Genomic DNA, 135,175 nt, shown 5'->3' on the forward strand with positions numbered 1-135,175 from the left:
GCTTGAGAAGGCAAAGGAGAGGAAGGTCCAACCGATTTACGTTTCTGCCAGGCTGCTGGTGACACTGGACATGGCACTCCTGCCAGCCTTGGCTAAACAGCCATTGCTGGGTGCCCGTTCTGCCTGGTTTGCAGCCCTACCCTAAAGCATTGGCAGTCAGAGCAGGAGGCTGAAGCTACCCTTGGATAAACATTAAATGCCACCTATTGATCCTGTCAGAGCCAGCAATGCTGAGCATTAATGCGCTCCAAAATGGTGAGGCTGCACCCCAGATTACTGTAAAGCACAGGACATTGCAGTTCTGCCACACAAACAAGGGTTGGACTGGAAAATGCTACCTCAACCCCAAGCTGGATGAATTATCCAAAATACCTTGATCCATCCTCTTCTCCTCCAGCCTGCCCCCAGTGACTTGCCAAAGCAAAGTAAACCATCACCTGGAATGTCAGGCTCTGCAAGTTCAAACAAGAACCAAGGCAAGGAATAGCCTCATTTACAGAATATCTACTGCAAATCAATAAAAGCATGGAAGAAAAAAAGCAGCTGTGATCAGCTGGGTGCTCAGGGACAGCGTGACTCGGCACTGGAGACCCCAGACACAGCCCTGTGCCCGTGACGGGAGATTCCTGCTGGAACGCTGCTCCGGGCCGGACTCTCCCACTTTACCCTGTACAGAGGACCAGGGAATGAAGATGTTGCAGATTGACACATCAAGACAGCAGGGCTGGCTAAATACAGAGGAGACATAATAGTAAAAATGCACTACAGAAAATAAAATATAAATGTTGGAGCAACCCTCCGGTCAGTGGGAGGGACAAGAAAGATGCTCTCAGGACTTCCAGTGCCTTTTCAGTTGAGCCCACAGCTGCACCAACCTGCGCCGAGCTGTGTCAGAGCCCACAAGCCTCGGAGAGCTGGGTAAGACATTCCCTGGAAAACAAATACAACCAGCTCCTGCAGGAAATCGTGCTCTGAGTCATGGGACATACCCTGCCCTGGCATGGCATTAGGGGACACTGCTCTGCCGGAAGCATCTTCTCCAGGACGAGGTGCATGACCTGCTCCCGAGGAGCCGCCGCTCCCCACCGCACCGTCACGGAGCTGCTGCCTCCTCACACCCGGGGACGGGACGATTTGAGCTCCTGCTCCGCCGTGCATGTGTGAGCTGCTGGGCAGCTTCTATCCCGGAGGGGCTGGGCAGAGGCAGAGCAGCTCCACATCACGCGATCCTCTACCCCTGGCAGTGGGCTGGCAGCAGCAGATCTCAGGGGTGGGCTGAAGGGGACGCGCTTTAGAGGACCCTGTCCCTTCCGCACTGGCAGCAACCAAGAAAGATGCTGCTGGGTTGGTTTTAACTTTCAGGTGGAAAGAGGTCCAGCATTGAGAACAGAAATGCATCACAGCTGATCTCCCCCTAAAAACGAGGGAGGGTGCAGAACAGCCCTGTCAGCTGGGGACACGTGTCACTCGGTGTCACAAGCTCACATTCTGCAATAGCCAATACCTGTCAGGCCTCCGCTTTTATAACGAGGGTCCTGAGCTGGACAGGCAGCCGGGGCCCCGTGTGGCACGTGGGGTCAGATTCCCCACACCCCTGCTAGGCTCCGACATCAGTGACGGAGGGGGACGAGCCACGGTGGAGGAAGGCACCGTGGGTTCATCATCCTCGGGCAGCTCACTGGGTGCTGCACCCAGAGCGAACTCGGTAACAAACGCACTCAGGCGGTGGCAGCCAAAGCTGAAAAGGATGTGACTCCTGCATGAGTGGCTTTGTTTTACTTCCTCTGACCTGACATTAGCTTTCTGTTCAGATTAAAGGCACACGAGTACTTTACTCCTCTTGGAGCTTTTCCAGGGACACCATCCGCGTTCAGCAGCTTTAGATTTAGTTGAAGTGTGATACCAGTCAGCCAGTGCTGACCAGTCTGGAACAATAGTGTTCAATCAGTTTTTAAGTTCTCTCTCTGGAGTTCAGAGGAACACAAATGTAACTGGAAATCAGGGGCAGAGCACAGCATGGAAGAACACTTAATCTCTTGAAATGCAAAACCTCCATTAAGGAAAAAGGATGCTAATTGAGTATAATTTTATAGCTTGAGCATATCAAAACTAAGCAATACTTAATGCTGCTGTTGCATTTCTCATTGAAGCATTAATGCCTGAAAGCACATTTGCTATATGGGCAGCTGCTATTACACATGGGAAAATAAGGCAGAGTGGAGATTTGCTTAGTGATGCCGAGCAGGATCTTGGCACAGGGAGAGCAGACTCTGGAGTCTGGAGTCCCAGTCCCCTCCAGTTCCTGCCTTCCCAGAGCTGGGATGAAACCCCAAACGCTCTCCATCATCAGACCAGGTACAGCCCGTGTGTGTCTTGTCAGCTGCATGAAAATGCTTGTGGGAAAAACCTGGAAGGAGGTACAAGACCTGGAGCTGGGAGCACTGAAGCCTCACGGGAGAGAGAAACTTAAGGTTTTATCAGGGGTAAGAAAAGCTGCCCCATGTTGTAACTTTGACAGTTCTCTGCTGATTTCAGTAATAAAACATTTCCTCCAGATAATCTTTTCATTTCCCATTGTAATTAAAATCTGACCAGCAAATCTCCTCCTCATTCCAGCACATGCAGATGATTTAAAACACTGTCTTTGCTAATTGTCGTGGGTTTTTTTAAAAGCATTTCAGGCATTTCTAATGAAATTCATGTCCTGAAAACCCTACACCTGCTCTGAAAGTAAATAAAACTTCGAACCAAAAACCAGTTGACCTAGTTTAGGTTTAAATCCAAGTTACCCTGGGAGCTGGCTCTGGAGGGCAATGCCTCTCAGACTCAGCCTCCCTTTGCAGCCCCACTATGGCACGTGCCCGGCGTTGGTCCGCGACTCGGCTGCCTTGGAGGTGGCTGGTCCTCCCTGGCACAGCAGCTCGGGACCTGCTACGTATGGGCTGCAACTGGCCAAATGCCAGAAGGCAGCTGATCCATGCACAGCCATTGTCCCAAATCCCAGTAAAGGTGAGACGAGCTCCCTTTGGGAGCGATGCACCAGCTACAGATTAAAGCTAGAGCAAAGGCTGTCAGCATTTACCCTTAAGTCAGACTTTTCCTTTTTTCCCCACCACTCCTTCCCACATCCAGCGGAGTTTCATGTGCCCAGACACACACAGGGCCCACACAGGACCCTGCCTGGAGCTGCCCCCCTCCCGCAGCACAGCCCACTCCGGGACAGGCAGCAAAGCTGGCAGGGTCCGCGGGCTGGGAAGCCTGGCTGCTTTCCACTGGGAGGTTTGATAAAGTTATCCTTGTCGGGGAACATCTTTATTTTTGTCACGTCCCCATTTTCTAAAGGAGAAAATATTCCATTAGGAAAGTATCCTGCTGCTGTCTGGAGAATTCTTGCAGGCTTTTCCAGCTACAGTGATGGAGCAGGGAGGGGGTCTCTGCGCTCCCGCTGCTGCCGGCCAGCGAGCCCCTCAGCACAGCAACTCTGCCTCCACCTCCAACCATCAACGGCAGAAAGTTTAAACCAATGGGGTATTTAGGACCCCTCTTTAAGCCATGTATCCTCCTTCACACAAGTGGTGACTGAAATGAAGGTCACACTATTTTCTGCTCCTAGTTGCCAGCTTTTTCCTCCCCCCACCTGCTGGAATTGTAACCAGGGACTCTCTGTGCACAGGTTTTGATCCTGTCAGGGTAAAACACAAGTGTTTTGCTCTGTCTTTGCTCCCCTCCCTGGGCAGCACGTGGGGCTGGCGCAGGTGAGCACGGCCCCGTGTCCCAGACCGCACTGCGGAGCTCGTGCTCGTCACGGACAAAGTCCAGCAGCACCCGACCCTTGTCCATGCACGGACGTGTGGAAGATGAGGCAACACATCTTTCCTCCTCAGCAGTGCTTCTGCCGAGACCCACCGAGATGGTGCTGTGCCACAGTTTGGGAAAAGTCACCAACAGGCAGAGGTCACCTTGGCATTTTGTCTCAGGTTCCCCTCCACAACTCTGCAAAACCCAGAGCACCAGAGCCACGGCCTGGGCTGGTGGGGAGGGATGTCCAGTGGCCATCGAAGCCAAGGTGCCGCTTGGCCTGGGCTGGCTTCCCAGCTACATCAGGATGGGCCCCTAGACTCACAGTTCTTGCACAAAAGCATTGGGTTAATTATGGCTGAATGCCTTCCTCCAAGGTAAATAATATCAAATGAAAAAAAAAAATTTGGATTCAGAATTTGGGTTCAGACAAGAGAACTTGGCCAGGCCTACAGCAGGTCGGCTGGAAGAGCACCTGGGTGCAAAACTGGGTGAAGCAGGACAATATTAGGTGCTAAGCACCAAAGTGCCTCTGACTGTTCCTCCGTGACCTCCTCCTCTCCAGGAGGCAGCTACCACTCCTCGAGACACCACAGCAGAGCTCAGCCACAGACTGGCCATCTCACCACAGCTAAGCCACGTGGCCATCCCGTGCTCCACGTTTTCCTGTCTCCGTACCCGTCGCAGCCCGTGGGAAGGCTCCTCTGCGCCTGCACCAAGCGGGCACACGGTGCTTCAGTACAGTGGAAGCTACTGTGGTAATGAAACCTAAGTTTTATAATTTTATTCATTTTTAATAGGGCAGGGTCTTAATATAGCTTGCTGGGCTTTGAGGTTTCCTTTTCTTTTTATATCCGTATTTTACTCAAGTGTTTTCGGGAGACAACGCCTACAGCACACTTGTGCCTGAGCAGACCAACTGTCCCAAAGATTTCTTGGACCTTCACAGGGGTATGCTCTGGCAGCAGGGCTTGGTCCTTACGCCACGGTTGTTTCCCTTCCAGCACCTCCCAGCCCCTGTCGTGGCAGCTCTCTCCCCGCTGAAGCCTCCAGCACGCACCCGCGGCATGCCCAGCGCCTGCCGGGCCCCTGCCTGCGACGGGCAGCTGCCCGTGGCCCTGCTGCCAGCACGGAGCTGTGCCCCGGCCAAGGGACGCAGCTGAAACCGGAGCCGAGCCACCGGCCAGCCCGGGAAACCGACCCCTCTCCAGCCCTTCTGCTGAGCTGGAAACGCTCCCTGCTCCTCTCCTCGAGCACGTCCACCCTCGGCAAGGGCAGAGCTCTCGCTCCTGGGGCTCCTGTGCCCAAGAGCATCGCCGAGGTTGTCCCTGGGCAAAACCAGCCACGCCAGCAGGCGAGTTACACCCTGGCTGCTGCGGGCAGAGCTGCCCCAGAGCAGCAGCGGCTGCGGCCATGGCCTCTCCCGCGCCCTCCAAAGCGATTTCCAAGCAGCTTTCCCCGAGCTGGTGGCTCGGGCACTGTGCACTGGGCACCGGCTGAGCTCGGCTTGTGCAAAGCTGGTGAGCGGAGCCAGGCTGCGGAGCATCATCTCTCTGAGCCCCTCTGAGCCGTCACACGTCTCGGCCTTCCCCTGGCCAGCAATATTTAAATTAAGCCTCAGGTGCTTACGCTGCTTTGGAAATTGAGGCAGAGCTCTTCTTCCAGATGACATTAAATTCATGCAGTTCTCCCAGATATAAAGCCTGGTTTAATCAAAGTTGCAATTAAACCTGACAACCTCCTTGTGCAGGCTCTCCTAAATAAGATTAGGAACAGCTAAAATTAGTCTAATTTAGTGTTAATAATTAATCCTTTTAGCCACTCTTAATCCAATTTAAATGTCCACACAAGGAGCTTGCACAGACTTTGTTCCTCAAATTTAAAATAAAATTGAACTAAATATTATTTAATTGAACCAACACAATCTGAGTGCTGCTATAAGAGGTGTTTGCCACAGATGATTATCAGCCGCTTGGTTAACCCTCAAAATTATCCTGGGCTCTGTGCTTTCCCTACTGCTCCAGCTCTTAGTACTTTGGGATTGCATGGACATCTCCATCTATATTCAACAAATAAGAAGTACCCTTCCTAGTCATCAGGTTGGAAAAGAGACTTTCAAATATAAGGTTCAGTACACAAAGAAAATCCTGCCTCAAAAAAAAAAAAAAGAAAAAAAGCACTTTTTAGGCAAAATGTCATGATTCCGACACTTCACACTGACCTTTGTTTCTGGGATTGCATACTGCCCAGACACACTGCTCTGGGGGGTTGTGCAGGGCCTGAGCAGCCCACACCGCTCATCGCACCCCAGGGCTGGAAGGAGAGAGCACATCTTACACCCCAAAGAGCTGCTAGCCTCGCCGCCAGCCAGCCCTGGTATGGTGACCTTGAACTTTCCCTGTCTAATTGCTGTCTCCTCCAGCTATCTTTCCTGCAATGGTCATTTTTCAAAGTGTTGCAGAAGAGAAAAACATAGCTTGAATGCAGGAATCAGCTGCAACCTTTGCTGCCAAGTTGGCAGAGAAGATAAGGACCTTTTATTTAAAGAAAAAAAAAAAACGACACTGAGGAGGGATAGACAAGTCTTTAGCAACTTTTACAGCCAGTCTTGCAATACAGTTTCCTAAGCACACCGAAAACTCACAAAAAAACCCCAAGTTTTCACAAGCAGTTTCCTCGGAGCCTCTGCTTGCTGTGATCGCCCAGGCGTGGGTGCTGCAGGGGGCAGGGGGGGCGGTGGCGGGGAAATCCTCCAGCCTCCCTCCGACGTGCGGGATGTGAGGAGCGAGGGGTGACTCACTGCTCCACACATGCCCACGGCAGAGCTCAGCAAGGAAGGGGAAAAAAAACCAAAACCAAAACTGACAAATTCAAGCACCACCAAATTCAAGTCCCTTTGCGAGGCGGTGGGTGGGTGCCCACGCTCCCTCAGGGCGTTAACGCCTGCAGCCCAGGGAGGGCAGGAGGAGAGGGGAGGGAGATAGCATGGTCCTCACCCGAAGGATTGCAATCCCAAATTTGGAACTGCAACCCCAACATAAGCCAGACTTCAGTCTGGTTTAATTATAGAATCAGAGAATGGTTTGGGTTAGAAGGGACCTTAACAATCATCTAGTCCAACCCTTATGAGTTAGGTCAGGGATGTCAGGGCAGAATTTGGGCAGTATCACCTCGTAGGGCTGTTTTACAGAAGGGAAGGTGTTTAAATCATCCAACAGAAGAAAAAAAGAGACATGGCTAACACCTCTTCTGCCCCTTTCCCACACTCAGAGACGAAACCGGGGCTCGGCCTCGGCCATGCCACGCACGCGGACATGCCAGCTGCGGCACCAGCAGGAAGGGGAAACACGGCACCAGTTATTCACGTCACAGAGAGGTTTCTCCCAGGCAGGCTGAAACAAAACCCAGCTCAGGGACCTCAAACTCCTGTTCCCTGTGCCACTGTCTCTCCTTTCCATGCACTGGGGGCAGGGAGAAAGAGAACCCCCCTTTTTCCCTCCCTGGCTTGAGGACAAGGAGCTCCCTTTGCCTCCAGCTTGCTTTGGGGCTTGCCTGCCCCCCACTTCGGGCTGTGCCTCGCTGGGTTTATGAACACCCCTGCGTGCCCCCCCAGGAGATGCAGCCTGGGGAGTCACCAGGCAGTGTCCTCCTTTACAGCGTCTTTCACAAAGGCTCCCTCTGGGCTTTTCCTCTTTCCACATACACCAACTGCTCCTTCAAAGCGCTGCTACCGCGTCAGCTCACACCACGTTGTAATTTCTATGTACTGCCCCGGCAGAGCAATTCCCATCAGCTCAGCCACGTTGGCCAGATGAGAAATCTGTCCAGGCACCATCATCTGCTCTGTGAAATCCCAAATTGTTGGGATTTACAACTTCTTATGGCTTTAATAACTTCTCTAAGGTCAGCAGCCGCAGAAAGGTCCTTCAGCCCGAGCAGGATCCGTGCATGGATGGAGGCACCGGTGGAAGCAGCTGATGTAACCTGCTGTATGTTATTGATGCAATGCTCGGCGGCAGCAAGCCAGGGAAGAAATGTGACAGTGCTGCCTTCTGTTTTTCCCCAAAAAGGAAATATGTGAATCACAACGAGCGACACTTACAACGGGGTATTACAGAGTTGCAGCATCAAGTGTAGGAAAAAGTGAAAAACAGGGTCTTAACAAGTTGCCTGTAACTTTCACTAATTTAGGCATTTCCAGTTATTCTCTTAATTCCAAGAAATCCAGGTGCTGTCACATGCTGCATCTAACTGCTTTCTAATGGTTCCCTTTGCCATGAGCCACCTATAGAAACCTTTAACAAGCATCTTCACACCTTGTCCTGGGTAACGCTGAGGCATTTTTTTACCCATTTCACTGCAAGAAAGGGCAGAGAGGCAAAAACATCTGTTCTGGTAATATATGTCTGTGTCCATAGGCTGTAATATTTTCCAAGCTATGGACACAGACCCTCTCCCTCGCCCCCAAGTACTAGCTCAGTAAAGCTCCTCCTAATATATTCAACATTTCTTACAGCAGCCACGGAGCAGCACTGCAAGTCGCACATAAGATCCCTGGCTCTGAAATCAGACTTCGGGGTAATTTTTTTTTTTTTTTTTTTTTTTTTTTGGAGGAGGGTGGGGGAGAACACTAAGAAGTTTTATTAAAAAAAAAAAAAAAAAGGGGGCTTTTTTTAGCCTGGCCGGATTAAGGGCAGGAGCTGCCAGGGCGGCGGGGGGTGGCCCGGGACACGCCGCCCGCCCCGGCCCCGCCCGCCCCGGCGGCGATATAAGGCGGCGGCGGGAGGCGGCGGGCAGCAGCTGCCAGCGGAGCCGAGCTGAGCTGAACCGAGCCCAGCTAAGCCCAGCCCAGCCCCGCCGAGCCCAGCCCGCAGCGCTCACCGCCCCTTTCCCTGCCCCGCTGCAGCCGCCACCGCCAGGTAAGGGGGTGCGATGGGGGGGGTGTCGGGGGGGGTGGGGTCCGGCTGGGTTCCCCCCAGCTCCGGCTGCGAAGGGTCTACTCTGCCGGGCAGCTCCCTCCTACAGCCGCCCGGACGGCGGGGCGAGGGGGTGGGTACACTCTCCCCAAGTGAGCCTCTAGCAAAAATCAAAAATCCCCCTTTAAAGCCGGGCCGGGGGGGCTGCGGAGAGCCTGGCCTGCCTGGAGGGCTCTGACCGCTACAGGGAAACGCAGCTGGATTTAACTCATGTCCCCCCTCTCTCTTCTCTTGTAGAACTGACATCTTCCGCATCTGCTGCAAAAAAATGGAAACCATGCATGAGCTGATCCCCTTCGCCAAAGAAATGCTCAGCCAGAAGCCCAACAGGAAGATGGTGAAGCTGTACGTGCTGGGCAGCGTGCTGGCCTTCCTCGGGGTGGTTATCGGCCTGGTGGAGACAGTGTGCAGCCCCTTCACCTCGGAAGGAAGGCTAGAGGAGGAGGAGGAGAAGACACCTGCCCCGAGGAGAGAGCAGATGCTTCCCCAGAAACAGGAGGATTTGATCTTGGAAAAGAGCAAGAAGCCGGGGGCGATGCCGAGGGCCCTGGTGACCCGGCAGCACGCGTCCTGAGAGCCCCGCAGCCGAGCGCGAGAGACTCTGCTGTCCTGTCCGAGCCGGTGGTGGTTCCAGCAAGAAGAGAGAAGGGGTGGCTGAAGGAGGAGACCGCAAGTGCAAGACTTGAAAGAAGCGAACGGTTTTATTTGCTGCTGTGCAGCAGTGGGGAAAAAATACCTTTTGTTGGTATAAAAACGTGCAAGATGCACAGCACGGTTTCTTATTTTTATTACAGATGCATTTTACAACATTTTGCAAAATCAATAAATATTTTATATGGTACCAATGCTCTCTAGCTGCATTTATTTTCAAAGCCTTCTCTTATTGATTTTGCAAAGAGGTTTCACTCATGCCTCTGGGAGTAGCTGGGGTATAACCAGGGAACAGCTGAGGGGGGCAGGTGCACCCTCCCAGTACAGCCCCCCCTCCCTGAGGCTGTGCTGGGAGCGAGGGGGTTGGAGTTTCCATACCTCTGGCAGCTGCTCCCTTCCAAAATGGGCCAACTGAGGTGGAGGGAGGAGGTGGCCTTTGTCTCACAAAGGTGACCAACACATGCCCTGAGTTGAGTTGTAATGGAGTTCTCTGGGTTTAGGGGCATGAATTCCTGTCTCTGCCACGGCCATACATGCCCAGAACTGTTAAATAAAAACCTGTCCAAGCCCCAGCAATCCTCTAACAGGCTACAGCTAAAAAACTTTTAAAAAATCTTCTGCCTTTCCTGGGCTCCTTCACAAACACACTTACAGACACCTAATTGGGCAGAATAATATTAGCTTCCAGTATTGTCGGGATGTCGCAGACAGAAAAACTGAAGCATGGAGAAACATTATGGCACAGTCAGCTTGGAGGGTGTGGAAACAGAGATCCAAGCTTCTGGGCATTGCCAGACTCATTAGAGGACTTTCACCTATTTAAAAATCTTTCCTGGGCTTAGTAAGAATCTGTTGCATTCAGGACTATGTCACAGTAGTCAAACAAACCCCCCAGACAGCTACAGCTGAAAGATCCCGACCACGCTACAGCAGGGAGAGATGTAGTCCCTGCCAGTGATGACAGAGGCAGAAAATCCCTCTTGATCTGCTCGATGGCCAAGACACAGCCAGGAGCAGGCTACACACCTCGCACAGACACCGGGAGGTGTACCTGCGATATGTCGCTTGACTAATGGTTGGACTAGGTGATTTTCAAGATCTTTTCCAACCTGGATGATTCTGTGATATGCCACTATCCAGCTAAAAGCAAAACGATACAAACAGGAGCAGATGATGGAAAGTGAAAAAGCACTGCCTGACAGCAGTGCCAAACGTATAGCTCCTCCCAGAGCTGCACATGTTAAGATCAGAATCTGAAAATACAGGAACACAGCTGACGTTCACCCTTACATTTTTGTAATACATAACCATGCAACATGTTTTGCTGACAATTATTTCTGACAAAAAAAACAGCAGCACATTGCGGAGGAGGAATCCTACTGAGTCTGCACAAAAACTCTGTTCAAGCTTTGAATCAAGTATAAAGTACCCTTGCCTCATGGGGAAAAGAGCAGAGTCCAATTAAATTAATAATAGCCTGTGAGAAATACTTCATTTAGTCCATAACCAAGCTTTCTGGTCTCTGGCAAGGTTGAACAATCTGACACTTCGTTGATACCAATGGAAATTCCATGGGCAAACATGAAAGGAGAATTCAGGCCTGAACAAAGTCATCAGCTGATGAGCATCCATCATCCCTCCCAGTTCCAGCTTTAAGCAGGTTACAGCTTGCAGCACAGCCTCAGGGATGGGGAAGGCTGACCTGGAATTCACCGCGGCACGCTTGGTGCACGGATAAACCAGGGACCTGAACGTCCGTGGCTTTATCAGGAGTGAAAATATGGCCAGGCCCGAGCTCTCGCACATTATCGCAATTCAGAAGCATCGCTGCTGCGGCAGGGCTAAACTGTTTATAAATGGATTAAACCGAGATGAAAATCACGTCTTTGTCCAAGGCAGCTGCAAACCCAGGTTGTCTTCACACCAGGTACGGGGCCTCCTCGCATCGTGCCAGCACCTTGCTGCCCACAGTCAACCAGTCACAGGGTTTATGAGCTTAAAGCAAAGAGGTTTGTGGAACAATCAAAATAGTTCCTCCTAAGACAGCTAACGGGATTAGACAGCTAAATCACGCGCTGCGCCGGTGGTTCTGGAGCCAACTCGGAAAAATCATGTCCTGCAGAAGACAATCTCCTGCCTCTTGACGCACTGCAAGCTCAGAGATCGTTACCTCCCACATATTGCCCCGCAAGGTCAGCCTGAGAGGTCAAGCCTACGCATTACCATTTCCACAGCGGATTGCACCGATATTGGACAGGACCAGCTCTCTGCAGAGCTAATTAGACACATATTAATGGCTGATTTTACCCCAATGACTATATAAAGTCTTACTTAAACCACTCAACGATAAATTCAGTGTGCATGGGGGTTTAGTAATCCATTTAACATCCCTTTAACAATGATGAATGACAGACTTGCCAGATGCAGTAGATTAAAAGGCTTCAGCAAACTTCCCTATCTTTAAACCACAGCAAGACTCTCCAAACCAGCCTGTTTCCCACCCCTATCTCCAGAGCCCTCTCACATCTGTATTTCGACACAACAAACTGCAGAAAGCCCTGGCCAGTACAACTGCCACAAACACAATCCCATGCAACCACCATCCACACACACTGGCAATGGAGCACAGCAGAGTCATTCTGAAAGCCTGTGTGTGAATTGTAACGAGAATTTTTAATTATAAGTACTGGGATATATCAGAGAGCAACCAGATGGAGTAAGATGTACAGTCAGTACTAGTTAGGACACCTCAGGCAAGCTTCAGTGTAGAAGCATATGGAGCACTTAAGACTGACTTAAACCAAAGTCCAGAGGGATAAGCTCTTGAGGAGGACCACACATTGCCCAAGGTGTGAGTTAGATTGCCGAGCGTCACATGAAGTTGATTTCTGCTACTGTCTTTTAAGACTTGTCAGAACTCAGCTTGCTTTAACCTGTAAATGGGACATTTTCCTGGTGCATTAAATCCTCAGGAAAACTGCAGCTGGCATGAAAACTGGTGAGTGTTTATCCCCATTCTGCAACACCTCTTCAAAGATCTTATTTCAGCTTGGAGTCATCCAGGCTTTCATCATGTGGAGTTGACGGCCACCTAAAACCCAGCAGCCCTCCCTCACAGGCCAATCTCTTCAAGGGCATGAGCCAAATATCTCGTCCTCACTCGATATTTGCAGTTTGGACTCTGGATGTTTCAAGAGCTGCCAGGCTAAAATTAGGGGCCCAGATAAGCCTATCAGCTTCTGCCATCCAACACCAAGGGCATCGGGAACATGGACAGTGGCCAAGACTTAAAGCAGCCACAGTACCAACAATCAAATATCAAAGGCAGCAATTCCCAATTTGGTCATGCAGGAAAAAAAATAAATTTTGTGCTTAGATATGCCTTAAACATCACAGTATTTTCTCTAAACCAGCAGCAAGTAGAAATATCATGTCAAATCAAACCCAGTCCTACGATCATCTTGAGTCTCCCTTGGGACCCGAGAGGGCATTTTTCAGGAGCGGTGCAGCCGTGACAGCAACGGCATTTGCAGGATGTTGGCACTGCCCGTGGGCTGTGTCCAGGAGCCACCACCCGAGGCAGGGAGCGGCCGTGCCAACACACACACACATCTGTCATGGCCCAGCAGCATCACGTTGACGCATACATCAGCCTAATGTGTGTATAACTGAGGGCAGCCCTTTATAATGGTGATATCCCATCTAAAGAAATTAATTAGATGTGTTGATGGTAAAGTATGCTGGGAGAGCTGGGTATGAGAAATAATGTTTCAATGTCTACTTGATAAAGGAAAACAAGAGGGGAGGAAAAAAAATATAATCCTCTGCATTTAACAAAGATTTAATAATGGGTTGAAAAAAAGCCAAATATCACTCAAAAGAGGAAAAAAAGAAGTGGCATCCCAGTTCCCACCAAGTGCTTTTGAGTCCCTGAGCTGCATGCACAAGCCTGCCCGAGCCCCAGCCCTGCCCTGGGACACGCTCCCTCCAGGCAGCACCCGGCTGGAGACCAGGCAGGGGCTCTGTACCAGCTCCCTTGTCTGCTGCCCTGCCAGTTTATTGTCAGAACAAGTTTCCTTCACATATTTGTTTCCTCCAAGGGAGCTCCAGGTAGCACTAAATGAAGAACCCCCCCCTGTGCGGAGCAGTTAGCACAACGCCGAGCATCACCCCTGGAAAAACACAGCTTCAAACAGATGAGCGATACCGAAGCGACCTGCGGCGGGGGGACACATCCAGGATAATTTGGGTGAAGCCATTTCAGCCACACTGGGCTGCTCCCCCTTGGCACGGCACCAGGCCCCCCCTCTGCCAAGGCGAGAAGGTTTGGCAGCAGCAGGGACAGGACCAGCTGCCATCAGAAAACACTTCTCCACAGTTGCCTCTTCCTGCCCTCCTCTCCCTTCCCTCACTCCCCGCCCCCAGGAAAAGGTTAAAAACAAGTTCTTAAGTTGCATACCGCAAAACAAACCCAGAAAAAGCTGCAAGTGGGAGTGAGGAGCAGCAGTGCCCTGGAAGGGTGACAGGCGGCCAAGAGCAAACCCACGGGCAGGAAAACGCAGCCAGATCTGGCAACTCCTGCTGCTGCCGCAGCCCCCAGCCCTCCTGGGGACCACGCCAGCACCCCCGGCCTTCATTTCCACACAGGACAGCCTGAATGGCACATCCACAAATTCTCTTTTATAAAAAGTTTAAGTTATGCTCAAAATATTCAGTATTTCAGTCCTTTATTATCAGCTACTTTGTTTCGCACAAAACCCCAAACCAAACCCTCCATTCTCGTTAACACATCGGCAACGCAAGCGCAGCGTTTGGCCCCCGTACCGCCCGCCCGCCTCCAGCCCGTCTCCCCGCACCGACGCGGAGCAAAGAGCACGATACCTTCCCGACACGCTTGCAGACGGCGCACAAAGGTTGACAGTTATTGCTTTATTGCAGTATCCTAACGCTAGCAATAAACAAGATCTGAAAAGAGCCTCTCTCCCTGCCAGCAACACAGACAACATCACAGCTGAAGGAAGGTTAATTAGTTCATTTTTTTTTCAAGCCAAGGAATGAAACAGCTGTCCCATGATCCTGACCTAAGTTCAAAGCAAAGGGAGGCAGGAAAAGGCAGAGTGTTACCTGACCAAGTGTGGGTGGAGTACTTCTTACTGGAGGGAAAGTTGAGACTGAAGTAGAAAGGCAAAAAAGAAAAAAATTATAAAGCAGAAGCAATGCTAGAGAGCTCCACTGCCCTACCAGCTGTGCCATTAAATTAAATCATCCTTATATTAAAGCTGCAATAGGGGGAAAAGAAAAATTAATCTTTAAATAGTTCTTTCTGGCTGGTCATGGTAGAGGGGTCCAAGTGGGACAACCACAGCATTGTGCCCACGTAAATCAGAGCATGGTGCAGCCCCTGCGCTGCGGAGGAGGCTCCTGTCCTGGCAAACACGGCTCTCCCTGCGGTGAAGGCAGAGGCTCCATCCAGCGAGGCAGGTCCAGGAGCGCAGGAAGGGCCCCCAGTGTGTCCCCAGCCCAGCAGCACAGCAGGTGCTGGTGCTCCACAATGAAGATCCCAGCGCCAGACCAAGGCTGGAACATAGTTTATACCTGTTGCGTAAGATCGATGGCATTGAATGTGCTGCTGCTGAGACTCAGGGAGCTAGCGGATGTTATGCATTTTTTCCTCAGAATATATTCACTTAAAAGTAAGAACAAAGCTCCTGCAAAACTCGAAGCAGGAACCACAGAAGCAAGGACACGTTTCTGTGCAGAAAACAAAATTCAGTATTTCATTCTCTGTGCCTGAATGGCCCCTCGGAGGGTTGCACCCCTGGCGATCGGTTCAGCTCAGCCCCCACTCCCTCATCTGCTCACAGGAGTCGGTAGGGATAAAAAAAATAAACCTTGCCTCAGCAAAGCATTTTTGGGGCTGGTACGTGCTGCCAGGCCCCTGCTGCCCAGCATCCCAGCGGCAGGCAGCTGCTTTGGGGTGGGAACGCCAGGGGAGCAAAGGACTTTATCTGCCACACGACCCCCCGCAGCAGCAGCAGCCCCCGGTGCCTGACCCGCTGCGAGCGACCGGACCCAGACTGCATCCCCGCGTGCACCCACGGACAGTGCCAGCAGGAATAAAAGGCAATGTTTGACCACCTGCACTAGGCTGCCTCTGATGTTCTCGAAGTGAAACTTGACGCTGCTCAGCAAAGACACACCTCTTCCAGGGTGTTGTGCAAAATTCTGCATTTTAACGTAGGACAGGAAATATGAAAAGAGCCGGGCAGAACCCAAACGGCACTGCTGGTTAGGCCGAGGCTTGCCAGCTCCAGCGGGGAGCAAATCAAAGGGTTTGCTTCACTTATCCATCCACCCGTGATTTTCCAGTGCTTTGGAAGCTGCAGTGCCTTCGGTAACAGGTTTTTAAGTGTTGGCATTGCTGCTTCCCTCTGGAGCAGCTCTGCAGAGGGTTTTTTTTCCCTCCCTTCTCTCTCATGCTTTATTTCCTGACTCCACAGTGGGATGGGTCGGTTGCAAAAGATTCTCATTCCCTTTTTGGGATTGGTTTTGGCCTTCTGGTTTTATTCTGCGAGGGAGAATTTCAAACCAGGTAAGTATTAAAAGTGAATTTGTCTTTAAGGAAGAATATTAAGTCACATTTGAGTGTTTTGCATAGAAACTGTACAGAGCTTGGACCAAACCATGTCCGAGGCTCTGTGTGGTGGCTGATACTGGAAAGTTGTTTTAACTTTGATTTGAAATCAAACTGAGCCAGTAATATGCAGAAATAATTCCTGAGGGAGCAGGTGAGGCAGGGGGTCTGAGACAGAGAGGGCTCCCTTTTCCAGCATGTAGCAGAATTTATAAGCATGGCTTTTAAATGTTCAATTTTAAGTTTTGAAGCATGCACATAGTGGATGATTTTTTATTACAAAATAGTTGGGGTGTTTGTAAATTGTGTCTGACTTGGGGAAAAAACCACCGACAGAGTCGAGCACTGTCCCCGGGTCACTGCATCCAGCGAGGAGCAGCAGCTGCTCCGCAGCACAGCTCTTCCCAGCAGATGGAAGAGACATCCTGGTGCCGGGTGCTTTGTGCTTCCAGGCTCACTTTGCTTCCAATTAACTACTTACTCTGAAGGGCATTAGGGGATTTTTTTAATTATTATTTTTTTAAATAGCGTTTGGATAAATTAAATCCCTGTGCCTCGGTCCCCAGAGATGCTGAAAGGGAAACGGGTGATTGTCACCGGAGCAAGCACTGGGATTGGCGAGCAGATGGCTTATCACCTGGCACGGATGGGGTCCCACATTTTGATCACAGCACGGACAGAGGCCAAGCTCCAGAAAGTAAATGGCAAGCTGAGCACTCACACATGCACGCTCACGGCGGTGCACAAACACACACATGAAGGCCAGTCTCACATCACAGGTACATGCACGGATATACCACAGGTAACTGCCAGGGCACAAACACCAGATAGGCAGTTCTGTCCACGGGTGCACATACTTGTGCTGTCTGGGGCTCCTGCGTGCACAGAAATCCCTCTCCTGCAGACACAGGCACTCCGCATCGCACATATTTGAACTCGCTTCGTTCTGCATACACATCCCCATACGCACAGGCTCCCTCAGCACACACACACCCTCATTCCACTCCAGTGATATACAAGCTCCTGCTCACTCTACACGCATGCAATTCCGGCACAGACTGCACCGAGAGAGCGCCAGACTGCCTTGGGCAACGCATTCACCAAAGGAATAATTTTTTATGTTCCCTTTGAAGCTTAAAAGGCTCCAAACATACTCCCGAAACTCCAAACCACTGTTTTAAGGCAGGGACACATCACAGGGAGCCCAGACACCCTCTTTTGCTACCACGCCAGGCTTCCCAGGGCAGGGAAAGGGGTTTCTGACACATCGTGTTGGTGTGGCAGGTGGTGGAGCGGTGCCTGGAGCTGGGGGCAGCCTCGGCGCGGTACGTCAGCGGCACCATGGAGGACATGGCCTTCGCCGAGCACGTGGTGAAGGAGGCAGAGGCCTCCCTGGGTACGTTTATAGCCTGTTCTCCGCAAATGGCGGTGGGACATCACATCTTGCTTTGGCTGTGCTGCTTTTTGCCACGTGCCCACTAAAAAAAGCTGGAGAGATGGAGACAGGGTGAGACAGGAGAGATTTTTCTCTAATTCTGCCCTTCGCAGTCCCGCTTGTCTGCCTGGCTTCATCACTCCAGCTCAAGCTGAACTACGCTCTCGATTTCAGCACTGTGCTTGCATGATATCCTGTTCAGTATCATAATCCTGGATTTCATCACCCCCAGCTACTGTGGTCTGAAACTGTCCATCAGGCCCACAGCAGCCTTGCTTTTGTGGCCATGGGTCATGGCTATGGAAATGCAATATTTCAGCTCATTGTGGAGTGCTCCCTCTCCCACCCCGGACCCACAGACAACTTAAGGGTGATCTCCCTTGTGTCATGGTATTTATGTTTTGAACCAGGGGAAAAAAAAAAAAAAAAAAAAAATCACAACAAAATTGTTACTGGCAGCCACCATTCTGACTATATCCCTACTCCAGAGATAACAGGCCACAGCTCTGACCCAAAAATTTTTTTTTTTAAATTATGTTTATTCTGCTCCCAGGATAGGCCGTTTTGCTGGTTGTAGCCCTCTCCCCCAAGCACTAATGCTTGCTCCTCTGCTTGCAGGGGGCCTAGACATGCTGATTCTTAATCACGTTGGCACATCGTACTTTGGTTATTTCGATGGGGACGTTGGGCACGTACGAAAGCTCCTGGAGATCAACTTCCTCAGCTACGTGGCAATGACCGTGTCTGCCCTGCCCATGCTGAAGGAGAGCGAGGGCAGCATCGTGGTGGTTTCATCCATGGCGGGTGAGTGGGGAGAGAGGTAGGTGACGTGGAATTCAGTCAAAAGACACCATGGGCTGACATTCAGAAGCAAGTAGGATGCAGAGACACCAGGCATCCTAAAGGATCCATAACTGCTTAACACACTCAAACTTCAAAACAACCCAAAATATATTTTCTTGATGGAATGTGTTCTCTGATGCAAGCCAATCGCCCCAGCTTGCTTTTTGACCAGCCTTGTAATTAAACCCCCCCACCCTGGTGTCAGGCTCATTAGAGCAGCAGAGCTCCTATACCCCCAGTTTTCTGAAGAGAAGTGGAAATGTGGTAACTTCTCACTGCATTGCTTTTCTGACTGTTCATCTTGGTTTGGTAGGTCAAGTTCCTGCTAATATTTGGAGAGTGAGTTATTGACTGACTCTATTCACAAAAACATAACTCTGTTCTAATGAATTTCTGTTAAGTCAGGAAACTAAATTACTAACAGATGTCTGCACTCCCAGCCAGTACGCTGGGTATTCTTCCGGTGATCCGCTTCGCTCAGTATCCAGAGACAGGGGTTTAAACTTGGCTCTATCTCTCCCCGCTGAGGGTTTCAGAGTTACTGCGGGTTGCTCACACCCCGAGCAGAGACATGAACCATGGCGTTGGCCTTAAGGCCTTAAAAGAGCTGGAAGCCGACAGGAATATTTGTAATGCTGCTGTTCGGGTGCCAGGATGACATTTCACTAACAGTAAACTCCCTTTGAGTAACATACTTTATCTGATGAAGGGAAAAACAGAGGTTTAAGCAGAGCAGCTTTCTGCGTTATAACGAAACTTCACTCTGTGTCCAGGTAAAGTTGGCTTTCCCTTCACGGTCCCCTACTCTGCAACTAAGTTTGCCTTGGACGGATTTTTCAGCTCCCTGAGGCAGGAATTCAGCATTCAGAGCGTCAATGTCTCCATCACACTCTGCATCCTCGGCTTCATCGATACTGGTAAGAGGAGTGCTGTTTGATCAGGGCGATCATGGGCCAAGCATCCATCCCCATCCCTGTGTCCTACCCTGCCCTTCACCTCCTTCTGCCACCGCCTCTCCCCCTTCACCTCTGCCACTCTTCCTCCAGCCCTGCCATAGCATGAGCACGTGCAACACACGCTTGTGTCTCTTGGGGATCCTACTAAAAAACAGTCTCAGAACTCCGTTCTTTCCCCATGCTACATAAAACCAGCTGCCACATACAGGCTGGGATGTGCTAATTGCCTGTCAGGCTGTGCCAGCCCCCCCCCCACCCCCATTAATCCCATCCACTGATGCCACAGCGATGCGTGGGGGGTGCAGGCACGTGGTGCAGGCAGCGGGGAGGAACTCGGGCTCTTGAATTTACCCCGTTCCGATGCGCGTCCCACTAGGTCCCATTTGAACAAACAGTTTGCAGGCCCCTCTCTCCCCCCCCACCCTGCCTCACATGAACCGAGATGGCCTTCCTCTGCCCCCCGCTTTGCTCCTCTGTTCCCCCCCGGTTTGACCCCCAGTTCACCCCCCAGTTTGACCCTCAGTTTGCTCCTCTGGCCTCCCCAGTTTGCTCCTCCAGCCTTCAGCCCCCCGTTTGTCCCTTCGTTCACCCCCAGCCCCCTGGTTTTCCCCCCTGCTTCATCCCCCAAGTTTGCTCCTCAGCCCCCTCGTTTGACACCCAGTTTGCCTCCCCAATTTACTCCTCTGCCCCCCAGTTTGACCCTCTGCTTGCTCCTCTGCCTCCTGGTTTGCTCCTCCACCCCACAGCCCCCCAGTTCGCCCCCCCCAGTTTGCTTCTTGACCCCCTGGTTTGACCCCCAGTTTGCTCCGCTGCCCCCAGTTCACACCTCCGCCCCTCAGCCCCCCCAGTTCACACCCCAGTTTGCTCCTCGGCCCCCTGACCCCCCCCAGTTCGCCCCCCGGCTCGCTCCTCGCCCCCCCCTCCCCGGTGTGTCCCCCGGTTCGCTCCCTGCCCCGCGGCCTGACGGCCCGTTCCGGCGCAGAGCGCGCGGTGCGCGCGGCGGGGGCGCTGCTGGCGGCGGTACCTGCGCCCCGCGCCGAGTGCGCGCTGGAGATCCTGAAGGGGGCGGCGCTGCGCCGGCGCGAGCTCTACTACCGGTACGGCTCCACGCGGCTGCCGCTGCTGCTGCGCGACTGGGCCGCGGAGCTGCTCGACTACCTGGTGCGGAGCCGCTACCGGCTGGACGGACCCGGGGGGGGGCCCTCGCCCCCCGCCGCGCCTTCGCTGAGCCGTAACTAACGGCGGGGGACGCGGCGGGAGGGCCCCGCGGTGCAGCACCCACCCGCGCCGGCGGGGCGGGCCCGGGACACCGCCCCCCCGCCCAGCTCTTCGGGGAGCTCACGGGTCCGGTCTGCCCCGGAGCACCTCGGCCCCTTCCCCCGGCTGGGGAGGAGGAGGAACAAACGAATTCCGAAATAAAAATTACTAACCGAAGAGCTTTGTGTGTTCCGTGGGGTGTTTGAGCCCCTTTCTGCACCACTAAACGCTGCTGTAAACGGGCCCAACCCCACCACCTGCACAGTTTGACACCTGGTTTGCCCCCCAGTTTGACCCTCTGCTTGCTCCTCTGCCCCCTGGTTTGCTCCTCCACCCCGCAGCCCCCCAGTTCGCCCCCCCACCTTGCAATAATCCATCTCATTTTAGGAATAACTCTCTTCCAGCCTATTAGTTCATTGGCCAGATTAAATGCAAGTTTTTACCCCAAGCAAAGCTTTCTCAACTTGGCAGACAGTTTCTGACACCGGCACTGTAACTGGGAAATGCCTCCGAGACACACGGAGCTGCCGCGTCACTGCCCTGAGCCGAGGGCTCGGGCCCAGGAGCTGAAGGCGAAACCCAAGCCCCAGCCTGCAGCGAGCTCTGCGCTGCTGCCCCGGCCCTGGCAGCCCGAGCTGATGCACTGACATGTGCCACGGTTCTGGCCACTCCAGCACTAACTGGTACCTGTCCCAAGACTAAGCAAGGCAAAACTTCCCTAAACCCATCCCACAGAAGCACTCCCCAGGATTGGTTTGCGCCTCACTTTCTAAAGGAAAGCGGGGACTGGCATTTCTGTTCTCCTTATCCTGAGGTCACTTACACAAACCAGTCCCCACAGAGGGGGTCTTGCCCTTTAAGCATTTCAGAAAATTATTTGCAAACCCTTTCACCATACGCCCAGGCAGGTGCTGAGCAGTGCTACAGACAATGCTTCTGAGAGCTGAAGATCTTTATTACTCATCCACTCGGCTTTTTTGCTGCCTTTTGCCATCAGTGGATTCCTCAAGACGAGCACATTTTTTCAGGTGTAAGAGCCACCCAATAAACCGTCAGTGTTACACCAATGGTGGTATCACATAGGGTAAGACAGAAGCACTGATAAGGGTCTAAAACCACAAGTTTCTCCGGCCCTGCTCTCTAGATGTTCCTGTGAGCCTGTACCACAGTGATACTGCTGACTGATAATCCTTGCAGCAGCCAGCGGGGAAGGGAAGCGTTTCCCCTGTTTTAGATGTGGAGTGGAGAGAGAGAAGGATGTCCATCCCATGGAGGTCTGCCCTGAGGGGACACAAGTGTCCCAGCACAAAGGCAGCCACCAAAACACACGCCCACTGCTCTACAGAGCTGTGCCTTCCCTTCACCACTCTCAAACACACCTGAAACTCCAGGCAGGACAAGGGTGCAAAGGGACAGCCTAAAGTCCAAAGCAACTCCCTCCTTTAGGTTAATGTTTGCTAAATCACAGGAAGTGCAAAGAAAAGGTCCAACAGATACCGGCAAACTTGTACAAGATAAGAACCAGTTCAAAACTGCTATCGCTCCCAGCCCCATTTGCAACCTGCTGACACATCCACCTCCCCGCGGTCAGCGCCGCGGAGTCTGCCTCACTCCTGCCTGCGCTTTTGCGGAGGGATGGGTCTGCTCCTGAAGATTTTCATCCCCTTGCTGGGACTGGCGCTGGCTCTTTATTTTTATTCAGCACCTGAGAATTTCAATGAAGGTAAGTCATAGGAAAAAAAATCACGCTTTAAAAGCACAATCAGCAAGGCTGCTGCCGGCAGCAGCGTGTGCCTGCGCAGAAGAGCGCAGGCCATTGGAAGGGTCAGAGCGCAGCGGGAAAAGTCAAAGGGCAGGAGGGCTGAGGGCTCGGAGGGGGTCACAGCCAGGCCCTGGCATGGGGCCTCAGAGCACCCTGTGCTGCACAGGAACGCTCACGGGATTACACTGGGCCTGCTGGGACACACAGTAAGCGTCTGATCTCAGTGAATTGTTTAGGAAACGTGCAGTTTTCCACTTTAAACATTTAATCCTTTTATTAGTCAACTCCTGCCACTTCCAAAAGCCGCTCCCAAGACCAGACCAGATGCAGAGCTTGAACCTTGCATGTGCTCCCCACTAAACTGGGATTAACGCCCAGACTCCAGTCGGGGTCTGTGCGAGCAGGGCAGCTCCCCATGCCCAGAGCCAAGGGGTGGCAGGGGCCGAGAGGAGCCGCAGTGCCCGCGTGTGGGGGCTCTGCCAGCTCTGAGCTCTGTGCCCTCCTCTCCAGAGATGCTCCGGGGTAAGCGGGTGATCGTGACGGGAGCCAGCAGCGGCATCGGAGAGCAGGTGGCATATCACCTGGCGCGCATGGAGGCCCACCTACTGCTCACGGCACGGACGGAGGCCAAGCTGCAGAAAGTAAATGGCAAGCAGAGCGTGTCGGGCTGGCAAAACACATTTGCAATCCAGAAGTCCACAGGCAGAGAGAATGCGGATATTCACCCCAGCACGGGCACACGGGGATGGCAGACACCCTACAGATGAACCCAGCATTTCCCCAGCATGAGCCTGGTCTAACACACACACACCCCGCAACAAATTGCATTTTCAATGCTGACAGCACAACGTTTCTTCCCCCGCAGTCTTCAGCTGTGAATTCTGATCTTCACCACCAAGGACAACACTAGCCTGCCCAAGTCCTGGTCTGATCAACCCTTGCCCTTTCTCAAAGTCTGAACTGGTTTTGCATCCTGTATACAACAATCAAAATTAAGCAATCATGTCCCTATTGATAAATACTAAATATTTGGCTCAGATGTGCCATTGTTTAACTCTGCAGCCAGAAACATTTCACTGAGCAAGGCTTCTCCTCCCATGAAGGGAGGAGGGTTTCCAGTGGGACAGGGAGATGCGCTGCCCACCCACCCCTAGACAGCACCAGCCTTTGTGGGACAGGGGCGCCTGTGGGAAGGGAGTCCCTGGACACTAACACTGTTCTCGCGGTTGCTGCAGGTTGTGGAGCGGTGCCTCGAGCTGGGTGCTGCCTCCGCCCGCTACGTGAGCGGCTCCATGGAGGACACCACATTCCCCGCAGTGGTGGTGAGGGAGGCTGAGAACACCTGGGGTAGGTGGTGGGGAGCTGCCCCTCCTCACTCCCCAACACACCCCACGCTACATTTCGGGGCCATCCCTGCCACCGAGAAGCTGCTTTGTTTTTTGATGCTGGGTGCTAATAGCGAACGTGCTCTGCTTGCAGGAGGCCTCGATATGCTCATCCTAAATCACATTGGTTACAGCTACTTCAACTACTTCAACGGGGATGTTGGGCAAGTACGAAAGCTCCTGGAGACCAACTTCCTCAGTTACGTGGCAATGACCGTATCTGCCCTGCCCATGCTGAAGGAGAGCGAGGGCAGCATCGTTGTCGTTTCATCCGTGGCGGGTGAGCACACAAGGGGCTGGGCTCTCCCTGCCCACATCCCTTCCTCTGCCTGCGAGGGATCCCTGCTGCGGCTCTTCTTCAAAACACAGCATAAGGACCATAAGGCAGAAAGCCACCCCACCGGGAGTTGGGATCAGCATATGTTTATATCCTCGATGCACAATTCAAGTCCTCTGGGGGATTTATATTGTGTGTCCCGTCCCACTAGTCACCTTCATGCACTGCAGTCGATGGTGCACCACTGCAGGTTATGTGCCTGGCCACATATTACATGTGCATTCGCTGTATATATGCGGGAATACAACAACAGTATCACCCACAACTGAAGGTACTTCATGCCATTGTATGCCATATGTTACATTTCAAACATTCCTGCATTCGTTTATTTCTCTTAAGCATTTGTGGCAGCTTATTCTGTCACCCTAAATCACAATATTGTAGCTACTTGAAGGGCAAGAGGAAGGAAGAGCCATGCAGCCTTGTGTCTGCCCAGTGTACAAACGCTGACGTTGTGTCTCTGCTTCAGGTAAAATTGGCTCCCCGTTTGCCGCTTCCTATTCTGCAACTAAGTTTGCCTTAGAGGGATTTTTCAGCTCCTTGCGACATGAATTCATCATAGACAAGGTCAACGTCTCCATCACACTCTGCATCCTGGGCTACATCAACACAGGTAAGCTCAGCATCGCTGGGGCCCCGTGTTCCCAGACAGAGCCGAGCCACCACCCTCCCTGTGGCCCTGGGGTGCTCAGCACGGCGCTTTGCCACTGCGCAACTGGGACCCCAACTCTTTCAAAAGCGTGGCCTGGGACCTCTGACTCTGCTGTCCTTGCAGTAAACCCAGGGGAGGTGGGGATTCCGTCCTATGGTCACTCAGGAGGTGGAAAGGAATGGGAAGGCTATCACTATAATTGTTATTCATTTGAACTATTCTAAGCCTTGTTAAGTAGGTCTGATCCCCAGAGCTTGTTGGTTTGTTAGAGGAAGCTGCAGACACCCCAACTGAGCCGGTGGTGCCTGTGGCAGCCCCTCCATCTGACACTGCTCCTCCCTCCCTCCCTGTCATCCCGTCTCCCCAGAAAACGCCGTGCAAGCGATCTCCCACGTCATCCGGAGCACACCAGCGCCCAAGGAGGAGTGCGCGCTGGAAATCATCAGGAGCGGGGCGCTGCGCCAGCGGGAGCTGCACTACCCAGCCGGGGCAGTGGGCAGCCTGCTCCTCCTCCGGAACATAGCCCCCGACTTACTCGACTCCTTCATCAGGAGCAACTATGAGGTGGAAAACATCAGAAGAACATAGCCCCTGGGGTGGCGAACGCTCCGGGACACCTTGGGCCAGGCACGAGGGATTTGGGTGTTAAATCCAGCTACTCGAGTGCCCTTTCCCATGGCACTGGGGCACTGGGGCAGCCCCTGGCAACCTGAGACAGGACACACCAGAAGCCTGTAACACGCAGCGTGAAATTGTCCTTTTCAGTAATGAACTCTTTGCAACTGGCTTTTTCCGACCAAGAGGCACTTCAGAGAGGCTCCTGGCAGCAGGATCTGCTGCCAGTGTCTTGCTCACCAGCAGGTTTTCCTGCTTGACCTCCAGAAACTGCTCCCCTACCAAAAGCCGCGAAGGCAGCGGTGCCGAGCGCTGCGGGAAGCGAGCTGAGCCTCGGCCCAGCACAAGGATTCGGGCCAAGCAGCACAAACCACCCAAAGGCACAAGAGGGTCTTTGAACCAGGAAATTTTTTGTCATGTATCCCTTCTAGGCTGATCTTTGTAAAAATAAACCCTACGTTACTTTCCAAGATCTCTGCTTTTCCTTGTGTTCCTTTCCCACGTGCATAGGCACAGAGCCCTTACCAGCGCCCAGCTGGTTAAACCGACCTCCCTGCGTGATTTGCATTAATGCAGCTTTCACTTCTCTAAAGACCTTAACGAGTTCCTGCCATTGCTGACCTCTCCTCAGCAGCCGATACACACTTTTTTTCCTTTCCAATCTGCAAGAAGCCTTAAAATAATAGCATTACTGTACTTCCCTAAGTCTGGATTTCTCTACCCCAAAGCAGCTCGGGAAGACTCAGTAACCAAGTGCCACAAGCAGCGCCTTGAACCAGTGCTCAACCTCCACGTGTTGGAGACCGATAAAGGGAGATGGCCCAAAAGATAACTGCTAGCTCTGCTTAGAGAAAAGCTGGAGACTTTGGGGTCCCAAGATAACCCAAATCCCCCCACGAGCTGGGGCCCTGCACCCCACAGCCAGGCTGCGAGACAGACAGGAACCGGGGCTCGGCTGCGCTGCAACGTTTCCTGTTTTAAAGAGCGAGAAAAAGAGTGAGAGCAACAAAATGAGGTGGTTGGCACGAAGATGGCAGTTGGAGCGTGTTCGTGCCTGATAACCCCTGGCTCACCCTGCTCCTCTGTGGCAGTTGAGGGGTAGGACGGGACCCCCCGGGCCAGGTAAGTGCCCGCAGCACCGGGGCCAGCGAGGGATGGAGGGGAGCAGAGGCTGCCGTGCTAGCAGCAGCACTGTGCACCTTTTTTCCTCTTTTTTCACCCCGCTTTCAGCCTACATGATTGACACTGGGAGGCTGTAACATGAGCCAACAAGAAGCACTTTCTGTTTGGGTGGTGGTGGTTTTTTTTTTGTTTCCCTTGAAGCAAGAAGCATAACAGCTTGGAAAGCAAAGATAAAGGACATGTTTGTTAATTACAGAGGATTATTTGGGGTAACAGAAGGAGGAAATAGAGTATTAGCTTGTCAAGAAGGTCTCAACAGTTTGCTCAGCTCAGGGTGAGTAATGGACTGTATTTTGCTAAGTTTTACCTTGCTTTAAAGTGCATTTTTGGTTAACTGAGGCTGTTACAAGAGCTGCTCTGGAGATGCACGGTGACAGGCTGGGCAGCCCAGAGGCAGCGCAGGTGGGAGAGGGGCTGAGCTATTCCTGATGAGAAGAGTTACATGAGTGGGGACCACGCAGGACATCTGAGGTCCAGATTGAATGTGCAATTGGGCCCTTTCTAAAATTAAGAAAAAGTAGTTGAAAAATGCTTTTATAGTGTCCTGAAGAGTTGGGAGCAGTTTGGCTGTAGGTACATGCTTTGTCCCAAGCTATGGAGATCATGCCCAGCTTCAAGGGAGCACATGGCAGGGTGTTGGCATATCCCCAACTCGCATTTCTCTGCATGAAGCTGTTGGCCAGACTTCGCTGGGTCAAGGAAAGCACGCGTGCACCAAGAGGCAAGGCCCTGCGTGAGCACAGGGGGGTTGTTATGGTACAGAGGCAAAAGCTGCATGGGAATAACCTGCTCAGCCTTTTAGACCCCCAGACTCCTCCAGCTGTAAGCGTATCATGATAAGAAACACGTCAACAGTGAAATACTGTTGGGATCCTTCAGTAAATTTAAGATAAAATTAGAAATGCTTCAGAAGCCATTCAGAGAATGTTCAAATAAAAATTAATAAAAGCACATAAGTGCCATACTTGGGGGGTCTCGAAGCCCACATCTCACATGGGTCAGCACTGGGAGCAGTGTCCTGGCTGTGGGTTTGCTGGCACCTTCCCTGCCCAGAGCAAGAGCTGACTGCCCCAAAAGTGCCACTCTCCCTCCAAAGGAAGCCCCTACAGTGAAAACACAGCACTAGTAATGAGCTTTGAGTACACCACAGCTAGTACAAAGACAGCAAAAAGAATTATGGAGCAGATTTTAATGCAGACTGAAAAGCACGGAAGTATTATAGATGTAAATGGGGTTTACTTGTTCCCATTTTTTATCCCATTAGATTCAACAACTTCCTAATTGCTTGGGACAGAATGAGACCAATGAAGTTTTGGTGGTTTGACACTGAAGAACATTTAACCTGAATTTTCAGAGACTAAAAGTCCTTCCCCCCACCCCCCACCCCCCTTCCTACATTAACATGATTTACTAAATATGAGAAAAGGCCCACACCAGACACAGCAGCCCCCCTGCTGAACCCCCAGGGCCGGGAACCCTCCGAGCAACATCCAGGAGATGTGCATGGGGAGGACAACAAACCTCTTCACTGCCAATGGGGCGAGGGGACAGGAGAAGGTGACACAGCTTTCGCTCGAGGGGAGGAAGGAAGAGGAGCAGTCATGGGTAGTTATTGCTCAGCTTTCTTCAAGTGATGCAGAGGCAAAGGCCCAAATACACTCGATACAAACAAAGTCCAGTATAAAACCAATGCACCGGTGGCTTGCAACTGTGCCGGAGTCAGCAGGAGGGAGGAGGTTTCATATCTGTGCCCTGTGTGCGGATGCAGACAGTGCAATAGTGCTGAAATGGAGGAGCTCCTCCTCTGGCCAAGCCACTGCCTTGTTTGGGCCACAAAGTCCCCAGAAATGGAGACAGAATTTGTACCTGAGGCAAAGTGATACCATTGAGAGCCCCCAGTTCTTGAGCACAGCTTAACAATTAATTATTCCCAAAGTGTAACCATCAGTTACTACACTTGTATTTGCAATGAAGGAACCAAGTCCCAGCTTGGCTAACACAGACCCAGGGCTGCAGCCAGCGAGGCTGCGGGAGAAGTGAAGCTGAACAAGTGAAGTGTTACACAGCACCCGAATCAAGAGCTGGGGAGGGAGGGAGCAACCAGGAAGTAAGAAAAAGCAGCACTCTGTAGCTGTGATCTTCAGAGAGTGGCTGCGCTCAGACCTGGAGGGACTTTGCCAGATACTCCACTGGGAAATAAAAAAAAAACCAACACAACCAAAAAAAAAAGAGCCCAACCCCTGGTTTCCACTGCTCCAGATCTCTCTGTGCACACAGAACAGGCAGCCACGACTAAGAAATAGAATGCCACTGCTTGAAGAGTAGGTCACACCACACCATCACTGTATTTGGACCTATCAAAAAAATGCAAAAGAAATGCACACTTTATAAGTTTACTGCAGAAATAGCAGCTACCACTCTTTGTTGCCATTGTTTTCTTTAGGTTGGCTAAAGAGCTGTAGCAGCATGCACAAAAGAATCAATTTGAGTAACAGAGGGATTTTATTTTATCAGGAAAGGAATTCTCCCAGAGGAAGCAGTGGAAGCATCATTACTTGGTAATGAGGCCAAGTTCATGAGTTTGCATTAATTGTTTGAAAGTCTGTTCCTGGCGTCCCCCAGGTCAGCACCCACCTGACAGAGGAGCACGAACAGCGCGGTGTGTTTTACACAGCCAACACACACGAGTTCATGGACAGATTTCTCCAGGAACTCCACTTGCATCCATTGTGTGAGGACTCCAGAATCAGCATCTGAAACCTCACATTCATTTAATCTCAGAAATAATGAGTTTTCACTCAAATCATGTCTATTCCCTCAGTTTCATCAGGACAGAGGACGCCAGAGCAGCCGGGGTGGTCGCAGCCAGGCAGAGCTGTGCCCAACATGATCAGCCAGCCCGAGAGGGCACGGCCGCGGCCCAGGCGCGCCAGTGAGAGCTACGATGAGAAGTGCGAGCGGCGGCATGAGACGCGGGAGAACCTGCGGCGGCGAAACAACGTGACGACCTGCCGCCACCTCGGGAAGGGAGCAGAGGAGCCGTCACAGAGTCCCCGTCAAAGGGAGTTCCTGAGAAGGAGAAACCTGGCAAGCAATGCTGGAAGGACAGCGCCAGGACAGGAGCCCAAAGCACGCATCCCCCCGGATCGCTCCTCATGGGTGTATCCGAGGCCGGCCGTCCTGCTCCAGGTAACGCCTGTCCCTAAAGTGCGGCTCAGTGCTCTGCCCGCTCCAGCTAGTGCCCACAGAAGCACCCACGGCCTGTCCACCCATCGCAACAACATCAGGATCCAAGCCAAAGTACAGCCAAAAAGTGGGAATGCACAGACAAAAACGTGCATTTCCTTACGAACTGCAGAGCTGGGCACGGGTAAACGCTGTCACCTCCCTCCCGGCATACTCCTCTGGATTTTCCAAACCCTGAACCGGACAGAGATTTTCTGCCATTCCTCCAAGTACAGCCCCCAACCCTAGCTGCCAGATTACAGTTTTGCACTTGCACAAGTTATTTTTAACCCTTGAAAACTGTGCTCTGAACAGCCGGCTTCCCTCCATCCCCTGCGCTGTTAGCAGGAAGGGTGTGGGAACTGGGAGGCTCCCTGGTACTCATCACCCACCCTGTGCTGCACAGCCAGCGGTAACCCAGGGGCTCGCTGCCTTGAATACCCTCTACGGAGAGATGTAATGCAAAACACCCCAACCCCAGAGCCAAACAGACTTCCTTCTAAACTTCCTTATAAACTAAATACCCCATGCAAAATTAACAATTCCCCTGGTACGTTGTGAGTTCATCTCAGGGGCTTCACAGACCCACGTGAGCGGAGGCAGCCGGACGCGAGAAGACTTCCACCGGCACGCCCTCAAGCTCCCTGTGCAGCACAAGAGCGTGCAGAGTGATTACCTGCTCCTGCTGCCATTTGTTCACCAGGTGTAATCGCCTGCTAGAGAACAGGAATCTAGAACAAGCATTTACATGCACAGGGCCCATGCAGTGCCTTCCCCTGTTTGCTTCTGCAGCAGTAACAAGGGGGGAAATGGGGTGAGCACTCCGCTCCCCCAGCTCCAGGGGGAAGCCGATGCAGAACAGGTACCTCTGCTCCAAAGCAGCCAAATGGCAGCAGAGACCTAGGCCAGGACCCAGCTCCCTGCCACCAGAAGTCCTCCATCTTTTCCAAAAAGATCTCAAGACACTTTGGGGGGGTTCCTTGTCCTGTTCTAGTGTGTGTGTGTGCCATGTTTCCCCTCACCCCTGCCCCCAGAAGCCAGGTTTTCTCCCACTTCCCCACAGAGCTCTGGAGCTGCTGCAGCCAAAGCAGCAGATCCTTGTGGATGTGCCATGGGCTCTTGGCATCTCCCTGATGCCCTTCACCCAGTCACCACAGGTACTATGCCTGACCCAGCCACAGCCCCTTCCCCTCCACTCCTCGCAGCCCATCTTGGCAAGATGCTGACTCAAGCTGCCCTCTCGTTCCAGCGCCCGTGGAGTTGCCCCACATTTTCCCCTGCACACTCCTGCCTCAGCATCCCCCTTGACATTTCGGCAGAAGCTGTCCCCAGCCAAGGCGCCTCAGTGAACACCCAAGGTAGGTGAGGGATGCTCGGGTTTCCCAGCACAACAGCAGCCGTGGCGTTTCCCTCCCACCTCTAAGCCTCCATCAAGTCGTCTGGGACACGAGCTGACAGCTCCCCTCTAACTCAAGCTTCCCCACCAGCAGTCCCACACCTGCGTGAAGTTTTACCATCCCAGGCTGAGTTTCCCCTGCAGACTGCAGGTGTTAAGGATATTTTCCCTGTGGAGGGATAAACCAGCCCAGTCCACAGCTTAACCACCAGATGCTCTGCCCTACAGCTTCCCTGCAAGTGCCCCAGATTATCCAGGGGTCTGGGGGTTAACTTCAGGCTGCAGGATTACTTAGCTTCAGCCTCTCTGCCCACCTGAGCAGGACTCTTCTTTGCCTCTTGTCCCTGCTGTGTCATGTCACTGGACACTGTTTGAACAACTGCTCTCTGCCCTAGAACGATGCCATCTCTGACACCCAAATAGAATTTCACAGCCCCTCGGATGGGGGGAATCATTCACATCCTTTCACTTTGCTTTCACAGGAACCCAGACCCTCACAAATCCAAGCGCAGGAGCGAAAGACTCAAGCCAGCAGACAGAGTAAGCAGGTCCTCCCCTCCCTCCCTGGGCTGTGAATTCTGATACCCGCCAGGCAGCAGCCTCCGATGCCCAAACATGTTTCACCTCAGCACAAGCTTCCGCTGTGCAAATACCCACAACTCTGCTTGGGCTGGGGGGAGCAGCCGGTGTCCAGAGCCACAGACAGCTGCAGACGCCCACATTGCACTCACCTCAGTAACACACTTTCTTTTTTATTTTAGTTGTGGAATAGCAGTTTTAAACAAGGTAAGCAAAATACAGATAATAACTAGCCTTGAACTCCTGCAAATGAAAACAGTTCCTAAAATTTCCGACCAGGACACTGACCAGTGCTAAATTTCTGTAATTTCAAAAATGATGACACTGCTGCTATAGAAGGGATATCTGTCCCATGGATGTCACCTGGTCTCATTCAGTAACTGCCCTGATTTGATACACTACATGGCAAAGATGCCATAACTCCAATGCTGCAGAAAATGTTTTCACTTCCCTGGGAAGAAGAAAAAAAAAAAAAAAAAAAAAAAATCAACCAAACCCCAGCAGACTCTCCTCCTCCACCCAGATATAGGCTGTTAACTTCAGTTTTATTTCAAAATATTTGGATTTTTGTAGCCAGTTCATAAAATGTTTATAAACTGAAACAATCCTATTTTTAAACATTTGCCCTTTCCCTTTCAGGAAATGGTGCAGCTGTCCAACTACCTGAAGGTAGGTACCAAATATTGTTAAGTGCCCACTGGGAAAGCAGGTCTTTGGCAAGTACAACAATACTTTCTAAATTATTACTATTATTATTATTAAATGAAGAGGTGTTACATGCCCAATTTTAATGTGGCCAAGAAAGCCTACGGATAAGCCACTGAACCCAAAGACCTGTCTGAATCCCCGAGTGGCTGAAGCCCTGAGCTGGAGGGGGGAGCCAGGCTGTCCCCACCAGTTCTGGAGGTCCCCGCTGACCAGCTCTCCCCTTCCCTGCAGGAGGCCCTGCACCGCGAGCTGCTGCTCAAGCAGAAGATGGTGATTTTGCAGGAGCTTTTCTCCACACTGCTGCAAGCGTCAGAAAAATCCTGGCAGGTACCAGAGAGCTGCAGGTGGCGATTCCTGGGGGGGGTGGGCAGGGGGAGGCTTTGCCTCAGCAGGACAGGGCTTGTGTGCAGAACAAAAGCACCCCTCGGGTCTCCCCTTCTTTCTCAGAGTTAGGCTCTGCTCTGCCTGGCTTCGGTGTGGTACAGGCGTGGAGACGTTATGGTTTAAGGTGCAGGGCTGTCTCCCAGCAGACAGGACATCGCATGGAACCATTCATCTGCAAGTTGCTGCTTGCCCTGCCTCCTTCCTCGCTGTCACTTGTCTTTTTAGGGAGTGTTGAACACAAACGCAGAAGTTCGGGGGTCACTTTGCTTGAAGTTTTTCCCTTTTGTGCCTCAAATATTGTTACAAAATGTACTTTGCTTCCAAATCAACAGGAAGTGTAAAACCCTTTTCTTCTGTAAGGTTTCAGGGTTTTTCTAAGCTTGCCTTTCCCCTTTTTCTTACATAAAAAGCAAACAGAAGTGTGTAAGTGGGGAAAAAAATTGGAATAAGCCTGAACAACCTTCTTCCACCAAGTTTTTTTCTTAGTCAAAACAAGTTTCAAATATTTTGAAGAAATTTTTCCTTTTTGGCCAAAATAAAAATTTTAGACGCACCAAACTGGTGCGCCCAAGTGCTGGCAAACACCACATTGGATAGGGGAAAAGACAGACTGTGTCTTAATCTGGGAACAGCTAAAAACCCCTGCCCAGCACATGCAGCCTTCCTGCCGAGCTCCCAGGCAGCCAGTCTGCTCCGTGCTCAGACCCATGGGGACACCCTCCTCACACACCACTGCCCCCCTTCCTTTCAGGGACGTATCCTGGGCCCCAGACACAGAGCAGGGGACCCAGTACCACAATGCTTAGCTGAGGGGCTCTGCTGAATCGTGGCCCTGCATCAAAATATTTCCCCACAGCTCAAACAAAATCCTCTGGGCAGCACTTGAACCAGGGTCCATGCTTTTTGCTATCAAAAGATAAAATAAGGTGATGCATTTTATGCAACATGTTTTATATAGGATTATTAAATTGAATACTAATTTACAGTTTATTGTGCCATTAAAAAAGTGGTTTGAAAGTTCTGTTGGGACAGAAAAGCAAGTGATTGGGTGAGTTGGTATAAAAAACCAAACTTGTGTTAGATGTTCTGCGGTTAGAAACTTCCGCCTTCGCTTGCTTCTTCAAATAATATGAGCAGGAAAAAACACCCTGGCACACTCTGCAGGAAGTAGCCACGAAACCTCAGATTAGAAACAGGTGGGTGCACTTTGCTTCTTGCTCTCTCTGCTACAGAAGAAAGACTTTGCTGCTGCTTCTTGCATTGAGCCTTTCATCAGACTAAAAATTAATTTGCCACTGGCACTGGAGCCAATGGGGCAAACGAGGCAGATGCTGCCTGCACAGAGGGACCCGTGCAGAGGGAGACAGGCTGGGGGCAAGGGGCTTCTCCGGGATGTATGGACAGGTCCTACACCTTAATGCTGTGCTGTGGAAACTGATGGTTGTTTGCCCATTTCCAGGCCCAGGTGAGATGCCAAATGCTTGTTGCAGCAGCTTTTTAATCCTTTCTAATAATTCAGGTTTCAAAGAAATGCTATTGCATACAAGGAACAATATGGCAGTAACTCTTGGAACGGCCACAGAGTCATTTTTGAGGTGCCGTGCGTGGGAGCTTCTGGCTTGATGGAGCAAGTGAATCTCTGCAGGAGGATGGGGGTGTCACTAAACTAAAGGGATAAAGCATTTGGTTCCTTCCCCCTCCCACGATTTTACTTCCAGATTAGAGAGACCTTCCTACCATAGGTCTATACCTTAAATCCCCCATCTGTTGTAAGACTTGCTTAGTCAATTCAAAAATGCTGCCAGATGAAGGAAGCTAAATAAGTTTGTTATGATTATTAAGAGTAATTATTTTAAAGCTGTTCTCTTAAAAAAAATTGCTACTTTAATATATTTTCTTCCCTTCCTGACCTCTGAAGTTGAGCCTGACTTTTGGAAGTACCTTGCAGCTCTGCAGAGTTTAAGCTTTGTCACTTCTAGTGCATTACTACTATTATATGGACTTATTTTTCTAGTGCAAGCATTGTTGGGCAAACTGGAGGTATTCCAGAAACAGCATTTATTATTGCTTTAAAGCAGCTATTTAAAATGACTAAGGGGAGTATCAGAGAATTCACCGATCACAAGACAACCAAAACCAGTTTAAAATACCTATATGGTGCTTAGATGACAGCAGTAAAGAAATGCAGAAGGGTTTGCAAGGCTTTGAAGCTGCCCATTCTGGTAAGCTCAGACTCTCTGAAGAAGGGGGCTACAGAGGATTGAAATCAGGTATTTGCAAGAACAGGCATGTTTTGAACATGTTGGCCCTAATCCTTTCCTCCACCCAGTTCTCAGCAGGTGCCTTCGGGCTCTCCAAGGCACAGTGCAAGGATCCCCAGGGGCTGCTCAAACCCTGTCGTTGGGGTCACTGCACAAGAGGAAAAACCACTATCAGATGATGGTGGCTATCAGGATTTTTGCTGTTTTGTTTAGTTGCGGGTGAGGTTTCCGTTTGTTTGTTTTAAGGCAGCCCCTTTCACGTAGATAATCTTCAACACAAGGGCTTGACCAAGATTTGCTCACCTAATGTTTCTGGTCAGAAGCAGAATTTCTTATGCCCTCCCACGTATGTGCACACATTCACCCCTCACTGCTATGCTGTTCTGGTAACAGCCCTAACAGACAGCTTATTCCATTTAGGGAAATCCTTATACTTTATGTTCTTCTGCCAATTTATAAGCTGCGTCTCCACGAAAGGAGTTTGCCAGCACATTTCTGCTCTGAAGCGTAGGAAGGACCCCGTGCTCCGTTGCCTTGTACTTTGCACATTTACATCTGTGCACAACAGCACAACAACAACTACCACCACCCTCCAACATGAACCTTTGCAGAGAGCAGAATAAACCACAGAGGAAAACCAGGCATAATACTTCATATATAAGAATGCTTTTCAGAATTCCACCTACTCTAAGATAGACCCTTTAGTTCTTCGTACCAACAATTGAACTGGAAAGATTTAGTCTTTGGGACAGTAAACTTACTTCTGTGCAAATTTAAACAGTGCTAAAGACACCAGAGAATCTGGTTTTGCTTGGGTCTAACAGCTATTGCTGTAACATCAAGGAGTTGCTTTTCAGAGGCTTGACTTCAAACAGCAGCAAGCAGAGAGGATACCAGCATTCTCAGTATCGGTGGTGGAAGAACAGCCTACGTGAACTCTTTGCTAGAAATTTTATCTGAATTTGCATGCAGTCTGGTTTCACAAAACCTAAGAAGCCTGACTAACACTGAGAGGAGATTATAATAAGGAAAATGAATCATCACTGTTGCCCTCTATCCCCCTGCACAACTGCTAGATGTTGCAACGCAGCCCCAACCTATTTCCTAAGGGAACCAGCAAGACAAGACCTTAGCACCAGCCAGAGCTGGAGGCAAGGAGTGCTGCAGGGAGGAACATCAGCCAGGCTTCTGCCAGACCCATCCAGGCTAACCTGAAATCCTCTCGCTCTTAACTTCTCATCTTGCTGCAAGTACCTGCACTCAGTAACCAGCACAACTGCCTTGGGACAGTTTTTCAATGCACAGAAGTTTTCCTTCCCCCATATCCCATTTATTCTGAGATAGTGAAGGCTTACTTGAACTCTAAGCATTGAAAAGGCTTTGACCAAGTTTAGCCACAATATTATAAACAAAGAAAAGAGAGAAAGTGAATCAAAACAGAAGATAACAAAACATTGGAGGCATACTGTATAGTTCATGATTCCACACATCAGTTCAATTGTTTTTCCCCCCAGGGTCAGCTGAACGAAGACAAACTGAAGTGTAAACTAAGGGCGCTTGAAAACCAGCTGCAGGCCTGCACCCAGGTAATGTCTGATTCACTGAGAAACAAACATGGGTGAAAAAAGGCATGAAAACAAAATACTGAACCATGTAATTGGGCTGGGTCTCAGCTTCTAGAGCAATCTGATTAGATATGGATCTGAAAATGATTTTTCCTCTTTGCTGAAGCAATGTTTCACAGCAAATTACCAGTAGCATTTACAGACTCTGGATTTGCTAATATTCCAGTTTAGCAAGATTAGGAACATGCCAGGTAAGACCCTTCAAGCACTTTAATTCTTCCTTTAAAGAGTTACTCAAAGGAGTGTGTGAAGAAGATCCTAATAGAAATGGAGGACCAGAAGCAGACCTACGAGCAGAAGGCAAAAGAGGCTCTTCAGAAGATGCTGGAGGACAAACTCCAAACAGAGCAGCAGCTGCAAAACTCTCAGGTAAGCAACATGTTTTACACCTGGCTTTGCTTTAATCCAGTCCTACTATGACAAAGAGCCTCCACATTTCAGGGAAAGGCAATGACTAGCTTACCATTAGTAAAAAAAAAAATAAATCATTTTTTAGCTACTGAGCAAAGTCCAAAGCAGCTTAGTGGCAATCTGTGCTCATTTTGTGAGCCACACATCAGGTTATTACAAACAGGACAGAGTTGGGGAAATACACTGCTGTTAGGGTGTTTTAAATGTAATCCCTTCTCATTCCCTGCTCTGCACACATGGAGAACCAAGGGCATGAGGTCTCTAGGGAAGCTTTTTCTGGAGTGGCTTTTTTATATGAAAATGGATTTTTCCCCAAGAGGTATCCCGTGGGTCAAACCAAATTGCTAACTGGTATTTTCAGAATAAATAAATTGTATCCCCAAGATTACCAGCTGTCTAAATCCTCCCGCAGCAGGGCAGCCGGGGTTCCACAGCCAGCCCTCTGTCCATAGATGGCACCAGCCCCACGCAGGTTGTTGTAACGCTGGTGCGGGAGGCGGCAGTGCTGCCCCAGTCCAGCTCATGCCAGTGCCTGCAGATGCTGTTTTGGGCAGCCCGGTCTAGCCCCACTGGGCCGTGGGTCCCAGCCCACCCATGGGTCCTTGCTTTCCTCCCCAGAGAAGCCTGGCAGCGACGAGAGAGGACCTTGCCTTCTGGAAAGAGCACTACACCACGCTCAAAGCCGAATTGACCAAGATGACCACGGCACACACCAAGCTGGAGAACAGCCTCCACGCCATGCAAAGCGAACTGCAGGTACATCTGCTCCCGATTTCTAAGCAGGGAAGTCCCCAGGCTGAGATCACTACATTAAAAAAAAGCCCCTTTGATGAAGCACGGTGGCCACACGCACAACCCAGTTGCCGGCTCGCGGCTGCCCTTCGTTTCTGGAAAGCCGGCGATGCCGCGTGCTCGTGGCGTGGTGCCGGTGCCAGGCTGATGGCGGGACCCTTCTCACCCCCAGCAAGCGGACGCCCAGAACGAGCAGCTCCAGCGGGCCCTGCACAGCCTGCAGAGCGAGCACACCGCGCTGCGTCAGCGAGCCAGCGCCTTGCGGGAGGACAACGACCTGAAGGCTGAGCACATTGATGCCATCAAAGGTATCGTGGGCAGGGGAACGGTGGGGGGGTCTGTCCTCCACCTGAACGGAGGATATATGGGAAATACTCTTAAAATCCTGGTCCTTAAAGCCAAGTACACACACGCAAAAGGCTCGCTCGCTCTATGCTGTGCACAGCTTTGCCAAGAAAGCTTCTGGTTTCCAAAGGGCTCCTAAAGTCGTTTCCAACTAGATTAAAGTAATTCAGAGAAGTCAAGTGACACTTATAGAAGAAAGGATGGAAGACCTGAAAAAAAAAAGATCAGATGAGTCCTCAGCTTTGATGAAGACCTCTGTGTCCTTCTCAGACCCATCGAACAGCAACGCAAGCCCGCTCAAGTGGCCAGGCAGTGCCCGTTACTAACAGATATTACCAGCCTATAAATACATCCTAATAGTGTCTTAAAGTATCAGTTCTGATACAGGCAAGGAAACTCACACAGCTATTTTAAAACACAATTAAGCAAAAGTAAACAGGTAGCAGTTCTGTTTTTGTAACAGGTCTCACACAAACAACTTTAAAATAAACTATAAATTAATAGAATGTAAGGCACACTAGAAAAGTCTGCCAAAACTGAAAGGGCAATTAGCAGCTAAAAATCACATCCCTTCAAAGAAGTTCACTGTAGCCAACAATATCCACTCCACTTTACACATATGAAGAAAGGGAAAGTTGCCATCCTTGCATAAAGATACACAGAGATCTACATCCAACTTCATTTCCTTCTATCATTATTTCAGATAAACTGCAAAAAGAACAAAATCAGAAGGCAACACTGGAGGCAACAATCAGCCATTTGCACAGTAAGTAACGCAAAGACGTGCAACGTAAGAGACCTGCATTGCACCGTGGACGATGACAGTGGCTTTTTATGTTCACAGACCTGATACAGAACCAGACCAAGGAACAGAAGACTCAGGAGGCGACAGTGCCAAGGAAAGGTCAGCAAACTTTAACTCCCACCTAGCACTCCTCTCACTGGACACAGGAATGTTAGACCTGACTCTAGAAGTCTACATTGGTTTAGAATAAAGGATTGTTTTAAAGCTGCACAAAGCAAGTTACTATATTTTGCTAGTTAACATTAAAACCTAAGTGTATTAATGATTGCAAGCACTTTAAAAAATAAATGGCTTTCATTACAAATTCTACTCCGGTGGCTACACCATTTTTTTTCCAAACAAAATACATTCCAGTTTATAATGGCAATTACAGCTGTACTTGAAAAAAAGTAATAAAAGGCATTTTAACTGTCCCTCCCCTCCATTTCTGGCAAGTACTTAGACATGTTCCTCTAAAGATTATTACCATGTAGCTACAGCAGAGGCAGGCCTGTGGTAACAGCTCCTGTGTCCTCTGCTGTGCGTGTAGCACACAAATATTATCTTAAACTATGCTGAGTAAACAAGATCTAAAGCAAACTGAAAGCCTGGACATGTTTCTCATCAGAAGCCTGTTTTCTAGACCAGGTTTCCACCATGCAGACCCCACCTCTCACTCCTGCTAAGGAAAAACAAAACGCTCTGTTAGAGCGCCCTGAGGAGGAGGAGGAGGGAGAACAAAGTCTGAAGGATGAGATGCAGAAAAGGACATCCCAGCTTACAGCAAAGGAGAACGAGGTGAGGAAGTCACTGAATCATGGCTGGGACTCAATTCCCTGCTGGGGAGCAAGCTGCTGGTGTTAAGTGCTCCAGCAGCAGCAAACGCACCACACAAAAGCTCCTGGAAGTAACTTAAGCTTGGTATCTCCTGTAAGGATTATCTCTGCTGAATTTTTATCCTGACAGCAGCCCCACCTAAGACCCTGATGCAGCATTTATGTGCAAGGGCAAGGCACCAGCAGCCCAGCACCCAGGCCTGTATCAGCAGAGCCCTGTCCATATAAACCCATTTCTGCTCTCAGGAGAGCCTCAGCACTCACACATGGAAAAGCCAAAACCACGCTTTAATAGCACAAGGAAGGAGAGGAGAAAGAGAAAAGGCCTACAAATAACAGGAAGGAGCTGCTAACAAAAGCAATGCCCTTACAACTGGGCTTCAAAAAAACATCCAAAGCTTTCCAGCCTCTTACATGAATTTCCTATCAATGCCCTCTACCAACCAACAGCCTCACAGTTCTTACAGCAATACTCAGCAAGGATTTATAAAAAAGGATTTAGAACTTACCGTAGCAGAGCTTCAAACCCCACAGAAGAAGAGTCCATCCTACTAACTCACACTGATGAGTACACCACCACCACCAGGCATCACCCAGCATCACCTGGGAAGGGTTTTATAAAGCACAATCACAGCAAAAGGGAACAGCTGAGGAGGGGGCCAGCTGCCCCCACAGTGGCTCTTGCAGCCTCCTGGCACAGGAGCTCCTTCCACAGCTGCTGCTCACCAGGAAGGCAGCAGGGCCTCATGCTGTGTGGTCGTTCAGGAGAAAAGGGCCTCCCTGCGTTTTGGGGTTGTGCAGCACAATCAAGGTACTTGTCCTGTGTGTCCCATGTTCAGGGGGTTTAAAGGACTCTGCTCCTGCAGTCAGTGAAGTGCAGCCTGAATTTCAGAATGAGAGGAAAATCTTGCTACGAGTTTGCACTTCCAAGTCTTCCTGATCTGTGCACACCTGTGGTCATAAAAAATAACTTGCTTTTTTCTTCCATGTGATGTGAAAGATGGCAGCAGGTCACGGGATGGTACAGCTCGGGCATCACCTCTATCGCCACGTTCCCAGTAACACTGAGATGTGCTCTGTCCCCTGTAGGTACATATGGATGTAGAGGTAGCAGAAGCGAAAATCCCCAGTCACCACAGTGCCCGCGCAAGGGCGAAGCGCTGCCGCCGCTGCGGGCGCCCTGCCGCTCTCGGTGCGTACAAAAGTGAGGGGATCCCTCCGGCTAACGGCCCCTTGCTGTGCTTGCAGTGCAGGGAGCTGCGCTCGGAGCTGGAGGCCCTGAGCGAGGAGTACCGCTCCTGCCTGACCAGGCTGCGCCAGTGCCGGGACGAGCTCAACCGCTTCCAGAGCAAGCAGGCACAGGTGGGAGGCGTTCCTCACCCCGACTCGCAGTGCTTTCAGACCCAGGCTGCACATTGCCCTGGGAAAAATTCCCCCATCTATTTGTGCAGTGCAGAAAGATGAATTATGTTTGCTAGGGATGAGATAAGAAGATTCTTCTCCCCACCAATTTCTTAGTAACACTTGCTTCTTGCAGAGACGGCATGGCCACTGGATCCCTCTCCTGGTGGCAGTGACAGCAATGGCCATAGCCACCTTCCTCGCAAGTTACAGACCATGAAGGACCTTCCCGATGACTGACTTCACCGCAGGAACTGACTTCTGCTTCACCAACAGCAACGCACGCTCGCCGCACTGCACCGTCTGCTGTTTTGTACTTGCCTTTTGGTTCGTATCCTGAGCTGGTCTCACTCCAAACTCCTGCAGCTCCAATAAATGCTGGGAGATCACTCCTTCCCCTCGGCTGCTTTGGTTATTCTGTGTCAGTTGAAGGTTGTGCTGCCCACCCCCTGCTGCACTGAGGGACAAAGCCACTCCAACCACTGCTGCCTGGGTGGGAGGGACAGAGCAGCAGGATGGGGCATCCTGTGCCCTTGGGATCCAGCTCCCTGGTTTTCATGCCCGGCAGCTGAGAGGACTACAAAATCCTCTTCCTTTATTTTTTGCCTCAGTAAATGGGAGGTATTCGATCCTGACCATCTCTACCGATACCTGACAAAACCAGCACAGGGTTTAGCACAGTCCCCTCATACTCCCTCCATGCACTGGCTGTCCTGAGCAACTTTCCCACCTCCAGGCCCAGTTCGGCTCACTGCTCTTCTAGCCTGTCTCATGGCCAAGCGTCCCCACAGTCACGTCGGCTTCCCTTTCACTGCCAGCACCACATTAATTCGACAGAGACAGGGGTTTTAAGCCCCTCTTGGAGCTGCACTGCGTGGGTTTTATGGTAGCTCTTGCCCTCATTCAAGCGCAGTCTCAGCTACGAGGTGGTGCATGACACCATGTTGCATGACTAGTAAATATGATATGGAGCGTACAGTACACTTCACAAATTCAAAATACTGTGGTGTTCAAATTTTTTATTAATCCTCAGCTGTTTGCAGCAAATAAATATACCCTAACTGTACAGGGCATACTCCGCAGTCTGGATGGAGGCTGCAGAGCAGCTGTGAGCACGTACATCCACACACTGGTCTTCTGGGAAGCACACAGCTTTTGATTTGCAACTGGTCTATAAGGTCCAGGGCCCGAGACGTCAAAATTCAGTATTTGTTCCTCATGGGCCTCTTGAGAGAGCCACAATGGGCCACGCATACGGGAACCAGATCTCTCGCCTCAGTCGCTGATGCAAGCGAGAAATACGCCAAAAAGTCTGAGTTTGTTTGTGTTTTACAAGGCAACTGCTGGAAGAGACACCACCTCGCTCGAAATGCGGAGATCTACAAAGTCACTCTGAGCGCCGAAGGCCTCCTTCAGCTCATCGCACCAGGCGTCCAGCACCTCCTTCAGCTCTGCGCAGAGGCTCTCAGGGATGCTGAAGGAGTAGATCTGGACCCTGAGACCATCCCTGATCCTGGGGCAGGAGGCCTGGGCCGTGAACACCCTCAGCGGCGTCAGCGCCAGGCAGTTCTGGGCACCCTCCTCCACGGCGAAGGTGTACGCTGCCGGGTAGCCCAGCAGCACCCCGACGATGGTGCAGAGGTTCCAGCCCGCAGGGACAACCTCGCTGGAGGACACGGGGCTGGCACTGGTGGCCTCGGCAGCCTTTAAGTGGGCCAGGAGGGCGGCAAGATGGCCCCTGATGGCTTCGGCCTCCGCTGGCCCGCAAAGGGCCGGGCAAGGCCGCCCTGCCGAGACGTCCACGAAGGGCGCGGGGTGGGCGCGCAGCACAGCCACCAGCCTCCGCCGGGCGAGTCCCGGGTGCAGCAGCAGGGCCGAGCCCTCCGCGCCCAGCACATGGAGGCGGCGGGGGGCCAGCCCGGCCTCCCTCAGCCGGGCCAGGTACCGCCGGAGCTCGGCGGGGCCCGCCGCGCCGCAGTCGTACAGCAGGGCCGGCTTCAGCCCCGCCGCCACCGCCAGCACCTCCCCGGCCAGCTGCAGGGCGCGGGCCGCCGGCAACCGCCGCCGCCGCCCGGCCCCGGCCCCGGCCCCGGCCCCGGCCCCCAGCTCCTCCCGCGCCGCCGCTACCAGCTGCGGCACCGACAGGGCGCTGCCCGCCGGAGCCTCCGCCCCGGCCGCCGGGCCCATGGCCGCGGTGCGCTGCGGGGAAGCCACGGCCGGGCCCACCGCTTCCGGGTCGGCCTCCGTGCTAGCGTGGGCGGGAGCCCGGGGCGGAGCGGCTGGGGCCCGCCCGGAAAGGCCGCTCCGCTCCGCCCCGGCCTAGGCCTGGGCCCGGGCCCCAGCGGCCTCATCGACAAGGAAGCGGCGGTTTAGGAACAGGCCGCTGCCATCTCCCTCAGCCACAGCTCGGGGAAGCAGCGGGGGGGGGGCACAGCACAGAGCCATCTCCCAGAGCTGTAGGAGTAGCTGCTTTCAGCTTTGGGTGGTTTCTCAGAATGTGCAGAGCTGGGTTTTTAAAAATATATATGTGTGTATAGTGTGTGTGTAGACATAGCTATAAAAAAAAAAGCACACTGGAGTGTCGGCCTCTCCCAAGCATGTAGCTACAGCCCAGTTAAAGAGAAAACTAGACAAGGTGATATTCTCCAGGCGGTTTTAATAGAGATTTTTTTTTTTCCCCTCTAATGATCAAGTATTTATATACAATGTATCAATAGTGGATAAAAAAAAATTACAGAATTGAAAATCTGGTTTATACATATTGGTTGCTTAAGCAAACAGCCAAAAGTGGTGAAGGAGCTAGAGGCATTCCCGCAATCCCCTCCCTTTTGAACACTTCCAAACCACAAGTACCACAGACGGATGAAACAATCGGATGACCAGATTTACAGATTTTATTTAGATTTAGGCAAGGCACTCGTTAAGAAATACTTTTCTGTATATACAACATAAGAAACCGTGGGGCAAAGCAAAGGGCCCGTCACTGGGCCGGGAGCGGCTGGGCCATGTGCATGGCGGGGGCCTGCATCGGCCACCCCTCCTGGTGGTTCTGCAGCAGCCGGTACAGCTGCTTCAGGTGAGCCACGATGTTGTCCTTGATGTCAGGTGTAGAGATCTGGAGTCGCACGCTGCCGCTGTCAAAGGAGCGCGTGAAGTCACCAGAAAACATTTCGTAGATCATCCGGGCCACAACTGGAATGACCTGTTTAAGAAGTAGTCAGTTGTTTCAGCCTAATGGTCACAGAGTATATTCCTGTTATTTTGCAGGAATTCCCTGCCGTGGATGCCAGGGGTGGCTTCCACAATAACCTAAAACACACTCACAGGCTGATACTATTCGGCACACGTAGCGTTAGTATTTGCCGTGGCAAAACCCACCAGCCTTACTGGGGTTTCCCAGGGTCAGTAACCACAACACAGAGCAGACAGGTCTCTGGTATCCAGAGCCAACGCCGGCCCCAGCAAGGCTGGCACGTGCCACTTCAGAGCCTCAGCTCCTACCTGAACCACAATCAGCTTCCTCTCCCTGGGTTTTCCATCAGGCCATTCCTCTCCAAAACAGAAGTAGATCTCATATGGTGGCTGTTTCTCAATCTGTCCTTTCTGATGGGCAATCAGCTCTAGGAGGAAAAGCAGAATGCTGCGGGCTTGTCCTCTTTTGGTTAGAAACACTCACCACATCCCACCCTGCTGTATCATTCCAGGTCTTACCTACACACTGTCCTTTGCCAGAGCCACCTCTTACACAACTGCAGCTTGTTTCTTGCACCCAGAAGAGCTTTCTTTAAAAGCAAGGCCCTCCCATGTTTTTCAGAACATTAAATGAGTGTACACTCACTTCCTTCTGACGCATACCTGCTCCACGGTCCGCTGAAGTCGGGGGAACAGTGACCTCTACCCACGCCCCACAAACGAACAAGCAAACTAACTGGTGCATCCAGGCTGAGCCCCAGTGCAGACCACCCTTTCCAATAGTGCCACCAAGTGCCCAGACCGGTATCCAAAGCTATTTTCCAGAAGCAGAAGTTACCTACCACTTAGGAACGTTTCCAGACAGAAGAGTTTGACTTTCTTTTGCCTCTCGATCAAATTTGGTGTGGTGGAGGAAGGTGCACAGGGACCAGACCAGTACACCTTGCACTGGCAGAGCCGGACAGCGTAGATGGCATGGCCACTGACCTCCAGGATCAGTCCCCTGTCCATAACATCCAGCAGCCGACTTGTGAAGATCTTCTGCCTTTCATTGGTGATTTGCTCTGTTCCTGGGAACTTTACTTGCTCCAAACTAATAGGCCCAAAGAGCTCTTCCTGGTCTGGCATAGGACCCAGCTCTCCATAGAAAAGTCTGCATCCCTGTGGGTTGCTTACAGTTGTCGTCGGTCCAGTCTCCTTTCCTCGATATTCAAACTTGATTTCTAGGTCTGTCACTGAGAGAGAACCTGTCAGTATGGCTTTTCCTGGACCTCTGCATGTACTGCATCAGCAGTAGAGACACACCACACAATCCATGCTACAGTCACAGGGATGTTTAAACTATACACAGTGCTCCATGCTAACAAGCAAACAGCCACTGGAAAAAGCCAAAACACTTTTTTTTTTTTTTTAAAGTACAATGACAGAAGTGCTACAAATCCGTATACATACTTGGCAGAGAGCTGATCCAGAGCTCAGGGCTGCTGAAGAAGTCATGCTGCAGCGCAGTTGGGGGCATTTCCATATCTAGAGGTTCATTCTTTGGCCACACAGCTTCAGGGCTGCAGTTTTCTGCACTGGCTGGAGCCATTGGAGAATCTACAAAAAAGAAACAATTCTTCAATAAACCAAGGTTTTATTTCAAGCACACACCAATTTACAAGCAAATATGTTCACTAATACATTAGACTATGACACCAACCATTGATATTAAGAAATGGAAATGTTTCTTGAATAGGGACATGCTGAGATTGATTCAATTCTTCCTCCTCTTCATCATCAAGATCATTATCCTTTTCATCCCATGGAGCTGAGCCAGTGGAACCTGCAAACAAGCACATTCTTGTGGGCAGCCGATCACTGTGAAACACTGCAATGCATTTCTTGAAAAAATAATGTAATCTTCATACTGACTCTGCACAATAATGGAAATTTGTGTATTTTCTGAATACAAGTTAAAAAAAGGAAAAAATCTGATCTGTACAACATACTATTTTCAGTTCAATATATAATTCTAGAAAGCTAAGGATACAGATAAACTATCGCCAACATTGGACTGTTTAGCAGGAAACATGCAACTGTGCACAGCTTTATTAATTTTAGTACAGATACACTGTGGTTCAAAGTCCTCTTAGTTTAAGTACAGCCGGGCTTACACACAGCAGCTGCTTTCTGCTGCACACAAAGGCAGTGTGAGAGTTAACGTCGCGAAGGGAAAGGAACTCGCATTGGACAAACGCCTGCTCAGTAACCGTCCCTGTGTCAGCAAGGCCCTCACCTGGATTAATGATTGATCCCTGGGACTGCGGGATATCGCACACTTCATAAATTTTAATAGGATTCATGGGCACCTCCTTGGTGCCATCATACATCAAATTAAATTCCCGGCTTTTGTTAAGAGCGCATCGGAGCTGGGCTTTCCACTTTGCAGGGTCAGGCTCATCGACTCCTTCCTGGTACTTTCCCGTTTCCACAGCCCATGCCTGGGGACAAAGTACACTGTGCTCAGTCCAGCCCTCTCAACAGACCAGCTTTTATCAGAAATCAAACTTCCAAACAAACTCTCTGTAAAATTCTTCTTTTACAGAAGTCTTTACTATAGCTCTTCTAGTAACAACGGAAATTCCCGCTTTAATATTTTTCCCATTAAAAGAAGGGGGAGAAAAAAAGATTTAAATCCAGATTTCCAAAAACCATTAACAATTCTGAACACACATCTTCATACAAGTTAAGAAAATATAAATTGTACAGGATTGTGCACTGAGTTTTTCCAGGTCTCGGATTCAATACTAAAAGTTGTTTTTGACAGTGAGCCATACCCCGCGCAGGAGGAACGGGCTTGGTTAAAATGGAGTGGAACAGCAGCCCCAGACCTCCAGCCAGCCCCCTCCCTCTCACCCCAAAATCAGACTATCAGTCCAAGATCCCTCCAAGGCAGAGGTCAGAAATTCCTCAAAGGAGTGTAGGACCTACAATGAATTCCTTGGGATAAGAGTATTAGGGACAGCAGCGATGAGTACTGGAAGTTTATGGTGGACCTCTTAAGATTTATCTAACAGTATTTAATGGTTTGCTGCTAAGAGCAAGCCGGTTACCACATCCTAAACCAAGCACATGAAGCAAATAGCAGTAATCTTCCAGGGTCCACGCCATCAGACATTGCCTGGCCTTTGCTGGTCGGAAGGGGTTAAAGAACTCAACACCGTTTCAGGCAGTGCCAAGCCTGGCATCCAGGTGCACAAAGTGGCTTTTCTGAGGTCAAAGAAATAGGACAAAATGTGCCTGGAAACAGCTACCGAGATGCCTGCCCAGCTCCCGGGCCAACAATTCAACCCTTTGTCTCTGTGTAAGAGCCGTGATATACCGGAGCTCTCCCCTCCCTCACCTTGAAGATGGTGTTCTCCTCCTCGTGCTGCGGGCTGTGCCGAGTTGCATGCTTCCAGGGGATCTGAAACCGCTTGGCTTCTCGGTTTAGCCAGATAAGGCCGGGATACATACCGCTATCTACCTGGGCTACCAGCCACGGCTTCAAGCGAACTCTTCGTGGGTGTAACGCCATTGTCTACAAAAGATGGGGATAATAGTAGACCAGCTGCTAAAGGTTAGTTGAAACTCATACGCTTTGAAAAAAAAAAAAAATCAGGAAAAAGGAAAAGGACCCTATGCCATGTTACTGCTATTGGTTGTTATGTTACTGCACATTGAAACCGCCAGTTCAGATTCAGCTCTTCTGACTCTTCTGCCAGCAGGAGTTACAAACGCATCAGTAAGTGGGGACCATAATTGTCACAAGATTAACAACTCCCTATTAAATATTCCCGTAAGCAGAGACAGCGCGTTACTTGTGTTAACTGAGCACACGGAGGGCGAGCCCAAATCACACCTGAGCTGTAAACGCTGCGCAGGAGGCAAAGCCACAAACAAGCCACAGCAAGAACAGGCAGTAGAATTTCAAAAGCCTCCACGTACGCCTTAGCGAGGGGGGGCCGATCTGATCAGTTCTTCTTCAGTCATGTCAGACTTGCATTGAGGAGGAGAAGAACTAACGTGCCAAATCAGAGGCTTTTGCCCCAGCTGAGATAAAGGCGGAAGCATCAGGCTGAAATGGAGGGGGCCGTTTTATCACAGAGACAGAAGTTCCTCTGCAAGTCATTCCATGACTTTTTCATGAATGCTCTGAATGCAGTACAATCATTTGCAAACATCACTGACCTATAATAACCAGGATGTTTATCCAGAAGGACATGAACTGCAAGTCTGCCTGCACTCCTGCTAAAATCAAGTGATGTTGACACAATGTTTAGGTTTTTTTAAAAAACAATGCTGTAGTTAACCGAGCAAATCTGTTGTTTAAGTAGCCCTGTGCTGCTACTACATTTGCAGCCAACAAACAATATTATTCTTGTGCAGAACAGACACAAAGCCAAACAAACAAAATTAATGACTGTCCCTCTGCAAGAAGAGGCAGCATTTGGTATCTTTAGATTTTGGGAAGGGACTTTCACACTACACATGTACCTAGAAGGCGTATCTCTCATATTCATTTGTAAATCTTGAAACAGATGTGAGAAATTAGAAATACTCCCATTAATAAAGCAGTTACAGGATAAGTAAAACCTTTGCCATAAGCCCTGAATGGAGGCTCCTGCAGGAGTTGCAAAATGTGTCTAGTAGCAGAGATAGAGAAGATTAAAAAATCCTATCCAAGAACTAGTCTAGGAACAGGTTTTATTTGTTCAAATACCTGCAGTTCCCATTCAGACGCAAGTGTTCACACAAAATGAATCTGAACACAATGTATTTTATCTGTTAAGCAAAGAAAATGTTCAGATTCAACTGCAAATCATCTTTAAATAATAGTTTGAAAATGTGCTTCATCAAGGTCCTGGGCACGTTAGCAGACTGCTTCCCAGGAGCTGCAAAGGATCAGACAGCAATCATCAAAATTATTTTTGTGTTTCTGAAATCCTGCTGTATTAGTTATCCATGTCAAAAATGCTATCAGAATTAAACTTTCAGTAGCATGTTTGCAAAGACACAAAGTCCAGCTTAATCCTGGACTTAGAATTGAGACCAAAACCAGGTATCGATTTCCCTTGCAAAGATAAAAAAAGTGACTTCTCACTGTAACAAAGAAATCCAAACCAAAGCTTGTTTCCACAATCTCTTTTACACTTTACAGGCAGACCCCTCTGCTTCTAATAACATACACCGTGTGTGTACACACAATTTGCAAGACCAGGAGTAAATTCAAACCCACACAACGGGGAGAAAAATTCATACGTCCCTCAAAGAAAATAAATTTGGTCACACGGAGGGTGCGCTGGCGCTGCCGTGTGAGGTTTGAATTGTCCCTCGGATACGACAGCGCCTGTCAATACGCGACATTACAATGCTTTATGACCTTTTATCACCGATGACTTGTTGACATAATAACTGAGAGCAAATCAACTTGAATCCCATGGCTCGGCTCAGACGGTGAGTCAGCCTCTTACAACCTTCAACTTCGATCCAGTGGGGTCCACTAACGCCAGAGGCTGCTCCCGCTCTGGGAGCTGCAAGGGTGAGCTGGGGGAACGTCTTCACACTATTAATGGGATTTGCCAAGGGAGGCTCGGCCCTCACACAAGACTCCTCAGTGCACGTACCCAGGAACCCTCCAGTTCGCTTTATTCCCACTCAGATTGGCCAGTGGGTGGGGGGTAATTAGCACATCCCTGTGCTGCTAATGCAGTGCTGGTCAGTGATGTAACTATTCCCTGTACCCCAATTATTATGGAGACGTTTTTCCTTGGAGGGGAGACATTCACCCCAACAAAAACAACTCAAGCAAGCACAGGAAGAAGCCGACACCCCACAGCCACTTCCCCAAGGGCTGCGGCCGAGCAGCCAAGGCCAGGGACAGCCCCGGTTAGCTGCGGGGACTCGCCGGGCTGCGGCGCGGTGCCAGCCAGCGGAGCGACACGCAGGAACACACCCCCCGCAGCCTGTCCCAGCCTCGCGGCACAGATGCTCCCACTCTGCACCTGCACACCCGAGCGGATCCGGTGCTCCCGCTCCACCCGTTCCTCTGAAGGAGGCGAGGGTCTTCTCTGATCCATGGTATCGTCGCTGCGATACCACAGGCCTCATTCCTCGCTCGTTACCTTTGCTTGATTACATTATCCTGTATTTAGTGGATTTGTATTAATTTTTTTCAAAGGCAAGCAGCCTAACCCCTAACATTCCCACAGAGAAAGTGGCTGACTCTCCATCCAAGTGCCCGACACTGAATCGCCTCCCTACGCCGGGAGCCTTCAGCTGCCACGTTTCAGAGATCGGGACATCACTTTTCTCGCAGCCCCCCTGCCCTGCACAGGGCGAGCAACACGCCTTGAGCACAACTAACTCTCACCATTCCCAGTCCCCGCGCCCCAACCTGGTCCCCTCAGCCCCCTGCCTCACCTCGACAGCCTGCGAGGTCGGAAGGGGCACGGGCTGCTACAGATAATTTGGGTTCTCGGGGTGGTAACTGCTGTGGTCCCAAACCGCTGTGGGTGAACAGGGTGGGCGGGGGGCAAATATTCCCCTTGCCCTAACTCTAGGCCTCAGTTTACGCCAACTTGAAAGACGTAGCCCAGGGCTAATACAGCCCAACCCGCGGGCGCGGATGGGGAAGGAGCTTTCAAGAGGCTTTTTCAGAGCTTTTTACCCTCCCGGCTGCCTTCAGACCCGGACGACCCCCCCCGCCCCATCCAGCTCGATCGGGACGCTGCTGCCGGCCCCGGGCCGCGAACCCCCCCGCGGCCACTCGCGTATCCTGCGCGCAGCCCCGCGCTCTCCGGATCCCCGCGGGCTTCCTGGCTCCAACCAGCTGCCCCCCCCCCGCCAACACCACGGACCCCCCGGAACAGCGCTTCGCCAAGGGCGCGCCGCGGTCCCACCGGATCCACGGGCGCGGCGCGGGGCCGGTCCCATCCCACCAGGGCCCCGCGACCCCCGCCCCTGCGCAACTTACCCCTCCGGCGGGCGGGGGGGAGCGGCTCCCCCCCGGGGGGGGCTCTCGGGCGCCCCGCGGGGCCCACGCGTGGGCGCGGCGGCGGGGCGAGGGGAGCGCGGCCGCGGAGCGCAGTCGCCGCCCGCTCCGCCCTCACCTGCCCAGGTGCGCTGGGCGCAGCCGCGCCGCCGCCCGCCCCGCTCCGCCCCCGGCCGCGGGGGAGGCTCCGCTCCGCGCCCGCGGGGCTGCGGCAGCGCCGAGTGGCCCGGCACAACCCCCCCAACACCCCCCTTCCCGGGGGGCGAGCGGAGCATCCGCGGCCCCGTCAGTTTACCGTGTCACTTTTCTGTTTGAAACAGAATATTTAGGAGGAAAAAAAAAACCAAACACAAACAAAAAAAAAAAACAAACAAAAAAACCAAAAAAAGCCTCCGGGTTTTCACCGTTTAAAGCGTATTTGGCCCAGCCAACCCGTAGCATGGAACAACGAAGTCACCTGTGATTATCCCAAAGTCACGGGCACACAGTTTGCTCTTGAAAAGTGTAAAAATGTTGCTCTCCTCCACCTCTCCGCTCACTCACCCACCCTGGGCTCCCCAGCCTGCCACCACCATCCCCACCAACCTCCCGTTTCTTTGCTTTTCCCCATAGGTGGAGGACCATGACTCAGTGGTGAATCTCGGTTTCAAGAGGCCGTACAATACTTTGCTATTCAGTTTCACCCAACCAGAAAGCAGCTGCGGGAATTTCCCTTCTCCTTCCCACCATGAGCACTGTGGATAGTGCTGAATCCCGGCTTTGGAAAGGCTGACGTAGGGCCCAAGCTCAGTCCTGTGCCAAGACTTTGGAACTATGCAAAGTTTTAAAAACTTCACACACAGACAAAATGTAAATTCTGCCTTTTTCTTGGAAAGTTTGCCTTGCAAGATGCCGAGTGCAAGGTAAATATTTCAGGCTTCTTTCATCACTGAAATGCAGCCCCTCAGAGGTAACGTTTGGCGGGAGTTTGTCAGCACATAACATCTTTCTGGCAATAAGCAAAAGACAGGTGACACTTGCAGGGTAGCATTTGCTTTGTGGGATAGCACTGCAATGGTGGATTTTACATCGGTTTTGTTAGTGGTACCTGACCATTTTTGATATGCAAAACAAGGGACAGCTAGTCCTGTAATAATACCTTCTACCACGTTATTCCTGCTGTATAAAAACCTGTGACCGTGTGGCCAATTTGGTGAGCAGCTGGGGAGAGACACAGAGAGGCTGGGCTGAACTCCCAGCCCAAGTATGAGGGATCTTTGATCTCTCCTCAGTCGGGTCGGCACAAAAGCCACTGTTCATCCTCCCTGCATTCCTTCTGTCCACGTGTCCGTCCTGCCTGGCCACGGGTAAATTTAAGGATGCTTTGGGTTTGCTTTCCTTGCGGTCTGGTGCTCAGGGAGCTTTGGAAGCAGACACCACCGGTGATGCTGCCCACTCACCCGCACGCCCCAAAGCAGCCCTGGGCAGAGCTTTGCTCTTTCTAGGCCCACTCTAAGGACACTGAGATTGCCCAACCCACGAGAGGGGTCTTACGGCAGGTCAGGGGTATTTAAAATAATGGAGCATTGCAGCAAAACGACTAGGCCAGGGCTGCTCCAGCGTGGGCGAGGGATCTAGTCTTGCCTCCAGTTTCACTGAAGCTGGACCTCTCCTGCGGGGCAGCCGGGCCTGCCTGCACCCTGCTGCCTTTGTTACAGCCTCCGCTGCCTTCACCTGAGTGGTAACGCAGATGCCAAACAAATGAGTCTTCCCAGACCTCTGCAGGGTTTGGACTGGTTTTTTTTCCTTGAGTTTCTACCAGCCTCTGCTGAAGCATGTGGCAGCATGTTGTGTTAGTGAACTGATGGGAAATAAGCTGTCTTTTTCCATGCTCTTGGCTGGGAAACTCTGCAGCTTTTAAACTGTATAGGTGATAATAGGGGATAATTCCTTAGGCAGGACACGTAATCAGATGTTACATGTTTGCAGCTAATCACCCAAAGCATTCACTCTGACATAATATATAAAGCATTGATCCCAACCCTTTGGGCAGCCAAATAGTACCAACCTCTTTCTTGTACTGTTTTCTAGAAATCATTCTTTTTATTTTTAGTTCTCCTTGCTTATACTTACCTCTACCTGCATCTTATTTCTCAAATCAAATGAAAAAAATCCTTTGGCTGATAAACTGTACTTCATAAAGTGACATTCTGCTGGCTGAGAGACAGCAGCTCCTTCAGGACAGTCTGCAGAGCGCACACTTTGGTCAATGAGAATGTATGCAGAGGAATTTTCATACCAGGAGCTATAGGATTTACTTTATTTCAGTGCCAAATTAACATCAGTACTTTTATCAACACGATTGTATGTCATGATACCTGCAATAGCACCAGCTAGGCTTTGTAACCCAGGTCTCTTGCAGTCCTTTGTTCCTAGCTGGAAAAGACTGTAGTCATCAAAACAAAGGGGAACCATCTTCTCTCCTGGGAACAGATCACTAAGTTCCCATAAGGCAAAACAAAATTATGCAATGAGGCAAGACAACATCCTGGGCATGTGGAGTCTTGCCGGGTGCTCTCAGCACTCACATTCCAGCGTGCAGCCTCGGTGCAGGAGCGCAGCACAAAATGGTGGAAAGGCTTCACCCCAGCACCTGCAAAACTCCCCAGCTGTGCTGCAGGAAAACATGCGATGAGCTCCCCCCCAGCAGCACCTCTACTTCCCAAAAGCTGTTTGTGACCCAGAGAGAACCCATGCCCTCACCAGATATTAGGCAAGATGATTCAAGAAATATCATTGAGGGAAGCAAGCTGCTTCTTTACATGGTATGTGTAACTGAGCATGGGGAAATGGAGAATGCAACAGAACTATTTTATAAATACCACAGTGACTGTGGCTGCCAAAGGCTTTTCTAGTAGGCCTAGCTAAGAGACAAACACTGGGGAATAAATCCAGGATAACTTTTTTGATGAGCCAGACCTCAAGCTGCTCCGCTGCAGACAAGTGATCTTCAAGTCAGGGGCTGAAGCATTTACAAAAGGAAGGACTGAGTTTATTCATTGTGGTGCATTCTTATAGGCACAGACACAGACAAACAGGATTCCTCAATGTTATTAAATGAAAATATACCTTTTTGTTGAAAGATAGAAGTCTTAAGCTTTCCAGCAACTCCTCTGGTCCTTCCCATCCACCTCCATACTTCTGTCGGAAAACCTATGACCTTTTCTTAATTGAGACTCTTAAGTGAAATCCTGCATTACCTGGGCATCCTTATGCACAGAAGTGCAAAGTTATACCATACTCCTGAAAATCTGTGCATATATACACACACTACCACTGGTGGGTTACTTACAGGTATGAGTAGATTCAGAACAAACGCTGTTCTTACAATACAGTATGAGCTACTGTACTGTTCAGCACTATCAAGTTTTAGACTGATTCTTAAGTAGTATTTTTCCCTGTGTGAAACTCTTCTTTCCAAACAAATGAAAATAAATGCACCAAAAAAATTAACAGCTTAAATCCTTCTAGGCCTTAGCATTATTATAATAGAGACTATTGTTTCCTATTAATGCTGCTCCAATCCTCTTAAAAGAAGAATCCTATCTAGATGTTAGGCTGGCTCAGACACATTTATAGCTACAGGTCATTTCTTTCCAGCTGACACAGATAATGGCTGGGTTTGGAACACCTGGTATGATATGGATAAAAGCTGGTGGCTCCAGTAAGAAAATAGCAGAACAGTAGGTTGTCTGTAGAGAGGAGGGCTTCATCTGTGGTGAGCAGCTGTGCAGCAGAAGGCAGCTGGGGTAGAGCTGTAGGTTGTGTCTGTAATAAAAGTGGTAAGCAGTGTTCAGTGGTGAAGGGTAAGTAAAAGGAATAGCTCAACAGATAAAAGCGTAAAAGGGGGAAGGGGAATAAGGAGAACTCAATGCTTTAAAAAATAGGGAAGTAAAAGATTCTTGCTATTTTTAACTGACACTTTTAAGAATGAGTTGTGAAAATGAGAGAAATATGCATGTTTACATCTGTATGTATCTGCTAGTTCTCTCAATCATTTTGTATAAAGCCTATATTAGGTATTCAACTAACTTTATACATTAGCAGGTCTTTTCATGTGAGTGGTGTTAGCTGTATGTGCTTATTTTTTCAGGATTTGCTCTGTGTAATTGTTGTTAATTACTATTCCCTCTTTCCCTGAAACATCCCCCACAAGCAGGGAATACATGCCAGTATTGAAAAACTAATGCTAGGGAAGTTCACTTACAATCCTTTTTTGTTTCTAGAACAACTCCAGTGAAGTGAGTGGAGCTTTATCTAAAGGGAACCTTGGCTCCCAAATTCTTTGATGTGAAGGTATTAAAGTGCAGAAAGACCCTGAGCCTCTGGAGTCTGCTCCTAAATAGGGCACAGCTCAGAACATCTGAAGGTCTCTGTGACTCATAGGTGGGAATCTCCTAATGGTCTTAGTTATTTTTGTACGTGCCTGATACCACACGTTATACTGCCCTAAAGCAGAGAAGCAACTCCACAATCACCAAGTGAGCGCACAAAAAGAAGGTGAAATAGCAAGACACAATTTTAACATCAAATAAAGGTACAAGACAGGAAGAAGAAAAAGAACAAAGGAAAATCAACTGAAGGTGATAAAACAACAATACAAGCAAAGGACTTGGGCAGGGTTTTCCTTTTGTTCCTTCTTTTTTAAATCTTGCTTTACGGACCAAAATGGGACAGCAGTTTGCCAATGCTGAAGGGGAGCAAGGAGAGATTGATGTTGCAGAATTGCAGGAATGGTATAAGAAATTTGTGGTTGAATGTCCCAGTGGGACCCTCTTCATGCACGAATTCAAGCAGTTCTTTGGTGTCCAGGATAACCGTGAAGCAGCAGAGTATATTGAAAACATGTTCAGAGCTTTTGATAAGAATGGGGTAAGTGGTGAGGAGTTTTTACAATTACTTGTCTAATAATTTGTGTGTCTGTATTCTGTAGTTTGGAGGTGTTTTGGTGCAGTTCCCACCCTTGTTACCATGTTTCATGAGACTAAGGTAAGGGTGGTGGACTTGCTAGGGCAGGAGAAGCAGCACATGCGGCACTACTCTGTATGGGCTGATATGGATATATCTTCTCATAACTCTGCATACAAATTAAGGACAGAATGTCCCTTTAATGGACTAAAGATGGATTAAAAGGTCGAAATTTAGGCAGTCACATTTTGAGACAGTATTGTTGAAAGATCCTCAAATAGCCAAGCTTGCTACATGGAAAAAAAATATTTATCTGTTATGGTAGAGGGGGATTTACAGCGGAGGAAAGTCCTACTCAGGCTTGCTATATGTGGGAGGAAGTGTGTATATATACAGTATGAACAGGTGGCATGTAACAAAATATTGATTTTAGCTGCTCAAAAGTGAAGGAATGCTGAACAATTCAGACATTCTGGTTTTGATTCCCATTGCTGTATTTGTCATCAGACACCTGGGAAAAGTGGGCTTTCTGGTTTAGTAGCAGTTCATGCATACCCACATTCTGCTGCAAAAGATAGCCTAATACTAGCCTGCGATGTTTGAGATGCCTTTCTCATCTTGAAATGGGTAAGCAATACTTGCCAAATGGTTCAACTTTTTCCCCAAAGCTCTTGATCATATTCAAAGTATGGGGTTGTTTGTTGCTGTGTATCAATATAGGAAAAGGGGAGACAAGTCTGTCATCTCTCAGAAATATCAATTTCCCTTAAGCTTCCTTTGAAACCAGTAGCAAAGCCACATTGAGGTGACAACAAAAGTCAGTTTGTGAGAAAGGATGAAAAAAGCTATGGAAGGTGTGGTCAAGTCAGATTTGTCTCAGAATTTGAAGTTGGCAAAACCCAAATTCCTGCAAAAAACTGAAGGGCCAGGTCCAAATTCTGCTATGAAAGCTGTGCAGAAAGCGTTGCAGAGCAAATGGTGTGCATAAAAGGTGAAGTCCAATTCTTAGTTTATAGGATTTTTCCAAACAAGACTGAAAATCAGTTTTTAAGAGATGCTGGTACTTGCATATATTAAGAACACTAAATTAGGCCTGGGTTCATGTTTTTGCTTAAACGTGCTGATGGTGTATATAATCAGTTGAGCAAGGCCTAACAATCTAAAGGATTATTAATAATACAGTAATACAATAAAAACAATTCCTCAATGTCTTTATGCGTGCTGGTGTTCCAAGTCCAGCAGTAGCAGATTTTTCTCACAGTACTGCTGAGCGTTTGGGTGCCCGCAGCAGAGCGTCCTGGGGAGGAGATGTGCAGCCCAGACCTTCCTGGGGGTTTGCTATCTGGGTCGGGAGGGCTGCGAGGTGACGTGGGCCCCGGCTTAGCCTTGGGATGGTGTTGACCTGGTGAGGGCCATCTGCTGGAGGCTGCCCAGGGAGCCCTGCATCCCTTGGCTGCCCAAAGCCTTTAGGAGGATGAACACCTGATGTAAATCCTTTCTTGTGGGTGTTCTTGCTGCTGCCTCCTCAGTGGTGCCATTTTCTTTGTCATAGCCCTCAGATGAATCAAGATCAAACAAGGGGGAAGGATGGAAGGAAGGGGTAACAGTCGGGTGCTGGTCTCAGTGGTGAGGCAGCTGAGGTCACTGAGAATGGCAGTCCTTTCCCAAAAAGACAGTATCTCCTGCACTGATCCTCATCTGCCTCCCCACCCTCCATGTAATCTGTGTTGTCTTGAAATATCTGGATTTCTCCTTCCTGGAGCCCTGGCTGTGTCCCCCCCTTATTGCTTTGCTCTGAACTGTCACACCCCCCATTGAACTCACCCTCGGTGCAGAGAGGTATGGCTGTGCTTACTGGTGGTCTTGAACTGCCATGAATCTTCTGTGAAGTGGCAAATAAATAGCTGTTCCATGGATTATCTTTCTGGCAGTTTTTATTCAGGTCTTCTATCAGCTATACCCAGTGAAGTGTCATTCAGCTGCTGCTTTTCTGTTTCTACAGGATAATACCATTGATTTTCTGGAATATGTAGCTGCCTTGAATCTTGTTTTACGAGGAAAACTGGAACACAAGCTGAGGTGGACATTCAAAGTATATGACAGGGATGGGAATGGCTGCATAGATAAACCTGAGCTGCTGGAAATTGTTGAGGTAAGTAGGCATTGCCTAATCACTTATTTGAGCAATCACCGTTCTTTGGCAATGTAATGATGTATATGGGTTTTGTGATAATTGGGTTTCAAGGCAGCTGCAGATAGTGATGAAGGGAAGATGCCTGACCTTGGTGAAGGGGTTATGTGCTCAGTGGTTTGGAGCCTGATGGGGTGGCTGAGGGATCAGTTATACCCACTGTGGGCAGCCTGGCCCCTGCTGCTGCTGTCCAGAACTGCTGCATCTGGGTGCTGTTGTGGAATTCCTGTGTCTCTGCTCTGCCTTTCCTTTCAACCTTTTTACACCAAGATTCATTGCACTGGCCAGTGGCAGAGGGTTTCACCCCATGCCCCTTAGAGGAGCCAAGTTTACTGCCTGAGCAGTTGGTGAGAATACACTGGGAGGCACAAATTAGTACAGAAATCCCTTTTGTAATGATTCTTTTCTGCGTTTCTGTTCTATTCTGCACTTAGCTTTAACCAGTGACTGTATGAAGGTGTGAGGGGAGGCCTGGGGCTTAGACAGTCAGACACAGGGTACCTGGGTTCATTCTTTAGGTAAATATCTCGGTGACTGTGCTAGTGTCACCCCTGCACCACAGGCGCTGCTACCCTTGCACAGCAGTACTGGTGGGGCTTAATGTTTATCAAGCATTCCAGGATTGTAGCTGAAATGAAATGTTAAGAATCAGAAACTGAATCTGCAAAAGCAGGTGCTTTTGGCTGGATGGTGTGACCAGCTTTACCTGCAGCACCAATGGCAGGTGTGGGAGCATCTGGGAGCTTGTCTGGGACAGGTTCAATTATAGTTTTGAGGTCAGCCAGGAACTGGCCAGAGCTACGTTAGGTCCTTGCTAATCCCCTCTCTGGGAAGACTGCAGACAAAAGCCTTCAGCCTAAGGAATAAAGTTAATAATGAACAGGTGGTTGTCATGGGAGGAATAGATAAAATCTGCCCCTTTCCAGTGACAAAGTGGAACAGAAACTATGGGTCAAAATATGTGCCAGTACAGGTTTGATCTTGCAGCTTGGGCACAATTTCCCTGGGAGAGAGCTGGGTAAGTCCAGATGTGCCTGCCCTCAGATGTTAGAAAAAAAATATACTCAAAAGTCAGATGACTTTCCCATCTGTGAAACTCTTGCCTTGTTCTTTGCAAAGGAACCCTGAGGTCTGACCACTATGTGTAAGGAAAATAGGAGGGCAGCAGCTTCAAAGAGCAAATGAAGTAATCTGCAGTGTGTGTGAGCGTAAGGTCGGAGGTTTCATTAAAGGTCTGAGGCTGTTGAGTGGCAGATCTTTCTAGAAAGGTTAAAACTGCAGCCTTTGTAAAAGACCTTTACACTGTTGGGAAGATAATGGAGTTCACTGGCTTTCATTTTCCAGTCCTTCTCTTAATCTCTGAACTTCTTTTCAGTCTATCTACAAGCTGAAGAAAGTGTGTCGGTCGGGGGTGGAGGAGAGGACCCCATTGCTCACACCGGAGGAGGTTGTGGACAGGATATTTCAGTTAGTGGATGAGAATGGGGATGGTGAGTGACTGATGGCTCAGATTGTGTTCATGTGTAATGGGAAGTTATCTGTGCTGGGCAGGCTAGCTTTAATTACATCTATCAAGAAATCACTTAGGACTATTATGTTACTCATATAAGATGTGTTGGGTTTGGTTCTGGTCTGTTTGTCAGAATCAAGAGTCATTTGGTGCAGCAGGATGAAATCATTTGCATTGTTGTTTTAATGTAAAATAAGGGGTCACTATTCTGTCTGGATTTTGATGCCGCACAGATCTTGTCCTCTGAAAGCCCCAGTAGCCAGAGTGCATGTCCCAGCCCCAGCACAAACAGCCTGGGTAACGACTGGCTCCTGTCAAACTGGAGCTTGCAGGATCAGGCTTGCCATCCTCCCGGAGGAGCCTGTGTGAGCTGCAGCAGCGTTACAGCGGGGTGGTTTGGCTTTCAGCTAGCTGGCCTAAAGTGCGTGGGGAAATGAAGTATTGCTTTTGTCTTATTAGCATATTTTCTGAAACATAGATGGTTTTTACTTCCTGCCGTCCTCTGCTTGTCTTATCTGTCATGTTCTGTCTCCCCATCTTGTGTCCTCCTCTCTTTTCATACACAGGGCAGTTATCTCTTGATGAGTTCATTGATGGGGCCAGGAAGGACAAGTGGGTGATGAAGATGTTGCAAATGGATGTGAACCCTGGGGGATGGATTTCGGAGCAGAGGAGAAAGAGTGCTTTGTTTTGAGAAAATTCAGTTTTGATACAGCTGAAAATGTGATGCTGACTACAACTGTGTCTGTTCCTCTAGGGTGGTAGTGGCTTTCCTTTTTAATAAAATCTCAGCATCCAGATGAAAACTTCAGTGGTTTAAGAAGCCATATCTCAATCTAAAACCCATGTGCTGCATACAGCTGGTACCCAGAGACTCTTTTTGGCCCATGAATAAGTCTTTCTGTGTACACAATACAGTGTTTGCCAGCTCTGGTTTTTGGTTACACCCCAAGGAACAAACTTTTTGTGGCTTCCTGAAGTGGATCCTGGGCAGGGTTTTATTCTGGTGACAGATGGGACGGGGAAGTGAGAAACTGTGACAGTGGTACTGTCTCCAGTGCAGACTAGTGTTTGCATCATTCATGTGTGCAGAGATACAAACACATCAAACCAAGAGTGGTAACAAAAGAGGTGCTCTGGCAGGCTTCATACATCCAGGATGTCTGTATGCTACTGCTAATGTAAAATTATTGAATGCTAACACATTGCTATCAAAAATGAGAATTGGATCATAAGCGGTAGCCAAGGCAGTACGCAGAGCTGAGGAGAAGATAATGTGTGGGCTGGACAGGTGGAGCAGTGACTCCTTGCATCTCCCTTCCGTGGACCAGTCTGCTCCTTCTACCTGTTCAGAGACCCGTGTCTCCGTGGGGCTGGAAAGATGCTATTTCCAAACACTGAAATTGTTTGGAAACAGCCATAACAATTGTACCAGACTTGTACTGGGACAGACTTGCACAAGTGTGATTCTGCTCCTTTTCAGCCCCTGTTTCTTCCTGAGTTGTCACTCCAGAACAGCTTTTCCTGCCCCATGAAGACTGAATGGGTCAGGGAGCTCCAGGGCTTTCACTGCACTGAGAGAAGTTTTGTGTGGAAGGAGAAATAAGGGAAGAGCAGAGTTTTGCTTGGCAGTGTCTCTGCAACGAGGGGATTAGCGCTGCTTTATCGGCAGGACCACAGAATGGAACAAGTGACAGAAAATCCAAGTGAGTTACTGAAGTAGTACAGTGGTTTTACACTGGACTTAATTTAGTCACAGACTAGATATAAAATTTGCACAGGTTGTACACAGAGCTCTTCTATTCTAACCCATATTCCTACATATATACATGTATGTGGAAAAGGAATTTGGGATGAACCAATATTTTTGGTTCACCTTTATTGGTTTATTTGTGAGAAATTTCCCCAGGAAAGTAACATGAGTTTGGTTTATTTTAATTTCCCATGGGATCAGTGGGCTAGGTCAAACCCATTAAAAGATTTGCAATCCCATTTTTGTGGCCTTCAATTATGACTAGTATCTTTCATTAATTGACTAGTTTGCGGTCTTGTCAGTTTAACCCATGTTTAAATTCAGAAACATGAGGAGACTATTCAGGATAAGACAATCAGTGCTAGAGTTCAAATGCACATACATTTCCACTTCTAAATAGCCTTTCTAAGCTCTCTGTAAATACACATGAACTTGTAGTGTGCTTACTTAGAGCTGATTAGACTTGTAGTTTATGCTGCTGGAAGGCAGCTGGTTAAAGCTCATTCAAGCTGATAGTTTATCAGCCAAAGATCTGACAGAGGAACCTTACTTCTGACTTGAGGGCCTGGAAGAAAAGATTCATTTTACTGATTTTTTTTTCCAATTTGTGGACAAATGCTTTCATGGGAGGATACAAATCTCTAACTCCTTAACTTTCAGCATCTCAACCAACATAATGCACTCTGCTTCTTGCACAATTTAAGTGGATGTTGCATACTGCAGGTTTACTTAAATGCTTTAAATTCTCTTATTCTGTTCACCTGGTCAGCTCAGGCACCAGAGGAGCTGCTGGGTGTCCCCTGCACCAGCAGTCCTCTGCTGGGGTGGTAGAGGGCATCCTAACACTGAGCACTTGTACAGCTGTTGGTAGAAATTTTGTAACATGACTTTAATAAAGAATTATTTATTACAATTCTACCTGTTTTGTAATATTTATTTTTCACTCAGAATGAAGGTGAAGGCCTGTGTAGGCACCTGAGGATCTGACCATAACTCTTTAAGACTGACATGACAAATTTAAGGGAAGGATTAAGTGTAACAGCTAACCTGGGTGAGACAAATATAAGGCAGAGATGGTGATGCTATTGCAGATGCAGAGTAGGGAAGGAGTATCTTCTGTTCAGTGTCTATGTAATGACAGTGAAAAGTGTGAGAGTATCATTTAAAAAAAAAATTCTCAATGGTATTAGAAATAGGTGCTTACAATAAAGTGAGCTGGCAGTGCTGCAATTGGATGGCCCCTGTTTTAACCCTGCCAGGACTGAAACAGGAACCTTGAAGAATTTAGGGCTCAAAGTGTTGGACTCGGCCGTGGATGGTTCCACCTCCTCAGGCCTGGGCAGATCTAAGATGTAGCGGTGGACGTGGTGGGTAATGCTTGTGTTAGTGCTGGCATAACCCAGTGGAAACGCTCCTCTTATCACTTGTGTAATCTTTTGTCAAGAAATTGCCAGGTGCTTTAGTCGTAGCCCTATTTTAAAATCCATAGGTATAAATACTTTGATCTCCCAAACTCAGTTCAACATTCACATCAGGCTGTTAATGTCAGACATTTTGCATAATCCATTTTTCCAGACTTACAGCCCAGATAGAATTGGATTTGACTGATCGGATTTCTTTTTGGTCTAAATTGGGAAACAGGATGGCTTGGAAAAGGCAAATGCCTTCTGAGCTTCTACCATCTGCTCTGAGGTTTGATGCCCCTGACGTTGGGTAGGAGTGAAGGTGGAATAATTGGGTTAGAAAGCAGAAAGTGAGGCTGTTGTTGAATGGAGCTGATGGAGAGCAGCACCAGGGAACAGGAGCCAAGGAGGCATTGCATCCTAAAATACTCTGGAAGGTGCATTCCTGGGGAAGTCACTGGCAGCAGAAATAATGAGGCTGAGAAGGAAAGAAGATAATTACCTCTAACCCTGTACTTAGCCATGCTCTTTACTTCTCTAGACACCTGATGTTCTGAGTGGGGAGGTTCACCTGTGGGTGGCTGGGGTTTGGTGGCTGCCTGGAGGAGAGGTTTGTGTCCCGGTCATTCCCAAAGCACACATGTGCAGCTTCCCCTTGGAAATGTCGTGTTGGAAAACAGAGTGGCTGTGCCACGACTTACACAGCCCCATGCTGATCACTATGGGGACTTCTTGTGGTCTCACCATACTCAGTGGTTTTTTCACAGCACCTGTGCTCAGCTCTGGAAGTAGGGGAAAATACTTCTTTCTTTCCTCCTCCTCCTCCTCCTTTTCAAAGGAAAGTGCATCTCAGAAGTTTAGAAAGTAGCTGAAACATATTACCCATAGAGACCCTGTATTTAAGGTAATCTAATGGTATTCTGGGATGTGATACAGGAGCTGTGCTACAGGGCAGCGCATCCCCTGGGGATAAGGGACCTTTAGAAGCATCTGGCTGATGAACCTGTTTTGTTTCATTTCTTTGCCTTTTAGGCCTCACACCCTAGATGCACAGGGATGCTAAAGGAGGGGTTTTTTTTTGCAGTTCACCATTATCCTTTCTTGAGCTCATCATCTCCCTTCTGCTTGAGTTTCCTGTGTAAGAGCCCACCCACTCCATCCCCCGTGGGTCTTCCATGGTGCCACCGCTGCCCCGGCGCTGGCAGAGGGCACTGCGGGACAGGGACAGGATGGGGCATGAGTCTTACTCTAGGCTGGTAGTGGCTTTCCTTTTTAATACAATCTCAGCATTGTATTAAATTATATTATTATAATTAATTATGCATGAGTTAGGGCAGAGAGAGTCACAATATTACTTTTTAATTATTTTTAATTTGCTTTCTTAGAGGCTGAAAAAACATCCTCTGGAGAGAGACGCTGAGGTTTGAAAGCTGCCTTTGGCCAGCCAGCAGTTCTGAGACAGCCTTGTTAGAAAAACATTGTCTTTATAAATAGAAGTTGGGCTTGTCAGGGCTGCTTCTTGCAGCTTCTTGGGCGTGCAGAGGAGCGAGAGGCTGAAGGAAACACGGGCGGGACTGGATGTGTCTCTGCGGAGGGAGTGTGCACAGAAAGCCCACGCTGAACCCGGCTCCCTCCTCGCTGCTGTTGTAAAGATGAAGTGCAGTCGGTTTTGTGCCAGTCATTTGTGGGGGAGTTAATTTCGCTGCAAGGAGGAGTATTACACACTGAGTAAACAGCTCAGCCCAGCTCTAATAAGACGGTTGCAGCCTGCTCTCTCTCGCACTGGTGTGAGTGGGGTGGCCGAACAAGCTGGCCCGTCAACGGGTCCCTCTCTGTGGCCTTTTGGTTTTTGTGCCCGTCCAGCACCCCCAGAGCCTGAGCCAGGCTGTCAGGGGCAGCTGCCGGCGGGGCCGTGGCCGTGCATCCTGCACTCACCGTCTGTCTGGGCAGAAAACGGGCAGGAGGGAGCTACGGGGCTGCCACACGTGGCCCAGGAGGCACAGGGCAGGGAGCAGGTGCCTAGAAATGTGGGTGGGTAAAGCAGAGCTCCAGGAGAGTTGTAGGACTACCCAGGGGGTGAGGTTTTATTAAAGCAAGCTACGCTTGCTCAATGCAGTTGAGGTTCAGGAGAGCAGGCAGCGCCCATGGGATGCAAGAACCTGGGAGCTGCCACTTTTCTACGCTGATTCTGATGAAAACAGACCTCTCCCCATGCTTGTGCTGTTCTTGCGAAAGGACTGTTTTAATGAACCCAGAACAAAGGTTTCTGCACTTGTATGAGACGGTTAATCTGTCCTGCTGGAAACGGAATGATTGAAAGAAAGAAAAAGCACAACCTGAAATAATCTTATAAAATATCTTTATTAGTTCACTATAAGATTGGAAGTACAAAAGCTTCGAGGTAAAACACTGTCAAGTGAAAAAGATGCGCAGGAAAAATGGTCAGAAAGTTGCTTATGAGTTGCAAGCGTCCAGTGCTAAATAACAAGTCTTTCAGCCAGGCAAGAAATCCTTCCTGGTGTCCTGCATTGCCTCACCATGCCTGAAACTTGCTCCCATCAGGTGAGGAAACTCCTGTCCAGGAGCGGCCGAGGCGCAGCCCCGGCTCAGCGCGGGGACGGCGGGTGGTGAGGGGACGAGGCCGCTGCTGCTCTCGCAGCCTCCCTTGTGCGTGTGCTGGGGCCTGGGGCAGCCCCTGCTCCTGGCACTGGTAATTAGCACCGCAGACGAGGTTGCTGTGCCCAGGATGGTATAATAAGGGGTGACTGGGTTTTATTGCACGGGGGACGGTACTTGAGCCCACTGTGCCGTGGGGGTGGTGGCACCCACTGCCTGCTTAGGGACACTCGGATGCTCGTGGCGCGGACACTGCGTCCAGCCTGTCTCTAGCAGCACACCCCTCTGAAAGACAATTCGCTGCCATTGGAGTTAAAACCGCCTGATGCTCGAGGGTGCCACGCAGTGTGACTTGCCGGAGAGTTCAAATCTGTTGTACAGGTGATAAGACATGCAAGAATATTCCTACAAACATGCAAAACTCTTCCCTCTCAGGTTACTGTCATTGCAGCCCTTCCAGATACCTCAAGGAGAAACATGCCCTTAAAGTTCAGATAGTTGTTAAAAAAAGGCACCATTCTATGTTTTTAATACTTTTAAACAACGAAAAGCCACTGCGTTCACCACTCCCCTTTTTCTAGCTCATAGATGTTTTTATCTTGCATTATCACTACTGACTGCTAACAGAGTAATAACAAATCAAAGAACGAATGACCAAAGCCACTGATCTCATGCTCTGGAAATACATATGGAAAGAGAAGGTTCAGTATATGAACGAGGTTTCATACGTGGGACCCCTCTCAGCGGGGCCAAGTGCCGGGCAGCCCTGGGGTTCATCCCCCGCAGCAGCTGCAGACGCAGGTGTTGGCCGCTGCCTCGGTGCGAATTTTGAGGCTCTCTTGGTGCGTTATCCAAGTGCATCGCGTGGTGCCGCTCCCCCTTCCCGGGGAGGCAAGACTTTACCCCCTCCCTGCTCCTCAGCAATGTCCAGAGGCCCCCGCACAGCGAAGGGCCCCGTTGGCCATCCCGGGGGTGCCGGGCAGGGCCAGGGCAGTCCCCGGTGAGCCCCGAGCTCCCCCAAACCGTCTGCCAGGGGAGTGGCGCCTTCGGGCAGATCCTGGTCACTGTGCTGGTGGGATAGTCTGTCACCAGTCATGCTGGGGCAGCTCCCCAGCTCCCACAGCCACAACCCGATTTGTTTTAATAATGTGAGGGGGGAAAAGTAGAGACGAAGGGGAGGCATCCTGGGAGCCTACTGGGCTGCCTCCGCTGCCTGCTCGGGCTCTTGCGGGTTCTTCCCGTCGTTCTGGATCAGCCGGACGATGTGTGTCAGGTCCAGGCTGCGGGTGAGGATCTGGAGCAGCATTTTATCCTTTTGCACGCCCTCCATGAACTCCTCCAGGGAGAGCTCACCTGCGAGAGCATGGTCAGAAAAGATCGGTTAAATCCTGCAGTCTTTCTCCCCGCCTCCGCCCGCAGCCTCGGAGCATCCCCCCAGGAGTTTCACGGACTATAAAACGTGGCCCTTCCTGAGGTCCCAGCTCTGTCTCTTGTACACCCCAAACCCCATCACAGCACAGCCCCATGCAGATCCCACCCTGCCAGTATGACGAGGGGCAGTTTGCTGGGTCCCCTCGGGCCGGTTGCAGCCCACTGAGGGAATGGGGAGCTGAATCTTCATGGGGAGCCGCTCTCTGCCAGCTCTGCCCATGCCCCGGTGCTTTGGGACATCCAGTATCTGGATTTGCTCTGACAGACTGAACTCCGGGTAGGGGGGGATGTGGGAGCAGTATTTGGCATTGCATAAGAGAGGTCCTCACCATCTCCGTTTATATCAATTTTGTCAAACACCATGTTTGTGAATTCCTCAGCCGTCATCGTTTCGTTGCACCGGTTGATAGCTCGAATAGCCTGGAGGGAAAGGAGGACACAATTCCTGAGCGTTGTGCAGATTTGTGCATCCACCGGATAAGTGACCGGACATGAGAGGCCAAACTTTTTGCAGGCAGTTAAGTTCTGAAAGGAGCAAGTCCTTTCTAAAAAACTGGAGATTAAAATCACTTAAAAAGGCAATCAATGCATTAAAAGATTAAGTGGGCGTACTGGGATAAGCCAGGAGCTGTTCACCTCTGAAAACCGTTAGGCTGAATTCAAGTGCCCACGTTTCAGTGGATGTGGTTAAACAACCTGCAAGGAGAAGAGGAGGGGTCGCTGCCTCGGTGTGGGCCAGTGCCGTGGGGTGGGGGGTGATCAGGACAGGTCTGGCCAGGGCAGCCAGCCTGGTGGGAGGACTGGCAGAGGACAAGCAGCAGGTTTGGCAAGTGCCTACCGATTTACCAGGGAGTTGTCTTTTGGGTTGGAATATTCCTTTTACAACCTTTCTGTCTACCTGTGTCTAATGACCATCGTCTGTGACAGAAATGGAGAAAGCTGAGCCCACTCACTTTGATGATGTTCAGCAGTTCTCCCCGGTCAATGCAGCCGTTCCCGTCCACATCGTAGAGCTTGAAATACCATCGCAGCTTCTGATCCACCTTCCCTTTCAGGACCAGACTCAGCGCTGCCACATACTCCATAAAATCTATGTAGCCATCCTAAAAGCAGAAGGTTAGAAGCTGGATGAGATGAAAAGCAGAGTCAGGCAGTGAGTGATTTTCCTGGTCATTTTGGAAATCCCCGCTGGAAGACTTCAGCGGGTGGCCACCACCTCAAGAGCAGGGGCTTGGGAAGCGCAGCAGAGGTGCCGGGTGTGGGTGCCCTGCACGCCCACCAGTTAAAACCAGTGCACTGGTGAGGGCTCCCCATTAGCCTATGCAGAGCTGTTATCTGTTGATAACGAAGGAACTCGGTGTGCGTACCTGGCGTGGGGACTAACAAAGCCTCAACAGCTAGGCTGTGCTAAAGGAATCTGTATGCAAAGCAGTGGTAATTCAGAGGTCAAAGAGGAACAGGCTTATGCAGATGAACCCCAGAGGATTACCTTCACATTATCCTGTCAGCACACACCTACAGCTCCTTTCTGCTGAGAGGGGGTCTCACACACAAACCTCCAGGAGAGGAATGAGCTCAGGAATTACCCCAGCACATTGCTGACGTCTGGGGAGGGGAGGGCACTGCTCTGTCCCTGTGCCATTTGTGTGTCTGCTTCATGTTTGGTCATGCCAAAAGCACAAACAGTTTTATCTTTGACTTTCCTCCGAGGTGTTTGCCCGCCACCAGCTCGCACCACGACGCTGGCCCGCAGACGGCTCTCCAGCCAGGGTTATGGTACCCGTGCCAAGCCGGGCTGGGGTGAGCTCACGTGCCACCACCCTGCCTCCAGACACTGCCCCGTGACGTTCACAGCTTCTAGGAAGCTTGTGAAAACATGTGGTGCTCGCCACAGAGCATTTCAATGGCACATACTGTTGAGATACGAAGCACTTTGAGGGAAAATGGTACATACTATAAACCACAGAAAGTCTTTGGGAGGGAGTAAGTCAGGGTTTTGTCAATGAACACAGCCACTGCACCACAGGGCAGGTTCAAGAAGAGATCATCTGCTTTATCCCACTGCTGCAAGAGCCAGATTAGATATAAATAGCTACTGAGGCCCTTTCCCAGCAGGATTTCCTGTGCATCAATTCCCTTTTCAGACGTGTATTCAAAGATGGGGCAGTGAGCAAGGTAAAGGCCAAGGCACAAACAAAATACCCAAGGGATTTAGGGCCTAAATTGTACTATTTTCAGTGGGTTTAAGCCCACTAAGCCCTTTGCGTTGCCATAAAATATATTCCTCATCTCACACGAGGTGCAATTTCAAATCATCTGCAAGTAAAGGAGGGTGTTGTTTCCTCTCGGCGATACAGCACCCATCGGCTGCTCTGGCACGGCCCCTGAGCTGGGGAGATGGGGATCCCCAGTGCGCAGGTGACCCCGCGCCGGGGCCCGGCACAGCCACAGCCCGGGGTGCAGAGCCTCTCCGCGGGGAACAAAGGGCCCGAGCTCCTTATCGTATGGGACCGAGCACATGTAATAAAATCAATGAAACTGTAATCCATTTATAATTTAAAACAATAGAAAAACAAACCCGATCTGTTCGGTAAACCATAGCTCATGCCACGCTCGGGAACTCGCTGTCTCTGCATGAATGCAGCACTTGTTCTCACACCCCTCGCTTGTTCCTTACTGTCACAACATTTGATATTTAAGGATTAAAGGGCACTTCATTTTAAAGGGATCACAGAGTACCAGATAAACCCCCACTATTTTAATAATTTAAAACTAAAGGGGAATTACCAGTTCTGGAAGAAGTCTATTTTCTCCCAAAACAGTCAGCAGGTGAGGAGTTTGCACTGACATTTTTCACCTTTCATAAGTGATTTTACAATTTCCGAGGCCATAGAGAATCCAACCATACATGCTGAGAGCCACATCTATACTGCCCACACCCAGATACAGCACGCGCGATCGCAGAGCCCAGCCGATCCCTGGGCAGGCTGAGCGGGAAGGACAATATTTACCTTATTAAAGTCAAACGTCTCAAACATTTGCTCAACGTATTTGTTCGCTGCTGGACTCAGGTTTTTCAAGCCAAAAAACTGTTTGAACTCATACAGAGTGAGCTGGCCAGAAGGACACTCCGTCATGAACTTCTTGTACCACTGGTGGCACTCGGTAGCGCTCAGCTCCTCCACGGCTTTCCCGTCCATGTTCCCCATCTCCACACCAAGTGCTGGTCACTTTGCAGCCAAAATGGATGTTTTCTGAAATTTGAGGGCTTTCTTTTAAATTCTGCTTCTTGCCTTCAAAGTCCAAATGTCCTCAACACTGCAGGGATCACAGTATGGGGAAAAAACAAACAGCCTCGTGCGTGGGCTGCACCGATTCAGTGTTGGTGGTGACGGATGCAGGCGACACCTCTCCCAGGAGAACTCAAAAGCGCAAACCCCTCTTTGGACAGGAAGGTGACAGTTAAGTACCCAGCAAATCCCTTCCTGGCCAATGAGGCTCAGGGGGATGATGGGCTCCTGCCAGGCATTAAGAGTTCAGGGTGAAAATAGAAAGGAGGTAAAATGGGAAAGTCCTGCAGATTACAGGCCCATCAGGAGATTATGAGGGTGGAAATTTCTCTGTGATGGTGTAATCTCCTAATTCACTTCCTTTGTGATTGGGGGGGGGTGGTGGGGGGGTGGTGGTGTCACATGGGCAATAACTTTTGCACCAAAATCAGAGTAAGAAGAAAGAGAGAAAACTGCTCAGAAGTCTCTGTGCTGTTACTGCCTTTTTGGTCTCCTCTCGCTGAGGATTTCCAGGTGGGGCTGTTGATTTGAGCCTGAAATTCCAGGAGGGGGAAGTGCTATTTTGGCTCCTATAAGAGATGTTGTATGAGGGTAAATTTAGTGTGCTGAGACAAACATAGAAACGTAATTGCTTTGAGTGGTAAAGCTTTAAGTGCTTTAAATGAAGCCACCAGATGCTCGGACGATCTTCTCCCGGGGAAGCTCCTTCTCCACCCAGCTGCTGGGTCCCCGTGTTCCATCGAGTGTTTCTGCCACGGAATTGTCCCACACGTGGCTCGTCCCGGGAGCGTCTCCTGGCCGCTGCACTACCGGGACTCAGCTGATGCCGGTGGAGTTGAATGCAGCTTCGATTTGTATTTATGATGAATTACCATGAAAGATTCTCCATGTAAATATGATCAAAACCAATGTTGTTTTTACTCTGACATGCAGCATTCAGAGGAGGACTGGGAGATAAAAAAGTGTATCCTCAGAAAGTAGCATGGGCCAGATCCTCCACTAGTAATGAAATGGGTGTGAATTCTGGATCTCTACCCACAGAAATCTGTCCTATAACACTTACTTTTTTCTATCGGACAACTTTAAGACAAAGAGCCCAACTTTTGTGTGTTGCAGAGCTCAGTGTTGCTTCTGCACTGAAGCAAACTAGGAATAACTCTGCTAAAGCAGGTGGCATTGCACAAGCGTAAAACAGTTATGACAAAGGAATTAGATTGAGGAATGCTAATTGGGTGTGCTAATCCTGCTATCTCCAGCAGCACCAGGCACAGGTCCCCGCTGCGCACAGCACCTGGAAGCTTCAGTGGGTGTCCCCGGCTCTGACCCCCCCACCAAAGGGGACACGGCTGGGATAGCCTGTCCTAAGCACAGAGAGGGGTTGCAGTACTGAGACATTCACTAACAGCAGGAAGGTTGCTTGTTAAGTGTGGATACAGGCTCGCCAGCTGTTTCAAGAAGTACTTGCTAACGGTGCATCCAGTTCTCCAGAAGGGGCAATGCAAAAGCTGAACCACTTTATGCTGCCTTCTGGAGCAGAGCTGCACGGTCGTGCTGCCTGAATTTCAGGTCCTATTACTATCTCATTTCTGAGTGCCACAAATGAAACACTCTTTTCTGTTCACTAAGAACTATACCTTGCCTGTGTCTAGGAAAGCCCAGTGAAAGAAGATGTTCTTTCAAGAAGGACCAGAATTTAGGCTGAGCTGAAGAAGCCGGTGAACCCTTCCCAGGTTTTGTGGCATGTGCTAAGGCCTGGCTTGTGTGGAGGAGCCTGGCTGGGCGGCCATTCACGCGGTGCCGTGTGGTGCTGACACCCAGTGCCTCTGTGTAAGCAGTTGGCAATAAATGACAGGACAAGTCAGACCGGGTTTTTAGAGCAAAATCCACACTGCGTGTTTCTGGTGAGCAGTGACACAGCCTCACCACCCATTCCTTGGCTCACGTGCTCACTGCTGGTCATAACTCAGACACTCGCTGGGAAGCTGGAGTCACACTGGTCACTGGTTTCATTGGTTGGGCTTTATTGCTCTCGACTACGGCTTTGTGTCCAGGATGGGTCTCCATTTCATGATGTTTGCACTCGGGACGTCCATCACCTTCTTGGTGTGATCGGTGTCCCGGTGGTAGCGGTACCCGCAGGTCGGTCTCTGCGCAGTGTAGAACGGGCTGTATGAGTTGGAGAAACGTGGTTCATAGAAGAGAAACTTGAAGGAGTTGGGCTGACAGCCCCCAAAATGGGCGACAAAAGGAGTGAAGCGAGTGGCCAAAGACTGGTCCCTGTGGTGACGTGCTGGATTCTGCTGGCTTGCTGGGGTGGGCGGCGTGTGAGACATCTCCTGCATCGCTTTGGTCTCCTCCATCCCCTGTGGTCTCTTGTGGTCTTTGCCAGGGGATTCTGGTGTTTTAGTCATCTGTGGATCAAAAGAGCCAGACAAACACATTGCAATTGCCCCCACCCTTTGCCATCCTCACCAGTGCTTAAGGCCCCGACGCAAGAGTTGTTTACCGGTGACCAAAAAGCAGCAAGTCAAACAAACCAGGAGAGATTAGGGAGTGCCAGCCTGCTGACATTCACTCCCAGGGCAGTCAACACGCAGTATAAATCCTGAGAAGCCAAGTATTTACAGTTCTTTAGCTAAAAATCTAAGGTGGTGTTACTTAAAGAGAAAGTGAGCTTAAAATCAAATGATGTGCTGGAAATATGGAAGTGACTTAGTGAAAATAAAACAAAGCATACTGAGGGAATGCACACAAGGAGACTCGAAGGGCTTGATTGATGTTATTTAACCATGACTCAGTTATCTTGTTTTCATTGATGACACCTCTGTGCTAATGGAAACTGGCTCTTCCCCCAGCAATTAACCGCTCTACTCCTGGGCGTCCTGAATAAACGCTGTGTTGTCTGGCTTTATTTTTAACCTTGTAAAGAGGTTTCCTAGTTTCCGTGACGCCCTGGCTTACTTGGTGCTCTATTTCTGTTCCCTGTAGCTGGCTCTGAACGCTGGCTCCTAAACCTATTAGGAGGGGGACACCTGCAAATTGATTAGAAATCGCCTTAAAGGCTTTGAGGGAAATGACCAGATCCCCACTGATTCACCACCTCTCTTTGTCACTCGTTTCCGCAGTACAGCCACCTGCCAGATGCTTGAAAAGCTCCATCGCTGGAGCTCAGCACGAGTTGTTATTTCAGCAGTCGCCGCCGTAAGGAAATGTCAGTCTATTTTTTCCACGGGGGATAAAATAATGGGATTTTGACTCCTGAAGAACAGATTTTGTACTGCTACAGTCATTTCAGGGTGGTTTGTGCATCCCTGCTCTGAGCACACTTAGATTTGTTCAGAAATGATTAGATTCACATACATGCATGATTATAGCTCATGGCCCTTCTCGCTCTGGAAGATAAGAGACAAGTACACACACGACTGCACCACTGCACCTGCATCCACCCAGCAGGGAGGCATTAATGCCATTAAAGCAGTGCAGTTGGGGGTGGAGGTGAGGCTGTAGTTGCTTTGAAAACCCAACTGCTAAGTCATGTAGATGCTTCGGAGATGTGCAAGCCTTGCGTGCGCTTGGCGATGAGGGCTGACAGTCATTTCCAGTGACGGGCAGAATACCGTGCCAGGGAGTGCTGAGCTTGGGGCTTCACTCTTGCGATGGGGTTCGTCTGCCCTGGGGGTTCCTGCTCATCCTCTGGGGCATCTCGAACTTGGCAGGAAATCCTCTGTGCCCGGGTGATGTACCTGCTTACGTGATCACTGTCTTTGAGGGGAAGCACCAGCTCAACATCCACAGCGCTACTGATGGCCCTGCCAGAGCTCTGTACCTGAATTAGAGTCCCACATAATCCTCTTGCATCCAGTCATACGTTTAGAGATCCCTAATCCCTTCCAGATTATCTGTTGTCTCTCAGGATCCTCACAGGGGGGGTCACCAAGAGAAGAACTGACTTCAGTAACCAAGAAGGGGTTCAGATGTCCACCCCAGATGAAGCGCTCCCCCAGGCAGCTGCCAGGGCCCTGCCTGGCTGCCGGTGCTGCCCGTCCTGCCCCTGCGCCGCTGCCACCCCCCTCGCTCTGCTCTGGGGACCCCCACACCTGCAGCTCCTCACTCGTCCCCACGGAGCCCTCCCAGGACTACCACGTGCGGCTTGCTCTGAGCTCTCAGCGGTCACGGGGGCAAAGCTGGCTGATGGCGGTGCAGCCGGGATTTGCGTGGCAGGGGAGTGACGGGACGTCACACCAACACCACCAGGATCCTTTTGTCCCGGAAGGGTGTTCCGGAAGGGGACATGACGAGCAGGAGTCCCTCCTGCAAAACCGCGAGCACGGGGCTCCCACCTGTGAGGTCATCTCTGCGGCGGGGACCCCGGCGTGTGGGGCCATCTGGGGTGGAGGCCAGAGGTAGCACTGCAGGGTCATTGGGGCCATTGTGACCTCCGGGGTGTCACCAGGGTGTCACAGGGGTGGTGGCTGTCATAGGGGTACCCAGACTGCGCAGGGCTGCTTGGGCAGAGGGTGCGGAGGAGCGCAGGGGCTCGGCCATGGAGATCACGAGGGTGCTGTTTCTCCTGGCCTGATGGGACAGGGCAGGGTTTGCACCCAACAGGAGCCACCGCTGCTGCTCTGCTGACTCTGACACCCCCCCAAAACCCACTCCCCGCTATAGACAGGAGCTGTCTCTCCTTCCAGGGGTGCAGTTTGCTGTCCTGCAGCCACACGTGAGGGTTTCTCCTCCCATCCCTGCTCCCTCCTCCTGGTCCAGCTGGGAGCTGCCCTGCACGAGCACTTCACACACCTGCGAGTGTGGCCGGGCGAGATCTGCATCGGCGGGGTGCAGCTCCTCCCGCTGATGCAAAGGCAGATTGTTCTGGGGTGTTTACCCGTGTGAGGATCAAAGGCAGCCCCACACTGCGGTGTGTTACATCAGAGCAGTGCTCACATGGCTATTTCTATGCCACAAAATCTCCTGGCGATCTCCCAGGGGCTCTCCTGTGCTCTGCACCCAGCCCGGCCCACCTGTCCCTTTCGCTGTGTGGCCTCTATCACTCAGGAGATCGCAGCGAGCGGCAGTCGTCCTCTCTTAAAAATACAGCCTTGCCACCCAACAGGGTATCTTTTGAGTTTGCACGTTCCAGAAGTCAGCCTGCCCAGCAGCATACCCAGCACGCTCTTCTTGCTAGTCCTGAGCCTTTTCTGGTCGTCTGGGGGAGCTTTACTGGGAGGTGGAAGGGAAAGAACGAATATTTTTCATCTGGAATAAATACATGGGAGTGTGCACATGAGCTCTTGGAGGCTTGTTTAGCAGCTTGTGTTCACTGGGATAATAAATTCACCTCAAAACACACATCCCTTCATGTTGTGAGAAAGATGTTTTCGTACGCTCACCACCCAGGGTGAGGCAAAACCATCGCTGGTGGGGTGGCACGGGCACAGCTCACCACCCCCAGAGCTCAGGGGTGCTGCTCTGGAGTTCCCCCTGCCCCTGCCTGGGGGCAGAGGAGCAGCTCGGGAGCAATTGTCAGGGACCTGAATCACGCTTTCCTGTTCCCGCAGAGCATCGCTGCAGCCCTGTGGCCCCTTTGAAGTCTCTCTGGTTTAATGACATTTTGTGGGACACCTTCGTGCACGAGCCCAGGCTTTGTCATTCCACGGGATTTTATTGGCTTCTCTTCTTAAAATAGTTCTTCTCCTTCCCCCTTTCCTTGACTTTGTCTCCGTATATCCTGTTCAATCTGTTGAGTCAAAGACTGAAAGTCAGCAAGTGCATGTGTCCTGCCTACCTAGCAAAGATATTGTGTCCTTTGTCTTTCCAGTAGTAAGTGGGTCCTTCATTTCATCTCATTTCTGCTTTCCAGAGGTGCCACTGATTTTTATTTAAATGCCTGGAGTTCAGCTGGATGGGTTCTGGCTCTCCCAGGCAGAATGCTGTTCCCCAGTTTCCATCCTATTACGGCTCTTATCTGCAGGCAGGACTCTCCCTTTTCCTGTGATCTCGGCTAAAACACGCCTGCGGGTCCCTGCGGTGTGTCCCAGCGCAGCGAGCCTGGGGCCTGCAAGGGTCACGCTCGGGCAGATGTTTGCAGGACTTGCAGGATCGTTTCCTTCCCCCGTCTCACGCAAACAGCAGTTAAGATAACTGTCAGAAAGGGTGCGAGCCCCACTAATTGCAGGCCTTGTGCACGGCACGGAGCCATCCCTTCGGCATCGCCCGCTGCTCCCGGAGCGGATCTGGGGAGGGCGCAGGAGTCGGGCGCAGGCTGCTCACGGACCGGGGAGCGGCGACCGACCGCCTGCCTGGAGCTGCACGGCGCAGACCGGGCTGGAGTCCTGAAAACTGCCAAATAATTACAGCCCCTTACTGCAACCACAGTGTTGAATCCGTGGGCTACGACAGGTTAACTCTCCTCGTCTTTCCCCACTTGCCATTCATGTTAATTCACTTTATTTAAGCACTGCCTGACAATTTATGCCATGATCAGATTTCCCTTTTGAAATATCAAAACAGTGCTCATTTTTCACTGCCCACAGGTGATTTAGTGTGTTACCCTAATTTGTACTTTACAGCAAAAAAAGGTCATGAAAAGCATCATTTCAAAGTGATTAAGTGATATTTATCACAGAAAAAAGAAATCTCTATCATTTTGACTCTCAAAGTGTGGTGGAAATAGAAACAGAAGACAGGATGACCTTACTCTGAAGCTGTGAGCTGTGTTTCAGAGTTAATGTTTCGACAGCTATTTTGGGTTTAAAGTTCTCCAGAAATCCCAGCATTTATTAATAACCATTGTTACTCATTAACTCTCCATTTTTTCTTGCATGACACAGAAAATCGTTGGCAATGTTGGACACTTGCTTTTGTACCTGAAACAAGAAATGTTTCGGTGTCAAGCCCCATGGTCTTTGAGCTTTTGTATCAAAGCGATCCCAAACCCTAATGCCACGCGGGTCGCACCGGGAGGGAGATGTTCCTGGCAGTGCACAGTCCCACGGATCCCCAAGGGATCCGCAGAGGGGCTCGTACACGTGGAGGAGGGGGGGGTTAATGCTTCATAAGACGCTTCCTAAAAAGTCGGTGCTGATTTTCCTCCCAGCTTACGCACGGCAGAGGGAAAGGATTACACTTCAGCTTCCGCTGACTCCGGCTGACGTTTCCTTGCGTTGCAAGGACACCTCCAGATCCCAGACAGGGACCTCAGGCCCCAGGGCACACGGGGACGCAGGAGGTCGTGGGGAGGGGAGCCCAGCCCTCGGGTCAGGGCTCCGAATAAACAGATAAACAGCGAGAGAAGGATCAAAACTCTCAAAACCTAAATGCTCAGCATGCCACCAGCTCGAAGAGGTTGATCGTTTGTGTGGTGTTGGGCCTTTTGACGAGGAATCAGACGTTCAGCTACAGGCACCCTGCGGACCCCGCTGACCCCCGAGGTCACCCCGTCTCTCCCCGCTCCCTCGCCAGAGGGACGGGGCTGACAACCAGCCTGCGGCCCCCCGGCCCCTCCGCGGCTGCCCAAGGCTCCCCGGGGCTGGGACGGGAGCTGGGCTCCGGGGAACACCCCTCCCACCCCCCCGCCCCGCCGATAAAGACCCGCGGGGGCGGTTCCGCGGCTCCCGGGCTGTCGGGGCGCGGCCGACGGCTCCTCCGGTGCGGCGGGAGGCACCTGGGCGGGAGGAAGGAGGGGCGGGAGGGAGGAAGGTGGGGCTCGGCCCGCCCCGGCAGCGGCCCCGGTCCCGGCCCCGCGCCCGCCCGGCCGCGGCGGGGCTGCCCGGTGGGACCGACGGGGCGGGCAGCGCCCGGTGGCGGCAGCGGGACGGGCAGCGGCGGGACGGGCAGCGCCCGGTGCCGCCGGGATGAAGAAGCATCACTCCGTGCAGGGCACCTTCAGCCGCCTCTTCGGGAAGCGCCACGGCAGCCCCGCCGCCGCCTCCCTCTTCGCTCCCAACCCGCCCTGGATCTTCACGCAGGAGGTGACCTCGGACAGCGCGGGTGGCACCGGTCAGTGGCCCCCCGCCCCCCCCCCCCCCCCCCCCTCCTCCTCCTCCTCCTCCTCCTCCTCCCCTCCGGAGCGGCCCGGGGCCGGGGGGGGCTCGGCCGGGGCCGGGAGGCGGTGGCTCGTTCAGCGCCGGGCTGGGAGCTGCGGGAGGCGTTAGGCAGGGCTGGGTTCCCAAAGCGCGGGTCTAAACCTCCCGGCAAAGCCCCGGAGCCACCGGGGCAATTTAAGCCCCGCTCGCTGCTCCCGCGGGGCCGCAGTCCGCTCCGGGAAGTTAAACTTGACTCAATCAGGCTGAGAAAGAGTTGCGAATCAGTTTTATTGCTTCCAGTAGCGCTTTCCCACGCCATGTTTGATCTGCTCCTTCCCAGGTCTTAGTGATTTACTCATAAACCTGTTTCTTGAAGGGCTGCGTGCGAGGGGGGAGCTGAGGGTTGCATATTCCTCAGGATTTATTTGTATTTCTTTGTGGTTTTAATTGCAATACTGTGCCCTGGAGGCTCATGTAGGAGGGAGCCAAATTAATAGCGATGGAGCCAGGTAGATAAAAGATAGCAGTTTGTGGATGAAGTTTGGTGGCTGTAAGATTCCAATAACCGCTCCCAAGCTTAAAAATGGAAGCGCTGCTCGCTGAGCTGCGCGATGCGGGGCCGTGTCCGTGAAAGCTCTTGCAGGGGTTACACCCTGCAGGCCGGGCCGGTGAAACAGGCAAGTTATAAAGAGATAAAATGCAAATGTGACGGAGTTTCACGCAACTCTTAAACGCAAAAGGAAAACTGCTGATTTCTAACTGTTGTAAGTCTGAGGATTCAAGCTTCTCTCTGATGTGGTTTGGACTTAAAAAAAAAAAAAAAGTCCCTGTGTGTGCTTATTACAAGCCTGATTTCCGTGGCTGCAATTGCAGTACAAAGGTATTCCTTTCAGGTGTGGGGAACTGCTGTGCGGATCGGCTTGCAAAGTAAAAGCCAGGAGTCCTTGAAATCTGAGCGTAAATAAAAGCCATCGAATCACTCCTTAGCATCCTCTTGGCATTTATGTCATTAATTTAATTTGTGTAGGGTAGTGTGACACACAGAAGCCGAGCGACTGTGTTGGCAGTAACGTCTGCTGGGGTGTGGGCTGGTGGTGAGGAACGGCGTGCTCACAGCTCCCCAGTCCAAGGGGCAGATTTTATTGTACCTGGATTTCCACGGTGCCGCTGTCTTACCTGGTGAAGCCCCAGTCCTGGCCCCGTTTCCTGAACATTTGCTGCGTAGCTTCATGCCACCGCTGCTGCCAGGAGGGCTCCGCTGCTTCTGCTAATCCCCACCTTAGTTTCTCACACAAAGTAAACACAAGTTAAGCAATGTGGAATGGGTGTAGGTTTGCCTGTCCCTGACTCAGAGATTCCTGAATATAGTGACAGATGCCGCCTCCTCGCTGGGAGCTGTGGGTACCCCAGTGACAAACCTGCTACGCCCACTCCAGGTGATGCAACCTCGAAGTAGGAAGAGGTTCCATTACATGTCTTGCAGGTTGCTTATTTTGCTTCCCATGACTGAGAGGACACAAACGTCTCCAGGACAGGCTGATTGACAAAAAGTGGCCAAAGTGTAGTTGGGGCCAGCCGCTTCCGACAGCCTCCGAAGGCGTTTCCTGCTCCCTCCTTCCAGGAAACGAGGCTGGCAGAGCACAGGTCTTACTGGTGACAGGCCCTTAGCAGGCAAGTCCTGTTTATCTAGCAAAGAAAACACAACTACAAGCACTTCATTTTACTTTAATTAAATGTATTCAGGTTAGTGATGCTTAGTAATCTAGGATCAAAGACCTTGTGATCTTTAATCCAGTTTCTCACTGACTTTACCTAGTGTCTTGTTTAATATAAAACTCTCATCGTTTCAAGTCTCTGCACTGCTCTATTGCTGCTCCACAAAGCTGTCTGAATCCAAACTCTCATGTTGCCTTGGTCTTAATTCTTGCTGCGTACTCGCTGAATGTGGGGTCACCCAGGGGGTTATGCAAAAATAATAACAACTTGCTGACATTTCTGCTGTCCTCAGGACTCCAGCAGCTCCTCCTCTGTGTTTGGGTGCCTCACAGGCAGGGAAGTGTTAAACTGTTGGTAGGACCATGCTAACTGAAGTGCAGACAGACTGGTATTTTGAAAGCTGAAGAAAATGTCCCTTCTGTAAAAAACCCTTTGTAGGGGGAGAAGGCTGGGATAAGGGAGTAAGTAAGGACAGTAGTAGCATGATGGATACTCCTGGGTGTATCCCAGGGTAACTTGTGGTGCAGTGGGTGGGAGGAAGGAAAAGCTTCCACGCTTGCTGGACTCAGTGGCGTGTTTCAAGGTTGTGCAGGATCCATCTGCCTCCAACCCCATCCGTTTAGCAGAGGCTGTGGTAGCTCACACCCAGCCCCTGGCATGGTCAGGTTCTTCATTCCAGGTGTTCACACAAGTGTTTTCCTTCTGTGGGAGTACACATGCGAGCATTTGCCCTCCTCTTTTGTTTCTTTTCACTAAACTCAGCATAAAGCCCTGTTTCCTTGGGAGCTTCTTGTCTGATCTCTGCCCGTCCAAGGAGGGCAGAGACTTTGTGAGAGCCACAGCTACGTGCCGTGGCAGTCCGTGGTGGGCTGGGGACCCGCCTCATCAGGTCCGGCAGCGTTTGAGGGCACAGACTGTACCTTGGGCCAGCGAGGGGCCGTGAGGGAGAGAGACACACAGGAGGAAGTGGGGACGCTGGCGGGGGCCGTGGCAGCAGCCAGTTGCCTGCACAGTCTCAGTCGGGGTCTCGGGGCACAGCCGGCGCCTTGGGCGGGCAGTCCCGCTTTGGTGAGCGCTGCCCTCGGGTTTTGGAGGCTTAGAAGTGCAGCCCAGCCCCTTGGCCTGTGCGTGGAGCCTACACAACCTTCACCTTGCTGCTCCTTGGCTTTTAATCGCTGTACGATACTTGACAGAAACTGTTTCTGTGCTTCCCACTCTAGCATGGGCTCGGGTTTGAGGACTGCTTCCAAACTTTTGGGGGGGGGTGGTGGGGAATAAAAAAAGTGCTATTTACTTCTTGGTGTTTGTGTTTTGGGGCAGAGGGGGAGGTTGGTTGCTTCTTCCTTCTCACTGAAACCGCTATCGAAATCTGTGAGGTGGGAACACTCCTGCAGAATTTTCTCTCTGATCACAGCCATTTCGCTCACTTCCCCCTCCTTCCTCAAACCCTCATATTTTCTTTAATGTTGGTCTCCTTGGCTACAAATTATTTGTGTATCTCCTTCCAGCCAAGGTGGGGTTTACATGCTTCAGTGCTTCTGCTTGTTAATTCATGCTGTTAATCAGACACAAAGAACGTAATTAAACTAGTTTTATGAGCTTTATTCACTGTCAGAAATAAACTGGCCCAAAAGGTGTGGTTCAAGGCAAAAGCGGAGGGCTGGGAACCAGGAGTACCCGGTGGCTTCTCCTGCTCGTAACACCGGGGCTCTGCGACTGCTTTCTGCCGTAGCGTCTCCACTCATGGTAGTATTTCATGGAAGACATTCAGTGCGTTTCTCCCTAACGCAGACTGAAGTGAGAAAGTGTTTTGGCAAGTGCGAGTTGTCCCCCAGTGAACTGTTCCAGCAGCACCCAGAAGGATGCTGCGGGCGCTGGTGTCCGTCCAGGGCAGGGAGAGCAGCTGCAGCACCTCCCTCCTGCTGCCCTCGGCAGAACGTGGAGGGGAAAAACCTCCTTGGGAAGTCCCTGTGTGTCCCGTTTCCATCCCTGTGCCCGAGTGGTGCAGCGAGGTGTTCCATCCCGCTCAGCACGAGCCCGGGCTCGGGGGCAGCTCCGCCGTCCCTCTGCACTGCAGGGGTGACGGGGACCTGTCGTCACGATAGGGCTGAGTGAAGAACCTGTAATTAATGCTGCGCTTTGATGCAGCTGCTCAGCCCGTGGAGCGGCCGGCGGGCGAGGGAGGTGGGAGCTCTCCCCACTTGCCGTGGCTGGTGGTCAGACTCTGCTGCCTCCCCCCTCGGCTCCAGCCGCTGGCGGGTCGGCCGAGCCCAGGCCCTGCCCACGCTGGTCCGCGTGGCCTCTGTGGGCCCCTGCCCTGGACCCACCTCCTGCTCCCGGGGGTCGGAGCCTTGAGACACTGTAAAGAAACAATCCAGTTGCTCCTGAAGCATTTTCCTTCCCTAAATGTCATCTGGATGGGGGGTGAATTGGGTGCTTGTGCTAACTTTTTGACCCTTCTGAGGTAAATTGAAGTTAGCTGCTATTAGAAATAAGCCTTTCAGAACAGACTTTGACATCTGTGCTCATGGAACTCCAGTGTCTGGAGCTCTGGGTAGGCTCTCTGTGCCTTGCGGGTGTGTGCCAGGGTTGCCAGTGCCTGCCCGGGGACCTTTCTCCCCCATCTTCAACTTGGCTCCAAAACACCCAGATAACCCTCAAAATCTGATGGGTTTTGCCCATTCCTGGGAGCTGATACAGAAAATTCTTTACAGCATTTTTTAAAATTAGGTGGTGTCCAATATTATTTTTCCTGCTGCCTCATACACGGTGCTGCTGCTAACAGTCTTCTCTTCCCCTCAGGTGATGTGATCGAAGTGTATTATGGTGACAATCGCTTTGGGACAATGACCGACTCTGGCACAGCAACGCTTAAACCTCGTCCGAGAGTCCGGCCGCTGCTGACTTTCTTGCCCCTTGTGAGTATCCGGCTCGCCACTGGGATTTGTTACGGCAGCGTGTAACTGGTGCCCAGAACCAGCTGGGCTGGCTGCTGCTCTCATCCTCTACCTGAGGGAAGAAAGTAAATGAAAAGCAAAACCACTCTATAATAACGCTGGATACGAGGCATTAGGAGGTGATCTGAGTTCAAGGCTTGTGTTGGACATAGGCGAGATACTGAGGCAAGAGACGTAAGCATCGTCAGACCTGTATTTTCAATTAAAAAGAAAATCGCTGAACAGGTAGATGATAGATCTGGCTTGCACTGCATTTTATCTAACCGCTACCGGCAGTATCTCTCTCTGGATCAGGCTTGTTGCTGGAGAGAGCAAGAGCAAAACTGTGCCGTGTTTACAGCCGGGGAATGGGGAGATGATGCAGCAGGTCTCTGAGCAGAGGCGGATTTTCCAATCTCTGTATGAGGGAAACCATTCCCCACAGAGCTGCCACGGCTCCAGCAGCAGCTGGGTGCAGGGACTGGGACACCACAGCCAGACCAGGAGGTGGCTTTAAACCCAGCTGGGACCCCCCTGCCGCCTCCAGAAGCCACACATGGTCGTTGCTGGCTTTGCTGCGCTGCCGTGTGTGCTGAGCAAGCGTTCCCCCCACATAGCACAACTTTCCAAAGGTCTTACCCCTGGAGAGTACGGTGGAGCGCACGATTGCTCAGGGGTATTTTGGAGATGGCAATAGCTAAATCTGAAGTGATACACGCAGGTCACAGGGAGTCAGCGAAGACAGTAAAACACTTAAAAGCCTTTGGTCTTGACAAGGAAATCCTCTCTGAGTGAGAGGGATGTTTTTCCTCCTACATCCTCATCCTTTAGAGCAGCCATCACCTTCAGCAGAAAATGGGCTGGTCTGGTCTGCTGTCACCTGGTGCAATTAGGAGTTAATGGGGTTATGCAGGTGTCATCTGGAGGACAGCTGGGGGGAAAGAGAGTTTATATATCTATTTGAGAGCATAATTAGGAAGTTATGGGGTTACACAGGTTCTGCAAAAGGGTTGTGCCCTCTGTGATGCCTTCCAAAAGATCACAGCAGGTGAAACATCTCACCTGGGCTCCGAGTCCAGTAACTGTAGGACTGATGCGTGAGAAACTCCTCAACTTTTGCATCTTTTTTTTAGAGCTTTCAACTGCTTTACTAGTGGCAGTGTATGTGGTAGAGGAACAAACAGCACAAATGTCCCTGCTAAGGGCTGTCACCCCGGCCGTGGTGCCATCCTGCTGCCTGCAGGGGCACAGCTGGCCCTGGGGCTTTTCCCCTCCCAGTTACCCTTGTGAGGGTCCCTCTCACTGTGTGTCTGCCAAGAGTAACAGGTTTAACCAAAGAAATTAGTAGGATTAAGCAAGGCCTTTTAAGGACCAGTCTGTGTTGGGTATTTGCATTATTTTGATTAGGTTTGATTATGATTTGACTTGGCACAGAGGCTTCTGCTACCACATGCATACTTGCACTGGGCAGTTCTGCAGCTCCCGCCTTAACCCTTCCTTTCCACCCACCCGCTCGGCTGCGCAGGGGGAGGCCGGGAAGCAGCTGCCTGCGTAGCTGTGAGTCAGGAGGGTGCACACACCCTGCCCAGCAGCCGGGCCCGCCGGGCTTCGTGTGCCTGCTCGCCTGGCAGCTCTGCCTGCACGCAGCAGCTCCCTTCGCCCCGAAACCCCGGCCCTTGGCCGTCTGGGGCTGAGCCGCAGCACGACTGCAGGGAGGGGGCTTCGCTGCCTGCCCCTGGGGTACCACCGCGTCCCCCTGCCCACCCGCCTTCCTGCAGAGCTTTGGCATCCGGGGGGAGTAAAGTCCTTTAGTTAACCAACAAACTTCCTGAGCTCTGCCTCACAACAAGGAGTTTGGGGGTAGCTCTTCATATTCAGAGAAATCCTTGGCCTCTCTGAGAGCCCGGGGTGCCAGGCAGTTGTATTTTGGTGTGGTTTTTGTAACGGGCAGCCTCAAACTTAGTTCATTTAATGGGTGGAAAGCGTGGGCTCCGGGGGAGCTGGGGAGCACGAGGACAGGCAGGCTCAGCACAGGGGGTGGGTAATGCTGCTCCAGCACTGACAGGCGATTCCTGGTGGTTACAGTGAAAGTCCCCTCACTGGGATCACACGCAGCTCTGATGCAGGTACCACAAACTGGAAATGCAGGTTCCTGGCGCAGCACCCCGGGCTCGCCTGCTCTGAATCAGCTGGAGGTTTGCTGGGCTGGTCACACCCCTGGCAAACACAGCAGAGGGAAACAATCTTCCTAGTCATCTCTGGAGACTGGCAGCGTGCTGAAGATGCTTTCCATTTTAGAAGCCAGCTCATGACGTTAGGATGGGTGTTTTTTGAGAGAGATGCTGAGCGTTAGCAACTGCAACAGAAATTTTTGGTGTGAAACAGGCTTGCCCAGTTTTTGGGACCTGTTGAAATGACATGTCCAAAATTACTACTCGTTTGTGAAATGTGGACTGTTTCCTCCAGCTTTGCATAGATCTCTTCCAGCTGCCATTCCCTTTCTTCTCCTATCAAAACATGTGATGCTTTTAATTCAGTGCTCAGACACCTTTGTTACCCTGTAAGTGAGCAGGTATCCTCAGTGTGCTCTGGAGACTGGCGGCAATGAATTTCCATAGCAAATAGGAACTGCTGGGTTTTTTTTCTTTGTGGCTTTTGGTATCTCATTGCTCTGGACAATTTCGTTATCAGCTCTTGAAGTGCCCCTGTTAGCCTTTGTCTTCCCTCTGGCTTTCAGCTGAAGTTAAGGATCTTTCCTCTGCCTTGTACCGTATCTTTGGGACCAGTAAAGAGGTCTTAGGCGAGGCTGTAAGGCTCACCTAGTCTGTTGTTTTGCCACTAGCAGGTCTGTCCTGATGCCTTAGCAGACCTTGGCTCCTCCAGCAGCGCAAAGCTGTCTGGGCAGTTGTGCAATCCTAGGGATGTGAATTCCCACTCCTGGCTCGCTAGTAACCGCTTCATTCCCTTGTGGTTATAGAGGATCTTTGGTCATCTGCAGGGTGATGGACTTCAAGTGAATCAAGGGATCTTCTGAAGGAGCCCAGGCTGCTGCTGTTAAAGTCAGCTCTGCCCCAGCAGCTCCCGTGTTCCCGAACTCCCTACACCCGGGGCAGCGTGTGATGTTAACGTGCTGTCTGAGCTTGGCTGTATAAAGCCAGCTTGACCTTTGATCAATCCTATTTGGAATCCTATAGCAATCTCTCGTAAAAATAGTGATAATGCCAGTGAGAGGCAAAGGGCACGGGCTCGGCGCCGGCTCAATCATTATCCAGGCTTTTGTATGCAGAAAACCACTGCGCTGAGCGGTGCAGGCTCGTGGTAGGATGACCTTCCCTTTGCACAAGGGGCTGTGAACAGCCAATGCAAACAGCTGCCTGGGGTGAGTGGGAATGCAATGGGGTGGCCCCCGGAGCCTGGGAATGGGGTGGTGTGTCCCCAGCCACTGCACAGCGGGTCCGCGAGCTCCTGCTGCTCACAGTGTTATTTCCTCACTATGGGTCTCTCCCAGTGCTGGGATGTGTGAGACCAGTCCACGGCCTCAGTCACATACGTCTGTGCTGACAGCCTGATTCAGCAGCAGTTTGTGTTTCGGACCTGGGTGCGTTAGCGTACGATTCGTGAGCAGCTCCAATCCCTCCACAGAGCAATCTTAGCAGTGAGTCACTGGAGGAGAGGAGAGGCTCTCTGCTTCTGGCAGGCATATGAGGCAGGAGCCCTGGTCAGCACTCGAGGTGAGTCAACGTGCCACGAATATGTCATGGTGGGTGGCTGTAATTATCCAAAGTGCCCTGGCTGTAAGCGTCCCCGCAAGTGTGTAGGCTGCTAAATTGCACGGTCCTGTACCAGCTAAATGCACTGCGGAGTTTTCAGCATGAGTGCGAAGGGAGTAATTGAGAGTGAAACACAAACCACACAAGTAGCAGTTTTCCCCAGAGCGTTCAGATATGCTGGTGCCAGTTTCCCAAAAAGCTGGAATTCTGTCTGTGACTTCAGTGCGGTGTGTACGTGACTGCAGCATGAGCTGGCAGTGCTTGCTGGAGAGCAACACCCGTGGGAGCTATTAAATTTTCTTGGTACGTGAATGGTGAGAAACTAGTGCTGCGGATTGTGGGCTGAGGAGCCCGAAGCTTGGATGTGAAATAGCCGTGCTCCTCTCCAGCCCCTCTGCACCTGACTCGCACAGGGGAATTGTGTCTGTGGCTTGTGCAGCCTCGATCACTTCGCTCATCCCCTTAAGCTCTGTCAGCAGCAGCTACCGCGGGGGCCTCTGTGTCTTGGAAATGGCCCCGGATCCCATCAGGCTCCCGCTTGTGTAGACAAATGACCAGCTGTACTGCCCAGGGCCTGCTCGTCAGGGCTTTGTTCTGATACCCTGGGTGTAAAACTAACAGCTCCGTTTTCTCAACTGTTGCAGAATGCCCAAGAATCCCACGCGGTGGCTGTGCCAACACCATCAGTACCAGAAGACTTTGAGGAAAAAGCAGCTCTTGGTAAGGGATCTTCTCTGCTGAGCCCTGGACGGTGCTGAGTGCTCAGCAGTGCCGTGCCCCCGGGGAAGGAAGCGTGCACGTACCGAGCTCTGGAGCAGACAGTCTGATCGTGAGATTTTGATGCTAAAATAGAGTCTACTATTAATTATTTTTTGAAGTCATTGAAAATGAATTAATTTCTAAGGGGTGGGGCATAGTGGCTGTTACAGCTCAGCAAGCTTTAGACAGCTGCTGAGCAAAAGAAACTGGCTTCCTAGGAGGATAGCTGGCCAGAGGCAATGCTGGCTGTCACAGTGCTGACGTGGAAGGTGCTCACACAGCCGTGCTCTCGCTCTTCCTTGCAGGCTCTGGCTCCCACATCAATGGGAACTACCGAATGTACAGCTCGGTGGGGGACCTGCGCCCACAGGCTCTCGAGGGGGATGACCTGGATGAAGACATCCCTCCGCCGCCATCGGTACCCCCCCCACCCCCTCCAACAGCACCAGCACCTGCGCCACCACCTCCAGCCTCGCTGGTCCCCCCACCACCTGAAATGCTGCCTCCACCACCGCCGCCACCACCTGAGATGGTGCCGCCACCTCCTGCCATGGCTCCTCCACCACCTCCAGCCTCTACCCTGTCCTCCCCCAGCACACCAGCTCCTCCAGACTTCATCCCGCCGGCCCCGCCGGGTGCCTCGCCGCTCAGCCGGGCCCCAGCACCCTTCACCACCGGCATCTCCAAGTGGAAGTCCGAGACGGTGCTGAACACGAGGCAGGTGGATGCCGAGGGGCCGCTCTGCCCTGCCGAGGCTGGGGTGCCAGCTTCCCCCAGCCCAAAGGAGAGCCTGCAGCCCAAGCTCTGCCCTGAGCCCCACCTCACCTTCCCCAGATCCTTCAAGGTGCCCCCACCAGCCCCAGCCCGGTCCTCCTCCATCCCCGTGCAGGACAGCCAGCCCACCCAGCAGGAGCCCTTCCCCAGGCAGCCGCATGCCCGGCCTCCCCTCCCACCCTGCTTCACCATAAGACCCGCGGCCAAGGCTCGCACCAGAGAAGCCGAGCAAAGAAATTCCCTGCTGAGACAGGCTGTCACAAAGCCAACTGTGCCGACACCCCCACCGCTGAGCCCCAAGCTGGGTCCAGGGCTCAGCCAAGGGATAAATCCTGCCGGTCACCAGTCCCCGCTGCCAGGCTCTGAGATGGAGAAGGTTCCCCAGCTGAAAACAGCCGAGAGAGACTCTTCTCCAAAATCCGAAACTCTCTCTGCCAATGACTTGGACCTGCCCCCTCCAGACTACCCGACCTGTGAGGACGACTGGAGGGACTCCAGCAACCTCAGCAAGCTGCGGCATGAGCTCTCAGCCCTCCTGCTCTCCCCACGGAGGGAGGAGAGGCCAACAGAGAAGCCGGCTGCTCCCTGGCCCGTGGATGGGGGTACAGACCGCACTGACAGCCGCGAGCCCAGTCTCAGTGGGGCCCAACTTGCCAGACCTGCCGGGAAGGATGTGCAGTCACCCACAGGAGGAGAGAGCGAGAAGAAGGAGGTGCCCAGCAGCACCCCCAGTGCCAAGGGTGGCTCTCCCAGCATGGCGCTCCCCACTCCAGAGAGCAACCCCACCACACAGACCCACAGCGTGATGAAGATAAGGAATGAGCTGGAGGCTGTGCTGTCCCTGAAGAAAGAAGGGAAACCTGCCCTGGGACTCAGCAGCCAGAAGCAGGGCGCTGAGGATGGTGGCAGCACCCCACGTATGAGGAAGAGCCCCCCTGACCTGAGGAAGAGCCCCCCTGGCTCCGGTGACTTGGTGCTGCCGAAGCCGGCCCCAAGCCCACTCCCAGCACCGGTGGCTGCAGTGGAAAAGGATGAGACGGGGCACGAGGACCCTCCTGCTCCTGCCGCTAGCAAGGCCACAGAGAACTTGATCCCTGCTCCTGGGTCCCTCGACAGCGTGAGCCCCCCAGACCCACCTCAGAGACCGGTGGAGGAGCCCCCTGCTCCCACCTGCCCCTCGCCCCCCGTTTCTCCCACACAGAGCCCAGCACCGCAGCCCAACGGGGCCATCTTCCAGTACAAAGTGCACCGGGCCGGGGCCAGCTCCACCGAACCGCCCTGCGTCTCGGGCTCAGCTGAGCCACCCTGCCCCACCAGCTTGGCCAGGAGCCCTCCAGGTGCCTCGGGAACTGGGCAAGAGGAGGTGCTGATCCACCCTGTGACGGGCGAGCGGGTGGAGCGGGGCTCCCCCATGGCGCTGCTCCTGGCAGCCCGGCAGCGTGCCCAGCGGGGCCGGCCGGCTGCTGAGATAGGAGCCGTGTTACGGGTGAAGCCACCCCTAAAACTCGGCAGTGCCTCGTCAGACACCACCTCCACCAGCTTCTACCGCCATGAGTCCAAGCCCTACTCCTTCACCGTCGTGCCCCGGCCGCCTGCAGCGGGTACAGGGGGGTCAGGATGGAGCAAACCTCCATCTTTCTCCAGCTCCTCGGAGCAGGGCCGGGACGTGCGGGCAGTGGGCGAGGCGCAGCCCCCGAGTGTCCCCGGGCAGCAGCGAGCCGCTGCCTCCAGCCTGCTGCGGGGCCTCCTCGAGCCTGGGCAACCCAACCAGCCCGGCCCAGCCCGCCATGGCGGGCCCAGGGAAGAGGAGAACGGGGAGATGGCGCTGGACTATGGGATTATCCCCCCACCCCCCGAATTCAGCAACGAGGTGGATGAAGCTGAGGGGTCCCTCCCGAGTCAGGAGGAGACCCGCAAGTGCCCCAGCTTCCCCGACTGCAGCCGGGGCTCGGAGGTGCCACGGTACTTCAGGTGGCCCGGCTACGGCCGCGGCTACGGGGGCAGCCACGAGCCGCCCGCCCCGCTGCCCTCAGAGAAGAGCAGGAGGAATAGCGACTTCATGCCCCAGTACCCAGATTACAGCAGCTCTGCCGGTTACTTCAGCCGCTGCCCGAACCCTCGCCCACTGATCAAGAAGCGCCTGTACGTCTCCGAGCCCGACAGCTCCTACCCCCGGGCAGCTGCAGTCCCCCGGGGCACAGGCACCCTCTCCTCCTACGGCCCCGGGGGTTACAGCTCCCCGGCCGGGGACGGGGTCCGCCGCCTCAGCTCTGCCCACAGGAACGGCCCCACGAGCGCGCAGGGCAGGCGGACGTCCATCGATGCTGCCGGGAAAGCGGCGCCGTACGGCAGCGCCGACGCCAAGTACAAGGGGCAGAACGGGGATTTCTCGCCCACCAGCATGGTATCAGCCAGCAGGTATGTGTCCCCCTGAGCTGACCCCTCCTCTGTCCTCTGTGTCCTGTTGATTTGAGGAAGAGGAGGGCTGGGTCCTGGCTGGCCCAGAGCAGCACAGAGGCCTGAGAGAAGTCCCTGCCCCTGGCTGTGCTCGCTCCCAGCCGGGGTCTCCTCCCCGGTCCCAGCCGTGACCCTGGCACCCATTGCCTGCTCCTCCCCATGTCGCTGAATGGGGACATGAGGTGACAAAAGTTGCCCTGCTCCATTAGAGGGAAAAAAAAAAAGCAATATTGAATAAAAACAAAGGGTTTCCTTGGCTTTCAGTGACTTTCCCTCTGTTTTTCCCTCCAGACCTGCCCACGGCAGCTCGCAGTACGGCGGACCGACCAACACCTTCACGGTCCGGCCCGGGGCACGGCAGCCCATCTCCTACGCCTACCAGAGCGGCCACCGATAGGCTGCTCCGCCACCCTCGTCCGGCTGGGAAGGGGTGAGAAAGCGCCGGGGTCGGTCGCCTCCTTCTCCGTGGGCACCAGGGACGATCCCAACCCAGCCAGCAAACACACTGCTTGAAACTACTGATGGAGAAGGTGGGGAGTGAACCTGGGACTCGGGCTCTTCTCGAAAGACTGTCATGGAGAGTAGTTACTGCAGAGGACAGGCTGCTGTCTTGTTACCTGAGCAAACGCTGTTTTCCTTCTCTTATTTCCCCCGCTGTGTTATTTTCAAAATTGCAGCCTGATAGGTCTTCTAAGAAAGCCAAAAAGCATCCTTAGTTCTCTTTAAAGAGCATCGCCACTGGAGAGATTGTTTTCAGTTTATTTTTTTAAATCGTTTTAAATCCAACGTGCTTGGGAGTAGGGAGAAACCAACCGGGAGATGTGCATAATGGAAGCAAGACAGTGTATACATAAATGTAGGGGAATTAAAAAATAAGAATGTGAGGCCAATGGGATAGAAATAGAGTTTAGGATGCCTAGAGCCTAACCTCGTCTGTCCCCACCTCCTTCAACAGCCTTGAACAAGTCAATTATGCCGGTGCCTTAAAACCAGCTCCTGGCTTTCCGTGCCTGTCCTGCGGAGCCGGGGGCAGCTCTGTCACCAAGGTCTGAGCCCCCTTCTCCAGGGAGCAACTGGGGGGGGCAGCAGCCTCGGGAGCATGGGCCCTTGCTTCTCTGTGCCTTTTGGTCACTGTTAATGATCCTGCTGGTAATTATTCTTGTGGAAGAGAGGCCTGGAGGGATGGCTGTAAAGTGCTTTGGAGAGTTAAGACGTTGAGCAATCCTTCTTTTCCTTTCTCAGCTGGTGGGTGTCAGCGACTCACCTCGGTGCTGTGCTGGTGGTGCTGTCCCCGAGGGGTCTCTCGCCACTTCATACCCACATAAACCCCACCCCTAAAGCTAAGCCACAGAGCCCTGAAACTGTTGTTAGACTTGGCTTAATTTTGTTTGATTTGGGGATCTAAGAAGCTAAATTTCAGTGTGATTGTTGAGTATTCGATGCTCCTGGTGTGTGGAATGTCGGCAGGGACATCCCTGAGGGAGCCGGCTCCCGCTGTTTCCGTCAGCACTCGGCGGGGTGTGGGAGTGCGTGCCTGTCCCTGCTCCCCGCCAGCGCCTCCCAAGGAGCTCGTGATGGCTCTGTGGTGGGGTGGGAGACACGAGTAGCCTTCGAGAGGGTATTTTGTGCCACAGAGCGAGCAATCCAGTCTCACAATAGCTGGCCAAAGTTTTGAATAGCCAACTTCCTGAAATTAGAAATATATAATCTTCCTCATAATTAAACTTGCTGAAAATCGCTGTAAGATAAGTGTAAAGACTTGTAGAGAATATTTTCTAATTGCTGACAAACTAAAAGCACTTTGAGACATTAGTCTACTTTTATGGAAAGCACTTTCTGTTTTCAATACTATACAATATCATTAGTTCCACTCCAGCTTATCCTGCATTGCACATATGTGTGCATGTAGGATTTTACTCTACAATTCAACTCAAAATTCAGTGATAAATTTTTCCTTCATGGTGGAATTTTCAGAAGAGTTATCTTGATATTAATGTCATGTTGTTGACGTTCTATGTTTTCTGTTATTTCCAACTTTACCAAATAATTTAACAGCTGTTTCAAATACTGCAGCAGCTTCCAAGTATTCTGAACTTTACTTTGCTGTGAATAAAATGAAAACGCAAATATCATAATTGGTCTAATGGCTAATTCAAATGGCATTTTTATGCCAGTAATTCACAGTGACTTGGAAGATTTCCAGACATGCTCACCCTAGCCAGTATTGAAATAACATGCTTTAAATATCTGGGTGTTGATTTCTAAAAAAAATGAAAAGTTAATGGAGAAAAGTGACTACAGAGTGACTACCTGGGTATTTAAGTGTGCTAGTGTCACGTAGAGTGTAGCTGCCCCCTTCCCCCCCCCCCCCCCCCCCCAAAAAAAAAAGCCATGGAAGTTTCTCCATGTGAGAAGCATCTTGAGAATTCTTATTTATCTATGAAGTAAAGCCATGGTCATGCTTGAATGGCTTCAGGGTCATGTTTAGAGTCAGATGAAGTCTCACCAGTTTAACTCGAAACAAAGAAGCCTCTCTGATAATATTGCAACCTAATTGTTTTTTCTTCCCAATACTTTTTCTTCAAATAAGTTATAACTGCAAATTAATTGATAATTTTAAAGGCTTTTTAGGAGACTTTGGCCTCCAAGATTGACTTTACCCAGAAATGGGGGGGGTGGAATTTTCCCAAGAATTCTCCTACATTTGAGCGTATCCCAAACACAAGTTTGTGGGGTTTTTTTAAGAGCAAAATGTGAAACTCCAATGGTGGCACTTGCTTCAAATTTCACATTTAGTATTTCACCCAGACACGCAATTCATATGTAGTTGTAATATGGTGTTATATAGTGTGGAGTGTCTTGTTTCTAGCAGATGTGTATTTGTTTATATTAAATATTAGAAGCATGATAATGTAAGTTTTTATGAAATAGCTATTATTCATTCAAAGAACACCCATTCTGGGAATGCACAGTGGACTAAGCTGTAACTAAATCAGGTAGGACTCTGCTCACAGTTGTAAAACTGGTTAGCATGAATGTTTTAAGCAGTGGAACTATTCTAAACACTTTGGGCTAGCCCTGCTTCTTTTGAATGCGTTAAGCAAAATTCTAGTATTTCAGTAACAACTAGACATTTATGCTGGGGCCATTGGGAACTGTTTGTGTTACAAAGAAACCACTGTCAGAGCTGTTGGCAGCCAAAGCACTTACGGAAAGTTAAATCTGTAATAAAGAGCGAGGACATCTTGGCTGCAGGGATGGGGAAGAGCTCCCCCTGGGTCAGGTAACTTTGTCAGGGCAGCACGTAGATAAACTGCACTTCGATTCCTGTTTCTGCTCCTCCCCAGCTCTGTTTCTCTACATAAATTTAGCAATAGAAGAAGAAACTAAAGGGTAGTAATGGAGCAAAGCAACCTACTTTACAGCCCAGACTTAGTGCTGAAAGCACTCTTGAAGCCTGACAATAGAATTATTCTCACTTCAACCCTCTGTGATGCAGTTTGGTCATTCAAGTCTTGATACAACTTAAATTATCCCCTGCAGCTGCCTCTTCTTCAAAAGTACCTGCTAATGTAGTATAACCGAGAGCTTTATTTGTAAAGTGTTGAACAAAGTCTCTTATTTATGAGTGCCATTGAACACCAACCTTCTTGCATTAAATATGTCTGGACAGATTGTTTTATTATGTGTGGTCTGACTTTTTTAGTATTGCTTAAGTGGTTTGTCTGCTGTAAGATTGAGATCTTTGCATGCAAGATTAAAAGGACAGGAAAACGTAGCTCAAACTGGCCTCAGAACGGTGAATTTTGGCTTACCTAGGGCTTGGTCCAGTTTCTACCTACCGGTTGTTGATATAAACCTTGGGGCAACTGCAGTTTTCAGAAGCCCGCTGGCGAAGGGGCAGCGAGCTCTAACTGCCCTGCTGCTCCAGAAACACCCCGGCTGGTTGGGCAGGCTGGCGAAGGAGCTTGTGCAGTTCAGCCTGTGCTGCTTCTATAAATAGTTCTTGGTTTTGAGCTTTTCATGATTAATGAAACTTGCATACTTATTTGCAAGTCCTAACTAGAATGTTGCACTGAAAATTGAAAATGCAGCGTGAGCAATGGAAGCAGCAACATAAAAAGCAGGCTTGTTTTCACAGTGGCTTATTCTCTCCAATCCTCAAAATTATACTTATTGGCATTCTCATCTCTTTAATCCAGCTCTGGCTCCAGCACTGGGTTCTTCGTGAGGGAACTGTACAATGCGTTATCTTGAAGCTTTTATTCTAGCCACAATGTATTTACAGAAGTGTCCCCAAACGTGAACAGCACGGAGTCCAGAGACAGTGTGAAAGTACCACAAAACCCGGAGAACTTGCTCCAGCTGTAGCTGTCTGCAGAGGGAAGTCAGCGCGCACTGACGTGGTATCGCCACAGGGCTGTTTTGTGTAGCCGTGGCACAGCCAACTAGGAGCTAACACCTCACCAGGGACTCCTGGAGAAGCTGCTGCTCTTCTGTGCTTCTCTTATGGTGGCAAAACCAACAAGTGTAAGTGGTTTAAAAAAAAAAAATATATACTCTCTGAGAAATGTGCAGAGATTTGGGGGGATGCTGCCTTGTCAAGCTGGCAGCTGCTGCCCTCCTGTGGCAGAATATAAAGCTCCACCCAAAGATCGGCCAGATGCTGAAGCATTTATATTTTTTTTTTTGTGCTGTCTTTAAGCAATTGTAAAACAGGATTCACCTGGCAATAATGACCTGTTGTCCAGAGAGGCTTCACCTCCCACCAGTATGCTTTTTGCCACGGACTGCTGTGTTTTGCTCACAGGGTGGCAATAGGAGGGACTTAACATGGTTTAATACTCGACATTTGAAACTTCTCCTTTTAGCTATGCACAACAGAAACCCTACTCCAAGTTTTGGAAAGACAAGCTTCCTGAAAACAAGCAGGACTTACAGCCTGCCTTGCACTACTGCTGAAGAATCATAGTACCCTAGCATTAAACAGTAATACAGTGCACATTTATTTAAGAATGGTTTTAATTTCAGGGACTGAAACCACAACTTCACTTTAACTGTGTCAATGATCTCAGCTGGCTCGTCAATACTACAGAAGTGGCCCGGTGCAATTTACACCCAGTTACAAATGAAAACTATGATTTATTTTAAAACTGTCTTTTACTTTTTCCAAGACAATTCTTTCACAAACAGCACAAGACCTGTTTCAGTTTTCAGTACACCATCGGAGGTCTGTAACAGGTAACCTTTTCGGTTGTTCAAGGGGTATTTTTGACGAAACTTGTCAGTTTTTATAATAATTTACGTTTTCTGTCATACACTGCTCTAGATCAGGAATTTTGCTCTGTCAACACCTGTATGACATGGGAATTAAACAGCAAATGAGGTTTAAAAAGAATGTGAAAAAGTACTGAGCCTGGGAAAGCTTAGTCTGCGTAACAATCCACTGTGGGCTCTGTAACTTGGCTCACCCAACACCTACGTTTATACAGGGTAAGCCCACTGAAAGTGGGGTACATTTTAGTGTTGCTATTGTGCTAAAGAAACAGAAGTAGTATTTGTTTCAGTAGTATTTTTTGTTTCATTAGTCAGGACCTGCTTTATTCTGTCTAGGAAATACTAGGCCAGACCAAGCCATATCTAGAGTAGTAGCAATGCATGCAGAGCAACAATTTTTTCAGTTAAATGTGTTCCAGGGAAACAGTTTAGTTTGAAAAGTATGTGGTATACTACAAAAAACACCTCTAAGGATTAGGCGGAGTCTGTTTTGGGGACTATGGGAATGCTTGGTCCCCTCAGTCACCGGCACAAACAGTCACTCATCACAAGTGCGTAAGAAGCCTCATTTATCGCTAAGCAGAGTCTGTTTATAGGAGCAAGCAAATGAAAACTGAAGTCCTTAAGTCCAGTTTTTCCCTTACATAAACTTTTGTTCACAGGTCTTATCTTTGTATAAGTTGTCTTCAGCACAGAGGAGATGAAACACGGTGTCAAACAGCACAGCAACCGCTAACTTCTCTTGGCTTTCAGCGCTCCTTTGAGCTGGCCTCAGCTGCGAAGCCACTGATGAGCATCACAGTCCCAGCACAGGCCATGCCCCGTCACGAAGGTGTTTAATTACAGGGCCGCAGCCGGGAGCCTGACGCAGCATGCAGGGCTCCTCACACCAAGCGCCGGTATTCCGGTACCAGGGTGTCAACGGTGCTCAGCGCGGGCTCCACGCTCGGAGGCATCGCAGACCGACCCTCCTGCTGCGTGAGGGGCAACCCTGGAACCCTTCTGGTCTTTACATGTAACACCTCTTCGGCTGCAAGAACTGATTTACATAGCAAAGAAAGAACTTTACTCAAGGGAGGCTCTTGCATCTAACTAACAAGAGGTGGTGTTTTTAACCTCCACCAAAAAAATGTTTCTATTGCATGGATGGTTGGAGAACTGAGGGAGGAATCCAGTCTTTTTAATCATTTTTTTTTCAATGATACATAATTCCCTGTCTTTCCAAGTCTCCTCTGTGCCTGAAGTCAATTTTTTTTTCTGGGTAAAATACTGAAGTCTTATCACAGGTGAAGCCAACTCCTTAGGAGAGGGTAAAGCTTGGTTTGTAACTAACTTATGTCTAATTCAAAACTACTACAGGAACTGTCTTAGTCACAAGCTTCCAGGCAAACAGACCCTACCCGCTCTGGTTCACACACACCTTTGACTTCAGCAGAATCAAAGTAATGCCAGGAAGGAATTTGGACCATGAGTTTATAAAACTATTCTTTTACACAGTTGACTCCAGAAGCTTCACCAGTTGGTATGGGGACAGTGTGATGTAAAACCTGATGATCCCATCCAACTGTAGTGAGCAAGGCATTGTCTGAAGGAGACCACGATAAGCCTTTTACAAAGTCTCGATGAGAACGGTTTCTGAACCTGGAAAACACAAACACTCCATTAGCCATAAAACATTGTCTCTAGGAGTTTATGGGCTTGTGCAATTCCTAACTGCTAGGTTGTTAGGATGATGCTCCCCTATTTAAGGAGTCTTTTCATCTTCTACTCAGCATATGGATAAATAATTAGCTTAATGAGAAGGCAACAAGATGAATAACCACAGTGGTGAATACATTCTGTCTAGTACTTACACCTCGGAGAGGTCTGAGTCAAGAACAGCTACTGAACAGTCTTCACTGATTGAAGCCAGCAAGGGTGAGCTAGAGGACAGAGATGAGACCACGGTTAGAGCAATCAAATACAGGAAAGCTTCCTGGGGATAAACTTGTGAGAAGCACAGTTCTTCGTGAGCCTGACCCAGGTACAATGAATTAACAGTCACTAAATCTTACAAAAATGCTTTCATCATCACTTGGCAGGTTGCCAGCACACTAAGTGAGAATATCCTATTAGCATCAGAAAGCAAGAAATGCTTCTTCAAGCAGAGGTGACTGTAATTAGAAAAATCCCCAGAGTGGGTCAATAATTCTGAATACTGCAAAGGTGTTCTCAGGTACATTCACACATCTTGTCAAAAGTGAGATGCTGTTTGGTTTACTCGATTCTTCACTATTGATCTTCCTGATAAGAAGACCAAAACTAGTACTCTCATAGGTTTTAATCTAAAAACAAGTAAGGTTTTCAAGGGTATGTAGTCACACGTTCTATGCCAGTATATCAGACTGTACCTATGCGTAGAAAACGCAAACCCCGTGATACTTCGGGCATGCACGGTGGAGCTGAGGGCAGAATCAGGATTCTTTGTGTCTACTAGTGCAACTGTTCCATTTTCATCACCTTTGAGAGAAGAAGGGAGAGTGAAGTTATTAGCAAAACTGTCACGTGACAAAGACACCTTGATTTCTCTGGTGAAAGTCAAATAATAAGATCACTTCTTACCCAAAGCAAAGATGTCACTTTTCTGTGGATGCCACATGACTGAGGTAGGGAGGTGATTACAGGCACTGCAAACTGTGAGTAAATAAATCAGGATGAGCGTGGAGAGAGTCGATACAAAGATATTTCTACACTATCTCATTTAGCACTGCTACTGCACCAAGACAAATATTTAAAAGCTTACTGTACTTTTGTGAGTGTTCGTTTTTAAGAGGCTTTTCTGCCCAAATGGTCACATTGCTAGATTTTTACTTAGACTGTCAAGTCAGGCATAACAATTTATTTCTCCCAACAAAAACTCCCACACAAGCAGTGACTGCATACAAAAACGTACCAATTCGAGTAGCTGGTTTGGGGCATCTGGTGTCCCAGAGTAAAGTTCTGCTGTCCTGTAAATCCAAAGTGAACGAGAAGGTTTTTACAATTTCTTTGTGGCAGGGGGTAGGCATACTCAGATTTGCTGCAAAACTGCTACTGACCCACATTCAAAACCACACCACCTCTTCCTTTGTGTTAAAAGGATGCTGTCATTAGCTGCAAGTTAGCTCCTTCAGCCATCCCCAGGACAGACACAGGAGCTCCCCCACCTTAATACAAACCTCTAGAAATCAGCTCAGTAAGCTGATAAGTTGACTTATCAGACTGGAACATTGAAATGACACAGGTATGCAGCTTGTAATAGGTGGTTTCTCAGAAAGTGCATTTAATAACTAAAGTCAAATCTCATTTTTATCGGGTAAATTTAGACAGAGAGTGAGCTTTACCTCAGCACAGGACAGGAACACAGTGTCCTTACCAGGACAGGAAGCCACGCATGTCACTGAACCGGAGTGAGCTACCAAAAGCACAAAAGGATAAAGAGCCTCAAAAGATTGCACCCAACTTTCCCACATATCCCAAGGACCTCTGAAGGCAGCAGTACAGTATAGTTTATGCCCAGATACAGGGTAACTTCTACTCAGCAAGAGCCAATCGCCTCCTAACAAACTGATGAGCTGCCAAACGCAACCAGAGCCACTGCAGTCAAGTCCCTGTGACACAAGCTTGAGGCAGCCTCTCCAGACAAGAGCTCAGCTACAAAGGGACTGGGGGGGAGAGGATCAAACCCAGTATGGCCTCTGCTGTAGCCAGAGATCACAATACCACATCTCCAGAGAGCAGCACCTCCAATGAGCAGCTGTTCAAAACAAATACGGGTTAGGAGATCACACGATCATATGCAGGTGGAAGAAAGATTTCAGTACGGAAGAAATACTCTACGATACGCTTGGAGATGCAAGGCAAACTAAGCATTATAGCATCCATTTCATGGGGAGAAACAAACAACAGACAAAGAAATAAGGCTGTGCCAGAAACTTCACAGACTGGCAAATGTTCAATCACGGCCCCAAGTGTGGTTTGGCACACTGGGAGATAACCAGCGATGCTGCAGGAGTAAGCCCAGCCTGTAGCAACCAGCGAGGGGCCAGGAGGAGCCGGGTGGTGGGACACTCACCTCTGTAGGAGTGCAGCACCGTCTGCTGCGGGAGATCCCAGACCTTGACGCTGTGGACGAGAGTGAGCAGTCAGCACCCGGCCCCGGCCCTGGCGCACGGCAGCTGGGCTGGGGACACTCACCAGAAGTCCCGGCTGCCGCTGACAGCCTGGGTGTTGCTGGCCAGGACGGCCACCGTCATGACGATGTCATCATGCTCGTATTTACAGAACTTGTTGACGATCAGAGTTTCATTCTCGTCCAGCTCCCACAGCTCCACGGCGCCTTGGGGGGAAGCGAGGGGGCACCCACCTCAGGGGGAGAAGGGAACCCACCCCAGGGCGGGGGGACACCCACTTCAAGGGGAGAAGGGAATCCACCCCAGGGCAGGGGGAGGACACCCACCTCAGGGGGAGAAGGGAACGCACCCCAGGGCGGGGGGACACCCATTTCAAGGGGAGAAGGGAATCCACCCCAGGGCGGGGGGGGGGGGGGCGGCAGGGGGGATCCCCGTTTCTTACCGGAGTCGGAGGCCACCAAGATGCCCCTGTCAGCCACCCAGCACAAGTCGGCGACGCCCGCCTCGGTCTGGACGCCGGCGGTGCAGAAGCCCTCGCTGGGGGCGCGGCGGGGGTCGGCAAAGACCCAGAGGGAACCGGCCCAGCAGCGCCCGCTCAGCCCCGAGGCGCCCAGCAGCAGGGCCCCGTCTGCGGGAGAAGGCGAGAGGCCCCCGGTGAGCGCCCGCCGCCGCTCCCTGAGGGACCGAGCGGGTCCCCCCCCCTCCCGCCCCGCTCCCCCGGGCCCGCCCGCGGCCCCGCTACCTGCGCGGTAGTGCGCGCCCTCCAAGTGCCGCTCCATGCAGGCGGGCGCGTTGGGCGGGATGTTCCACTCGGGGCCGGCCGCGGCCTCATCCTCCCCCTCCTCCTCTTCCTCCCCGCCCGCCGGGGGCGGCGGGGGCTGCTCGGGCGGCGGCTCCTCCATGGCGGCAGCGGGAGCGGGGCCGGCGGCGGCGCCCCCACGTGCTCCCGCGCCGCGCGCGCCGCCGCCGCCACCTCTCGCGAGAGTTGCGCTCGCCCCGCCCCGCCCCGCGCCTCTCGCGAGAGCTGCGCCGGCCGCCATCTTGGTGCGGGGGAGGCCGCCGGCGGTCACCGGGACGAAGCGGGGGGATCGCGCCGCTGCCCCGCCCGCCATGCTCTCCCGTCTCGTCCTCCGTGCCGGTGAGGCGGGGCGGGGGCAGCGTCGTCTCGCTGTGGGGAGGGCGGCGGGCGGGAGGTTGCTCTGGCCGAGCTGTGTCCTGACGCGCTCTCTGCCCCTCTTCTTCCCTCAGCCCCGGCCGCGCTGAGGAGCCTCCCGCCTCCCGTTGCCGTGGGGTGAGTACCGCGGGCGGCCCGCGGCCTCGGCGGGCAGCACTGAGGGCTCTGACCTCCGGCAGAGGCCAGGCGGCGCCGGTGGTGTGTTGGGCGGCCCGGCTTGGCTGCCGGCCGCTGCCAGGGACAGGCTGCCTGAGGAGGCCTGCGAGCACCTCAGAAGCCTACCAGTCGTTGGTTTTAAATAACGGTATACCGGGGGGTTGTCTTTGATTTTCGAATTAAAGTTGTGGGCTTGTAAAATAGGTTCGGTCGGGAGGAACCTCTGGAGGTTATTGAGTCCCGCCCCCTTCCTCACAGGAGGCGTGTCTAATGAATACCCGCCTATTTAATTGGAAATGTGCTTAAGCCTCATCTAAGAGTGTGTTTCGTTTGTTTTTCTTTTTAATAAGAAGCTTAATGGAAATTCTCTCATTATTTATAGTGTATTGCACACCACAAGACAACTGCATACAACTCAGCAGCGTTTGGCTCCTTTGCCACCTCTGCCTGAGAAAGGAGGAGAAGTACGTTATGGTTTGATCCCTGAGGAGTTTTTCCAGTTTCTCTATCCTAAAACAGGAGTTACAGGTTAATAAATACTTTTATTTTTTTAAAAAATGCATTTAGTTATGCTTATCTAGTGCTGCCCACCACTTCTTTCTGCTGAAAAGGTAAAGTATTGGGAAGTATTTTTTTTCTGCATATACAGAAGGAGGTTGTGAAGAATGAGCCAGTGCAGCACTTCCTGGCTCTAAAGCTTGGCACCTGTGCTTTAAATAAAGACTAAAGGAATGTCATGAGCGTGGTCTTACAGGAAGATTCATTTGCTTGCTGACCCTCAAAACCTTTAAACAGAGACTTTTGCCTGTTTCTGAATGAGCAGAAGCAGCAGGTCCATGCAAGTTGCTTCCGCTTCTGGTGAGCGACCTCATGGCACCTTTCCCCTTGGTGGTATTTGGTTTCTACTTTTTGTTGTGGTAAAAGAGAATGCTTCCTCATCCTCCTGCAAGCCTTAAACTACCTACCTCCCAGAGGTTTGACTTTAGCAAGCCTCTTTATGCTTTGTACAAATAATTCTGCTTTGTTTTTTCTTTAGGCCCCTACATGTTGGGAACTGGGCTCCTGCTTTACTTGCTGTCTAAGGAAATCTATGTCGTTAACCACGAGACGGTTGCAGCTGTCTGCATATTGTCAGTCATCATTTACGGTGTAAAAAAATATGGGTCTGCTGTAGCAGCTTTTGCTGACAAACTAAATGAGGTAACAAAAGAAACCATCATCTAACTTTGTAATAGTAACTGTTCTAAGTTATCTGCTTAAATACTTAAAAGAATATCTGTGTCCAGGCTGTACTAAAAATCTGAGTCTAATACCTTCAGAATGTTGCTTAAATAAGGCATGTTTTAGATCATATGTTGGTATTGTTACATAAATCTTCAAAAATAAAATGCCTTATGCCAGCACAAATGATGTTTTTAAAGTATGATTGGTTGTGAATCCTGACTCTTCTGTCTTGCCATCCTTTAACCTCAACCCTGGCACAATCTAGTTTATGCAAACATCTCTTAATGTGGAATTTCAGAAGTTAATTGCAGATCACTTGTTTTCTTTGCATCTTTCATTCTGAAGTGTGATTTTTGTTTCTTCTTTCAGGAGAGAGTTGCTACAGCTCTAGCTGTGAAAAATGAGGCTATTAAGAGTCTTGAGACTGCCATTGAAGAGGAGAAGAAGGAGCAATGGCGGGTTGAAGGCTGCAGTTACCTCTTTGACGCTAAGCGGGTACGCAGTTCCAGTGCTGCTGTTCCCTTCCACTGCTACGTAATCTGGGGGCCTCTTCAGCTGCTAAGAAGTAACAAACCACTTAGCTTCTCCCTGTTGTGGGGCGGCCTGTTCCACCACCTAATCCAGTCACTTTTGCTGTAGATTGTGTTCTGCCGCTGTCTTGTATTGCCAAACGTTAACCCTTTCATTTCATCTTCTCTGTCTAGAATAATGTTGCAATGTTGCTGGAAACTAATTACCGAGAAAGATTACTGACAGTGTACAATGAAGTAAAGAAAAGGCTGGACTATCAAGTGGCTATGCAGAATTTAAAGCGTCAGAAAGAGCAAGATCACATGATCCAGTGGGTGGAGAAGAGCGTTGTTCAGAGCATCACCCCTCAACAGGTACTTGCTTTTAGTCAGCTTTACGTTTTAGTCTGTACAAATCTTTGCTGTCCAAAGATTCTGGCTTAAACCAGAGATGATAGTTCATCTTCGGGTGATTTCCGGACATGGCGCAGCGCGTTCCTGCTGCTGAGTACGAGCTAACAAGCCCAGGTACTAGGTCCTGGATGCTTGTGTCGCTGGTGATTTAAGCTATTGAACACACGTGGTGATGTTGCAGCATAGAGCTAAGCTTGTAAAATTGTAAATTTACAAAGAAAAACGTGTAAAATTCTCTGTGTAAGACCATGGCAGCTGAAGATCTGCAGATGGGCTCTAGATGTCCATCCTTTTAAGGAATGAAGCTGAGAAGAAAAACAGAAATCGGGTTCCTAGCACTGGATGCAGATGCTTTAGTGCAGGTCATTGTTTGGGTTTGAATCTCTGACTCCATGAGCTGTAATTATATCCCTTTTAATCTGTAGCTCATTTTATAGGTCTAAAAAGGAGTACCTAAAATGCATTAGAACACACATGTTGCCTGTTTAAATGTCTTCCATGAAGTCTTTCTTCTGAAAGCTGTTTTCCTTTCGTTTGCAGCAGAAGGAGAGTATTGCAAAGTGCATTTTGGACCTGAAGGCGTTATCGAAGAGCGTGCAGGCAGCGGTGTAACCACATTGATTCCACTGACATGTGTCTCATTACTGTTGGAAACTGTATGATTCTAAAGTATCATTAAACAAACAAACCAACCACTCTGCTGTCTTTCACTAGCAGTAGCAACAGTAACTTCCTTTTTCTGTTTGAAATAGCTAGACTGGTCACATAAACCACTGCACGTAGTTTATTGTGGCAGGTTACTGGCAACCACCACATGTGCAAATCTGTTTGCTTGGTTCCTTGTTTGGTCATGAACACTTCCAGAGAGAAGACGCAGAACTTCACAGTGAGAAACTCTGGTGCTGATACGGTGATAAGGTTTGGATTCAGAATTCTGTGTGGTGATGACCTACAGGTACCTGCTGTAATTGTAAACGTGTGCCAAGGCCGTGGTGAGTGCCAGCGCTCCAGTTCCCCTGGTGCAGCACTGGGGTGCTCTGAAGGAATGTCCTCATTTGACAAATTAACTGAAAAAAACACTTTCATAACAGAGCTTCAAATTGTGATGAAAGCTTCTTCCTTTTTGGTGGAAAAGAGGATGTAGCTGGCAGGAAACGTGTCAAAAGCTGCTGGAAAACTTGGCTTTAGGTGCACTTGCCAGTATTAAGTTTAAAACAGTGAAATAGATAAGTTTATTCTAGAGGGTGGTTTTTTCCTGGTTTTTCATAGAAAAAAAACACTGCTTTTGTGTAACAAGGAAAATAGTTTTATGTGTATTATGATAATACACAGTATAAGCCTTTTCATTTTCTTTTTATAGGAAACCTTTTCCCCGAAGGATTTTGTTACATCTTGAGTGTCCCAGATGAACAAAGCACTTACCTATATGTAGTCTCTTCCTTTCTGTGTTGGGAAGAGATTGATTTAGTAAATTAGCTTCAGTGAGCAGACTAGGGTGTGCTTACATGCCTCTTTTATGTTGGTTGGTACTACAGTAGGGAAATGCTTATTTTTAGTGGAGTTAGTAAAATAGCACAGTTTTCTACACTTTTCAACAGTTCAGCAAGAAAGGTGTTCTTTAGAGGTAAGAACCTTACTTTAAGCTAACAAGCTGAAGCTGGCTTTTTTTAGACCACAGTTCCTAAGAATGCAGGTGTTTTAATTTAAAAAAAAAAAAGTGAAGTTGCTCAACTTCCACATTTGTGTAACCCTACGTTTGACTGACACACGAGCTTTAAGGAGTTGACAGAGGTTCTTTTCACCGAGCAAGCGGTCAACCTCGGAGTGTTCTGTCGGCAGGTGAGCAGCAGTTCTGTGGTGCGAGGTAAGATGGAGCTGTGGCCCTTCTTGTCGTTATTTTATTGCTGCGAACACAAAGGGCTTTTAGACCTGGCGTAGGGAACCGGGAGGTCTTAACTGTGGTTTCTGGATGGGGGCAGTGATGGGCATCTGTAATAAAAGATGCTGGCAGCAGAGAGCAGGACGTTTGCTTTCACGTTGTGAGTAACTTGGAGGTGTTGCCAAGCGAGTGCAGTTTGCAAGATGTGCAGAAATACCAGGGTAGGAAGTTTGTAGCAGACTGGTATTTTCTTATCTTTTAACATTCCACCCCCAAATTTGAGAAGAAAGTTGCTATTCCTGCTTTGGTGGAAAAAGTCAACGTAACTTGAGTAAGAAAAAGGGGCATTTTTTCAAAGCTGCTTCTGGTTATGAAAATGTCGTAAAGTTCACTCAGTTCTAGCTGCTGCAAAAACAATACTGTGGGTGCTTTATTAGTTATTAAGTATACTCTGCCCTTTTGAAAGAAGACTGCACGTTTATCAAAGTGTAGTGAAAATGCACATGAGTGCACGGAAACGGGGAAGTAGGACTCATGCTGAGTATTGCCAGGTTTGCTGCTGTGGCTTTGTGTCAGCTTGTATAAGATGTCTGAAAAATTGATAAAAACTAAATAAAGTCCGTGAGTTAAAAGAGGGCAGCAGGTTTGTTTTGCTCTAGTGTGTGTGTACGTATATGTATATAAATATTTTTTCCCCCTTGCCTCCTTTTAGCTTCTCTTAATGTTCATTAGTGTTTGGAGAGAATGGGAGGTGGTTCCTCAAAACCCAAAGCAGGTATTTTCTTTTAAAGAATTTTCTTAGGTGCAATATTCTTGCCTAAGCTGATACTGCCCTGACTCAGAAAGGGCTGCTGTGGGGGAAGCTTAGCAGCAGATGTGTGCATTTGGGGAGGAACTGCACGGCTGCCAAAGGCTGCTGTGGGACTAATAATATGAAGAACTAAATTTTTGTCTCTGGTGTTTCTAGTTTCAGCCCTCTGATAGAGAAATGTTATACCTACAATAATACTTACTTGGATAGGCACCTGCCTCTGTGTAGTTCTTATTGCTTGTAATATTACTGGAGAAATTAACAGGTTTCAAAAACAGTTTTGTATTTTTTTTCTATTCAGTTCCAGTTACACCAGAACCCATTTCCACTACTGTCACTGTACATACCACTGTATATACCTCTGCGACTGACTTAAAATCTTCAGAAGTCAAATGCTGGATTGATAAGTAAATGTTCCACCTTTACTTCCTGACCTCAAGCACAGAGACTGCAGACTCCTCCTGTAAGGGAGGAGTTATATGTAATTCATCTTATGTCTTGGGGTTTTAAAAGGTTGCTTAGAATTTCCTAGTCTGTGTACTATATATTTAATTCAAAGTGATGCTTAATGCAGATAAACACCCTTTAGTCTCATGGGGCTTGAGATAAATGATGTATTACTGTTCATAGAGTTTGGTGAATTTGAGCATTACTGATTCTTCAACACCTCTGTTAAAACTGGGGATTCTGACACTATTTTCTGTGTATCAACAGCCATGAAATACTCTACATATTGCTAGCCTTTATCTCTGGCATCCTGTCAACTCTTCTGGTTTTTGCAATCATCTACCTCTTCAGAAGAAGTAAGTGATGCAGTAGAGGGAATAACAAACAGCAGCTTGACCACCCAGACCTGGTGGCAGAGAAGTGCTTTAACATCTCCTGCTGCCCGTCTTCACGTGTGTGGTGCCAAGTTTCCTGCTCTCCGGGCTGCGCCTGACAGCACTGGGGTTTCACAGTAACTTCTGCGGATTATGTCTTCCCTGAATAATTAATGTATTGATGGAGAGGTCACTGCTGGCAGTAACTCCTCACGAATCATCCCAAGGGCTGTTTTCACAAAAGAGTTCACTTCAGCACTGATGAGTTGTGGGTTTTGTTGGTTGGGTTTGGTTTGGGGTTTTTTTGTCCCAACACCGGTCACACAGGATTCTCGCCAAATGAATTAGTTGCTCTCATCCAGCAAGTGGGCAGGGACTTGGGCTGCCAAGCTGCTCGCTTTGCAGTGAAGGGCTGTGACAGATTTTTACAAGCCACGTCTAAGCCCCACGCGTTCTGGTGCCGCTCTGTTGCCCCACTCTTGTGCCTCTTGCTCCGCTGTCTCCAAACGCGGTGCAGACAGCTGAGACTGGTATCCCTCTCCCTCCTAGAGTGTAAAAGATCCCACCAGAACTTACAGGAGCCAGTCCCCTCCCTGACAGGGACTGAGGAATCTGCTAAAAACATCCAGGTAAAGGTCACAACTATTATTTCTAATACTTTATGCAGAAACCTCATCTTCTTGATAGGATGGTAAATGCTAATTTGGGGGGGGGGAGGAAAGAGGTTTGCTCTTGCAGGGCTCAAGTGTTTGTCGACAGTTCTTTTGACTAAGGAAAAGTGCTTTCTTTTGTGATCCAAGGCTTCAGCTTGTGTTTATAGTAGTCCAGGGAGTTACCTGAGGAGGTACGTGGACAGTAAGAGGAAAGATATTCCTTCTCTGTCATCACAGGGCTCAAATGCCATGTTCTCCACATATTTCAAGGATTCCGGGGCTTAACCCCTAATTAAACAGGTTAGGGGAAATCTTTTTAAAGGGCAAGCATTTCTGCGGTTTTCCTTCGTGATACTGATTCTTTGGAAGCCCCTAATGCAGAGTTGGCCCAGGATCCTGCGCTGGCCTAACAGCTGGTCTGATCCAGCATGTGCAGGGACAGACTGTGACTGCTTATGGTGTGTAGCGCTGAGGACAAATTAAAAGCAGGAAATTCATGCTGAGATGCGATGCTTGCACATTCTCTAATGTTTGCGGCTTCTTTCACATCCCCAGAATGAGGTTGCCTACACCACTCTGGCCTTCCAGCGGAACCAGACACCAGTGGTTGTGTCATGACGAAGTTTCTGGTGAAATGAAGACGGTTGCGCTTTCTGAACATCAAACTCTACCAGAAAGTTGCGTCAAGGCCTATAGTGCCCTGAGAAATGCCAGCACTGCCGTATGTAACATCAGCTCATTTTATAGTTATAAGGGGAAACTAATGCCTCCTATTCCAAACTGCTTGCCATCGGTTGTGGACAAATTGTTTTTTATACCGTATTTCCTCATCTGTGGAAATCTCACTGCACTTGTAAAGATTCCATTTGTGTGTTTGCTATTGCTTTGAACTACCAAAGAGAACTGAAAAATGGAAACGTTACTCTGTGCCTATTCATGTCTGTACCCTTATGTTTCCCTTTTCTGTCACTAACTATAGCAATCTTCTTGTTTTTTGATTGCCAAACACTCTGATTAGTTATTTGCTGCTTATTGAAGTTATGATAATGGCATGTTTGTATGCAATGTCTGCTTCCTGATTGGGTCACATAAAAGAAATGCACAGTGACTGTGACAGAAGTTCTGGAAGTGTTCATTCATATGTTATTACCCATAATGTTCTAAATACATTGTGAAGAGTTAAAAATCATCCCCTTTTCATAAACTGGGGAATAAGTTACCACTAGTGACTCAGCCTTAGCAGCCCCAGAGAAGCTTCTCTGCATGTTCCTGTGCCCACGGATGGGAGGTTTGCTGTCCAAGTGCAGTGATCTCCGTCTGTCATTCAACGCTTCTCCTGCAAGGCTGAATCGGAGCGAAGTTTCCTGCTTCCTCAGCCCTCTGGGCTTCAGAAGTCTCCTTGTTTCTGGTCACTGGAGAGTGTCAGATTCCTGCAGGTATTTATCTTTTCTGAAAACGCAGATGTTGCTGATTCACAGGCTTAAACCTGTCAAGGAATTGGCTGGACAGTGACACTCAGAGTTGTGGTCAATGGCTCGATGTCCAAGTGCAGAACAGTGATGAGTGCTGTCCTCAGGGGTCGGGATTGGGACCGGCTCTGTTTAACATCATTGTTGGGGACATGGATAGTGAGATTGAGGCACCCTCAGCATGTTCACCGACACCGAGCTGTGTGGTGCAGCCGACACGCTGAGGGAAAGGATGTGCCATCCAGAGGGACCTAGACAGGCTGGAAAGGTGGGACGTGCAAACCTCATGGAGTTCAACAAGGCCGAGTGCAAGGTCCTGCCTGTGGGTCGGGGCAGTCCCAAGCACAAACACAGGCTGGGTGAGGAGCGGATGGAGAGCAGCCCCAAGGGAAAGGACTTGGGGGTGTTAGTGGGTGGAAAACTGACTGTGAGCCAGCAACGTGTGCTCGCAGCCCAGAAAGCCAACCGTGGAAGAAATTCTTCCCTGTGAGGGTGGTGAGGCCCTGGCACAGGTTGCCCAGAGAAGCTGTGGCTGCCCCCTCCCTGGAAGGGTTCAAGGCCAGGTTGGACGGGGCTTTGGGCAACCTGGGCTAGTGGCAGGTGTCCCTACCTGGGGCAGGGGGGTGGGACTGGATGGGCTTTAAGGTCCCTTCCAACCCAAACCATCCTGTGAGTCTCTGATTCTGTGTTTGCACATGTGCGTTGTAAACACCTCTAAGAGAATCTCTTAGGCAGGACAAGCGCCTTGGGTCCTGCGGCCTCCCCCGCGCTGCAGCTGAAGACAGCGAGAGGCTTCAGAGGACTGAGACTGGATGTGCCAGCTGATGGCAGCACGCAGCCGCAGATGGGCAGCTGGATTTAGCTCAGCTTAGATGTGGTGGGTTTGGTGGCTTTCCAAGGAGCGCTCAGCAGAGCGGTGGCTCCTCCTCTGCCACTCTGTGGGGCTGACTGACTGCAGAAGCTGGGGAGGTCCAGGGGACCACTGAAAAGCAGGTGCACAAACACTGTTACATTCTGAAATCTGGCTTGAGAGGCATCGTGGCGGGGGCTGCTGGCTGTTTTACAGGGTCAGGAGTAGAACTTGCTGTCTTCGTTTTGCTGTTATCTGCACTCATCTCAGTCATGGCAGTTTCTTCAAGCACTATCTAATAGAGAAAACACCATAGTACTCTCTAAATGCGCAGTTGCGGAGAGGTTCGTGAAGGATGATTGTGGTTGGCACACAATTATTATTTTTTTAATTAATAATAATGTTACTCTGCTGCCTAACAGCAACTGAGAAATAAGAAGGCCTGAAAATTCACCTGGCTTGCACAGGTGTAACTTCATACCAACAAGCACGTTACTACCTTCCTGTGTTGGAAGTTCAAGAAAAGGTGACTCAGCACAGGCTTCCCCCCCAGCTCCAAGACCAACTAGGATGTTGTTTTCATGTAGATGTTTCCTCACTGTGAATTTTACTGAGACTCGGTGCAACCATTTCACATACTTTGTGAAACGCTGCTAACCACAGTGCAGCAATTGTGTGTGCCTACCTAGAGAGCTGAGCGTGGTACAGCCCTCAGAGATGGAGGCTGACAGAGAACGTTTGTTGTGTGGCTGCTAGCGAGTCCCAGACTCACCCCAGAGCATCCGTCTGTCTCTCCCTTTCCCGTGCCCAAAGCTCTGTGTAGTCGTACACAGCTTTAATGGTAGCCATCAGCCAACCCTTTGTTTTACAGACAAGTAGAGGAATCTGGGACAGCTGCATCTGCTAGTCAGAACAGAGGAGGGGTTGCACGTCCTCTGTTTCGCTCTTCTGGCTCTTCCATTTTCACTGTTTCAGTAGGTTTCTGCTGGAGGTGTTTGTACTTGTGGTCTCCTTCAAAACAAGCTTTCACCGCAGGAATCTGCAAGGAGTTTGCCTGGGTATGGAAAAGTCCAGTACAAATTGTCCAACCCTGGGAGGGCGGGTGGAAGTGGCTCACGGGTTAAGCGGTGCTTGGAAGGATGCAGGGACAGCAGTGGCCTATGACATTCCCTGTCATTTTGGAATTGACGTCTGGTTGCAGTGTTGAAAGGATGGGTTATGAGGGCTCCAGCGATGATGTTGGCGTGACTGTCAGGCTGCATTTCCCTCCGCCAGCCATGAGTCAGCTCTTGCAGGAGAGCAAAATCCTTTGTTCTCCCTGAGTGATTTGTCTACACGTGGACTGTTGGTATGTGCCTTCACCCAGCTTCACGTCTAGTTTAAGCGTTACTCAGCCTGTTTGATCTCTGCCTGGGGCTGAACACCACAACGATTTCCAGAGTGGCTGCTGGAAGTGGGAACCAGGGACCTAGACCTGCATGAAGGTTTTTCCAGCTGGCAGCAGCCTCCTCCACCCCGGGACAGCTGCTCCTCCGGCTGCCCCACGGGGAGAAGCTGCAGCCACTCTTGCTTCTTCACTGAAAGGTGACCTGCTGCCTGGGGCTCCCTCTCGGGGGGCTGAGCAGGGACAGGAGCTCGCTGAGGCTGCTCTCCTCCGCAGCTCCTTTCAGCAGGCAGGACGGCTTCCCCTGCTCGCAGCCCTCCCTGTTTCTGTTCTTTCTCCATATACTTATGCCTCCTTCTCTTGGGGTTTGTCAGGCAGCCTGCTGGGAATTTGGTGCGGCGTTGCTCCTTCTTTACTCAATTTCTCAAAAATACATAGGCAAAGTTTGCTGTGCGTCGTTCTAATGAATATTCTGTTCTTTACGTGGGACCTGTTTTTCTGCTGAAAGAAATCAGTTTTATCATCTGATAATGAGAGATCATGTAGCAAAACTCTGATGTACTTACGCAGTGACTTCCTTTGCTGGCCTGTTTATTAATAGAGTTAGACTGTGTAATGGGGCAGAGCTTTGGCCTGTGACAGGGGTTACATCAGATAATAAACTGGGAAGTCTGATCTCAGCTAAAGGAGCAGACGTCAACACTTTCTGAGATAATAACTGAATGATGCACTCCCTTTTCTCCTTTTTCTAGACCACTTTTATTATTTAAAGATAGCGAAAAAAGAGCCTGGCCTTTAATGACCTATTTTTGGTTTGACCCACGTTACCTAAAAACAGGCTCTGTGAGCTGTGGTGTAATATTTACTCCAATTTCTGTGCTGTCCTAGTCAGGACACCGACTAAAACACCGCGGAGATTTCATGCGGGCTGCTTTTGTGATTGTCATGGGAGATGAGCAGGCTGAATTAATATAAAATCCCTCTAATATTTATTGTTATTCATGAGAATGTGACAACACTGACTGTAGCACAAGTAGACCACACTCAAATTTAGTCTAAATTGACAGAGAAGACAAAGGGTGTAAGAATAGTCAGTGAGGACATGCCTGGATTGCGAGCTGCTCTATTCCCAACAACAAAGAACGTATCCTATTCTTCAGTGGGCCCAACCAGTCTTTATGTAGAAAAAAACAACACTGGACAAGATTTCTCCTAAGTATCTCTTCTGTATTTTGAAACAATTGAATACAAAGACATATATAGACACATATTTACACACACCTTTAGAGTAGTCTTCAGATCTGTAACAGGCTGCTGCAAAAAGAGCAACTGTTCTTCAGGTTTACAGAGGAGCCTTGCAGAAAACTACATTTAAATTGGGTGTCAGGAAAACAGTTTGTGACTGTGGGGAGAATTAAGCATGGGACTGTGCTGTGCAAGAAGAATCCCCAAAATGGATTTTTTTAGTAACAAATTAGGAAAATGTGGCTTTGATGGTTGTGGGATAGTGGGTTCTATCCTTGGTCAGGTAGCTGGGGGAGGAGGGAAGAACTTAAAGCTATCCTTAGTTTATTTTTTGACAGCCATCTCTTCCTGGCGTGCTCCCCTCTCCCCAGCATATCGCATTAACAAATAGCTTCAGTGAGTGCGGCAGTTCGGCTCTTGCCTGGTGCTCGATGTCTGAGGTCGATTTTGCAGGCTTCTGGGGTGACATTGTCTTGATTTAAAAGTGATTAATGTCTCCCACTGACAGGATCTCTCCCAAAGAAGAGGAGGGTCACCAAAGTCAGTGCAGCTCCTGGCTGTTCAGCTGAGATGGTCGGCAGTGGGTGAGGGTGGTTTCACAGCACAGGTCACCGGCAGGTGAAGGTGTCTCAGGAGATGTTATAGTTTTATTGGGCAGGTGCTCTCGGATGGGAAAAAAAATTCGGGACGAGTCTGGCTGTGTGTAAGCAAAGGGTCTATAACTGGGCAAAAAGAAATCAAGATTATAGCAAAAAGACTTCTCAGTCTTGAGTTAAAACTAGAAATGACCAAGCACTGTTTTTTACCAGCTCACCATGGATCCAAGCCAGGGGGCTAGGAGCACAAGTGGTTTGGCTCGCTGGTCTACCAAATAACGCTCGGGCCAATAAATAAAAACCAGAAGGTCCTGTTAAATGAAAATGCTTGCCTGGAAGATCTGGGCTTGGTACAGCACCCACCAAGCAGATTCTCTGGGGTACATTAATGCAGAAGATCATGAATGATCCTTTTGAGCTTAATGTCAAATGTGCATCAGTTTGACTAAGAGGAGCTTGTCCTTATCATAAAACAGTTCGTGCGAGAGCGGGAGTAGATGAAACAGAACACACATTTTCCCATGAGTTCCTTATCAAAGCGAGGGGTTTATCAATGGTCTGGTACATACTGTCAGGTCAAGATTTGTTCTTTGTTTATGACTGTTGGTCTGTTGTTTGCTCTGTAAGAACTGGGGCTGGTTTTTTGCACAGGATATAGGTCCTTAAAATTAAAAGGTACGTGGTTTTGAACTTCTTTATCTTGCAAGCATAGACAATGGGGTTCATGGCAGAATTGGCATGGGATAACAGGATTCCCAAGTACATCAAATACGGGGGGATCTGACACTCAGGGCAAAAATAGGAAACACAGTTTATAATGCACAGAGGCAACCAGGATATTGCAAACAGGAAGAGAACAAGTGCTAGAGACTTGGCTGTCTTGAACTCCTGTCCATAAAAACCTCCTGCCCCTCTCACATTGGTTGTACCTTGACTTAGCTTTGTCCGGATGATGTAAAAGATTTCAGCGTACAGAGCACACATGATGAGCAGAGGGACAAGGGTCCATGCGAAGAAGCCAAAATATACCATGTAATCCATCCTCATCACAGAGGTAAATTGACACCTGAGAAAGTCAGAGTCTCTTGGTTCTGTCTTGTTCCATCCAAACATGGGGGCTAATCCTACCAGCAGGGACACAGACCAGCACAAACCCAGTGCCCACCAAACTCTTCTTTCTGTAGTGATTATTTTATATCTGTTGGGGAAGAAAACGCAGGTTGTGTTAGACAGAAGTGTTTCAAATAGTTAAGGATGGTTTCAAGAACTCGGGTGTTAAAATGCTACAAGTTCATCATCACAAAACGGAGCATTAACTTTTTTTCTGCGGGGAAACCGAATCTTGAGACAAGCCCTAACTCTTCATTTGTAACAGTTACTTTAGAGCACCCATAAGAAGAACTATGCTTAACTTCCCCTCTTTATAACTGCTATTTCAGCTATTTCATTTCTTGTTTCAGTATGATCTGAGTACTCCTCTTGCCTAGATACTGCTTTTTCCACTATTAGCAGTCCTATCTTATTTCTCAGCTTCCTTGGGTACCTTGCTCTTTACATTTGGTTTATGCCATTTGTGGGACCAAACTGTTCTTTCATTCTTCAATTTTACAGGTCCTTTCCCTATAAGAAATATGACTTCTTTAATGCTTGAGGTTATGCTTTCCATTTCTAGATTATGGACTTTTGCATTCAAGTATAAAAAGTGAATGACTTCTTAAGTTAGCCCTGAGTAAGTCTGTTATTTCTTTTGTATTTTCAGCAAACACTAACAGGAATTTTATTTAACAGACTAGCCTCAGAAATCCCAAGAAAGCTATAGCACTCTTGGCATCCTGTTGGTCAACTGTTTGACCACAGACTCATCCTGTGGCCAAATTCTGATGGGCAATGACACCGAGCTGTCAGCCCCACACAAACGTCCCAGGGGCTGCCCATGCTGCATTATTAACTGCAGGGAGTGGTTCCTGTTCTAGAAAACTCATCTCGGTTGGGCTTTTAGGAACAGGTATTTTCTCCATGTGCAAGCATGCATTTAGAGTAAATATTTGTTACAAAAGGGCCAAGTTAGGGAGGAGAGAGGAGGTGGCACCCATGGGGCAGAGACTGGGCATGGGAAGGTTGGCAGGAGCAGGGGGCCCATGGTGGTCCAGAGCTCACCTGGTTGGCAGCTTCACTCGCAGGTACCTGTCGATCGCGATGGCCAGAAGGGAGAGGATGGACGCGTTAGTGAAAACCACCATCAGGCAGCACATAAATAGGCAGGTGTAGAAGTGGATGCTGATGCCCAGACTCACCACGATGGCCAGGGGTACGACGAGGATCCCCACCGCGATATCAGCCAGCGCCAGGGAAACGATGAAGTACAGAGTCGTGTTCTGAAATGTCGAGTTCAGCTTCACCACCCAGATGACCAGGATGTTACCCAAAGTGGCAGACAGAGCAACCAAGCACTCGGTACCAATGTAAATCCCGTCCAGGCTGTTGAGCTCCAGGCTGTCGTTTGGCATGGCGAGTTGCTGGAGATGCTCCCACCCTGGCCTGAGCTGCAGAAGGGACCATGGGCATCAATGACTCTGTGTGGGATTCTTCCTCGGTGTCCGGTGCTCAGTTGTTCCAGCAACTCTCCGGCGTGCGAACCTCTTCCAGTGTTTCACGTCCTCCACGCTTGGGCAGCAAATCAGCTGTTGCCTTTCCACAGAGTTGCAAATACCTTAGCATCCAGGAAATATTCTCCCCTCTGGACACATCTCTTGAAGCTCACAGTGTCCCCTCAGCAGCCTGATACCAGTAAAGTACTTTAGAAAGCTATTTTGAAGGGAAAAAAATGGAAAAGCTTCCACAAGCCTGCTTACTAGCAACCTATAACAAACACTTTAACTGCTTCCTCTTCCAAGCCACAGTTTTAGAAGTGGGAGAACTGTAACCAGAGTTGACTGTGCAAAGCTGCCCCTTATCAACGTAGATAATCGCTCTGCAGTCACTATAGGAAATGAGGCAGTTCAGGGGGTGTTAGAAGGGTGTTTTGTTAAATTCCAATACTTGATTTAATTCAGGGTATACCATTTCAGTTAAAGCCCTGAGGTGGCCGAAAAATGCCCTCCTAATGCACTCATAATGCAGGTGACATTTTCAGTGAGAGCCCTCATTTCTGCTAGAGATCAGTGTGGCAACCAACCAAGTCATGTTCAGGGAGTGGCACACTTCCCTATGCTTTGTTTATGGAAGACAGAGAAACTGAGGAAAGGTGTGGGAAGTGATGGGAAGTAGCGGGGAGAGGGTGTGAAAGCTGTGATCTGCTTGCTGCGGGTGCCTTGCTCCTTGGCGTGGGTCTGCGGTGAAAGAGCTGCTCCCATTTCAGGTGAAACTGAGAAGAAACGTGAACATGTGAGCTCGTGTCAGCCTGCGAGCCGCAGGGCAGCCTGGCTCTCGGGCACATAGAAATGCTCTGCAGGAGTGAGCAAATAGCAAGTAAACAATCAGGTGGATGGTGCTATATTAGTGTAACGAAGCCTTAAGCAAACATGGGTAGTATTTGGTTTCCCAGACAGGGAGTCTTCCATCTCTTCTACCCAACTTTCTGGTAAAATAGATGATGGAGAAGTGAAATCAGACCTGGGAGGAAACAGAGCCAAAAATAGATGAGACTTCTTTATTCTCTGATGTCAAAAGAGTTGGATAAATTCTGCTTCCTTGAAATTGGTGTAAGTGCTTCTTGTTCCCTGACTGGAGGGGGTTTTGGTAGAATTCCTGCTGGGAAGATGGTGAGCTGGCTATAGACAGTCCCAGTCTGCAGCTGAACTTGGCTGTGCTGGTTTTCTAATCAAATCTGACACAGGATATCTGTGGGTGCAGGAGATCAGTCCGAGGAGAGGCATGCGATGCCAGGCTTTTGTAGAGTCCTCTGGGCAGGAGCGGGCAGTGGGCACTTTGCAGCTTTGAGCAGATGTGGGAAATATCTGTGTCCTCCTGACCTCCGGCCACGCCTGGGCACGCGCAGTGCCCACTTCTGCGCTCGCTGTGCATCTCCTCGCTTGACCTCAGCTGCCAGCTTCCTTCTTCTGTCATCTACTCTGTGGCTGCAGCCAGATGCCTCTCACAGAGACAGCTCCTGCAAAGCTGAGTTACAGGGGCTTTAACAGGGCCCACCCTGCCCTGTGCCTGCTGTTAACGCAGCTCCTGAGAACCAGAACTTGGTACTGCGTGGGACCTCAGGGGAGCAGCTTGTGCCATACAGTCAAAACAAAGTCTTTCTCCCCTCAGTTGCCTTTTGCTCACCCAAAATCCAGCCGAGTGTCTTCACACTTGCCCTCCCCACCCCTTCTTTGTAGCAGGGGAATGGACTAGATCACTCCAGGTCCCTTGGCCCTGTTTTCTCCGATGCTACACTCACACCATGTGTAGTAAAGAAGCGCGGAGGCAGAGCAACCTCGCTGTAGGGTTGTGCATTGGCTAATTCACCCTGCTAGGCAGTACAGAGCACCTGCCTGGGAGGAGATGGTGCATCTGCAGCTAAAATAGATTAGCAAATTACCACACGCAACAAGTAGCCCCTGTGGTTTGTTCATAGTGTGATGCTGCCACTATATAACGTTGACTGTTCTACGAAAGCATTTGTAAATGTGCTGAAGCCTCCAGGGGACGGAAGGAAGGACATTGCAGGGTTTGCTATAGAAGGTCAGATAAGTGGATCTTCATGGACAATTTGCTCTGCTTATCTTTAAATACATGTGTATGCAAAAAGTGTGCAAAATTCTAAATGAAGGACTTAAATTTAAGGGAAATCAGGGAGGAGCTGGCTTCTGACCTGGCTGTTGGAGGAAAAAAGAGAATTCAGCACAGCATTTCTTAATTTTGGAAGTAAACAGCCTCAGATGTCCAAAATGTCACTAGGCAGCCTGGATGCGATCTATATCATGATGGAGTCTGTTATTGGAATATGTGCCGTGGTGGGCAATGTCTTGGTGATCTGGGCAGTGAGGCTGAACCCAGCTCTGCAGAAGACCACCTTCTTTTACATCGTTTCCCTGGCCCTCACTGACATTGCCATGGGGATCCTTGTCGTGCCGCTGGCTGTCCTGGTGAGCCTGGGAGTCGTCATCCATTTCTACTCCTGCCTGTTCATGTGCTGCCTGATGATGGTCTTTTCTCATGCCTCCATCCTGTCTCTCCTGGCTGTTGCAGTTGACAGGTACCTGCGAGTGAAGCTGCCGATCAGGTGAGTCTGGGCAAAGGTCCCATCTCATCATCTTTTCCCCATGTCTTTCCTCCGGTATATTTTCCTTTTCCCTTCTCTACAGCATCATAGGGCTTCCTGGGGATCGTTGGTTCTCTGAAAGAAACTCACACAAAGGCAGAGGTTCCCGAAGTGTAGGCAAGGGAGCGCCAGCAGCCTGGGCACTCCTGGAAATTCATCAGTGCCTGAAAATCTTAAGCTACAGAGAGTCAGGGAAGGGTTGCTCATAAATGCGTATATGTGTAAAGTCTGAATAAGGTGGTGGTCTTTAGGTTTTCCCCTGGGAGACAACCGTAGTGCTTTGCTGATGCAGGTCAAAATGAACCAGTATTTCTGAGGAAAGGATTTGACCCTGCATCTGTGGGTTCTCAGTTAAAAGGGATCAGTGACTGTTTGGAGGTTCCCCTGTAGTTTCAAACTACATTTTCAATGTCAGAAGCTGCTAAGGACCAACTGCATAGAACTGTGCTTAACTCGAGTGAGGCCAGAAAGGAGTTAAAAGTTCCTGGATATGGTAGTTCTTTTTTCTGAAGATTGCATCTAACGTGGCTGATGCTTCCTGCCCACCCAGGTACAGGGCAGCCATCACGAAGAAAAGGATTTGTGTGATTCTGGGACTCAGCTGGCTTGTGTCTGTGCTGGTGGGGCTGGTCCCTATGCTGGGGTGGAACCAGCGCACGGGCAGCTCCAGCTACATCGAGTGTCACTACCTGGCTGTGATGCGAATGGATTATGTGGTGTATTTCAGCTTCTTCGCCTGGATCCTCCTTCCCTTGCTCATCATGTGTGCCCTCTACACCAAGATTTTCTACATCATGTGGGTAAAACTAAGCCAGAACTCAGCAAGTCTTCCAGGAGGAGAAAAAGGTTGTGGGAAAGAATACAAAATGGTCAAATATCTGGCCCTCATCCTCTTCTTGTTTGCAGTGTCTTGGCTGCCTCTGGGCATCCTGAACTGCGTTATGTTCTTCTGCCCCTCCTGCACCATCCCACAGCCTCTGATGTACCTGGGCATCCTGCTGTCTCATGCCAACTCAGCCATGAACCCCATCGTCTATGCCTTCAAAATACAGAAGTTCAAAGAAACATACACTTTCATTCTGAGGACTTACATCCTGCTCCAGAAGTCAGAGTCAGTTATTTCTAGCATGGAGCACCCAGTGGAGCTGGGAGAGAGCACCATGTGAGCTGTGCCCCGCTCGTCAGCCTGTCTGGGCTGGATACAACTGAAACACTTCCCAGATCGTGCGTTCTGGACTGACAATTGTGTGTATCTCTGTGTTCAGCTAATTAAGCTCTGGCAATGCGATGCTGAGTTCAGGTTCCCAGCTAACTCCCAAACCAAAGAAACTCCTTTGCATTTCTGAGGCGAAAGGCATGAGAGGTTTGGGATTGAGGGGCAGCTCAACGGGGGAGTGCTGGGGAAGCGGTTGGGGTTGCTCACGCTTACGGGTGGTTTTCTCTGTTAATAGGAAGCGTTGCTGAGCTCTGCGGGCAGGCGGGGGTTTGGCAGAGCCCGGGCTCCAGCAGCAGCTGCCGGGAGGCGGCAGCCGTCCCCGCGGGTCTGGGTCCCTGCTGGTGCCCTGACAAGATACGAGGTCTTCCTTACCCTGCTGGGGTCCCCATTTCCCAAGCCCTCGCCCTCTCTCTTGAGATGACCCAACTATTTCTGCAGCTGCTGGGTGAGCCGGGGCAGGAGCCACCTCTGCAGAAGCTCAGGGTGTGAAATGCAGCACAAGGCTCGTGCACGCAGCCAGCGAGGGGACTCCTGCAGCAAACCGCAGACTGACTGGAGACCTGACATCAGCCTCTCATGCTGCTTTTGCCCCTGCTAACAGCTCTTCCTTTAAGAGTATTTGCTTTGGCTTTTCAGCTCTATTTAAGGAAACTGTTTCTCAAATTGGTGGAGCTACACGGAAATGCTCTGGCCTGTTGCCACAGAACAAATCTCTCCATAAATGCTGAGGTACTATAGGATGTAACAAGAAGCCGGCCCCTGGCTGTCAGATTTCTGGTTGCACAAAGAGCAGCACAGCCAGATTCAGTCAAGGGGACCCCGGGCGGGGGGTTCAGAGACCTGCTGCGGGCAGGAGGGTGCTTCACCACCTGAAAATACCCAGACCCGGCTCAGTGGGGCAGCAGCACCCACTTGTGGAAAGGTGCTTTGGTGCAGAAGGAAATCGAGCAGCCTTTGCGCAAGGTTTTGTTTGCACCAGCCCATAAAATTTAATAGTGTGAGATCATCCCATAGCTTTTTCTTCGAAGGCAGGTGTTCCATGGGGACAGTGACTCTCTAAAAGATGCCCGCAGCGCTGCGGGTCCTACCAGGGGACAAGCTGTCAGGTTTCCTTTTTTCTGTCCTTTTTAGCAGCTGTGGGCTGGAGATGTCTTCATAAAAACCCCCGTCTTGAGTAAACCCACATCCACGTGCCTGCGTAGGTGTGTGCCCTGGGACTGGAAACCTGTCGCTGAGCAGAGGGATGGGGTCTTGCTTCGTACCCGGGCTGAGCGCGACACTGAACCCACACTGTAGGCGAGGTGAGAAATGCTTCATCAGCTCATTTCATGACCCTCAGGCCAGGTCGCACAAGGAGCAGCTGTGAGAGGAGGGGACGGTCGCCTCCCCCACAGGGACACGATTCATCCGCACTTTCGTTGTGCCAGCTCCCCATGTTTCTAAGGAGAAATAAAATACCCGAAGGAAAAAAGCCCTTTGGGCCCCGGTCCCCGCTGATGCAGCCGAGGGCGATGCCATCAAACCCAGCTGATCTGCACCTGCCCTGACTGGGGCCAAATCGGGGCGTTTCAGCCCAGCACTCCCTGTTCCCGCTGGGTTCCTGCTGGGGAAGGCACAAGGTGCACTTATTTTCTTCAGATGTTTCCTCCGCCAGGCAACATCTGTTTCCTGTCCTAAATATGAAAGAACCAGGCTGCCAGGCTGCCGCAGCTCCCCTGTCACCAAAGGAGGACGAGCCCTCTCCCTTCTGCTGTCTCTGCCCGCACGAGCGCGGCTTCACCCCCAGCCCTGGGACACCCCAGGGAGCTGCATCCCTCCTCGCAACCACACGTCCTCCTTCTGTGGGCACTCGGCTCTTCTGCCGCTGCCCTCCTTCAGCCCCAGCCTCAGGAAACACTGGGGGTTTTTATGGCTTGCAAAGTGATTAAACACTCCCTGCACAGAGGAGCCAAATGGGGCTGGAGCGTGGGATCAGGGAGCGTTTTGGCATGGAAACCAGCTCTGCCCTCCCCTTCTCCCTATTTATTTACAGGCATCCAACCCCAGATCCCAACTGAAGGGCTCCCTCCTTTAATTCTCTACCAAATTGCTCTCCTGTAAGCACACGTTGTGCTCCCGCCAAGAGGCTTAGGGAAATATATGGCTGAGCTCAGGCAGCAGAGCTCTGTCCATCGTTGCTAACAATGCTCCGCTTACCGCTGCTGATGGCTGTACTCTCCGTGTGCACACGTGTGGATACATATAAATATATGCTACCGTAATATATAATCTTTCTGCTAGCTGTGTCGGTGCGGTTGGAGTATTTGGAAGCCTTTGCTGCCACACACAGTAATATTTTTTCATAAAACCAGTTGTGATTTGAAGCAGGCCGCCTTGTGCGGGCCGATAAAGCTGGCAGCAGGAGGGAGTGTGCGTAAGAAGGATGGGGCTCGCCTGCACGGGCGTCCAGGATTCATTTTTCTATTCCTCCGTGGTATCAGGTGGGCATCAGCCACCGAGCAAAGGCAGAGTCTGTTGGATGTCTCAGCCTCCTGCTCTGGACAAGTGGGAGGATGATGCTGAAGTGGGTGATAGAGCTTCGTCAGCCCCTGGGTTCACGGTTGTCACCGGGACCTTCAGCACCCGCCGACCCCCAGCCCTCTCTGGTCACCCAGGGCGGCTCCGTCCTCCCCCGCGGCCTCGGTGCTGTCAAGAGCTCCCGGCTGCAGTTCAGAGCTGCGCCCAGACGTGCTGGTGTGTCCCAGCCCGAGGCGGTGGAAAGGGCCAGACCCCTCTTTGTTCCCCACCACCATTTACTCCCAGTCCTGTCGCGTGGCACCCAGCTGCCTCGCCCTGTCCTGGCCACCCCGGAGCCCTTGCAGCCCCAGAGAAACTCAGCTGGGGATTTGCTGCCGCACAAAACTACCCGCCTATGAGCGGGTTGCAGCTGGAGTAAGTTTGTGAGCCGGCAATTTAAGGCTTTGGTTTAGATTAGGATCCGAAGGTGTATTTTTAGATCGTGTATTTAGCTGACGCTGTGGTGCCCGCCGAGCTCTGTGGGGAAGGCGGCTCGAGGAGGAGCCTGTGCCTGGGGCAGGTCGGGGTCTGGGCCGGGGGATGTTGTACTTCGATGGGGTTAAACAGCGTTTGGGATCCTGGTCCCCCAGCACTTGATGGATTTGCCATTTAAAGGCTGTAGTCAGCTTGAGCGTTTCTTGGATGGCTCCAGCGAAAGGCTTCCAGCTATTCCCCAAGGGTCCTCCTACATCCTGGTGAGATAAGGATCAGGAAGGGAACGGTCTATCTGCAACCTCAGCTGGGGCTTTGAGCACAGATTCCGTTTTCACTTCGGGGGTGGAGGGGAGGATAACAGATTTTCTAGAAAAGAAATTATTTCTAAGTGACACATGGATGCAGAAAAAAAAAAATCCCACAACAATGACTTTATCGTGTGAGTCAACAACAGCGACAGCAGCTTTTGTTCTGGTGGGGCTGTAAAACACTTGCAGGGAGGAGGCAGCAGTGTCCTTGCAGGCAGCCCTGCCCACACCCCCCACTCGGGGGTCCCGGCCACCCCCCAGAGCCTGCGCTTGCGTGGTGCCGGGTGCCCCGGCCGCAGCCAGGCCTCGTCACTTTGAGGCATTGACGTTCCGTGCTCTCATTCCTCTTTCCTTGCTTCCAGGCAGCTTCTGCTCTTGCGCCAGGAGGTGTGGAGGAGGGTTTATTCTGGGACTTTGAAATCTAATGTTTACCTTAAAGGAAAAAAAAAAAAAAGCAACAGCTCATAAACCAAGAGGTGGTGAGTGGCGAGTGCCGTCCTGGCTCTTCCCTGCCTTGAAAGGAAGTGAAAGGAAAGCAGAGAGAAGATGTGAATGTGAAACAGGGTAACATCTGGTTTAACAGAGAGGGACTGTGGTCTGGTGAGTAACGAGCCAGAATGAGAATCTGCAGCCTGGTGCTGGTGACCAATGTCCTGTCACTGCTCCGTGCCTCAGTATCCCCACCCATGGAAAGAGGAGGGTCAGTCTGGTCTTGGCAGAGTGCTCTGTGAGCTGGGAAGGGCCGGACAGGAGCAGGGTCCTTTTGGTTTCCTTCTGAAACTTCCCATTTGGGCATTGTTTCACCTGGCCCTTTAGATATCGGGGCATGGTGATGTTAAAAAAATGCTGTGAGTATTTCTCACAGGTGGGAAAACCTGAAGGAAGCTCTCCCCTGGTACGCATACAGCTGCGCTGACAGACAAAGTTCGCCCTCCTTAGAATCCAGATTTTGTTCCAAAGATGATTTCAACCCCTGTCAAAAGCAAATTGTCAGTGGAGAATCAGATCTGGAAAGCTCTTCTTCCCTTCCACATCCCGTTCCTTGAGCTTGAACTGTGCTGGAAATGGGGGGATTTCTCCTGGTGACTCACCCACAGTCTCTGAACAGCCAGAAAAGGTGCAAGCGTGGATCTGCCGCTGACTGCCCTCCGGTGCCACGGCAGTGCCCGGTCCTGGGCCTGGCTGCTCCTGGGTGTTATTTAACGCTGAGCAGGAGAGCTGGAGAGCGTGTAAAACGCCGGGCCGGGTTAGCGCGGCGGTGGCTGGAGCTGGCGGATGGTGCTGTGAGACGTGCCGGTGCCCGCGGCAGCCGGTGTCTGGCTGTGCAGCACCAAGGGAGCCCCCGGCCTCTGCTCCCGCTGGGCCCCGGCCCCCACACCCCTGCGTGGCCACAGCCCCCCGGGGCAGCCGCAGCCCCGGGCCAACAGTCGGAGAGGTCAGTGTGGGGATAAAGGGTGTTAATGCCCTGAGGACCAGGGCAGCACTGGGGTAACCTGCCCTGCTGGCCTTCTCTTGGTATTTTCATTCCAATTTGTGGCTTTGGCTGATTTCTCAAGGATCACGCGTGGTGACCCGGGCACCTACCGCAGAGACAGCCCATCCCTCCTCCCCGCCACAGGATGCTGCAGGTGGGAGTGGAGCGCCCGGCATCGCTCCCAGGGCATTGCCGTGGGGATGGGCGCATGCCAGCACCCCCCGATCGCAGGGAACACGGCCCCAGACTCACTGGGTGAGCAGGGAGACGCCACGAGATGCTTCCTGCTCCAGAAGTGAAACCTGTGCTGGGAAAACAGCCACCACTGGTGCGATACTTAGTGCTCCTTATGTGGTTTTGCTCGGCTGGATGATGCGGTTTTGGATTTTAAACCTCCCGAAACCTGGGAGTGAGCGTCTCTGTTTGCTCTTCTTGCTCAGCTCGTTCGGGAGTGCAGCGCCTGTGTAGGAGGGAGCTGGGGCTGTCAGACCAGTGCGGCTCGGTGGCATCGCCCGCCAGACGGCAGGGCTGCGGCTGCAGCCACTCCGAAACGGCTCCTGCTTCTCAGCCCCGGGAACTCCGAGTAAAATGGGGCAGGAACGCAGGGACAGGGGCTCGGTTGAATGATATTTTAGTGTGTTTCAAAATTAATTGCATTATAATTGGGAGTTTTTTATGGTTCTCTTCGGGTGTGGTTATGGAGTGGGTGAAGCTGCAGTCAGGGCAGAGCAACCGGCACAGGACCTCGTTTGATGCCGAATCCTCTCACCCACACTGAAATGCTCTTTCTCAACTGGCGGGAGCAGCGGATCCCCCCAGTATCCAGCTCTCCCTGCCCAAGGCTGTTCCTTTCTCCCACTGTACCTGGGGCCATGAGGGATCTGTATCACACTGTGTTTTTCTTGCTGGCCCATTAGTTACAGGCCAAAAGGATTTGGGGGCCTCTGCAAAGAGCTGACCCCCGTTTGTGCAGCAGCCAGAATGCCTCCACGGTCTTGGCCCTCCTCTCCCCTCCCCATTAGCACCAGATGACATCTGGCGCTGCGACACATCCCACCGCAGCGGGCTGCTCCTCGTCCCAGTGTGTCACATCGTGCCGGGGAAGCCGGGCAGAGGGCTCAGCGCTGCCTTTGCCATTCGTGCCACGCTGTTGTCCCCGCAGCCGAGGACAATTCACGGGAACTCTCCCAGATGAGGCACCCCCAGCCTCCAACCACGGAGGTCTGGCCGTGGTCTGGGTTTGCTGAGGCAGGGTGAGCATGTTCACGGGTGTGCAACGCTGGTGCTGCGCTGCCGGCGTGGCTGTGGGCAGTGCCCGTGTCCCCCTGACCCCGCAGGGCACTCTCCTTCCTCAGCTGCACCTCTCCCAGGCCTGGCAAAGCCCGGGGAACGCTGGCACTGCTGCGGCATCACCTTCACCTTGGCCTGTGTCAGGGCAGGAGAGCGGCTCCACCGGTGCCCAGCACACCCCGACAAATCTGGCAGAAGGGGAGGGAAATGGCAACCAGGGCGAGATATCCTGATGCTTGTGGCCACCCCGGGTCCCCGTGCTGACAGGCTGAGCAAACCCCACCATTCCCTCATGCAGCAGTGACGATTTAGCAACACGAAGGAGCAGGCTGGGCCCCGTTTCCCTGCGGATAGTGCCATCACCACGCTGCCATCCCCCGCATCCCAGCCGAGGGCTGTCCCTGCCCAGCGTCCTGTAAATCAGAATTTCTCCATATTCATCTGAGCCTACCTGGCATGGTGATAGACTGATTATTTTGCAGAACAAACAGGACCAAGATGGTTTCTTCTGCTCTTTCAAGTGTCTTTGCAACACCTGGGAAATGCAGCTTTTTGGAATGTTTTGTTCCCAGAGGTGCTTCTCTGACTTGTTGCGCAGCGATTTAGAGACATCACCCATCAGGCAGTTTTGAGCACTCACCTCCCATGTAACATGAGAGGAAACCACCTCTCGATTTCTTTTTAAAAACCTTTCAGTGTGGCTGTTATCAGGCACCTGGCAGGTGGTAGCAAACACAGGATGCTGCCGGAGCTCGGCGCCTGCCACACACCCGCCACCACTGAGGGCTCTTCTGCACAGCACAGAGCCTTCCATCCTCGCTCTTCATTAGAGATTGTTTTAAAATCACATAAAAATAGCATAAAATAAATCACAGGGAGATGAAAGGGAGGTTTGAGCTGGCAGGAGATTCTTTCAAGAGGCACTATTTATACAAATTGTCTAGCTGACGTGAGAGAAATTGTTTTGATGTTTTATAAACTTCTGCTGATAATTTTGCATCGAAGTACGGCAAGGCTGGGGGAGGCAGATGGGGGTGAGACGCCAGAGCCAAGGGCCTGAGCTCTCTTCCCGGCTCTTATGTTTGACCACCAGCAAATTATTTAACTGCAGCGGACTGCAACTTCCAGCAGCCTCTTGCTCTGAAGAGAGGGAAGGAGGACAGTGCCGTTACTTGGCTGGTGAGCAGCTGCTGGAGGAGAGCAGCCGCCCGGCACAGGCAGCTCTCGCCGCTGCTACTGCGCTTCCCGGGGCAGGGGGGCTGGGGACATGGGGTGCAACCCCCATTTAGCAGCTTCTTCATATCCGTTTCTCTCCAACAAGGGCTGAACGGACACTGCCCGAAATGTGTGGCTCTAACATCAACAATAAATATATGTGCTTAATACGGAGTCACTGAATTAGTTTTGAATGTTTAGCTGCATCCCAGCCTACAAATGTCCCAGATTAGATGAATGTTACCGAGGTGTACGCAGAGACTGCAGCTGGGCTCTAAAAACCCCTCCGGAAACAAGCTGTATTCACGGTACTCAAACAGAGGTCTGCAAAGCATTTGCTCGCTTTCGAACAACACACGCCTGCCTTTCTTTTTCCTGAGTGAAAATCCAAAATTCAGACAAATGATTGAAGATGCAGCCTCTTCAATCCAACATCAAACTGAAGGCACGGCCATTTGTTGTTGTTTAAAAGCCCATTAACATGTTCTGAATAGCGCTGCTGGCTCCTTTGCCCTGGCTACCTTTCAAGTCAGACAATTATTTTCAGCCTCTCCAAACTCTCTGGAGTTGACCGGAGTTCACCCGCCCTTCCGCCCTCGGCCGCGGTGCCACGGGCTGGACGGGGACAGTCGCCTCCATCGTGGGCGGCTGCAGGGCGAAACGGTCGCGCTGCAGCTTGTGAAGATGAAAGATGCTCATCGTATGCAGAATGTTATTTTTATTATTACTAGCGGTAAAGCTGATAACGCCTGGTTTCTGCCTGAGGAAAGACCCGGGTAGGGCAGTGGGGGCCTGTGGCTATGCACACAGGGGTGGGGGGTGTGCAGTGCTCGGGCTCTCTCCGGGCAGGGGCACAAGCTCCTGTGGGGCTCGTGCCATGTTGTGCCTCCTCCGAGCCACTGGCATGCGGGTCTAGATGCTGCTGGGCCACCCGAGGGGCAGTGATGAGCTTCTGGGGAGGTTTAATCAAGTCCCATTTACCCCTTTCTCAGCTCTCTACATCCCCTGTATTGCCCCGGCTGTTCCCCTTACCCAAGTCCCCTCCTGCCATGTCACTGCAGGAGCCCGGCAGGATGTCACCCACCTCGGGAGCTGGGGATCCCTGGCTCAGGACCAGCAGGACTTTGGTTGCCACACAGGTGATGGCCGTGGGCTCTGGGTGTGCCTTGCTCCATCCTTTGCTTTCCCCCCAGCTCTGGCTTCTCACCGGTTGTGTTTTGTGGAAAACTCCTGCTGTGGTGAGTACTCTGGGATGGGGAATATCTTTGTATAATTTATTTATGAAACGTGACTCACTCTCTGACTGGCATTCATGGACTAATTCATCATTGTCAGCATAACCACTTGTAGGGGGGGAGCTTATATTTCCCCTGGATATCTTTTAAGTGCTTTTTTCCTGCCTTTAGTTTTCTCATCAAACCAAGGCCTTATTTATAGTATGGCCATTTATGTCTGGGTAAGCCCAGAATGGCCCCAATGGCTTAAAAGGATTTACTCTAGATTTACATGGGTGTAACGGAGAGAGGGATTTGGTCCTGCAGCTGCAATAATCCTCTCGGAGGTGGAAGCAGGGGCTTTCCCCCAGGAACAGCAATTCTCATGAAAATGAACAAATGAAACCCCACGGGCCCTTTCTGAAGGGGTGAGGAGCTGACGGCTCCAAACCAAGAGAGGTGCTGGGCTCCCTGCACGGGTCCTGGCACCCGTTCACTGCTCTCTGGCGGGTCCCTCCGGCTCGGGCTCTCCAGGGACATTTGGTCCTGTTTTGAGATCCGACACGTCGGTGCGGCTCGAAGGCACGAGGCTCAGCGCCCGTCTCACACAGCAACAGCTTCCCAGGACAGGACATGAAGGACAGTCACAAACAAAGGTGCAGGGGAGGAAGGAAAGCCTTTTGGTCTTTATTTGGTCAGAGATGCTGCTGAAAACAAACCGTTTGGTCCTGAGAGGGCACAAAGTGCCCAGAGCCTCCCCGGGAGCTCGGCTCCACGCCAGACACAGGACGATGAGCTGGAGGCAGCCGGGCTCGGGAGGCTGTCAGGGTCCAGGGAGGCTCTTTAGGAAGGAAGCATTGTTTATACCTTTTTATTTTTAATTTATATATATTTGGATCCAGCCCTTTCCATGATGGATGGCAGAAATTGAGGCCTGTTTTGTTCTGCAAGTAACTCAGAGATATTATTTGCTTCCTTAGGAAAAAAGGGATTTATTTTTCCTCACTGTCTATTTGCAGTAAAACACACACAGATCTCACATTGTAGTAGAAAACTCAGCTTTTCTAATGACACTCATTGCCAAGATTGCTGCCCTGATTTTTGGGGAAATAAACTGTTCTTAAACACTTGCTCCAATACACAGTTTTGGAGTCTCATAGCAATGTATCTGGAATTTGCCTGTAAGATAGGTTAGCGCTGGAGGACTTGCAATGCACTTACTCTGTGGTGGAAGGGAATTTAAAATGAGCATATTGCTGGCTAAATAATAATGCACCATTTGTTACTGACCTGCGGATAAGATTTAGTACCTATTTTGTGCAGCTTTACAGCACCTCAGAGCCCCAGAAGGAGCTGCGAGGTGGTGGGATGGCTGTATTTCTGGGAGATTGGATGGTACAACCATTATATTTTTTGCTGAAGAAGAAATATGGGAAATGCATGTCTGGAAGGACCGTGAGATAAAGCATTAGTGTTTCCACCTCCTCAGCTCCTCGCCGTTTCCGCTCTGCTTCAAACACGTGGGGCGGGGCGGGGGGGGGGATGAAACTGGGCTTTGCTCATTTGGCAGATGGGAAATGCAAATCGCACTCGCTCAAAGTTTCCGTGTGGGGAGGGAGTGAGGGGAGCCCAGGAGTGGGGGGAGCCCAGGATGGGACCTGTGTGAGCAGGGCACGGGGAGGGCACCTGAAATGAGAGCTGGGTTGGACACAGATAAATATATAGAGACATACATAAATATAAAACTACTATTCTTAGGAAGCAGGCTGGATCCAGGCAGCGTGGGGCTTGCACGGCCCCAGCCCCAGCTGCAAGCACGTGCCCCTCCAGGAGGGACGGCTGCTGCAACTCTCGAGCTGCTCCTCATCCCCAAAACTCGGTGCTGAGCTGCGGGGCAGAAGAGCTGTGCCCGGAGCACAGACCCATTTCCAAGTGCTGCTCCTTTACAAAGTTCTTTGCTGCACGCCAGCGAGTGTTTGATTTCCTTATCTTCTGGAGGTTTAATTTGCGGAGGAAATCCTGTCCCCCCTGGCCTGCCTGGCATCGGCGTGGCCTCATCCCGTGCTCTGATGTCATCAGGGCAGGAAGGATCTTCGGGGCAGCCCCGTTACCACCGGCCTGATGAGCACGTGGCCGAGGGTCCGCGGCAGATAACACCCTGCGAGGATAGATCGCAGCTTTTCAGGTTCCTTGCTTACCCAAGGCAAACATTGTAATCGGCTCTCAAAACAGTGAGGCCGCTGACAAATGGGCGATTTATGGCCACCTTGAGCTGCAGCCTCAAAGGTTCTTTGCCATCCCAGGGAGCAGAGGCTCCAAGGTGTCATTCAGGGGCCTTTGCTGGACACATACCTGCCCCAGACCCGGCTTTGTAAGGTGGGAGAACTCGTTGCCCTGCCCAGCCCCCCGTGGGCCCAGCCCAGCCGTGCTGTGGCGTATCTTTGGGGGAGTGGGTCAGTCTTTGTGTTCTGAGGGGTGCAGAAGCCGCAGCTCTCATTAGCATCACCCAAGTGCTGCTGGTCCGCCCTGTCCCAGGGCTGCATTTCGCTTTGCTGAGAGTCCTGCCGGCTCCGGCGCCCTCGCACCGTGTGATGTTCTGCTGTCCAGAACCGCCTTGTCTGCGCGGTGCCATTTTCCCAGGTGGATATGTCAAAGCTGCAATCAGCTCATTTTTAACACCCCTCAGAGCAGTTCTAGTCTTTTCAAGTCCCAACCCAGGAGATTTTCAGGGCAGATGCAGGTCTGCTGGCTCTTCTCTCCCATGTTTCGACGCCCAGTTTGAAGTGTGGACCAGGACCCAGTGCCGTGGTCAGTGCTGGGCTCCAGTGGCCCTCGCAGGCCCGCAGCCAGCTCCTGATTCCTGCCCACTGGGAAGGAAGAAGCAGCACTGGCCGCATCGAGGAGGCGATCCCAGTGTCTGCAAGCAGAGCCCACCTTGGCCCCCCTGTTTGCTCAGGATGGGGGGCTGGAGGCCATGGGAGCCCAGCTCGGAGCAGGCGAGGATGGTGACGGAGCAGCTGCTGCTCCGGGAGATGTGGGAGGGATGAGTCTGAGGGAGCAGCACTCGCCTCGCTTTGGGGTGATGAAGTTTGCTGCTGGCACCGCTCGCTTGCTCACGGCCCAACAAAAACATCCCTCCCAGCCCTCCTGGCAGAGTGCGGATCCGCCAGCGCGGAGGCAACGTGGCCGCGGCTCTGCATCACCGTCCCGCCGTGCTGCCTCTCCGGGGCGGCTCTGCCTGCCCTGGGCCTGCCCGTGGCCAGCCCAGCGGGCAGCTCCTCTCCTCCTCCTCCTCCTCACTGGCACAGAGTCTGCGGGGTGGGGAGCGCAGGCTGTGCTGGGGGAATGTTGGCTGGGTTTGGGGGAGAAACAGCTCCGAATCAGAGGCTCCAGGCCCAGAACGGTCCCTCCATAACTGATGTCCTTGCCACCAGCAGTTCTCAGCCAAAGGCATCACAGATGTGACTGGGTGACAGCAGGGGCTTGCTCGGCAGGGATCTGCAGGTCACGGCACAAGTCACCATGCACAGAGGAGACGTGGTGACACTGTGAAAACCACACCGAGGACATTTCTTAGAACTGCAAGATATTAGTCACTCTCATTCTGCATCAGACCTCAATGGAAAAACCCCGTGTGCTGGCTGCCAGGACACCTGCCAGTTGGGAAGATTCCTGGTGAAGCAGGAGAAGCAACCAAGCCCCAGTAGGGCCAGCGTCGAAGAGCTGCTGCTGTCCCACTGGCAGTTCCAGTGGCGTGCCTGGGAGATCCCAGTTGGAGCCCGGCAGGCAGACAGGCGGGCAGGCAGGCAGGCAGGCAGACAGGTGAACAGGCAGGTGGGCAGGCAGGCAGGCGGGCAGGCAGGTGGGCAGGCAGGCAGGCGGGCAGGCAGGTGGGCGGGCAGGCAGGCAGGCAGGTGGGCGGACAGGCAGGCAGGCGGGTGGGCAGGCAGGCAGGCGGGTGGGCAGGCAGGCAGGCAGGAGGGGTCCAAGCGCAGGGTCAGCGTGGAGGCGTTGGAGCCTGCACCGAGCTGCCCCTCTGCTCACGGCCGAGGGACAGAGGGCACAGCGCAGAGGGATGAGCTGCTGGCGGGGATGGGGAGCCCCGACTCCCTCCCCGGGACGTGCCCCGGCAGCGGTGACAGGAGCTGTCAGTCTGGTATGCAGCACCTCACCACAACGTACAGCACAGGCAGTAGAACAAGTGATTAAATGGGCTGATATCTTTGCGGTTTCTGTAACTCTGGAAATACAAGTGGAGCTTTCTGTAATTAAGGTAACTCTAAGAACTGGCCCTGGCCACCCCACGAGCTCGGTACACTTTCTGGTATATCAAATGGGATGAAAGTTCTTGGGAGACTTCCTGGCTGTTTTGAGTAAATGTGAGATCTCCTGGCAGATAAATGCCCTCAGCCCCGGCATGCCTCTTCCTTGAGAAAAGAGCCCTGGGAGTGCAGCCTCGTGCCAGCCCTCCCTGCCAGGCAGGTACAAGGCCGGTGACTTGCTCCTCGCTGGTGCTGCCTGCCAGCTGGAGCAGGGCGAGCCCCGACGCCCACCCGTCTGTTTTACTGGGAAACCAAGAAACTGGGTGACCCAAAACCCAGCTGTTTGCCCCCACATTGCTCAGGTCATTGTTGGGCTGCGTGCTGTGGGGCCAGTGGGTTCAGCTCTTTTTCCAATCCCTGGTGTTGCCTGGCATGAATGCCGATACAGCTTTAGTCCATGAGACCTTGATCTTCACCGCTGTCAGTCCTACACTTGCCACCATCATGGTCACATACCAGAGTTTGTTATACCCAAGCGGGCACGCCTTTAGAAAGCAAGAGGTTTTGGGGGCAAATAGAGAAGGAAACCAAAGCACGGTGTATGAGAACAAATGGCTGCATTTATTTTGAAGGCTTGTGAGCTGAAGGGGAAGATCTTGAAGCTTTTGCATGTTCATGCGGGGAGAGGAGCCGCCGTTTCATGCAGCTGGTCACAAAGCAGTGTCAGCCGTAAGCCTGTCCCGAGGGGAAGCTTCTCTTCTCAGAGACAGCCATTAAAACAGTCCTGCTTCAGTGGGAGTTCAGAGTCATTACACATTTCCTTGTAATATGGAAATTATTACCAACCAGTGCTTTTAGGAAACGCTCCATTTCCCACCTTCTGGGCCCAGTTATTAGTTTTGCAAACCCGAGCATGGGTGACCAGCGAAGGGAGCGGGGAGGGCTGCAGCTGCGCCCTGTCCGTGCCTTGCAAGGAGCCCTCGGGACGGGGGGGACAGCCCCGGCCACGCCGAGGGACGAAGGGGCCCCCGCAGCCGCTGCCCCCGAGGCTGCTCCGGGGGAGGCAGCGCTGGCAGCGCCCGGGGCAGAGCCACAGCAAAGGGACCTCGGAGGCGCTGGCTGGGCTCTGCAGGCGTCTGCCCCGTAGCTCGCTGTGGCGAGCCAGAGCCTCGCGCACGGAGGTTCTCAGTAATGCTGAAACAGGCAAAAAATCTGCAGCACTAGAGCGCTTTTCTGCAGGTGCTGAGTCCTGGGAGCGAGCTGCTGCAGCCCCGGGGGCTGCAATCTGTGCAGACAGAGAGCGACAGAGGCCACTCGCGCCGGCACAGGCAGCGCAGGCTGGCCTGCTTCTCCTGCAGACCCATCTGTTGTGTTTCTCACATCATATGCAACTGTTTTATCTTTGCTCATTTCTATTGCTAAACACTGGCTGGGAGATGAGCTATTTTAAAATGCATCTGCTGTTATTTATACAAACACTTTCTTTTCAAAGGGCAACAGAGGAGAGTGTTGAAAACCAAAGCACCCCCAAATGTTTCTAGGATGTAATTGGGCTTCTTTTCTGCTGGCGATGCAGACATGCACGCTGCTCGCTAGCGACAGACACGATGGCTCCTCTCTTGAGGAGTTTACCGCTTTCCGTGGTCCTTAGGTGCAGAGAGGCAGGTCAGCGTGTGCCGCCGCGGGTGTCCGGGCAGCCCAGGGTGACCCTGCCCAGCCCCGGCCGGCCAGCAGCAGCACTGACCTGCCTGCCCGCGGGCAGCAACCTCCGGAGGGCTGGAGAAACATGAACAAGACATCCAGCCCTTACTCAGGAGAAGTTTCCAGTCAACTGAGTCATAACTGGAGTGGAAATGACTCATGATCTGGTGAGGAGGCAACAGCTGATTTCAGAGATGAATTCATGGTTGCACCACCAGTTGGATGGTGACTGTGAGATTCTGCTCCGGCCCCAGAGGACCAAGGACTACGCTACTTGGGAGGAGAACATTTTCTTTTCAGCACAGGCTGAAAACACAGGTGCACACAGGTGCCTCATGCTCCTCTTATTCAGTGTTTGCTTTACTGTGAACATAAAGTAACAGCCTTTCTGTAGGAAAATACCTACTCTTTCCTGAGCAAGAAGCATAAAGCTGGTATTATTAGCTTGCATTCAGGAAGCAATCAGAAAATGAAGAGTGCTATCATAAGGCTAAGTGTTATTGTAATCGTAATTATAGTGGAGCAACTAATACAAAGAGCTGTGAAACAGCCTCTCCTGAAACAGCTGTTCCAAGAGAAGCTCCCACTAACACCTGAAAGCAGGAATAAGAGATTGCTGGAGCCTG

At 50.8% G+C, this 135,175-nt stretch overlaps 14 protein-coding genes across 25 annotated transcripts; 9 read left to right on the plus strand and 5 right to left on the minus strand.

Annotated features, from left to right (window-relative positions):
- Positions 1-8,573: 8,573 nt before the first annotated feature.
- G0S2 (G0/G1 switch 2) lies at positions 8,574-9,615 on the plus strand. The gene is made up of 2 exons (XM_074893476.1): positions 8,574-8,717; positions 9,012-9,615. Exon 2 carries the CDS (start codon positions 9,043-9,045, stop codon positions 9,346-9,348), a length of 306 nt encoding a protein of 101 aa, XP_074749577.1. The 5' UTR covers positions 8,574-8,717; positions 9,012-9,042; the 3' UTR covers positions 9,349-9,615.
- Positions 9,616-15,682: 6,067 nt separating this feature from the next.
- LOC141954458 (11-beta-hydroxysteroid dehydrogenase 1-like) lies at positions 15,683-20,727 on the plus strand. Of its 2 annotated transcripts, XM_074894018.1 has the most exons (7): positions 15,683-15,819; positions 15,926-16,017; positions 16,626-16,756; positions 17,344-17,455; positions 18,113-18,298; positions 19,111-19,254; positions 20,276-20,727. In XM_074894018.1, the coding sequence occupies exons 2-7, from the start codon at positions 15,930-15,932 to the stop codon at positions 20,530-20,532; spliced, it is 918 nt and encodes a 305-aa protein (XP_074750119.1). In that variant the 5' UTR covers positions 15,683-15,819; positions 15,926-15,929; the 3' UTR covers positions 20,533-20,727. The 2 variants fall into 2 exon arrangements, with proteins under 2 accessions (XP_074750119.1, XP_074750120.1); XM_074894019.1 differs by lacking the exon at positions 15,683-15,819 and having other exon boundaries at positions 16,002-16,017; positions 16,588-16,756.
- A 1,342-nt stretch (positions 20,728-22,069) lies between these two features.
- On the plus strand, positions 22,070-25,774 carry LOC141954459 (11-beta-hydroxysteroid dehydrogenase 1-like). Its single transcript, XM_074894021.1, has 6 exons — positions 22,070-22,273; positions 22,823-22,953; positions 23,548-23,659; positions 23,792-23,977; positions 24,504-24,647; positions 25,054-25,774. Exons 1-6 carry the CDS (start codon positions 22,186-22,188, stop codon positions 25,272-25,274), a joined length of 882 nt encoding a protein of 293 aa, XP_074750122.1. The 5' UTR covers positions 22,070-22,185; the 3' UTR covers positions 25,275-25,774.
- Positions 25,775-26,133: 359 nt separating this feature from the next.
- Positions 26,134-41,626, plus strand: TRAF3IP3 (TRAF3 interacting protein 3). 6 transcript variants are annotated; one of them, XM_074894022.1, is made up of 16 exons: positions 26,134-26,423; positions 29,305-29,672; positions 30,958-31,066; positions 31,587-31,644; positions 31,866-31,890; positions 32,323-32,352; positions 32,623-32,718; positions 36,551-36,622; positions 36,890-37,030; positions 37,691-37,828; positions 38,037-38,172; positions 38,913-38,975; positions 39,054-39,113; positions 39,637-39,791; positions 40,919-41,191; positions 41,367-41,626. In XM_074894022.1, the coding sequence occupies exons 2-16, from the start codon at positions 29,370-29,372 to the stop codon at positions 41,448-41,450; spliced, it is 1,743 nt and encodes a 580-aa protein (XP_074750123.1). In that variant the 5' UTR covers positions 26,134-26,423; positions 29,305-29,369; the 3' UTR covers positions 41,451-41,626. The 6 variants fall into 6 exon arrangements, with proteins under 6 accessions (XP_074750123.1, XP_074750126.1, XP_074750128.1 ...); XM_074894025.1 differs by having other exon boundaries at positions 26,136-26,423; positions 40,919-41,021; XM_074894026.1 differs by having other exon boundaries at positions 26,139-26,423; positions 41,078-41,191.
- A 606-nt stretch (positions 41,627-42,232) lies between these two features.
- On the minus strand, positions 42,233-43,456 carry C24H1orf74 (chromosome 24 C1orf74 homolog). Its single transcript, XM_074893569.1, has one exon. It carries the CDS (start codon positions 43,415-43,417, stop codon positions 42,560-42,562), a length of 858 nt encoding a protein of 285 aa, XP_074749670.1. The 5' UTR covers positions 43,418-43,456; the 3' UTR covers positions 42,233-42,559.
- A 645-nt stretch (positions 43,457-44,101) lies between these two features.
- On the minus strand, positions 44,102-51,990 carry IRF6 (interferon regulatory factor 6). Of its 4 annotated transcripts, none has more exons than XM_074893461.1 (8): positions 51,981-51,990; positions 47,808-47,984; positions 46,701-46,905; positions 46,125-46,247; positions 45,875-46,021; positions 45,265-45,657; positions 44,732-44,850; positions 44,102-44,432 (listed from the first exon to the last, which is right to left on the minus strand). In XM_074893461.1, exons 2-8 carry the CDS (start codon positions 47,979-47,981, stop codon positions 44,211-44,213), a joined length of 1,383 nt encoding a protein of 460 aa, XP_074749562.1. In that variant the 5' UTR covers positions 47,982-47,984; positions 51,981-51,990; the 3' UTR covers positions 44,102-44,210. The 4 variants fall into 4 exon arrangements, with proteins under 4 accessions (XP_074749562.1, XP_074749560.1, XP_074749561.1 ...); XM_074893459.1 differs by lacking the exon at positions 51,981-51,990 and adding an exon at positions 51,895-51,977; XM_074893460.1 differs by lacking the exon at positions 51,981-51,990 and adding an exon at positions 51,420-51,504.
- Positions 51,991-55,236: 3,246 nt separating this feature from the next.
- GUCA1B (guanylate cyclase activator 1B) lies at positions 55,237-62,733 on the plus strand. Its single transcript, XM_074893827.1, has 5 exons — positions 55,237-55,282; positions 55,703-56,348; positions 58,387-58,536; positions 59,951-60,065; positions 60,652-62,733. The coding sequence occupies exons 2-5, from the start codon at positions 56,145-56,147 to the stop codon at positions 60,777-60,779; spliced, it is 597 nt and encodes a 198-aa protein (XP_074749928.1). The 5' UTR covers positions 55,237-55,282; positions 55,703-56,144; the 3' UTR covers positions 60,780-62,733.
- A 2,850-nt stretch (positions 62,734-65,583) lies between these two features.
- Positions 65,584-70,702, minus strand: GUCA1A (guanylate cyclase activator 1A). The gene is made up of 4 exons (XM_074893474.1): positions 70,300-70,702; positions 68,242-68,391; positions 67,618-67,708; positions 65,584-67,210 (listed from the first exon to the last, which is right to left on the minus strand). The coding sequence occupies exons 1-4, from the start codon at positions 70,495-70,497 to the stop codon at positions 67,050-67,052; spliced, it is 600 nt and encodes a 199-aa protein (XP_074749575.1). The 5' UTR covers positions 70,498-70,702; the 3' UTR covers positions 65,584-67,049.
- A 7,702-nt stretch (positions 70,703-78,404) lies between these two features.
- C24H6orf132 (chromosome 24 C6orf132 homolog) lies at positions 78,405-93,368 on the plus strand. 2 transcript variants are annotated; one of them, XM_074893587.1, is made up of 5 exons: positions 78,405-78,573; positions 83,118-83,233; positions 87,666-87,741; positions 88,086-90,972; positions 91,303-93,368. In XM_074893587.1, the coding sequence occupies exons 1-5, from the start codon at positions 78,429-78,431 to the stop codon at positions 91,406-91,408; spliced, it is 3,330 nt and encodes a 1,109-aa protein (XP_074749688.1). In that variant the 5' UTR covers positions 78,405-78,428; the 3' UTR covers positions 91,409-93,368. The 2 variants fall into 2 exon arrangements, with proteins under 2 accessions (XP_074749688.1, XP_074749689.1); XM_074893588.1 differs by lacking the exons at positions 78,405-78,573; positions 83,118-83,233 and adding an exon at positions 86,896-86,982.
- A 2,647-nt stretch (positions 93,369-96,015) lies between these two features.
- WDR77 (WD repeat domain 77) lies at positions 96,016-101,388 on the minus strand. The gene is made up of 10 exons (XM_074893589.1): positions 101,182-101,388; positions 100,882-101,067; positions 100,504-100,645; positions 100,382-100,431; positions 99,651-99,721; positions 99,221-99,275; positions 98,890-98,961; positions 98,679-98,787; positions 98,142-98,210; positions 96,016-97,929 (listed from the first exon to the last, which is right to left on the minus strand). Exons 1-10 carry the CDS (start codon positions 101,339-101,341, stop codon positions 97,770-97,772), a joined length of 1,074 nt encoding a protein of 357 aa, XP_074749690.1. The 5' UTR covers positions 101,342-101,388; the 3' UTR covers positions 96,016-97,769.
- A 64-nt stretch (positions 101,389-101,452) lies between these two features.
- ATP5PB (ATP synthase peripheral stalk-membrane subunit b) lies at positions 101,453-104,611 on the plus strand. Its single transcript, XM_074893543.1, has 7 exons — positions 101,453-101,577; positions 101,688-101,730; positions 102,152-102,297; positions 102,806-102,969; positions 103,363-103,488; positions 103,698-103,877; positions 104,457-104,611. Exons 1-7 carry the CDS (start codon positions 101,550-101,552, stop codon positions 104,526-104,528), a joined length of 759 nt encoding a protein of 252 aa, XP_074749644.1. The 5' UTR covers positions 101,453-101,549; the 3' UTR covers positions 104,529-104,611.
- Positions 104,612-104,749: 138 nt separating this feature from the next.
- Positions 104,750-109,195, plus strand: C24H1orf162 (chromosome 24 C1orf162 homolog). 2 transcript variants are annotated; one of them, XM_074893544.1, is made up of 6 exons: positions 104,750-105,755; positions 106,508-106,570; positions 106,908-107,013; positions 107,321-107,409; positions 107,977-108,056; positions 108,636-109,195. In XM_074893544.1, exons 2-6 carry the CDS (start codon positions 106,540-106,542, stop codon positions 108,696-108,698), a joined length of 369 nt encoding a protein of 122 aa, XP_074749645.1. In that variant the 5' UTR covers positions 104,750-105,755; positions 106,508-106,539; the 3' UTR covers positions 108,699-109,195. The 2 variants fall into 2 exon arrangements, 1 of the variants encoding a protein (XP_074749645.1); XR_012632131.1 differs by lacking the exons at positions 104,750-105,755; positions 107,977-108,056 and having other exon boundaries at positions 106,508-107,409.
- A 3,794-nt stretch (positions 109,196-112,989) lies between these two features.
- Positions 112,990-117,169, minus strand: ADORA3 (adenosine A3 receptor). Its single transcript, XM_074893776.1, is given in 3 exon segments — positions 112,990-114,260; positions 114,263-114,822; positions 115,782-117,169. Coding segments are annotated over 3 exon segments (975 nt in total). The 5' UTR covers positions 116,132-117,169; the 3' UTR covers positions 112,990-114,195.
- Positions 117,170-117,711: 542 nt separating this feature from the next.
- On the plus strand, positions 117,712-121,095 carry LOC141954357 (adenosine receptor A3-like). The gene is made up of 2 exons (XM_074893777.1): positions 117,712-118,839; positions 119,429-121,095. The coding sequence occupies exons 1-2, from the start codon at positions 118,496-118,498 to the stop codon at positions 120,042-120,044; spliced, it is 960 nt and encodes a 319-aa protein (XP_074749878.1). The 5' UTR covers positions 117,712-118,495; the 3' UTR covers positions 120,045-121,095.
- Positions 121,096-135,175: the final 14,080 nt, after the last annotated feature.

This window comes from Strix uralensis, chromosome 24 (genome assembly GCF_047716275.1).
Source record: "Strix uralensis isolate ZFMK-TIS-50842 chromosome 24, bStrUra1, whole genome shotgun sequence".
NCBI lineage: Eukaryota > Metazoa > Chordata > Aves > Strigiformes > Strigidae > Strix > Strix uralensis.

Bases quoted from the DNA above. Each gene is read 5' to 3' on its own strand.
- G0S2 (XM_074893476.1), top strand. From the start codon at position 9,043: ATGGAAACCATGCATGAGCTGATCCCCTTCGCCAAAGAAATGCTCAGC.
- LOC141954458 (XM_074894018.1), top strand. From the start codon at position 15,930: ATGGGTCGGTTGCAAAAGATTCTCATTCCCTTTTTGGGATTGGTTTTG. The intron at 16,757-17,343 runs GTAAATGGCAAG...TTGGTGTGGCAG, and splicing joins CAGAGGCCAAGCTCCAGAAA to GTGGTGGAGCGGTGCCTGGA. The intron at 18,299-19,110 runs GTGAGTGGGGAG...CTCTGTGTCCAG, and splicing joins GGTGGTTTCATCCATGGCGG to GTAAAGTTGGCTTTCCCTTC.
- LOC141954459 (XM_074894021.1), top strand. From the start codon at position 22,186: ATGGGTCTGCTCCTGAAGATTTTCATCCCCTTGCTGGGACTGGCGCTG. The intron at 22,274-22,822 runs GTAAGTCATAGG...CCTCCTCTCCAG, and splicing joins ACCTGAGAATTTCAATGAAG to AGATGCTCCGGGGTAAGCGG. The intron at 22,954-23,547 runs GTAAATGGCAAG...CGGTTGCTGCAG, and splicing joins CGGAGGCCAAGCTGCAGAAA to GTTGTGGAGCGGTGCCTCGA.
- TRAF3IP3 (XM_074894022.1), top strand. From the start codon at position 29,370: ATGATCAGCCAGCCCGAGAGGGCACGGCCGCGGCCCAGGCGCGCCAGT. The intron at 38,173-38,912 runs GTATCGTGGGCA...TCATTATTTCAG, and splicing joins GCACATTGATGCCATCAAAG to ATAAACTGCAAAAAGAACAA. The intron at 41,192-41,366 runs GTGGGAGGCGTT...TGCTTCTTGCAG, and splicing joins TCCAGAGCAAGCAGGCACAG to AGACGGCATGGCCACTGGAT.
- C24H1orf74 (XM_074893569.1), bottom strand. From the start codon at position 43,417: ATGGGCCCGGCGGCCGGGGCGGAGGCTCCGGCGGGCAGCGCCCTGTCG.
- IRF6 (XM_074893461.1), bottom strand. From the start codon at position 47,981: ATGGCGTTACACCCACGAAGAGTTCGCTTGAAGCCGTGGCTGGTAGCC. The intron at 46,248-46,700 runs GTGAGGGCCTTG...GCTTGTTTGCAG, and splicing joins GGGATCAATCATTAATCCAG to GTTCCACTGGCTCAGCTCCA. The intron at 44,851-45,264 runs GTAGGTAACTTC...TTTTCCTCCTAG, and splicing joins TCTGGAAACGTTCCTAAGTG to AGCTGATTGCCCATCAGAAA.
- GUCA1B (XM_074893827.1), top strand. From the start codon at position 56,145: ATGGGACAGCAGTTTGCCAATGCTGAAGGGGAGCAAGGAGAGATTGAT. The intron at 56,349-58,386 runs GTAAGTGGTGAG...CTGTTTCTACAG, and splicing joins GAGCTTTTGATAAGAATGGG to GATAATACCATTGATTTTCT. The intron at 58,537-59,950 runs GTAAGTAGGCAT...ACTTCTTTTCAG, and splicing joins AGCTGCTGGAAATTGTTGAG to TCTATCTACAAGCTGAAGAA.
- GUCA1A (XM_074893474.1), bottom strand. From the start codon at position 70,497: ATGGGGAACATGGACGGGAAAGCCGTGGAGGAGCTGAGCGCTACCGAG. The intron at 67,709-68,241 runs GTGAGTGGGCTC...CTTTCCCTCCAG, and splicing joins AACTGCTGAACATCATCAAA to GCTATTCGAGCTATCAACCG. The intron at 67,211-67,617 runs GTGAGGACCTCT...ATGCTCTCGCAG, and splicing joins AATTGATATAAACGGAGATG to GTGAGCTCTCCCTGGAGGAG.
- C24H6orf132 (XM_074893587.1), top strand. From the start codon at position 78,429: ATGAAGAAGCATCACTCCGTGCAGGGCACCTTCAGCCGCCTCTTCGGG. The intron at 83,234-87,665 runs GTGAGTATCCGG...CAACTGTTGCAG, and splicing joins TGCTGACTTTCTTGCCCCTT to AATGCCCAAGAATCCCACGC. The intron at 90,973-91,302 runs GTATGTGTCCCC...TTTTCCCTCCAG, and splicing joins AGCATGGTATCAGCCAGCAG to ACCTGCCCACGGCAGCTCGC.
- WDR77 (XM_074893589.1), bottom strand. From the start codon at position 101,341: ATGGAGGAGCCGCCGCCCGAGCAGCCCCCGCCGCCCCCGGCGGGCGGG. The intron at 100,432-100,503 runs GTGAGTGTCCCC...TCTCGTCCACAG, and splicing joins AGCGGCAGCCGGGACTTCTG to CGTCAAGGTCTGGGATCTCC. The intron at 99,276-99,650 runs GTAAAGCTCACT...TTGGATTTACAG, and splicing joins TGTTCCTGTCCTGTGCTGAG to GACAGCAGAACTTTACTCTG.
- ATP5PB (XM_074893543.1), top strand. From the start codon at position 101,550: ATGCTCTCCCGTCTCGTCCTCCGTGCCG. The intron at 101,578-101,687 runs GTGAGGCGGGGC...TTCTTCCCTCAG, and splicing joins CCGTCTCGTCCTCCGTGCCG to CCCCGGCCGCGCTGAGGAGC. The intron at 101,731-102,151 runs GTGAGTACCGCG...CATTATTTATAG, and splicing joins CCGCCTCCCGTTGCCGTGGG to TGTATTGCACACCACAAGAC.
- C24H1orf162 (XM_074893544.1), top strand. From the start codon at position 106,540: ATGGGAGGTGGTTCCTCAAAACCCAAAGCAG. The intron at 106,571-106,907 runs GTATTTTCTTTT...TTTTCTATTCAG, and splicing joins TTCCTCAAAACCCAAAGCAG to TTCCAGTTACACCAGAACCC. The intron at 108,057-108,635 runs GTAAAGGTCACA...TCACATCCCCAG, and splicing joins AATCTGCTAAAAACATCCAG to AATGAGGTTGCCTACACCAC.
- LOC141954357 (XM_074893777.1), top strand. From the start codon at position 118,496: ATGTCCAAAATGTCACTAGGCAGCCTGGATGCGATCTATATCATGATG. The intron at 118,840-119,428 runs GTGAGTCTGGGC...CTGCCCACCCAG, and splicing joins CGAGTGAAGCTGCCGATCAG to GTACAGGGCAGCCATCACGA.